General features: G+C 42.3%; 5 protein-coding genes across 13 annotated transcripts; 2 read left to right on the forward strand and 3 right to left on the reverse strand.

Annotated features, from left to right (window-relative positions):
• The first annotated feature begins 8,015 nt into the window (after positions 1 to 8,015).
• Positions 8,016 to 13,856, forward strand: rab9a (RAB9A, member RAS oncogene family). 2 transcript variants are annotated; one of them, XM_066705926.1, is made up of 3 exons: positions 8,016 to 8,164; positions 11,309 to 11,341; positions 12,269 to 13,856. In XM_066705926.1, exon 3 carries the CDS (start codon positions 12,306 to 12,308, stop codon positions 12,909 to 12,911), a length of 606 nt encoding a protein of 201 aa, XP_066562023.1. In that variant the 5' UTR covers positions 8,016 to 8,164; positions 11,309 to 11,341; positions 12,269 to 12,305; the 3' UTR covers positions 12,912 to 13,856. The 2 variants fall into 2 exon arrangements, with proteins under 2 accessions (XP_066562023.1, XP_066562024.1); XM_066705927.1 differs by lacking the exon at positions 11,309 to 11,341 and having other exon boundaries at positions 8,025 to 8,164.
• Positions 13,857 to 15,262: 1,406 nt separating this feature from the next.
• trappc2 (trafficking protein particle complex subunit 2) lies at positions 15,263 to 18,793 on the reverse strand. Of its 3 annotated transcripts, XM_066705929.1 has the most exons (6): positions 18,679 to 18,789; positions 18,487 to 18,566; positions 17,320 to 17,427; positions 17,031 to 17,179; positions 16,179 to 16,260; positions 15,263 to 15,784 (listed from the first exon to the last, which is right to left on the reverse strand). In XM_066705929.1, the coding sequence occupies exons 3-6, from the start codon at positions 17,410 to 17,412 to the stop codon at positions 15,686 to 15,688; spliced, it is 423 nt and encodes a 140-aa protein (XP_066562026.1). In that variant the 5' UTR covers positions 17,413 to 17,427; positions 18,487 to 18,566; positions 18,679 to 18,789; the 3' UTR covers positions 15,263 to 15,685. The 3 variants fall into 3 exon arrangements, with proteins under 3 accessions (XP_066562026.1, XP_066562027.1, XP_066562025.1); XM_066705930.1 differs by lacking the exon at positions 18,487 to 18,566 and having other exon boundaries at positions 18,679 to 18,793; XM_066705928.1 differs by lacking the exon at positions 18,679 to 18,789 and having other exon boundaries at positions 18,487 to 18,625.
• Positions 18,794 to 19,633: 840 nt separating this feature from the next.
• On the forward strand, positions 19,634 to 37,112 carry ofd1 (OFD1 centriole and centriolar satellite protein). 3 transcript variants are annotated; one of them, XM_066705933.1, is made up of 23 exons: positions 19,634 to 20,621; positions 21,437 to 21,539; positions 23,248 to 23,448; positions 23,754 to 23,822; positions 23,905 to 23,935; positions 24,448 to 24,555; positions 24,709 to 24,845; positions 25,226 to 25,399; positions 25,943 to 26,049; positions 26,770 to 26,889; positions 28,916 to 28,989; positions 29,171 to 29,262; positions 29,716 to 29,905; positions 31,725 to 31,855; positions 32,087 to 32,198; positions 32,505 to 33,068; positions 33,275 to 33,431; positions 33,530 to 33,621; positions 34,846 to 34,965; positions 35,405 to 35,568; positions 35,663 to 35,818; positions 36,331 to 36,401; positions 36,841 to 37,112. In XM_066705933.1, exons 2-23 carry the CDS (start codon positions 21,444 to 21,446, stop codon positions 36,884 to 36,886), a joined length of 3,012 nt encoding a protein of 1,003 aa, XP_066562030.1. In that variant the 5' UTR covers positions 19,634 to 20,621; positions 21,437 to 21,443; the 3' UTR covers positions 36,887 to 37,112. The 3 variants fall into 3 exon arrangements, with proteins under 3 accessions (XP_066562030.1, XP_066562029.1, XP_066562031.1); XM_066705932.1 differs by having other exon boundaries at positions 19,634 to 20,616; XM_066705934.1 differs by having other exon boundaries at positions 19,634 to 20,616; positions 32,607 to 33,068.
• Positions 37,113 to 40,422: 3,310 nt separating this feature from the next.
• Positions 40,423 to 92,900, reverse strand: gpm6bb (glycoprotein M6Bb). 3 transcript variants are annotated; one of them, XM_066705935.1, is made up of 7 exons: positions 58,523 to 59,023; positions 46,053 to 46,239; positions 45,197 to 45,353; positions 44,688 to 44,856; positions 43,990 to 44,063; positions 43,143 to 43,208; positions 40,423 to 40,761 (listed from the first exon to the last, which is right to left on the reverse strand). In XM_066705935.1, exons 1-7 carry the CDS (start codon positions 58,581 to 58,583, stop codon positions 40,612 to 40,614), a joined length of 864 nt encoding a protein of 287 aa, XP_066562032.1. In that variant the 5' UTR covers positions 58,584 to 59,023; the 3' UTR covers positions 40,423 to 40,611. The 3 variants fall into 3 exon arrangements, with proteins under 3 accessions (XP_066562032.1, XP_066562033.1, XP_066562034.1); XM_066705936.1 differs by lacking the exon at positions 58,523 to 59,023 and adding an exon at positions 92,797 to 92,900 and having other exon boundaries at positions 40,424 to 40,761; XM_066705937.1 differs by lacking the exon at positions 40,423 to 40,761 and adding an exon at positions 41,160 to 42,510 and having other exon boundaries at positions 58,523 to 59,022.
• Positions 92,901 to 100,876: 7,976 nt separating this feature from the next.
• On the reverse strand, positions 100,877 to 108,478 carry gemin8 (gem (nuclear organelle) associated protein 8). 2 transcript variants are annotated; one of them, XM_066705939.1, is made up of 4 exons: positions 108,396 to 108,478; positions 107,609 to 107,627; positions 106,816 to 107,236; positions 100,877 to 101,667 (listed from the first exon to the last, which is right to left on the reverse strand). In XM_066705939.1, exons 2-4 carry the CDS (start codon positions 107,609 to 107,611, stop codon positions 101,411 to 101,413), a joined length of 681 nt encoding a protein of 226 aa, XP_066562036.1. In that variant the 5' UTR covers positions 107,612 to 107,627; positions 108,396 to 108,478; the 3' UTR covers positions 100,877 to 101,410. The 2 variants fall into 2 exon arrangements, with proteins under 2 accessions (XP_066562036.1, XP_066562035.1); XM_066705938.1 differs by lacking the exon at positions 108,396 to 108,478 and adding an exon at positions 108,147 to 108,385.
• Between the last annotated feature and the right edge of the window lie 35,701 nt (positions 108,479 to 144,179).

Genomic DNA, 144,179 nt, shown 5'->3' on the forward strand with positions numbered 1-144,179 from the left:
GCTATATAAAATGTTTGTACAGCATCGTATTACTTTATATCTATATATATTAGTGAGTAACACACAAATAAAAATTTCAAAGCGACAAATGAAAATGAATGGTTAGAAAAGAAAAGACAGAAAGACAGGGCGCTGTTTTGTCAAGCAGAGAGCATTCTGGGAGAGTCCTGACCTAGGCATGAGAGAGACAGAATCATTCTCCAGTAGAAAAGGTACAGAGAGAGAGAGAGAGAGAGAGAGAGAGAGATCAAACATATCTGTAGTCCATACATAAAAGTGTCTAACATTAAAAATAAAAGGGAGTCTCAAGAAGTATAATTTTCCAGCTGTAAATTTCACAACAGAGGCAAGGAACTTCTTTTAGGATCTAAACACGTCGGACATCTCCTCCGATGACATTTCAGAGCCTCCTGAAAACTGGACCGGCCTAGGAAAGCCTGTCAATAATCCCGTGAATCAAAGGCAGTGAAGATGCCACATAAATCACCATCTTAATTCCGCTCAATTACCCAGAATACACATTGCTCACGGAGAAATTAGTAGATGAACAATGAACAATGAACAATTTATTCAACTACATTCTCATAAGAGAATCAATTGTTTCTAAAGAAGGTTGTCCATAATTATAAGTATACAGTATATACACTATTTAAAGAGGAACGGGGACAGATTAAATACATCAAGAGGCCTTGATTTGGCAGAGCTCTTAGGAACTGGAGATGCTCTGTATCAATCCTGCAAAAAGACTGTCTTCAGCCACTCTGCTTTCCTTTCTAGAAGGAAACACATGTACAGCGGTACCTGTCTGCAGCCCGAGTCCAGCTTTAGTGCAGATGTGACCAGCTGACCTTCCTGCAATCGCCATTCCTCACCGCTGTGGTGGAGGTGTTGCCTGCGTTCGAGGGGAGCAGCTGGCTGGGGTATGAACTGAAAATGAGCTGTTGAACAACTGCAGGGGCCCAAGCAATTCATTTTACATCACTGCAGCTTGCTGTTGTAACTAATCAAAAGCTGGATTTGCTTCTGAGGAAAGGGTCATTTTCCTGTATGTGTGTGTGTGTGTGTGTGTGTGTGTGTGTGTGTGTGTGGAGAGGGAGATAAAGAGGACACCAATGCTCTTGGACTTGGCATGGGTAAAGAGAACACATCCTGGAAGAATGGGGTGATGGAGAGGAGAAGTGACTGCCGGACGCAGGTTTACACATTTAACTTTGGTTTAAGTTTGTTCTCTCAGATTTGTGAGCGGGGTGGAGGGGAGGGAGTTTAGCTTTGCAAGATATCTGCTGTGCAAATAAATCACCTTTCTAATATATACTGCTGTGATTGACCTTGAAGGAACTCAAAAGTGATCTTCCAAGTGCAATTCTTCACTGAAATGAAATGATGAAAACCTGAAACGTTTCTATTTTCAATAGTCTGGCGAAAAAAGAATGCAAAGTAATACTGATACTATTGATTCTGATAAAGTTATTTTCTCTCATTGTACATGTTTGGCTTCAGATGGTTTCTTTTAAATGGACAGTGGAGAACAAAGTCTAGTACGAAATGAAGTTCAAAAACAACGTGTAATTATGCTTTATTAGGTACACACTCTTTCCTTTCCTAAACTCAAAAGTAAGGAGACAGGATATGAGTGATACAACCAAATAAAAAATCATCAGACCTGCAACAATCAACACAACGATTGTGATATTTTTGTATTTGTACTTTGTATTTGACAGAGATTTCATGAGGAGCAACAACACAATCAACGAGGAGATGAATATTAAACCTATGGGATGAATGTGGTCCTTCTAGTGCTATGATTTGTTGAGTGCTTGTAACAATTTAAGAATTGGAAATCATAGGGAAATCTCATCTCTTGTTTGGAGTTGTTGCTGCATGTTTTTTTGCTGTTCTTTTTACCCAGAAAGCATGTGTGTGTAAGTGTGTGTGACTGGCTTTCTCAGCGTGTCCGTCGCCATAATATACGTACGGGAAATGGTAATCTGCCATTATGTACTGGGAACTGAAAGCTTGACTCTGAAATAATGGGTAATCCTGTATTAACGAGGGGTGACTCTTACAAACAATGTGGGGAAGCAATAAAAAAGGCAAACAGAATGCTAGGGTATATTGTCAAAAGTGTAGAATTGAGAACAAGGGCAGTGATGTTCAGACTGTACAATGCGCTAGTTAGAGCTCATCTGGATACTGTGGACAGTTCTGGGCTCCACACTTCAAGAAAGATATCGCTGCTCTAGAGGCAGTTCAGAGGAGAGCAACCAGACTTATTCCAGGTCTGAAGGGAATGTCCTACTGAGAGACTGAGGAACTGAACCTTTTCACCCTGGAACAGAGGAGACTACGTGGGGACTTGATCCAAGTCTTCAAAATCATGAAGGGCATCGACCACATCAAACCAGAGGAGCTTTTCCAGATCAGCAGGGACACACGCACCCGGAGACACAAATGGAAATTGGGCTTCAAGGCATTCAAGACAGAAAACAGGAGACACTTCTTCACACAGAGAGGCGTCACAATCTGAACAAACTCCCCAGCGATGTGGCTGAAGAGACAATTTGGGAACATTCAAAACAGACTGGATAGGATCCTTGATCACTTAGTTATTAATGCACACCAAATGAGCACGATGGGGCGAATGGCCTCCTCTCGACTGGACACTTTCTTATGTTCTTATGTTCTTAAGGGTTCTGAAGCAAAAAGACAAGCAGAGAATGGTTCGTATTTTGTATTTCTGAATAATCCACCTCTGGACAAACAGAATCTGCATTATATACAAGATTCTTTATTTTCTGTCCTCTTAAAACGCATGAAAGAAAACCTGTTTTTCTCTTGCGCCTGTTAGGGCCTGGTAGAGTACTCTTAGTTAACAGTGTTGCTAAATGAAAAGTATGGAGAGGGACCAGGCGTCATCTGAGACTGAATAGCTACTGCCTCTGACAGACCCCAGGCCGCAAAGTGGTCTGGCTCAGGGCCCAGACCCCGAGCTGGAGCAGGCCAGACTTCGGGTGCCAGCGTGTGTCTGGAGCCTGAGACAGTCGATCTGCCCATAGGGGAAGCTGCCAGGGCTCTCCGGTCAGGAGGGAGATGAGATCCACAAACCAAAGTCTGCCACCTGGCGCCACCAGCAGGACTGTCACTCGTCCTCGCCTGCTCTTCTCCAGCACCATCAGGTCTAGTACAGTAATATTGATGGAATGAAAGGATTGGTTTTGTAGTGGTTTTAGGACATCCCAGGATACACAGATGAAGAAGTAACAAGTTTATTACAGAAAACATAAATACAGGTTAACCCGGAGCTCTCCTCTCACATGAAGTGAAGAAAAGAACTAGAGATGTGAGTTGGAGAAGCCTTTTTGTATCTTCAGATAGACAATGTGTTACAGTCTTCTCTGTCAGAAGTGATCTCATTAAAATCCAGTTGTACAGGTTTTCAGTTTGCCACATGCATAATAATTAACACAGACCTAAGTTTGTTACTGTTGAAGTGTTTGATGAGTTGATTGGTGCTGGTCAGCTTTCTTAGGCAGCAGATGTTTATCAAAGATATTGTTGTAAGTCCTTAACCAAATATCTGTGCCCCAAAACACACAACCTTTGTACTGTTTAACTGTTTCAGCTGATTGAATATCCTAGAAGACAGTGGCTAAATGAAATCATGAGAAGACAATGCTTGGTTGAAGTAACCCCTCAGACAGAAATGCATTAAGAACTAATAATTAAAGTAGCCCCCAGAGCAGAGTAAATACAAACTAGTGATTCCTTTATAGACCAGACTGAATTAGCAACATGAAACCATTAATAATATATAGAGAATATAAAGGAAATAATAAAAGTACATTTTCCCACTACAGTTTAACACTTACATTTCACTGCCTTCCTTTATTTAATTTGTAACTGATCATATATTGTTTTGTAGTGCTAAAACAATCTTCCATTATCTGTGTTGGCCTTTATTCTTTGTGTGTTTGTTTGTTTTATTAGCTTTCCTTTTAGTTACATGGGTTACGAAAAGCTTTAGGACTTATTTATAATAATACACCCCTCTACTGTTTTTTCTTTTTAATCTCGAGAACATTTCAGAACCAGATTCATTAGGCCATCGTCCTTTTGGTAAAAGCTCTGCTACATTAGTTCTGCAATGGTTTCAGTATTGTCTTTGTGTTTTGAACTGGAAGCGGTGATTCCTCAAACTGGGGCTGTACAGTCAGAAGATAATGAAGTGGTCTGACACAATTCAGCCAATATTGTAACCCTGAGTGAACACTAGAATACTGTCAGAGCTCACATGGGTGCTGCACATGCACACATATCACATACTTTTGTTTGTTGTTGGATCAATGTATTTGTTTTTCCTGCCTCCTCTTGTTATTACATGTCTTCTTCATGTTGTTTACAGTTTGTGTACCATTTTTGTGTGAAGTGTCCAGAATACTGAGCACTGGTAGTATGCATTGATCAAATACTTTTCTCTTCAAGCAAGCGGGCAGATTTCCTTTCAATCCTGTGCCTTTTCTTCTAAATGTACTTTTATGTACCATTTTAACTTTTAGACAGGTGTGAAAAAATGCTGTAAAGTAAGAATGCTTTCAAAAATAGACATGTTAGTAGATTATATTTATCAATTAACTAGAGTGAACAGAAGAAAAATCTACTTCAAATCCATATTTGGTGTGACCACCCTTTGCCTTCAAAACAGCATCAATTCTTCTAGGTTCACTTGCACAGTTTTTGAAGGAACTCGGCAGGTAGGTTGGTCCAAACATCTTGGAGAACTAACCACAGTTCTTCTGTGGATTTAGGCTGCCTCAGTTGCTTCTCTCTCTTCATAATCCCAGACAGACTCGATGATGTTGAGATCATGGCTCTGTGGGGGCCATACCATCACTTCCAGGACTCCTTGTTCTTCTTTAGGCTGAAGATCGTTCTTAATGACTGTCGCTGTATGATTGGGGTCGTTGTCATGCTGCAGAATAAATTTGGGGCCAATCAGATGCCTCCCTGATGGTATTGCTTGGTGGATAAGTATCCGCCTGTACTTGTCAGCATTGAGGAGACCATTCATTCTGACCAAATCCCCAAGTCCATTTCCAGAAATGCAGCCCCTAACTTGCAAGGAACCTCCACCATGCTTCACTGTTGCCTGCAGACACTCATCCGTGTACTGCTCTCCAGCCCTTAAGTGAACAAACTGCCTTCTGCTACAGCCAGATATTTCACATTTTGACTATCAGTCCAGAGCACCTGCTGCCATTTTTCTGTAGTCCAGTTCCTGTGTTTTCGTGCATAGTTGAGTCACTTGGCCTTGTTGCCACGTCGGAGGCATGGCTTTTTGGCCGCAAGTCTTCCATGAAGGCCACTTCTGACCAGACTTCTCGGGACAGTAGATGGGTGTACCAGGGTCCCACTGTTTTCTGACAGTTCTGAGCTGATGGCAGTGCTGGACATCTTCTGATTGCGAAGGGAAGTAAGCATGATGTGTCTTTCATCTGCTGCAGTAAGTTTCCTTGGACGACCACTGCGTCTACGGTCCTCAACGTTGCCCATTTCTTTCCCTGGATTATGGATTTGATGTAGATTTTTCTTCTGTTCACTTGCACTCTGTTCTTTGCACTTTGTTAATTGAAAAATATAATCTATTAACATGTCTATTTTTGAAATCATTCTTACTTCACAGCATTTTTTCACACCTATAACTTTTGCACAGTACTGTATATATATATATATATACACACACACAGACACACATACACACACAGTATGGTCTGCTTGCTTGTATTCAAATCAGCAAGCTCATATGGTAAATCAATCTTAAGTTGCTGGAATTTTGATCTAATTTTCTGTCTAATTTTGAGGTATTTTGTTTAAAATGTATCAGAATTCAATTCCAGATAAGAATGATTAAGGTGTCTTTTCTTATCCTCTCAGAGCAATGTTGTGAATGCCAGAGAGCTCCCCGTGACCAATCCTCCTGACATTGCACAGACGGTAAGGGGAATATGTGTCTGGTATAGTACTAAACAAAAATGCCAAACCTTTTCAGAATTTCAGTGTTTTCCTACAAGTTATAATAGATTAATCAAACATTGGAGGCCATGAAAAATTGGTGGAAATGATCTACACATCCCACAGCTACAGTTACAACCAGAGCAATAAAACGACAGTTGTGTCTTTTACCGCCCTCATATTTAAAATTAAGTTTTTTCTTTTTTTAACAATGCATTCTGTATAGTTGACCAATGGGGCAATTAAATAAACGAGAAGCCTGAGGGCCCACTTTACACTGTGATGGGATGTCAAATCCCCAGCGCACATCTCCCTGACAGTCTGTCCACACCACTGTGACAACCTTCTTGAAATCAATCTGCCCACTTCTGGGTCGCAAACGTTTAATTGTCCTTGATCTACCCCGATAGATGTATCAAAGGAGAAATTAAACATGACACGCAGGCCTGCACGACTGCCTGTATCATGTTGCAATTGTTGCGGCAATTGTTGCAGCAACTGCAATCTGTTGGTTTAAAGGATAATTGTTCACTGACGTGGAGTCACATAGGGGGATATCTGGACTGGAGTGAATAAGATCTTTAAAATTGTACTTCGTTGAAAGATTTCAGTGGGATTTACACATTTCGACCACCATCATATAGAAATACTGTTTTCATACAAACCAGTAGTTTGTTGTCATTGTTTTCCTTCATATTCAGTGTCCTAAAGGCCGACACATTTTGACTGCCACACTGAAACAGCAATGGTGGCGACCCCAGCTGGACATCTCTGTATTCCTACTCCACCCTGCCTCGTCATCAGACAGCTGGGTCCAGATATAAGGGGAACTGTACTAGAGTAATCTAACATCTGTCAGTTTGACACCCTGAAGCTGCAATGTATTTTAATTCATGTGACACTGTGTAAAACCTGAACTTGCTTTTACTCATTTCATACTCGGCTGACCTACGAGTGGTAAACAATTATCATTCCATAGCTGCTTATGCAACAAAAACTACAGTAATAATAATAAGAATCATAATAATAAGAATCATAATAATAATAATAATAATGCAACACTCTTGTTATTGGAAGTATTTGTGTGATTATTGATGAGTGTGTCTGTGTGTGTGTGTAGGTGTGTTGTGTGTGTGTGAGCATATGTCTGCGTGTGTGTTTGTGTGAGTGTGCATATCTGTCTGTATGTGTGTTTGTTGTGTGTGTGAGCGTGTGTCTGTATGTCTGTGTTGTGTGTGTGTCTCCCTCAGTGTGTCTCTGAGCGTATGTCTATGTATGTGTTTATGTGAGTGTGTGTATCTCTCTGTATGTATTTGTCTGTGTGTGTGTGTGAGAGAGAGTGTGTGTGTGTGAGAGAGAGAGAGAGTGTGAGAGTGTGTGTCTGTGTGTGTGTGAGAGTGTGAGTGTCTGTGTGTGTGTGAGAGTGTCTGTGTGTGTGTGTATGTGAGAGAGAGAGAGTGTGAGAGTGTGTGTCTGTGTGTGAGTGAGTGTCTGTGTGTGTGAGAGAGAGTGTGAGAGTGTGTGTGTGTGAGAGTGAGAGTGTGTGTGTGTGTGAGAGAATGTGTGTGTGTATGTGTGTGTGTGAGAGAGAGTGTGAGAGTGAGTGTCTGTGTGTATGTGTGTGTGTATGTATGTGTGTGTATGTGTGTGTGAGTGAGTGTGTATATGTGTGTGTGTGAGTGTGTGTGTGAGTGTGTGTGTGTATGTGAGTGTGTGTGAGTGTATGTGAGTGTGTGTGTGTATGTGAGTGTGTGTGAGTGTATGTGTGAGTGTATGTGAGTGTGTATGTGAGTGTGTGTGTATGTATGTGTGAGTGTATGTGAGTGTATGTGAGTGTATGTGTGTGTGTGTGTGTGTGTGTATGTGTGTGTGAGTGTGTATGTGTGAGTGTATGTGAGTGTATGTGAGTGTGTATGTGTGAGTGTGTGTGTGTGTGTGTGTGTGTGTATGTGTGTGTGAGTGTGTATGTGTGATATGTCATCGGCGGCGGTGCGCGGCAGGAGGTGTGACTTCAGCGGGTCACATGAGAGTCAGCAGCGCCATGTCAGGAAGGAGCCGCAGGAAGACGCTGTAGTTCAGCGGGGAAAAGCGCTCAATAACCCTCGATAAAGGAGGCGATCGCAGCGTTTAAAGAGCTCAGCAGCCGTCGGCCAAGGTAAGACAGCCCTGCCCGTGAAAACCCGTGTCGAGCCCGCGCCTGACAGCGCCTGGATCCGCCCTGTGTGCCGTTAATGTAGCTTTACACACGGCGGGGCCAGAGGCACACCGAGAGAGACGAGCAGGCCTGTGTGGGAAACTTCTCCCATCGCAGTTCTTGAGCATCGGCAGAGCCGGAGCCGGAGCCTGTCCCGGTCCCTGTCCCTGTCCCTGTCCCTGTCCCTGTCTCGGTCCCTGTCCCGCCGGGTCAGGGTGGCTGTGTGTGCCGACGCGCCTGAAACGCGTTACATTGTGGCAGTTTGTATTCACCGCTGCTGGGCACCGACACTGTGGCGATCTGGGCTGTTTGTAACTCATTTAGTCACGAATCGGTTTTACATCATTGGATCCGTGTGTTCGTGGGCCGACCTGTACTGGGATGCGTCCAGATTATAACAGCATGTTAAATGATTAGGCTCGTTGTAGTTTTCGTCACAATGTAGGTCAATTCAAAATACTAATAATGTAAGATTACCTTAAAAGCTAAATCTGCGGTGTCTTGATTGGCCACCATGCAACTACCTCCACCTGACTGTGCAGTGTTTAGAAATGCCAGTTTCTGTAGGTTCAAACTATGTGAAAACAGCCACCAAATCAATGCATCTTTGAAATGGCTTATCTGTGCAGCTATGTGGTGTGTGTTGACTTGTGCTGCTCGGAGACTAACGCAATATGCATTTAAAAAGTGGACTTGTGTTTCAGGAAGTGGTTTGCAAAGAAAAAAAAAGCCTTAAAGGGCAATTGCTCTTTTATTGCTAAGCATCACGAATGGGGAAAATGGGGGAAACACTGTGTTCCCCTCCTGGGAGACTTTTGAAAAAGGGATCTCAAAATAATAGTGTGACTAGGTCTGGTCACCCAGCACATGACCCTGGCCTCGGATATTCATTTACTCTAGGGTCGGCCTCTCCCAAAACATTGCATTTGACAAACTTTTATGTTGCCTTTAACAGTACATCTGCAAAACAAGCAACAATGGCATTGTTTAACAGGTTTATTTTTGTCTTAATTTCTAAGAATGAGAGAAACAACGCGCATGAAACTATTGACCACATATCTAAAAAGGAAACGGTCTGTTTTGTTCTTATAGTAGATACCAGTTTGTAAAAAAAATAAATAAATAACACCAAACAATTGTTTAATGAAGTCCAAAGGAAGTTACCAATATGGGATAATTTTGTCTACCATGAAAACTAAGGGAGCTGAATCACTACAAGGCAAAATCGTTACTGAATTGAATGTGCAATACTTTTACAATGTAGTAATTTCTTCTATTTGAATCATGTTTGCACACACGTTGAGTTCGTGGCCTGGATCTTGTTTCATAACATGTGCCACTATTCAGACCTGTTTTCTACACATGTGACCAAGGCATACACAAAATAGGTACATTTAAATGAAAATAAAGTTTCTGGTCATTTGCAAATATTTGCAACTTGTTTGCTGGAGCTACACTATATGGCTGGGATGTGCCAGATTATGTTTTGTTTTATAATTTCACATTATAATGCTCAGTTGTTTGTGATATCAATACACTTTGTTGGAATTGGATAAACAAACATACCTGCAATATGTTCAAAGGGCATAAGTTTAATCAGAGGTGGAAAAATAATGTATTTACTGATATAAATGAGATGGATATGTTGATCTGAACTATGTTGTTTGGTTTTACTTTGCTTTTTCAATCATTCTTTAATATATTAAGGTTAAAGCGCATGTTTTGTTTTATGAAGTTCTAAAATGCAGTATAACTTTTTTTTTTTTTAATGGGTAATGTTTTTTATTATGATTACAAATGACAACAAAAAATGAAATCTACAAAATGCCATGCTTTGGCTCCAGTCTCAGATCCTCTAGCATTCCTTGAATGTTTCTGAGCAAACTGCCAGTGCCCTGAGCAAGTGATTGTATACTGTGCAGTGCTGTGCCTTTGACAGTGATTCAGTACAAAAGGGCAGTGAATGTTTCCTTGTGAGACATACTACATACTGTAGTGTCAAGATGTGTGTGTGTTAGGCAGAGAATGGCACTGCATACATCTATGGGGTTGTTCTTTTGGGCAACCACAAAACAGAAATGAAATGTAACCAAGAGAGTTACTTGCTGCTAATGAAATTTATTCATGTGATAATCTAGCTCAAAGCCTCTCTTATTGATTTTGTTCAGTGTGACGGTTACATTTTCCCAGAATAAGCCCCCCATCCCCTATAAACTGTGAGGTAATTTGGTTTGTTTAAAATCAACTTTAGTATAGTTTAAACTTCATGTTCTCTGGTTAATGAGGGAAGCACACTTTGTTTGCTGATTAGAATCATATTGAGTTTGTAAAACTGTAGAAAGAACCCATTAACTCCACCAAAACAGGGCTTTCATACAAGGGAACGGCCATCGTCTATAAAATGATAAACGTTCAAGATCAGAAAATGGAGGTTTTGGATGAGAAGAAACCCTTCGCTTGTCAGCAGCCCCCAGAAATGCCCCCAGACCCCCAGGTTCTTTCAGAATTCCTCCAGTGACTTCACTGCCGTCGCGCAACGGGACACCCACAGTGCTTTGTGTGTCGATGTGTTCATGTTCTTAGTACTGAAATTAGTTGCACTTGATTTCCATTGATGCTCGTATTTCCTGGTTTGTGTACTGAATGTAAATTCATGTTCTGAGATTACTTTTGTCATTACCTCATTACACTCTTTCACACGTGGTACTGTTTGATTGTGTGGCCTGTTGAACACATTGTTCTGCCTGTTGCCTGCGGACTCATTATTTGCAAATACAGCCCCACCCCGGCCTTTGCCACGGCACCTGATTATTCTCAGAGCTGCGCACAGGCCACCTGTCGTTCTGTCTTCAGGTATAAAATACAAATTTAGTGAGTGAGAAAATACTGTCATAGTTGATGTATTTTGTGGTTTCCAATAATATACTTTTAATAAGCTTGAATGGAACACTGGATAGAAAGTCAACAATTTAATAGATTTTAATAGATAATCTCAATAATAGATAATTTCAGCAATAGTCATATCATCAATAGCTGTCAATGAAGCAGACTCATTTGTTAAAACATGAGATGTACATATGCTAAACTGTGAACTATTTTTTTTAGGTACTAAATGATGATTTATACTGAACAATAAAGGTAAGCAATGTCTTTTGTGTATATTAGTCATGGATCAGTTAATGGCAAAATAATACAAATTAGATATGTTTGATGAGCTGGAAGATCAAGCACTAACAAAGGGTTTTCCAGTGCTGTGGTCTGGGTCTGGTTGATCCTGATTTAATTTTGTAGAGAAGTCATTATTTTCTTTGTGTTAATGAAGGACAGTAAGCTTTAGTTTTTGGTGGCACTGATTCCCTGCATGGCAGCTACAGCAATACATGCCTCACAATACTCTGTAGGGTACTGCTCTTGTATAACATGGCGATAGGAGATCCTAATTATTATTTTACTATTTTATTTATTTACTTTTGTAATAACAGAGGTGGAGTTATTTACAAGTAGCCCCATGTCTGTATCCTGTGTCAGGCATTCCTTAACTTCAGAGTTACAGAGTTGTGTGTATTTCTGTGATAAAAGCTTTACACCAACTTCAGGAGATGTTTGATAAGACCCATATAGTCACATACAGAAAGTGCTTTCAGGATTCGAACTCTGGGGAAGAAATTAAAAGCCCACAATTGCCTTTAGTTGGTAAATCTGTTCAGGACACCCAGGGGAACTCAAATATGGGCTAAGGCTGTCTTTTGTGTGCAAAAGAAACATTGGAAATTACAGAGGCACATTTTCTTAAAGTACAGTCCTTTGTGCCTATCTTGTTTAACTTACATATTTTGCAAAATAGTGTCAATCTAATGGAAAGCTGTGTGTGTGCAAATCTTTAGTTTCTATCATGTTGTGGTCAGGCTCATATCTGGAACAATCTGAACAAACTCCCCAGCGAATCAGACTGGATAGGATCCTTGGATCACTTAGTTATTAATGGACACCAAGTGAGCACGATGGGGCGAATGGGCTCCTCTCGATTGGACACTGTCTTATGTTCTTATATGCTTTGTCTTGTAGGACAGCTTGTATTCTGAACGAGACCCTCTGAACAGCCATGGCAGCAAAATCATCCCTGCTCAAAGTCATCCTGCTGGGAGATGGTGGAGTCGGCAAGAGCTCCCTCATGAACCGCTACGTCACCAACAAGTTCGACACCCACCTCTTCCACACCATCGGCGTGGAGTTCCTGAACAAGGACCTGGAGGTGGACGGACACTTCGTCACTATGCAGATCTGGGACACGGCCGGCCAGGAGCGCTTCCGGAGCCTGAGGACTCCCTTTTACCGCGGCTCCGACTGCTGCCTCCTCACGTTCAGCGTGGACGACAGCCAGAGCTTCCAGAACCTCAGCAACTGGAAGAAGGAGTTCATCTACTACGCGGACGTCAAGGAGCCGGAGAGCTTCCCCTTCGTGGTCCTCGGGAATAAGATCGACGTCACGGAGCGGCAGGTCTCCACGGAGGAGGCGCAGCTGTGGTGCAGGGAGAACGGCAACCACCCGTATTTCGAAACCAGTGCCAAGGACTCCACCAACGTGGCCGTGGCGTTCGAAGAGGCGGTGCGCAGAGTCCTGGCCACGGAGGACCGGACGGAACATCTCATCCCCACGGACACTGTCAACCTCCATAGAAAGCCCAAGTCTAGCTCTTCCTGTTGTTGATCAGACGGACGTTCAGAGTTAAAGACTCATCCTGACAAGATGTGCTCCGGAAGTGCACCCCACATGTCATTAGATTTAATGCTCATGTACGTCTTTTAGTGGCATTCGAAGCTGCCGGGTGACATTCCACTGCGCTGATTATTGATAACCTCATTTATCAATCGACACATTGCATTAATGCGGGTGCTATGAAGGCGAAGCTTGGACTAAGACCAATATAAAACACTGTAGAGGACTTAATCTTCTTTAAAATGGGTATATAGAATAAAGTGCCAAACTTAAAATAAAGTGTAAGATTTACTTCTTAGAATAAGTTGTCAGTTACATTTGTTTTGACAAAGTAATTTATATTCTCTGACCACTCTTTAATTCCTAAAACATCAGACATGTACCAGTGTCAAAACCCTTCATACTAAAAGCACTACTACTACTACTACTACTACTACTACTATTACTACTTTAGGTTGATCAGAAAGGAAGAAAAAGCAAAATGACTGCTGTGACAGTAGAGTTTGCAAGAAACAGAAGAATGCAACAAATATTAACTTAATTCTTGACTTCCAGTATCTATCTGAGATAATAAATTACCAACTTTAATTGATTATGAAAGGAATCTTTAGTCTATATTAAAACCCAAATGACATTGTGGTGCCTGAATAGAATTGATTCGAGACGGGGGTTTCCAATGACGTTTGGACAGTTGTACAATGTGCTCTCCAGCCCTGGAAAATGGCAATACAGCCCCTCTTGAGATGGATTGTTGCATAGTAATGTAATCATCTATTTCATATGCAACCCGGGCTGGGCGTGTCCTTCCAGAGTGGCTCCAGAAGTGAAGATGAAGACTGTGAAGCTCAGTTTTTCTCATGCATGGCCAACTGTGCTGTTAAAATACCACTAATAAAACTATACATGGTTTAAAAATGTGTTTCCATTAAAGCAGAACATGGCGTACTCAACTTCTTCTTTGAGTAGGAAAATCTCAGTAAGGTGAAATAAACTACATATTATGCAGAGAATATAAAAAACAAACAGGACAACTGAACATGTTTTCTCCCTCTACTTGTAGATGCCAGATTTCACATTTGAGATTCCAAGCTTTAGTTTATATGCAGTCTTAAACTTAACCTCACACTTATTGTCCTGTGATGTTCTTTTTAATATACATAATACAAGTATAATAGCTGTATATTCTATTGTGCTGTATAAACCAAGCTACTAAATGCATATAATAAGTAGTCATGAAGAACACAAGATCTGGGAAATGTGCAGTGGCTAAAGTAAGCTATGTGTTACTGTATTTAAAGTAGACACAAAACTAGTGTATTGTCAATGTGTTCTAGCTCACAATGTGAGTATTATGAGATTAATTCAATGTTAATATAGTGGAGAAACTGCCTTCACACATACCAACCTGATGTGATCTGTAGGTTCTAGTAATAAAATAATATTAAGATAATAATGCACTGATCTGATTGAAACAATACTGATTTATACATCATTACCAGTTCTAGGAGATGGAAAAATATAATTTAGATATAACTGAGGATTAAGTTACAGAAGTATATAATATTATGTGTTATAAGTAGCATCTTCAGTATGTATTTTGCTAATATTGTGAAGACTCTATATAAATACAATCCAGTATTTGTTAACACATGGAATGGAATCTAGTGAGCATCCTTCAGACTGCGTGTGAACATGTTGAGCTGAACTCGACTGAACTGTGAAATAACCCAGACAGGAGAAACCCATTCAGCTGTTACTGGAGAAAATGATTGACTGTCCTTCAACCAAACTACCTCATGTGATTATTTAAATGGCTGCTTCGAGCAACTCTTATTGCCTTCTGATCAGTTTTCTGGTCTAATCTCGTGATTGGTTAATTCATTGTAACAAGCAAAGCTCAGTCCTGTGTGATAATATTGATAAGTGGCAAATATTGAGCCCATAGTTATCTTGTTGGGGGTGTTATCTATAGTCCCATTGCATCACATGTTGTCTCTTGTCACGTCTCTAGTATTTGGTCTATTGTTACGTTGCCGTCTCCGTGTAAGTCCCCCCGATCGTAGGCCCTGCTTTTGTGTATTTGAATTGTATTTCAAACGTGGTGGATTGTGGAAAAATAATAATGTTTTAGTGATATCAATGTTTAAAGTCAGTGATGGGTATTGTAAATCTCACCTATATGACAAGAACAACAATGCAGAGGCTTTTAGGGTGGCTGAGGTTTCCTTACAGATTTTCAAGCAGCTCAGTTGACCCAAGACTGACACACAGGAGGGAGCTGGGGCGGACCAGAGTGTGTGAACAAACGCCTGAAACAAAAAAGACACTGGGAGACTCAGCCATTGGTTTCTAATTGCACATTGTTAACTGGAATTTCTCATTTTTATTTAGGTTAGTTTAAAGCTACCACACTATTGCATGTACAGGCAGAGACATAATAAACACAGAAGCACATACACAGTTGTCCTTGCAGAATTATTAAATAAGACATAAGAGATTGTCAACTGGTCTTCTTGTGTTCATGAAGGAGAAACAAATACTGGGGATTTACTAAAGAGGACAACTGAAGTTATCAGGGAAAATCCTTTATATTTCTAATTAAATTTTCTGAGCAACACTTACACTGAAATACCGACTTGCAGGGAAAGCACAAGAGATTCTGGAGAGGTCTGAGCATTTCAGAGAAGTAAGGAAAAGTTCAACAAGGAACCGGACGTACAATCCTTTTGTGTATTCACAAGTTTACAGCTGAGCTGCTTCCTGGATTAACTCAAGAGGTGCTTCTTGCCAAGAAATTGGACTTTTCTGTCAAAGGCTGTTGATCGGATCTGTGCATTTGGCTCATAGAAGGGGTTCATTGCAAACTAGGAAACAAAACACAACATGCTGTGTTAACACATAAAGCAAGGAGCTCCTAAAGTCAGACTTTATATTGTACAATATACATTTCTGAGGTAGTATCCTGTATGCAAACACAGGAATTTTTTGTGTAGTTGAAGGGAGAATTAAAAACTGAGTCAGTCATAAGTTTAACAAAATTAAGAATATCTTTGTTACTCTCTATTTTCTATGCCTAGTTTGAACCAACAGATCAATACATTATCACAAATTGCACTTGTAATAATAATAATAAACTGAAAGCTATACATGGAATATATTCACTACTTTTATATCCAATATTACATCCTGCAAATGACTGCTTTAACACAATGCAGCTAATGCAGAAGACGAAGTAAATAAATGGGTAACAGTACTTACTTTAATGTACAAATCGTATACGTCGTTGAAAAAGTTTTTGATCCCATCTTCTTGTCTGACATCATGGAGCATAATAAACCTCATATGTGAACAGAATGCTAAGGAAATTAAGAACCCCTGACAACAGTAAGAACCATCTTCTGTCTCCTTCAACTGCATTTAGCATCATACTTTAAAAAATATATCAAAATGGTAACAACTGAATTTAATTGTTCTGACTTAATATAACTGTTACTGTATAACAGTTGACAAAGTGTTAGTACAGGGATTCCCAAACCAATCCTGGAGGACCCCTTGCCCTGCTGGTTCTTGTTCAAACCAAGCTCTTAAATACATAATTGAGTCTTATATTGGGCGTGGCATGGTGGTCAGTGCTGCTGCCTCACAGCTCCAGGGTCCCATATTCGAGTCCTGGCTTGGGGGGCCTGTCTGTGTGGAGTCTGCATGTTCTCCCTGTGTCTGCGTGGGTTTTCTCTGGGCACTCTGGTTTCCTCCCACCGTCCAAAGACATGCAGGTTAGGTTGATTGGTCACTTTAAACTGCCCTGTGTGTGTCTGTGTGTGTTGCCCAGTTATGGACTGGCATTTTGGAGAACCCAAACAAATGAAGCATATGAGTCTTTAAAGCAGGGATTCCCAAATAGGCTCTGAAGGACCCCCTGTCCTGCTGGTTTTTGTTCCAACTGAGATCTTAATTGTTTAATTGAATCCTTAATTGAACAATGCAATATAAGGCTCAATTATGTAATGAAGAGCTTGTTTGGAAGAAAAACTAGCAGGGCAAGGGGTCTTCCAAGATTGATTTGGGAATCCCTGCTTTAAAGTCTGTTTAGATCAGAGTTTTGGGGAAAGGATATGACCAGCTGTGACGAAGGCGGAGACAAACCACTCATTAAACTTGTCCACTGTCTTCAGGTACATGTTGTTGGACAGCCACATGTTCTCATCCACCAGATCAAGGGCAGCATGGGCGATAAACTGGTTGAGATGCCGATGGTCATCCTGTTTCAAAAATCAACCGTAAATTAAATCGGCAGATCACTTTAATGTGTAATAACATTATTATAAAGAAATATGTTAAAGCAACTACGAGAAACTGGATGATTTGTTTAAACCTATCAAAATGAAATTCCTATACACACCTTCGATTCCGTTTTTCCGGATGGAAGGAATTCCATCTCAAAGACCGGATTATCATGGTGGCCAACCATGACGAAGTAGAAGCTTCCAGACATTCTGACTTCTCAGTTCTGGAACAAAGGGTTAAGAATTTAGGATTTCAGAAGAACAGTGTTTTAGGGATAAATGAAGACAATGAAATGCCATAACTTATTTTTTTAATTATAGATATTCAATAGAAAATAGCTTAATACAATAATGCACACTTTTTTGTGTGTTTTTGTGTGTGTGTGTGTGTGTGTGTGTGGGGTGGGGGGGGGTTCTATAAACTTATATAAACCATAATATCTACAGTTTAATTCTACAGGGACCATGAGTGACTTGTCTTACTCTTGACTTGATATATATTTCACATTCATTTTCATTAAATGTGTAAGGTATGCAAACCTGGATTATATTTAAAGCCCCAGAACATGGCAGTCTTTTCACTCACATCTCATTATTGTCCTAACCAAATCTGCCCCTTTTATAATAAGACAGGCGTCCAAGCAAGGCAATATTGCATGAACAATCAACGGCAAAAGAGGCAAAACAAAAAGCCATTGCAAGAGCACAATGGCGATTTCATATTCACAACATGCAGTACATTACAGTGCAACATTTTAATTACAATATACACAGACACAATGATAAAACTTACACACTGGATGAAATATTTATATCACTGTTCTGCATACATATAGTGTATCAATCTAAACAACTAAGCTAACTTAAGCATTTAAAGACGGTTTCGATTAGTGTTAAAGTATTGTTCGCAGCTCTGTTTATGTACACATTGTTTCCAGTGCATTAGAAGCTAAATGTGATTGACATGTCGATGTGTCAGTTGAGCTGTAGAGGACTACTGTTATCGGCTAAAGGTATTTGATACAATATACAATACATCTGTGTCATGCCATACACTGTAGGTGAGTTTAAAAAGCTGTAATGTAATTTATTTAAAGCAATTTCACAAATTAATACGAGACGGCGAACGGTTGTCAGTGATTGAGTGTTGAAACGACCTGTTTATACCCGCTGATAACGGAGACAACAGGGCACACGACGCGGTTTATACGTGTATTCATATTCGTTTATTTAATTACACGGTGAAACAGACATATGTTGAGTGTTGTAAAGAAATAACTCACCGCTGACAGCATCAAACACCTATATTTATTTCCTCTTTCCACAAACACTGACGGCGCACGCTGATGTCGTCACCGCATGTCTTAAAGGAGCCAAGGCCAAATAAAATAAAAACACTTTTATAGTCACGTCGGCAGTTTATACATTCACATACATGTCTAGTGTATCTCCTGTGTTGCTACTGATTTATTCACCATGTCTAGTGTATCTCCTCTGTGGTCCTTGATGAATGAGTACTGTACGTGCAGAAGCAAATCGTGTATTTTTCAGCGCCTGACCCACCGCCGTAACTTTGGCTGCGTTCACGACACGCATACTTTGCCGAGTCTGCGCAGACAAACCTGTCTCAGTGCGCCGCCTGCGTGAACTCAGCCGGAGCAGACGTCAGCAGCTCCCGCATCCACGGGCTGCAAAGTATGCGCAGCCGCGCAGCTGCTCAAGAGGGACTGCGCAGGAGCAGCCGCGGCTGCACAACAACAGCCGAGCGCTGAGACAGACCTTGCAGGCGCAGCGCCACCGCAACCGCCCTGATGGCATGAGGGCCTTATGCATTTCATGCTAGATATGGCAAAGCACAACATAAATATAATATTTTAAAGCTTGTCAGTTTAACAATAAAATCATATGCATGTTTTAGTGGTGTACGTATACATCTTAACCTATCTGTATTGCACCTGGCAAGGAAATCCATAATAATACAAAATGTTTTGCATGTGTATTTCTTTCCAATCACACATTTAATGTAGATTCGAAACCAGTGTAAATATAATATTGTACAAAAAAGAAAAGTTGTAATTAATTTGATGAGTATGTTAGTATTTAACCCTTAAGTGTCCCAACACTGAGCAGGAATAACACATTCTACTAATGCAATATTATTAACGGGTCGTAAAGCTCCTCATTCTGATATGCTGCTGCAATGGCCTGATCGCACTGAACAGTGTGCAGCTGCTGCTCACGAAGGGAACTGGGATCGCATTAACTTCAGTGATCACGCCTGCGCCTCTGCGCGCTCTGCTCCAGTCGCTGCACTGCCAGAGCTGCCCACGCTGCGTTTGCGCATGCCGTGACGTCAATCTGCAACGTGCCGACAGCAAAGTGACGTGAACGCAGCGTTTAAAATCGCCAGTGACATGCGCAGTGCTGACCCCGGAAGTACAAAACCCGGAAGTGCCCAACAAGCGTCTGTTTGTTACCCGGAGACGGCAGTTTAACGCCATCGCTGTGCACAGCTGACTGATCCTGAACACAGCTCTACCATCCCGAATACATCCTGAACACAGCTCTACCATCCCGAATACATCCTGAACACAGCTCTACCATCCTGAACACAGCTCTACCATCCTGAACACAGCTCTACCATCCCGAATACATCCTGAACACATCTCTACCATCCTGAACACAGCTCTACCATCCTGAATACATCCTGAACACATCTCTACCATCCTGAACACAGCTCTACCATCCTGAACACAGCTCTACCATCCCGAATACATCCTGAACACATCTCTACCATCCTGAACACAGCTCTACCATCCTGAACACAGCTCTACCATCCCGAATACATCCTGAACACATCTCTACCATCCTGAACACAGCTCTACCATCCTGAATACATCCTGAACACATCTCTACCATCCTGAACACAGCTCTACCATCCTGAATACATCCTGAACACATCTCTACCATCCTGAACACAGCTCTACCATCCTGAATACATCCTGAACACATCTCTACCATCCTGAACACAGCTCTACCATCCTGAATACATCCTGAACACATCTCTACCATCCTGAACACAGCTCTACCATCCCGAATACATCCTGAACACATCTCTACCATCCTGAACACAGCTCTACCATCCCGAATACATCTCTACCATCCCGAACACAGCTCTACCATCCTGAACACAGCTGACTGATCCTGAACACATTTCTATCATCCTGAACACAGCTGACTGATCCTGAACACATTTCTATCATCCTGAACACTGCTCACTGATCCTGAACACATCTATATCATCCTGGACACATCTCTATCACCCTGAACACATCTCAGTCATCCTGGACACATCCTGAACACAGCTCTACCATCCTGGACAAGATCAATGCACAGACTGCGGAGCTGGACAGGTCAGGTTTGTGTCTGGTTTAAAGTCTCCATCGAAAGGCACTGTCCAGGTTGTCCCAGATACAATGCTTAGCTGAAGTTCCGTTATAATGCTTATTTGAAGACATTGCAACAATTAAAAAAGACCGATGAACTGTGATGTACGTTTAGTGTAATTGTAAAACGGTCAGATGCATCATTGAAATCTGCTCAAACATAAACGCGTAGAGACTTTGATAGTGTAAGTAAATGATCAGGACTGACCTAAGCATCGTTAATTAAAACGCATTGGCAAATTAATCCATGTCCTCGGGTCGTGATTGAGATGTGTGTGATTGCAGCTGAGTAAACCCGGCTCAGGCAGGGTTTTACACCAATCCAGCTTCAGGATGTGACATTGAACCCGAGCATTAATCATCTCTGTCCCTGGAGTCATAGTGTGTCACTAGAGATTAGATATGTCTGATCTCATGAATCTATGGCTACATTGTAACGTTACACACTAATACTACTATTATTAATCCTGCAATTGCCGTTTAAAACGAAGGGGAAATAGCACGCACATATTTCAAGAATGCCCCAGGAGAAGCAGACAATGGGAAATAACTGAATGCAGTTGAAATCTTGTTGAAAAGCATGCCTGTCAATTCTGCAGAACTTGTTATTTATATGTATTTTAAACTTCTTCCTCTAGGGGGAAGGCTCGAATAGCTTTCTTCCACTATAATCACGAATAAGGAAAATGTAATAAAATAAGCCTATGTACGAAGTATACTGTTGTGACATTGTTAGGAATTCTTCAATGTGTGTTGACAAATAAAAAGTGTGTTTTTCTACTTGCAGGTTGAACATGGCCGCTGCTAAAGAGGAGATGATTTCACCCGATGAAATGAGAAAAAGGCTTTACCAGACTTTTAAGACTCGTGGTGTTTTGGATACTCTGAAGGCACGTTGATTTTATTTTTTAAAATACTCCTTGAGTGCCTTGAAATTAGATGTGGGGGGTGGGGGACAGATAGTATAAGGGCTTTACAATATATCATTAGCAATATACAGTACTGTGCAAAACCTTTAGACAGGTGTGAAAAAATGCTGTAAAGTAAGAATGCTTTCAAAATTAGACATGTTAGTAGATTATATTTATCAATTAACTAAATGCAAAGTGAGTGAACAGAAGAAACATCTACATCAAATCAGTATTTGGTGTGACCACCCTTTGCCTTCAAAACAGCATCAATTCTTCTAGGTTCACTTGCACAAAGTCAGGCATATAGTCAGGTGTATGATTAAACAATTATACCAAACAGGTGCTAATGATCATCAATTCAATATGTAGGTTGAGACACAATCATTAACTGAAACAGAAACAGCTGTGTAGGAGGAATCAAACTGTGTGAGGAACAGCCAGACTCAGCTAACAAGGTGAGGTTGCGGAAGACAGTTTACTGTCAAAAGTCATACACCATGGCAAGACTGAGCACAGCAACAAGACACAAGGTAGTTCTACTGCATCAGCAAGGTCTCTCCCAGGCAGACATTTCAAGGCAGACAGGGGTTTCCAGATGTGCTCTCCAAGCTCTTTAGAAGAAGCACAAAGAAACGGGCAACGTTGAGGACCAAGTGGTCGGCCAAGGAAACTTACTGCAGCAGATGAAAGACACATCATGCTTACTTCCCTTCACAATCAGAAGATGTCCAGCACTGCCATCAGCTCAGAACTGTCAGAAAACAGTGGGACCCTGGTACACCCATCTACTGTCCCGAGAAGTCTGGTCAGAAGTGGCCTTCATGGAAGACTTGCGGCCAAAAAGCCATACCTCCGATGTGGCAACAAGGAAATATTTGGCTGTAGCAGAAGGCAGTTTGTTCACTTAAGGGCTGGAGAGCGGTACATGAATGAGTGTCTGCAGGCAACAGTGAAGCATGGTGGAGGTTCCTTGAAAGTTTGGGGCTGCATTTCTGCAAATGGAGTTGGGGATTTGGTCAGAATTAATGGTCTCCTCAGTTCTGAGAAGTACAGGCAGATACTTATCCATCATGCAGTACCATCAGGGAGGCATCTGATTGGCCCCAAATTTATTCTGCAGCATGACAACGACCCCAATCATACAGCGACAGTCATTAAGAATGATCTTCAGGGTAAAGAAGAACAAGGAGTCCTGGAAGTGATGGTGTGGCCCCCACAGAGCCCTGATCTCAACATCATCGAGTCTGTCTGGGATTATGAAGAGAGAGAAGCAACTGAGGCTGCCTAAATCCACAGAAGAACTGTGGTTAGTTCTCCAAGATGTTTGGACCAACCTACCTGCCGAGTTCCTTCAAAAACTGTGCAAGTGAACCTAGAAGAATTGATGCTGTTTTGAAGGCAAAGGGTGGTCACACCATATATTGATTTGAAGTAGATGTTTCTTCTGTTCACTCACTTTGCATTTAGTTAATTGATAAATATAATCTACTAACATGTCTATTTTTGAAAGCATTCTTACTTTACAGCACTTTTTCACACCTGCCTAAAACTTTTGCACAGTACTGTAACTCCAAGTTCTCAGATTCATTTCAGTTGCTCACTTTGAAAAGTGTATTTATTTACACAGTGGTCATTTTTTATAGTCAATCATACTGATTCTTATTTGGTTTCTGTTTATCTCTGTTAGACGCAGCTCCGTAACCAGCTCATCCATGAACTGAAGCACCCGGTGCTGAGCGCAGAGGTGGCCCCCAGGCTGGTCCAGGCGGAAGCAGATTCAGTCTTCGTTCGAGCCTCCAACAGTCTGGTAGCGGATCACCTGCGCAGAGCTGGCTATGAATACACCCTGTCCGTTTTCTACCCTGAATGTGGATTAGAAAAAGAAAAGGCATGGCTTGCTTTATTATTGATCTGCTAATTGATTTACCTGCTACATGTTTATGGAAAAGCATCTCATCACAGTTGTAAACCATTGGCATGTTACAGCACTCTCCCTGATTGTGGCTTTAAGATGCATTCAAAGTGTCCTTCCTATACTAAAGTAGAACCAGGCCCCATGGTGGATCCCAAGTAAATCAATACTTGAAATGTTGTGCTTTTCAAATGACTATTTAATTAATAAGTAAATCATGTTTTTAAAGCTGAAGCGTTAACCCCAGTCTTAACGGTAAATTGTTTCCTTTCATGGTTCAGTTTTTTTCTACAAGGGACCTTCTCCAGCTGATGAAGATCAGTCCTCGGTCAGCCCTCTACAAATCAATCGTATGTCACATTTGATTTTACATAAAAAGATGATTTTTGTTGTATTTCTTTAGTAGTGATCAATTTATTATTTTCTTTACAGACTTCAAGTATGCAGACAGAGCAGACAAAGGGTATGTTGCCATTATTATTAATATTCATCTGTAAGCAGATGCCCTTACCTGGGCAGTTTTCGAAAGAAACCCGATTATGTTGAGATCTTCCTTCCCCTCCACAGTGTTGTCATTGTACAGTAGTAACAAATCATAAATCTGCGCTTCATTCATTGTGTATCCCCTTGGCAAAATATACTAACGAACAGAAAAAATCAGGATGGCAGAAGATTGTTTATAGGTTCAAGTTAGTGTTTTATTTTAAAACACATTTCTCCTATCACATGGAATACCTTTGCTTCCATTGCACACCGGCCACAGGAGCGAAGTTATTCTCAGGTTCCCTGGCTGATCTCCGCTGCGTCTCTTACTGTCAGTGCTCAGCCAGCTGGGGCCCCATCGTCAGAGCTCAGATCCATTTACTTATTATTGAACCCTTCAACTTTGCAGGAAAAAAATCCTGGCACACAAAATATATTTATAAGTAAAGACGTATACTGGAATAACACCCTCTTCTTTCTTCTTTCTTTGAGGTTTTATGATGACTTTGCTCATCCAGCTGACGGACGATTACCTGAACAAGCAGAGCTGTGATGCAGAAACACAGACCGCCGCGACTCTGCAGTGCAGGGAATCGCTGGGTGAGACCTTCACTTCCTCGCTGCTGCAGACTCTCAGGACCGTAGTGCAGACACCAGTGTAATATATTGATCAAGGAACGCATTTTAATTGACTACACCACTATATTCAAGATCAATCACATTTTCTTTTATACTTTTTTCTCTCGTATTTAGCCGACAAAATGCAGATGATCGACGATCAGTTTGCAGCTCTTCATCAGCAAGGGAACAGGTTCGAGTCCTTAGAGGGGAAGTTCACGGAATACAGGAAGGAGATTGAAGCTCAAGTCCAAGCAGACATGGAGCAAAGGGTAATTAGTGAGTTTACATGTTAAGTGTTGGTGTAATAAAGTGTATTGGATGATGTGAGAGCAGTGGACTCTTAATTGGCTTTTCTTTACCCTTTCCTTAGTGTTCTGTGATCAATGACATGTATAGTCTTTTAATTAATTAATTAAGATCTGATCGTGTTGAATCTAACTGGATGTTTTGTTCTGTTCATTATATTATAAAATATGAATACCACTGAGAGAAATAAACTATTAAAATGATGATAAAACAATACAAGTACTGTTTAGCCATAAAAACCCAAACTAAACTTGTTCCGGGAGTTAAATAAAAAGTATGGGCTTTAAAATCCCTTGTAAGTTTTAACATTTTTAAGTATGAATTTAAAACATGTTGGGCACAGCTTCGGCATTTCAAAGATATTGAGGTGGCCAAGCTGAAAATGGAGGAGAGGGAGAAATCGGAGAGAGAAATATCGGCGCTGAGGCGGGAAATTGAGAGGACCTACCAGAGCAAATCCGAGGCGCTGATAAGCCGGGAGAAGAACGCAATTGAGCGGCTGCAGAGACAGCACGAGGTACTGCGCCCTCGAGATGAAGGTTACAGCCCCTGCTCTGAATGTGCCATCATTTCTGTCCGCACAATGACAGACACAGGCTTTACAGTCGTTTGCAGATTTGATCAAGTTTTAAATGATGAGCAAAATAGTTTAGAAATGAAGTGATATTTGAAATGCATATACAGGCTGATTTAATTAGTTACATCACATGCTTGTTGAGAAGAATGTTTTTGTTGTATTGTAAACACAATACACAGTATATTTTGGTCATCCCTGTTGCAGACGTGTTCATAAATGTAACAACCATCAAGAAATGGAAACTGAATTTAGTTTTTATATATGTAACTATAGATCTCATGTTTATGAGTTTATTTTTCTCATAAGGTTAATGGGTAGCTAACATGATAGGATATATTTATCCTTTTTGTGCTTTTCCTGTTGAAAATATAGCAGACAACACCCAGATTATAAATATCTACGTGATAAACTGTGTCGAAAGTAAATCGGTACATTTTGTTTTGGTGTAATTTGGAACTGTTATTTTTATTTCTTCCATGTTAGATCGAAGAAAAGGACAGCTACGCCCAGAGACAAGCGCTGCTGAAAGAGATTGAAATCGTGAGGAGCAGAGAGGCAGAACTGAACCAGAGAATAGAAGCGTTTGAGATGTGAGCTAATAAAGTCTAATTAAGTTCATTACTGACACAACAGGCTGTAATGATGCCCCTGTGGGTGCTTAATGAGTCGCCTGTTTGTGAGCTCGTTTGTGTAGTTTAAGGGCTGATGCTTAACCCCTGTACTATTATAAAATAGCATTACCTACCTATTGGGGTTCCTGGCAGTTTGAAAATGATATTATTTTTTAATGAGGAATAATTCTGAAAGAGTGGGCTCCTAAATTGTCCTGTTGAAGATGTCTGTCAGGATACCATGATGCATCACATCCATTAAACCAGAAACTCGTTTAGAAATGTCCTGGGGAAATCTCTTTATTGAAGATGAACTTATGAATTGCATGGTATTAACATTTAATACATTCACCTTAACTACTCTGATTGGGCACTCAATACATAAATTATACATTTGTGTTTCTACTGAATGCTCTTGAAGCCATTTTCATTGGCAATTGTAACCCTAATATTGTCTTGGCAATAACAGGCAGTTTTTACTTTTTTATTATAATGCAGATTAGAGATCCCACAAGGATCCCACTTTGCAAAATCAAAAATGTGGTTGGTCGATCTTTGACACCAATTTGACCAGAAGCTGCAACATTATTACTGCCAATGTATATATATGAACTGATGTTCTGTGTTTAACACAGTGAGGACTAATAGGCACACCTTTCCAGTGCTTTCATATCAGTGATGTGTGTCTTTGTGACTTAGGAATTGCAAATTGCATGGAGAGAAGAACAGGGTTTCGGAGGAGGCTCTGAGACGGCGTGAGCTCGCGGTGAAAACCATCGAAGACACCTATGAGCAGCGACTGAAGAACGAGCTGCTCAGGTCTGAGTTTCCTCCTGTGCATCTCGTTTCCACCTGCTGTGCTTTTAAAAATATAAATGAAGCGCTGTAGTTTGATCAAGTAAAGTTCTGGAAAACACAGATTTCTCAACAGACTTCCTGCAAACATGGTTTTATCTGCTATTATTATTATTAAGGAGATAAATCTGGGTGAATTAAGTCATTAATGTGCAAATTGAATGTTGATGTGTATACTTCTAGAATATAGAGTATCGGGACCGATGACAAAATACCGTCAGATTAATTACTCTAAGATTTCGTCGTCACATCCCAGTTACAATTGCAGACGCATGTCCCTCTCCTGCCAGCCCCAGCAGGTGTCACTGTCGGGCAGAGGTTGGCGATTAGGCTATCCCCCATCTCATTGTTTACCATCATATCGTGCTTATTAGTTCTATGATTTATTTATTTTAATGTAAAATGAGACCCGAGAGCAGTTGCCCAGATTGTGACAAGGACAGAGACCCTTTTGGGGAGTGTGTGGCAGAGAATTGAGAAGAGAAAACTCAATTTAGACCCGTCCATTAAGAGTGGAATTAATTTGGCATCTTCAAGATTGTGAAATAAGTTTGCTCAGTTTTCAGTATGTTGGTATCTGCCTAATCCATGGTATTGGGCAGTCAAAAGTCATCTGGTTAACTGCTGTTGTCAAATTCTGCTGTGTTTATAAGTTGTCTTAGCTCTGTCATTAACTGAGACAGGCTTATTGGTTATGTGAAAAAGCTAAATTAAAGAAAGGAAGTATCCATAAATATTTATTTATATGTGTACTTGATCAAAAAAAGCCTTCTTCACTCTAAACCACGCAGCAGCCATCAAGTATATTTAGGCAGTAAATCTGGAAAATATGAGTAGCTGTCATTGATTATTACAGCGACATGCTCGGGCAGACTGCAGTCACTGAACCCCACAAAGGCAAAGTGTCTGATGACACATGACATGAATCACAGCTCGGTTATGTAACATCCAAAGCAAGTTGTGCAAGAAATTTGCGTTTTGTACAAGCTGGCCATAAGCAAATAGTTAAAACATACAGACGGATGACAAATTTAAAGGAAAAACTCAGTGAGGTGTTGGGCACCACGAGCCCCAGAACAGCTTCAATGCTCTTGGCACAGATTCTAGAGTCTCTGGACTCTACTGGAGGGATGAACACCATTCTTCCAAAAGATATTCCCTCATTTGGGGTTTTGATGATGGTGGTGGAGAGCGCTGTCTAACAAGTCGATCCACAATCTCCCATAGGTGTTCAATTGGGTTGAGATCTGGTGACTGCGAAGGCCATAGCATATGATTCACATCATTTTCATACTCACCACACCATTCAGTGACCCTCGTGCCCTGTGGATGGGCATTGTCATCCTGGAAGAGACCACTCCCATCAGGATAGAAATGTCACCATAGGATAAAGGTGATCACTCAGAATAACTGTGTCATGATTTGCAGTGACCCTTCCCTCTAAGGGGACAATTGGACCCAAACCACGCCAGGAAAATGCCCCCCACAGCATAACAGAGCCTCCGGACCCCCTCACTGTAGGGGTCCAGCAGTCAGGCCTGTCCCGCTCTCTTGGTGTCCCACACATGCACTCGCCCACTTGTCCAGAACACGAGCCAGTTGAGCGTCTGTGTGACTGAAGCTCCTGCCATTCGTGCCACAATAATGACCCCTCTGTCAAAGACACTTAGATCCTTTCCTCTTGCCATCTTGATCCAAAATCGAGGTCAGCCGGGCTTGCTCAGCATTTGTATACATGCCACAGAGCATGAGAGGATGTTAATTGCTTAATTGTATCATGCAGTACACCTGATTGGAGACATCTGCATTCGTTATGTTCCTCCACTCATTTATTCAGGTTTTTCCTTTAATTTGTCACCCGTCTGTAACTTAAACATACACAGGAATAATACATCCAGAGTGTACAACTACACCTGAGGAATTTATGGTTACAAGTGGGCTGTTACAACGGGGAAAAAAATACAATGTGTGATGTGCTTTTTCTTCTTAGATACCAGCTGGAATTGAAAGAAGAATACCTTAAAAGAACAGAAAAAGTCACAGAAGATGAGAAAACGAATAAAGGTGTTTTGATTCATTTTTAAAATCTTCAGTGAGTGAAAATGCACAGCAATGTATGTCTAGGCGTTACTTTTGAAAGGATACAAATACACTGGTATTTTCCAGCCTAGATTTAAAAAATTTAAAATAAGTATATGTATGATTTTAAGCTAATTGTGGAAGTAACCTCTGTGTTGATTCTCAGCTGAAGGTATTCGATTGCGGAAGGAGCTGGCGGCGATCAATTCCATGACGGAGGAACACAGACGGGCCTCTGCTGAGATGAAGCGCCTGCAGGTATATTGTGTTCGTCTGCTTTGTATTCTAGACCGTATAGCGTGAATTTGTATGAACTGAATGGAGAACCTGCAGTGAATAAATCATTAGTGATAAAAAATCCTGGAGGGCAAGATGATCACATGATGGGTCTGACGTGATCACACTGTTTTGGTGCCAATTATATAGCGGCTGCTTTTAGTGAAGGAAATAAAATCGCTTTGCAATTCAAAATCAATAAAAACTAAGTGGTTTTGAAATGTAGGAAGCAGCCCTTTCACTCATGGCATAGAAAACAAAACATGGCGATGGCGCCCCATATTTCTAGTTTCTCTAACCCTTTTTGTCCGAGTACATGAGTATAACAGCCTCGATAATCTTTGAGAAAACTGTCAGATCGTTCAGATAAATTCACAGACATACACACACGTTCACAGATACACATTTATGCCTGTACGTGTTTGCTTTGTGTAGGTGGAACTGGACACGGCCCTGTCACAGATCTCTCTGCTGACGCAACAAAACAAGCTGCTCAGAGAGCGGCTGGAGGAGACGGCCGACTACCCGGCACTGAAGAGAGAGTGGCTGGAGCTCCAGGCCCAGCTCAGGCTGATGAAGAAAAACCTCGAAGAAGCTCAGGATGACAATCGTCATCTGAAAACAGGTGCCCGCCCTGCTTCTCAAACCCTTGTGGGTCACAGTGGACATCGGTAGAAACGCCCTCCGAAAAGCAGAGGAAAGACACCTCTGTCACACAAAATGAAAGCCTTTAGGACACTTGGGTTTTAAACGGCAGGGCTTCTTCGCCAGTGTTAGTTGCCAGTGTATTCGCAGTGTGACACATCCACGCTTGTCCCTCTCAGATGTGACTCCAGCATGGGCACGCTGGGACCAGTATTGTGCACCCCCCACCCCCCAAGCAGCCCCTGCTCTCCTTCCTATAGTGTATTATGTTGTCTATTGGAAGCGGTGTGACAGGTCAGAGCTATCCTCCCTGATGCACACTGATATAATGCCTGAGCTGTCGTGTTTAGTCACAAATTTGATACGAGTGTCTAACAGAAGGGTTGCCTGTGAGGGGTTTGAGGGATCGCAGCGTCTCTATATGGAACAGAGGCCAGCGACAAAGAGGAAAGATTCTGCTCTTGTTTGTTTCCAAGAAGGGGTATTTATTAAATTAGTTTGCCACAGCCAGACAGCTCGTGCCTGAGCAGCCCAATAATGAACTCGGAAGTCTGGTAGTCCCAGCCCACCCTCATATGGTTTACTTAGCTTTAAGTCTTACTCTCGGAGGCTTACCCCTCCACAGGAAGCGCGAGATTATTTTATTTAGCTGAAAAAACATTTGTTTTGCGGGACATGTATAGGTAGAATTTGAAACAGACACAGATGTGACCACTCCCCTGCAGATGTGTTAAGTGGCATAAGAACACTTTTTTAAATATTACTTTTGTAGCCAGAGAATATATTCCTTTAAGGTGTCTAGCAGTGCAGGTAGTGATTGGTCCGGTTCTGTCACACAATAACAAGATATCATCAGCATATAGGGAGACTTTATGACTCACCCATCTGGACACCAGAGATAGTGGAATTGGATCTGACTGCCACAGCTAGGGGCTTTATGGCAAGTGCAAAAAGAAGAGGTGACAAGGGGCAACCCTGCCTAGTTCCACGTGATAAGGGAAATGGGGGTGACATATTGGAATCCGTGAGTATTTGAGCCTTTGGTTGTGTATATGACATTTGAATCCATTGTATTAGTTTGATGGTCCTTAACTGTGTGTAATATTAAAAAATCTAACTATCAAAGGATGACCTGTTTTAAATAAACCCTGTATGATCTGTAGAAATCAAGCTGGGTAAGAATTTCTCAAGCCTAAGAGTGAGGAGTGTTGGCAGCAGTTTTACATCCGAATTTAAAAGGGAAATTGGTCTGTAGGAACCACACAATGTTGGACCTTTTCTTGGTTTTAACAGCAGAGTAATAACAGCGTGCTCTAAAGAGTCAGAGGCCATTGCATATTCATACATGTTCAGAAGAGGCTTAGCTAATTTAGGATAGAACGTTTTAAATGGGGAATCCATCTGGAACTGGTGATTTCCCACCTGGTAAAGCAGTCATGGCATTTTGAATCTCTACCTCTGTAATTTATTTTCCTAAAGAAGCGCTGTTTTCCTCTGACAAAGTTGGAATAGTTCGGAGATTCTCCCTGATTCTGGCCTGGTCCCCAGAAGGTGGTTTCTTGAAGTTGGTAGCCAGGAAACCGATACATGCTTTTGTACTTCATTTGTACTTCATTTGTACATAAAGACATGTATATCTGTGTGGTTTGTGTTGTATTGCACCTTGTGTCCGCTGGGTTGAGCTCCGGTTCACTGCAGACCTGTACTGGATGAAACGGTTATTGAAGATGGATGGATGGCATTAAAAATGACTTTTGCCTCCTGAATTGGTGATCATAAAGCATTGTTTGCCTCTACAGAACTGAGCCAGCCCTCCACAGAGTACCTGACTCTGCAGGCCGAGCTGAGGAGAGTGGAGAACTGCAGGAAGCTGGACGAGGAGGAGTTTGAAAGTCACAAACAGCTACTGGAGAGGCAGTTACAGAACGAGGTCAGAGATTTGAATTACTTCCTGCGCAAAGGCATAATAAACATTGTTCTATTCAGAAAAAGTGCAGTGAGAGGTAGGGCATCTGTTGGTAATACTGTAATTCAGCCTCCTGGGGCCTCTACCATTAAAAGTCTTGAAATGTGTGGCTTGGAGGGGTACAATTATACGACCTGACTCAAGTGTGAATGGATTCCGGGCCGCCCAGTGAAGGTGTGTTGTCTCTGTTGGCAGGTGGAGCGCTCGGCTCACCTGAAGACCCAGCTCCTGGAGTGCGAGGAGCGGACGCGGTGGCTCACCATCCACGCCGAGGACGTCAAAATGCAGCTGCGCCAGACACAGCTGGGTGGGTCTCTCTGTCCCTGTTCCCTCTGTGTCTCCTAATAAACCAGGAGGATGTTTGAGTCCCTTCGACATGCAAATGTGTGCTGGCTTTGGATCAAACTGTGTCCTTTTCAACAGATCGTTTGAGCTGCGCTTTTAGTGATTTCCATACATTTGCATGGGATTCTATATCGTCAAATGAAAGCTTCTCTTGTAAATTTTGCTCTCAGATCACTGCTGTTCTCTTTTAGAATTATTAGAATCGCCTTCTGATTTCCTTCACTCATTCCCTCCTTTCCATCCCTCTCGCTCGGTGTGATTACCGCAGCTCTGGAGAACGAGGTTTTCCGCAACCCCAAGCCCTCTCTGGTCGACCGCTCGGTGCTGGACCTCAGTACTGACAAGATCGTGCCCCCTGACATTTATGTAGACGGGCCTTTTCTCCGGTCGGCGCACAACGGCTTTCTCTTTGACCCCGAGGGCCCTCCGAGACGCGGCAGGGCCCGCAGCGGCTCCCCGGACTCCGACGCCGAGCTGGTTGCCGAGGCCAAGGCAGGGATCAGGGAGCTGGAGAAGGAGGCTGAACTTCTGGAAGAGGCCTACAGGAACTACCGGCACCGGGCTGCCCTGATGGGTAGCAAGCCAGCAAAACCGCAGTCGCCCCAACAGCAGCCTTTCGGTCTCTGCAACCGGATCCCCTCCATCTCTCACCACCGAGTGACCTTCGCGGAGGAGACACCTCCTCTCCAGGACCTGGACTCGTTCCCTCTCAACGGAGCCGCGCTGGCGGAGCTGCAGAACCCGTACGAGGAGAGCTCCCCACGACAGCGACGCCTCTCTTCAACGCCACTCTCGAAGTCCGAGCGGCGGATCATGAAGAGGTCCACTGAAGGTTATGTGTTTTATTGTATGCATGTTGAATCACAGGAGATGGTTATTGCCACACAGAACTTCATAATAAGCATCAGTGTTATTATTATTGTACTTGTATGGACAAAAGAAACCACAAAACTCTGCAAAAGTGGGAATAGTGTGTCAGGAATAGTTTTAAAGCAAACAAACTTGCTGAATTCGATGCAATGTGCGCTTTCCTTCCAGATGAACTCCATTCCCATGATGCATCGGACTACCACTTGTCCGAGCGGCAGCTGTCCCCCATCCCTCCCCGAGAGCTCCCGTCCTCCTTCGCCTTGGCGTCTGAGCTCAGTCCCCCCGGCAGCCCTCCTTTGAGAAGCACCGCTCGAGAGGGCAGCAGGTACAGAGGAGCCTCGGCTTCAACCAGTCCTGCACCTCGCCTCGTTGTAAGTAATAACTTGGTTAGGTGATTGATTCTCTTATCTTGTGTATTTGCAGTTCCCAAAAACAGCACAAAGATCTGTCCAGCTCAGGGTCTTCACCTCCTCCTGAAATCATATCCCTGCAGGACCTCACTGAACCATCAAGAGGTAATGTCTTAATAAGATGTCTTTATTAGCAGGAGGGCTTCAGTTATGCGCATCAGGTTCCTTTTAAATCGCTTGCGCCCCGTTTTCAGGCCTGATTAGAAATACTACAACTCCCTAAAGTTAGGGTTATGGTTTTAGGGTTAGGGCTACTTCACGTGTGTGTTTGTCCGGTGGCTATGAGAGTCACAATCTGTGTTATCCCTCGTTAGATGTGTTTCAGAAAGACTTTTGATCTTAAGCCTTGTACCATGTTATGACAATCTCCAGGATAGACATACTGGAGCTGGAATATATCCAGCGTATTCTGTGCCTGATTTGCTTCTCCACCGCCCACATTGGTGCCGCTGTACCTCCTGGTTAATGATGTGCGGCAGAGAAAGAGTACGTGCCGTTTCACCACAGAGCTGCATCTGCCTGGGATGTGTGGTTTATGCACTTATACTGTTAATGATGGAGAGTGAGAGAGGGTTGTCTGAGAGCATAAATAGTGTCAGACCTTCACCAGAAGATCTTTGTGAGTGATATACTCCCATCCCTCTGAGGCTCATCCTGCCGATGCTAGATTATTCACGGGACTGAAATCTCCCCGCTCACTATAAATACCTCCCTCCCTGCGGTTCTCTCTGCTTGGACCCCGTCGCTTCGCTTCCTTTCCCTCACGCGCTAAGACACGGTGGCTGTTTATGACAAGAGCGTTTCAAGCGTTTTGTCATTTACATTTCCTGCGTGTGATACCGAGCCACGCTTCGACAGGCAGATGTATGTCATACATTGTTTATTATCTGTATTTCACCCCCCATCGCCCTCACAAATGGGGAGAATTCCTACAGAGTAAATCGTCTCCTCTATGGGTGTGTCGCCGTATACTTCAAACAAGGCCTGTTAAAGTATATCAGATGATTCACTTTAGTCTGGTGATAAATCAGTGACAGCCTAGTGCTACGACTCCAGTCTAACCAGATTTCAGCCACGGCTTTACGTGGTTTGGATTTGACCCAAGATGATACCTAGCTGGGTTTTAATGGTGTCCCCCCCCCATAAATCAAAGCCTAACGAACGCCACCCCCTTCGCACGAGGGCCGCGAATCAAATGCATCGAATCCGGCTTCTCTCTCAAGTCTATAAGTTGGCAGAGAACGAGGACTGATGCCTCCTTAATAAAGTGCCGGCTGATTACAAGTTCCATGTCCGTTGAAGGGCCCTTTGTTGCCGCTTTCATCGCAGATCACAGCGACGTTGCCCAGCGGCTTGAGGGCCCCGCGCCCCATCCATCTGCCCGGGACGTGAATGGGCGCAGTGTGGCGGTGCCAGAGCCAGCGGATGGCACTTCGGAGCGAGGCCACGGTGAGCGCCTGGCTGATTCATCAGCAACATCGTGTACTGTATGTTTTCCCAGGACTACGATTAATTGGCCTTATCTCCGTTGAGCCGTGTGAATAAAGTCATGCTAGTTTTTTGTGTGGAATGACACTTGATTGGTTGATCAGCATATTTAAAACTCATATACATATTTTTTTTATGTTAAGTTCATTGATGTTTTTTCTAAAGATGGGCTTTTGTTTTTAGGATATTTTCTGAGATATTCAATGTGCAGTTTGTAAAAAGGGGAGATTCATGCAACCGCCACAAGGTGATGCTGCGACCCCCTGCAGATTGAACAACCACATGGAGAGGGAGTGAAGCGTGTGGTTTCTATACAGTGTTTTATTGTCTTTCTATATCTGTTAAATATCTGTGAAAACAAATTGAGTCTTTTGTAAGAGTTTGAACACAATCGTTTTAGGACACGACGACCCAACCACTCCAGAGGACGATGGGCCGAGAGATGAGGAGGAGGAGAGACGATGGCAGCTGGAGAGGAAGGGACGCACAGAGAGGCGACTGCAAGAGAGACGGGAGGCCATGGCAAGGGAGCAGAGCGAGTTGGAGAGACTGGAGCAGGAGAGGGTAGGGCCTGACGCGCCCGGTCACAGCTCCGGATGCCTTTCTCTCGACTAAGCGTTCAGCGAGGGTCTTTATTCCCTCGATTTCGTGTTCCCAGCTCTCGGACGAGGCGCAGCAGCAGCATGAGCGCGTGGAAGAGGAAGTGGACATGGAGCCCAAAACAGAAGCCGAAAAGTCTGCCTCGATTGCCGATCCTCTGGAGAAGTACATGAAGATCGTCTTGCAGAACCAAGGACAGAGTCAGCAAGGACAGGTAAAAAATAAAAAAACACGACAGACAAACATGTACAGATGTGTTTATGATTAGAGGCTCATCTGACCAAGGTCCTTTATTGGCCGAAGACGAGGCATTTTAAAATAGCGTAGCTGCTATGACGGCTGCATTATGAACCCATCAAAGGCTCTTCTGGGTTTTGCATTGCGAAAAGGACATCTTCTGTGTCATAAAGTGTCCAACATTGAGAACTGGGGCATTTAACACCACAGGGCAGATTTTATCGAGTGTTTAAAATCCTGAAAGGGGGAACCACTACTTCAAACAGGAGATCCGGAGCAGAGGGCGGGCCGGGGAGTTAAATAGGTACTGGACTCTCTCTCTCCCAGGGCGATCGGCGAGGCAGGATCGATTACAGCCGCTAATCTATGAGTGGAAGACGACAATCGTGTCGTTGGATGAGGGATCTGTACACAGAGGAGTCCATTGGACACTCCTCATGTTTGTTTTAGATTTCCGTGACTTTCCCCGTCTCTCTCCGTCTCTTCCAGAGTCCGGCAGAAGCAGCGCGAGAGCAGGAGAGCTCGGAGGCGGAAATACGGTCCGACGAGAGAGATGACAGGTAGTGTGCGCTGACCCCCTCTGATGGCGGCTGTCAGTGTTAATAGATGTTGTGTAACGGGGCCTTTTAAATAACACCGATCCCGGCGCTCAGTATTCAGTCGGCGTCCTTCTGAGCCGTAGAGAGTGCTTTAGAGTGGAGGCCGAGGGGAAAAGGGTCCAGAACATGTCTGGCGTTACGAAAAGACTGTGCCGATTTGGGGTTTGTCCTCTGAACGGCTGATAAGAAAGAGGGGAAGGGGGGATGAGCGGATGGAGAACTCCACCGGCAGATACTGCTCACGTTTCCTGGGTTGCTGTTGGTTTTATATTTGTCCTTCTTGATACAATTGTTACTTGTGTGATTAGGCCCCAAGCTAGACCCCGTGTGCAACAGATGCACTTCCCAGCACAAATGAACTCTTGTACTTATCGGTTGTCTGTGTTTGTTTGTGTTGAAGCATCGCCGCCTTCTCGCATGAAGACGCCGACGAAGACTTCTGGTGAATCGGGCGTCCCGGATGCCCATGGGTGAAAAATGTATGTACGTGTGTGTGTTGTACAATGTCTGTAACACTGTAATTGTCCCTCTTCAGTGCTGTGTTGGTTTGTATAAACTGATGTTTTTTTTAACCTGATCTTTGCGTTTAATCCACCCTGCAGTATTGTATCAATTGGAGTGTTTATTTTTATAACACCTCTGTGCTGTGGAAATAAAAGTCATGTCAGATCAGTGAGGCTGTCGTGTTTTTCTGCATCTGCGCTGCTCCAGAGCTGAAGCCACGACCGGCAGAGCGGTGGCTTTGGTTTATAAAAGCCGTGCGTAAAGGTCATGCCACGGCGGCTGTTGTGAACCTTGTGTTGTGAAACCACAAACGTGTTTTACGAGATTACAAATTAGCTTTAAGAAACGCCCCAGTGCGACGACAGTTTGCACGCTTGGGCACGGAACGCAGAATCGCTCGGCCTGCCCGAGAACCATCGACCCAGAGGATTGCTGCGGTGCTCTGTGGAAAGATGTTGCCATCTGCTTGGTACTTGATAAGTCTGGTTTTTATCCAGCGGCAGTGATGGGAAGCCAGGGAGAGAGAGAACTGTACCCACAGGAGAGAGAAATAATGACTTACCTGAGCCAGGGGAGAGCCAGTCCATATAAACGAGCCCTGGCAGTAGCAGACAACAGCCAGTCCGATCTTCCGGCTTCTCACACGTTATTAAATCTACACACGTCAACAGGTGTTCTATGATTTTGATTGAGATTGTCTCATTCTGGAAAGGACATTGTGATGTAACAGACAAACAATCTTATCTATGTATGTCTTTTATTTCCACATACATACATACATACAGTAATTTAACCTGTGCAGTACAAAACATACTTTATCCCCCCCCCCCCATTATACTGTTATATCATTTATTTTCTTTTGAAAGAGCACGATGTCTCGGCTGGTCGACGGCGGTGTCCAAGGGAAGCCTCACCCAGGAGTGGCTTGCAGTATTCGTTTTTTTATTTTATTTTGCATGTGGTGTCACGAGAGAAATGAAATGATTTCTAGTTAGCATCATCGTGGATTCTCCTCTCTTCAAACTCCTCATCCCAGTCGGAGAACCTCGGACGGCACCAGGCAGGACGGTTTTCCATGAATTGCAAATATAAAAACAACCATACTGATCCAAGAGTGTTTTATCTATAAATGTTTAATCTCTACTTGAATAAAACCACAAGGAAGCCCTTGGCACTCATAGAAAATATCGGTTTACTATCAGGTTACAAAATCGGTACTATACAGGATTTTTTTTTATAACTTTAGAAATAAAAATAAGGTCAATGAAACAAAACTGAGGACTGCTAGGCTATTGACATACAATGGAGGTTTTTTTCCCCCTCCTGTTAGAAAAAAGGAAATGCAAACACTGCCTACCAGTTTGTCAGTACAAATGACTCCACAACACCGGCGTTACCCCAGAAAGTTCTCTCTCATCCATGCAATGATGAATAAACACTAAGATATTCCAGTACGGCTCGTCTACCTAACATAACACAGATAGTACATCAGTAACTCTGGTCAGTATTTAAACCTTTGTACACCCGAACAATAATATATCGACATACATTTTCAGATTTAAAAAGAACTGATTACAATTGTCGTGTTTTTTTTTTTTTTTTTTTAATACCACTGTTTTCATACCAAAATATAGACGCAATAAAACCACATTTTTTTTAGTTTTCCTTTTTCAAAACCAAACATATTCCTGACTTAGAACAGCTTTATGACATCATACACATCCACACCACTTCTGTAAAGTATCTCTCCATAAAGGGCTGGGACTCATGCGATCTCTTGAGCAACTGAGAGGGAAATTAAACATTCGCGCCTCCAGCCTCCGCCTCTCGCAAGGTCAATGGGGTTAACGAAGCATGGAAGTCGAGAGGGTTCATCGTTATGCGGGAAAATCCATCTTCTGTCGGTGCGATCTGAACGGTACAGTCTTTCAGAGTATCGTTGCGGGACGGGACCAAAAAGAATCGAGGGGAAAAATCAAATGCTAGCAAGCGTTTTCATACCACAGCCATCTTAAAAGGCAACGTAATACCAGCCCTCAGTGAAGAGGGGATGCTCTCTCACCGTTTGGTCACATTATATTAAAAAAAGCACGGGTTGGTTTAATTAGATCGTGACTGAAACGTTTGTGTCAATATAAAAAATCTTTTCCCATTTCAAGATGTTTAATTGATAAGTGGTGGCAGTGGCAGGCGCTTGCAATCCAGGGAATCGACAACACCTAACCAATCAGGAACCACGAGGGTCTCTAACTGTGGTAAATTGGGGCACTAAGGCCATTAGGGTTATACGAGTCCAGTAGAGTCACTCGGGAGGATCTCGACGCTGAGGCGTTTATATTGCAGTGAAACACCTCTTGCAAACCACTTCAGATATTCAGATGAAAATGGATTTTAAACACTAAGGTTCTTTTAATATACAAAGCAATTAGGAATACCCTGCATTAAAGAAGAAAACTACACTTTCCTTATTTAGTATTAAAAAAAATTGGGTAAATTATCCTCTTGTTTTAAATCTCGTCTTATTGTCGTAATTCACAATTTTATACCTGAGGTAGATGTTCCTTTATCGGGCTTCCGTCACCATTTATTTTCCTTTTCTTTTGTCACAAAGTAACTAGTTTTTAATCTTTTTACAAGCCGAGTGGCGCAAGTGAATTAAAACAACAGATTCGATTCCAACCCAGGGAATGCCCTCAGCGGGGAAAATGACAAAAAGTGGAGCGTATCGAACAGAAATAAAGGAAGCCGCTAAATCATACCCTCGGCGGGGAACAAGCGGTTGGTAATCAGACTTTCTTGAAAAAGCAATGCATGCATGTTTGTTCTTCGCGTGGAATGTGGCACCATCGAGTTTCACCACTGCACTCTCATTCTGTCAGGTCAAGACGCAACACAAACACAATCGTGCATGTAGAAATAGCACATTGCACTAGATTTTTGTTTTACTTTGTTGGTTTTTCTCTCTCCTAAACTGTGGTTCTGTAAGGCGCATACGTTGTACTGTGAAGTGTCATCAAAATCACATCTTTAATGAAAGATGGAGTACCACTTAGCTTAAAAGAAGCTACACTGTTTTCCTTTTATTTAGAAGCGGTCAAACTTGCTAAATTAAGAACAAATTTACTCAAAAACAGGTGCATTCTTTTCCCGAATGTAAAAAATAGTGCAATGTTTCAAGCTTCACCAGCAAAAAAAAACTGGTTACGAAAGGAGTAAAGGGCATTCTACACAGAGGAGACAAAAGAAAAAGATTATATTCAAAATGGCAGATTTTGAATATTAAAATCAAGAGACAAATATATATATATATAGATATATATGTATATAGATATATATATATAGATATATATGTATATAGATATATATGTATATAGATATATGTATATAGATATATATATATATATGTATATATATATATATATATATATAGATATATAGATATATATATATATATATATATAGATATATATATATATATATTTATTTAACACAAAAAGAGGTTCCTACAAACTCTTCCGGGAGAGTTAGTGCAGAAAGCGACATTGACGCATTAGTTTGTTAGGAGGACCCAGGTTAGTACTGCACCGCACAGCACAGTCGGTCGGTGATCGAAGCTGCGTTATCTCGGTTCTCAAGACTAGTCGGTCAGTGGAGCTGCGTTCTATCCTTATGTGTAAGAATTGAGGCGTTCCTTTGAGCGGGACTGGATGTCTTGCAGTTCTTGCTCTTCCTTCATTTTGATGTCTTGGTACGCATGCATGTGACTTGCGTCCTTTAAGTAGGCCCAATTTGCTGACAGAATCATGAGGAAGTGGATCTGGAAGACAAGGGGTGAGGTTGATGGCTAGTAAGCATGTCAAGATGCAAAGCAAGCTACTTAAACACAAAGGTTATGTGTAAATAAGCACCCTATCATTATTGGGAGCTACAGACGTTAACTACGATTTGTGTAGTAGGGGGTGGGGAGGGAGTCACCTACTTCAAAACAGTCGCATGCGTTTCTGAGTTTAGTCGGCTATAGAACGATGACAGTTAGTGAATTCGAAATGAGAAGACAGGTCGCTGGACACAGAGGTAGGTCTTAGACTAAGTGGAGCGATTGGTTTGTAAAGCGGGGACACAATAGTGTTACACATTAAGAGATCTGGAAAAACATATTCCGTATATGCTTTAAATCTCTTCGCAAACATTTGGAATAAGGAAGACGACCATGAATGTTTTCTGTTTTTTTTGTTTTTTTTTTACACAAAGCATGTTTATTTTGTGTAGAAAGGGAAAAAAAAACTACAGTTTTCAAAAATTCTTAAGAAAAAAAACAAATTAAATACTTATGAAATATAAGTAGCCGTCAACACAGATTAAGGAAGTGAAAAACAAAAGCATGCAGGCTCAAGGTTAACAGAAAATCGTGGCACTTTTAAAACATTTAATGGCAGGTACTTGGATGAATAAAATAAAAAGAAATTAACAAAAACATGAACAATCCTATCAACAGTCGCCGCTACTAAGGCAGAAGCAAGTTTCAGTCATTTAAAAAAAGTATATTTCTTATCTAGATAAGAGAAAGTCTTTTAAAAGGGAGTCGTTTCTTGAAGCATCAGACATCAATCAAAAAAGATCTCCTACAATGGTCCAATCCTTCATCAATGCCTGTGGCAGCTTTTTGTGCAATGCATCTAGTGCTACAGTCTATCCCCTGCTATAGGTCATCTTAGCGACGACACTTTATGACGTACATTTTACGGTATGGAACCTGGCTTAAATTCTTAATTTTTGTTTTAATCAAACAAGTTTGTGGTCTTTGAGGAGACATCTTTTCCCACGAGCTCGTCAGACAGATCACTTTAAGATACGGTGTTTGTTTACATCGGCAAATCCGTACCGTGCAAAGCGCACTCATTAAACGGGACTGCAGACGTGTTCAGTGGAAGAGATCGGAGGGTTTCGCCAGTTCATCAAATACTTTAGCAACAGGAGAACAGCATCTGCATTCCGGAACCATAATCAGTGTAACAGGTTAATACTTAATTGAGAGAAAGGGCTACAAAAACTCCAATATGCGTCAGCACAGGTAGATACATCGACGTAGTAGGTTAAGCATACTCTCCAATAGCAATTTACTTCTTTGATTCAATTTTCATCAAGGAATTAATTTAATTATATTGAAATGAATTAAAAAGTCCACTCCCCTGCCCGAATAATAAGAAAACGAAGGGCATACATTACTGTACACAGCTTGTGGGGAAAAGAAGCCTATCCCTCAAAAAGAAATCCACCAGGTGCCATACCACCCTACTGATTATCTCAAACGTGCCCGTCCCTGTATATAAATGCTAAATGTTGCATACAAATGGCTATTTACACATTATGTAAAAGGAAATGAAAGTTTCTATTTTCTCTCTCTTTTTTTAGTCCATGTTGTCAGTGGTTTTCTCAAATCTACTTGTGGCAGCTCCATAACTCTGCACTGTGCTCTTAATACAACTTAAAATTTAGTGCAGCAGTCCTCTCGACTCTTAAACTTCAAAACAGCATAGTTATATGTGGTAGCCATCATGTAGATCAGCTGGTGGAAGAGAACAAAATACAGGGGTGTGAGACAATACTGAGGATGGGCAGGTGGGCCTGTCTGACCTGCGCTCCCTTCGTAATAAATATCTGCTTTATAGGCCGTTGTGTCTTCCAGCTAAATCATTTAACTGACTAAACTAAACCTCTCTCTGACTTTCAGATGTAGTGATATGACTGATGTCATTTCAGCCCATGTTTCAACCAAAACCATCATTGTCATCGTTATTTGCATCTTGAGAGACGGCAGATACACAACCTCACTCTCACAATGTCTGCTGCTGTATCAACGGCTACACACTGTCAAAGAAAACGAATGATGCATCGAGTGCCTGAATTGGATGATTTCTTAATTGTGAATCAAATTATCTCTGGATCATTTGAACAGAGATGTTATTGTTTTATTGTCATTAATGTATGCGCCCATGCAGGGAAATTAACGAGCAAGGACTGCACAGGAGAGGCACAGAGCCATTACCGGTCTAGTTATCCTTGCAGTGGCCAAACTGTGTGTGGATCAAGTGTACCTGGATCAAAAACACCGGGGCGTATAAACAAATCATAGCATAAACACCAACCCGAGAGAATGAGCTACCTATGAATAAGAGGAGATCATAAAACATGGCTCACCAGTGCAATGACGGTGGCTCCCGCCCCCGCGCAGGCCACGATGTAGAGGTGGTAGGAGAGATAGAACTGAAAAACAGAGGAGAGAGAGAGAGAGAGATGAGCTCGCCGAATTGGAAGGATATTTCAATTAACAATTCATGCTGATGGGGGTGCATGGGAAGCACCCTTTACATCGACAGCGGCCACCCGCGTGTGTCGTCAATGCCTTGTGGGGCATTGTGGGGGCTTTGTGTCGAGTACCTTCCTGAAATAAACCATTAATTCCCAGCAGACCCATCCATCACACTAACAACACATTCCTGCAGAGGTGATGCCACTTGATATATCCTGCGATGTGAAGCAAGGAAGGGGATTTGGTCTCCTTTACCACAATCCTAAAAGATCGTTAGGCTGTCAAAGTACTACACAGCATCATTCAGGAGCCCCCTACCTCCGAAAAAAACAAAACCGCTAATATTCCTATCCCGCGATGTAGCACAACTACCAATCCCTGTCATCGCTGGCTCCCGTCCCAGGCTTGTCGGTCAAACCCTCGTTTTCGGCGGTGGTTTGCCTCATCGCCTCGTGAACCTCAAAGAAAGAGCTGCTCGTTCAAACATCTCCAGAGTGCTGGGATTTCAATGACAGTGATCGGCCTTGTAGCCAGCTGACATTGTAGGAGAAAACGGCAAAAGTGACTCCTCTGAGAATGCCAAATGTATATAAATAAAAACACCATTAAAAGCACCAGAGGGGTTTTAAAAAGCCAGCGCTACAGGTTCATCTTTAACCGACACGTGTAGTCTGTTAAAGGAGCTCGAGTTCCTAAAACCGTGTCGCCACGTTGGGAAGGGCACCGTCGACTCACCTCGCTCGTGTTGCAGATGTCACCGAGTGTGGAGCCGCAAGCTTTGCCGGGAGTGGCGTTCCAGGGGATGATACCTGATACGGGACGAGAGAGAGAGAGAGAGAGAGAGAGAGAGATTAGGACTCTGACATTGGCATATTTCACTCCTGCAGACCTCCAAATGTCGAGTTCATTTCCAATTACCGTTCATCTGCTTGAAAGTGAGCCGGCAGCACACCGTGTGGAACAGGCTCGCCCCAGGACAGGTCGATTACGGTGATTTACAAAACAGGGATGGCCGTTAAAAAACCATAATCAGGAATTTTATAGTAGCTTTAATAATAATGAGCACTTCTCAAGCCATCATATCTGATTGCAATTATAAAACTCTACAAACGAGCTCTGAGGGAGAAGCGAGGAATGAGAAAAATCAGAGACTACGAGCTTCTCTCCCAACAGTGTTTCCACACATTAACACTGACATGAAGGGATTTGTCAGGACATCACAGAGGACTGTTTTGAAGAGATGTGGAAAAATACTGAAAAGGAGAAGTCGCTGCCGTATGCTGCTATTTTCTAAACCACTTTCACACCGTCCAGAAACTCCTTCATATGAAAATAATGACTTTTACCCAGGCTTACGTGGTTTTACGTGGCCAGGCCATCTGCATGTCATCCGTCCACACAACCAAAACCAAAGGGAGCTTTGTGGGTCTCACCGTACTGCCGGACGTCCACACAGATCGAGTCCACAGACGTCAAGTTTGACACCGGAGATCTCATGGCTTCGCAGGTTGTCCACATGTTGTAGAACAAGAAGACGGGCACGGCCGAGAAGCCGAACACTCCCAGCCAGGCCACTCCGAGGACGTAGGTCAGGAACACAAACTGCGAGAGGACAAACCGTCAATCAGCACCCAGACATGTTCTTCCAACACAGCTGTCAGTGAAAACACACAGGTCCTTTATAAAACAGGCTAAGATCAACTTTCTGCTCCTGACACCAATCTCCTGACCGTATTTCAAGATTCTTCCAGAGTAAAATGAATTTTTGAGCATCAGCGCTCCCCGTTAAGATGTTTGACACAAGAGATATAAACATGCTGGTCCCAAGGAGACCCATAAGGAGGAAAGCGACGCTGGACATTGTGTTTCAGCTTCTATATGGGCTGCACACATCTGTACGGTGGAAAAGCACGTCTGCACGGGATCAATGACATCTCTGTACCATCCCACTGATGCATCGGCCGCAGGCGGTGGTTTTGAACTCGCTGTGCAGCTCCTTCACCGCGCTGGTGGTGTAGAAACCCTCCGCCAGAAGGATGATGCCATACAGGAAGAAGAACGAGGCGATGCCATAAATGACGTACTGCATGAGCTGGACTCTGCAGGAACAGAAGGAGAACACATTTCAGAAAACGTTCACCTGCAATGCCATTGACCACATCAAACCAGAGGAGATCAGCAGAGACGCACGCACCCGGGGACACAAATGGAAATTGGGCTTCAAGGCATTCAAGACAGAAAACAGGAGACACTTCTTCACACAGAGAGGCGTCACAATCTGAACAAACTCCCCAGCGATGTGGCTGAAGAGACAATTTGGGAACATTCAAAAACAGACTCGATAGGATCCTTGATCACTTAGTTATTAATGGACACCAAACGAGCACGATGGGGCAAATGGCCTCCTCTCGTTTGTACACGTTCTTATGCTCTTATATACCTCCAATAATTTCTGGTCAAAGTAAAATACTAGAAGTATATCAAGCAAAAAGAGAAAAATAAGAGGATAATCTATCAATGTAGAACGAGAAGGGGGTGTTTCCTCCTAAAGTACTGGCATTAATCACCTTAAATAAAAAAACATAGCGCTTGACGGGATTGCAGGTGTTTAACATGGTGTTTAATGATCTGTGACACGAGGCATCATTGTGTTATGGTTCTCAGATGAAGCACTAAATTCCCGAAGGCTTCCCTCAGCAGAACACAAACATTCAGGCCTTGATGAACAAATTACAAAGGGTTACCCTTTGACAGAAAGAAGGAAAAAAGACTTAAGATCGAAGGGCAGGGATACTTACACATCAGTTAACAAAGCGTGGTCGCTGGTGACCTTTGAGAAGTGGTTTTCCAAGATGGTGACCGTCCCCGTCAGCGCCACGTGACCGCAACCGCAGAACAGCGCGACGCCGGAGAAGCAGAGGATGGTGGCGACCAGCGAGGCATAAGGAACTCCTCCCAGGCACTTAATGCAACACTCAAAACAACCTGTTGAGACGCAACGAGGCAGAGGAAGGGTTAGCTGGCGCCGCGGATGTCAACAAATCCGTGCGGCAGCATTCATGCGATGCTATTGGCTATAAAATGATATGTGAGCGAGTCACTGTTCTCTTCGTATCATCTATAAAAGTGGTGAGAGAACTTTAATGTTTGTGAGGCTTGTCAAAACCCCCGAAGTGAGTAACCAGTGAAATATGACGTAGCTCCATCTTATCCCCGTCTACTAGAGTTTTTAAAATGGAGCTAAACTAACCACAGCAGTTCAGATGAACGCTGAATGGCAGGAATCCCACGGGCCCTCGGAGGTTGAAAACGATTAGGAAGTAAAAGCTTCACTGTAAAACTTTAGGATCAGGTCTATCTGTATGTATTAAAGTAGCTTTGAAAAGACTAGGGAGCTGTTTTCGTAGATGCCTTTAAAAAAAACGCCCACAGTGGCATACATTAGTTCTGTCTCCATGGCAACCGCTTCAAGGACATTAATCGGGAGGGAAATTCAGAGGCTTCTATTAAAGCATCTAATCTATGCATATGTGCTGTTATGATTATTTAACTTGGGTTGATGCATTAGCTGAAGAGAAGTCACAATAACCAAAAAACATACCATCTATTATGTCCTTCAAAGGTGAAGTTAAGGTTTATAATAAAATACATAGAATATAATGGAGAGACAGTACATAGCAGGGACAGTTGCTCTGTTACACACATACACATTAATCAGAAGACGAACTCATAACTCGGCCTCTGGCTCATTCACTCGGTATGGCCCGCTTTTCCAAAGCACGACATTGATTTCAAATGCAGCGATGGTTCAGTGGATTACCAGGTCAGTTCATCGGATGCTTTCAACCCAGTGCCTTCAGAGAAAAAAAGGCACCGTGCCGCTCTGATCTACAAACAGTGATCGAGCGCTATTTAAAAAAAAAAAAATACTCTAAACCCCCAAACGCACAACTCCTCTACTCTTGCTCTACTCATTCTCCTGCACTGACTTCTGAGGTCACGCTGCGGAGCGGTTAGAGATATAGAGGAGATCCCATTTCTATTGTATGACATTATATATACAGACGGGTGACAAATTAAAGGAAAAACCTGAGTAAGTGAGTGGAGGAACATAACGAATGCAGATGCCTCCAAACAGGTGTACTGCATGATACAATTAACATCCTCTCATGCTCTGTGGCATGTATACAAATGCTGAGCAGGGCCAGTTGACCTCAATTGTGGATCAAGTTTACAAGAGGAGAGGATCTGAGTGACTTTGAAAGAGGGGTCATTATTGGGGCACGAATGGCAGGAGCTTCAGTCACACAGACGATCTACTTGCTCATGTTCTAGACAAGTGGGCGAGTGCATGTGTGGGACACCAAGAGAGCGGGACAGGCCTGACTGCTGGACCCCTACAGTGAGGGGGTCTGGAGGCTCTGTTATGCTGTGGGGGGCATTTTCCTGGCATGGTTTGGGTCCACTTGTCCCCTTAGAGGGAAGGGTCACTGCAAATCATGACACAGTTATTCTGAATGATCACCTTTATCCTATGGTGACACATTTCTATCCTGATGGGAGTGGTCTCTTCCAGGATGACAATGCCCCCATCCACAGGGCACGAGGGTGTGATGAGTATGACAATGATGTGAATCATATGCTATGGCCTTCACAGTCACCAGATCTCAACACAATTGAACACCTATGGGAGATCTTTTGGAAGAATGGTGTTCATCTCTCCAGTAGAGTCCAGAGACTCGTACAATCTGTGCCAAGAGCATTGAAGCTGTTCTGGGGCTCGTGGTGCCAACACCTTACTGACACACCTTATCTTGGTTTTTCCCTTAATTTGTCACCCGTCTGTATATATAGGAGATATGTAGGAGTCTCACCAAATATAACCTTGATATATTTCCCATCTCCATATGGACTGACTAAGTTGTTTTTCTTTTTAAAAAAGCTTTTTGTCTGCGCAGGCCTCTGCAACGGTGCTGGAGCACCTCCGTGCAAGAACTGGACATTCATCAACACCATTAAAGCACTTTAATGGGTAGCAGATGGGCAGGAGCTATGAGCGTGAGCGGCCTGAGAAAGGAAATCAATGGCAATTCATTACGACAGAATTATGTTATTAAAGTGACCTAGTATGTCCCAGCCTTCTCCATTACTATAAATCTGATATATAGGCCGGGGCTGTGAACGAGGAATACAAATCGGCTGTTGAGGAACGCGAGTGGAAATCTCTCCACCTATTTTACTCCGTTTCAAATTACTTTACTACTTTCTGTCTGGAGGCCACAATGTAAGTGCTGCTTCAGCACTTCCTAAAAAATAAACAAACATGAAAAAAATAGTTTCCACTAAACCTGAGGCACAGCGCTTAACTTATAATGTGCGTTTGGTTTTGGAAAACAAACTTTTTTTCTTCGCCCTCTGATGCTTTTGATAGTATTTTCCCCTCTCTTGTATAAACACACTTTAAAATAACTGTTGATTTATCTCCACACCAGCATGGAGTAGCCATTCCTCAAAGCCATCATCCCATTAAAGCAAACGCAGCCTGCCAGCTCCTCGCCACAACGCCGAGAGGAGAGACAGAGGATGGAAACCTGGCACCAGTCTGGCAGTTCACAGCTTTACAAGTCCTACAGCGAGGCCAGGCTGCGTTTGTCGATTGTCAGCACAACGCAGGGGCTTCCTGTAGTTTACATAGCAGCGCTAAAAAGGCAAATCATTTAAACTGTCTCCGGATTCTTCAGATCTGTTGTGATACCATTTCTACTATGCTCTCTCTCTCTATGGTTTATGGTTCAACTCATGCTACTTGAGCAGCATATTCTTAGGCTATGGAAGGTACTTTAAATGATGTCATACTATCTCACACTAATTTCATACTGTGCTTTTTGTGTGTTTTTTTCTGGCTGCACTGACCGAATATCTTTCTAAAGTGATGTCACCAACACCTCTGCATTGTTACATTTACCTCTAACGGTCTAGAACAGTACAATACAATTCTGCATCCCAGTCCTTCAACTCCAGTCCTCACAGAAAACGACTTCCCACGCAACAAAGTGCATCTTCTACGGCAGGCGTTTGATTAACATCACATGTATGAATCTTCAGCCAAAGGAAGACAACGCTCCCACAGAAAAACGAAACGCCGAGACGTGTACAGTAACGGCACCTACACAAGAACCATGAACTCCGGGGCTTCGCTCTGTGCCGAAACAAAAGGAAATTAAAAATAGATACAATAGCTCGAGCGCCAACCTTTCAATGCTCGTTTTGTCAGGAAGCTCACTGCGGCTCATTGTGAGGTGCAGTGGGATAAAAACATTTTTGTCCTCGGGCTTGTGAATAGCTGCGGTTGCCATGGCAGCGTGCTCCCAGCAGCCGGGCGGATTTGCCCAGAAGCCCCCGCGTCCCCAGCCCACAGTTTACACTCCCAGCCCAGGGAGGGCGGAGAGGGAGAGCGGTGGGTATGGAAACCTAAGAGGGGGGGAAATGCCGGGTGACGCCCCCCCCCCCTCCCACCCCTATAACCGTTTTCATCCCGGCCGAGAGTAACGCGCTCGGGGTCGCATCTTATTGGGAAATTCCAAACAAAGTAGATCCATCTGGTTTCCAAAGCAACGGCCATTATTCTTGAAACAAATCACGGCCGGAGCCGGAGCCTCGAGCGCTTTCCGTTTCTTTTCAACTCCAAGAGAAGTTACTCTTCCTTTTTTGCTGAAGGAACGAGTATACAGTTGACTATTATTGAAATAATTATGAAGTATCGCATTGTGTGACTGCCTTGGATAATATGCACTAAATACAGGAACACATGAAATTAATTTTAGTAAACTGTTCATTTTTCTTTAAATTTACAAGAGCTGATATTTCACAGCACTTGACTAGATTTACAGACATTGCCTTGATGCTCTTTCAGTACAATCTATTTCCACACAGGAATCTACCGATCGGAAGCGAGAGGAACAGGCCTGGTTGTCCTACTTCTCTCAGATGAAGGTCGGGGGACAATGTCATTGGCTGCCAGTGGTGTAACTGGGACCTCTTCGCAGGCCAGTAAACAATGCACTCAAAATGCTTTCTAAAGCTGCTTTTAAAAGGCAAGGTGAAATCAATGCCTCCCCCCTTGATTAGGTGTTTGAAGCAGTAATTGCTTAAGTAACGTACTTGTCTGTTTTAATCTGTCAGCGGCTGCTTGCAAGCTGGGTTTGAAACCACAGCTGTAAAAGCCTCGGCATCTTGAAACAAGCGGTCGCCACACCGAGCCCTTTCTGTCCTCTCGTGAGGCGAGCTATACAAATCTGCCGTATTGTGTGTGTGAAAAATGTTACACTTCTGTCCTGCGACCCCATTTCACATAAAAGCTCTTAAAACCTTTGCTGAAATAACTCAATAAATCTCACTTTCAAAGCATGTTTTCACAGCTGGCACAAACATGTTTAACCCAGAAGGTGAGGTGTATTTCTATAGAACAACAACAAGTGCTTGTTTGAACCACTAAGAACCCTCCCATCTGTAACAGATATGATCCCCTAAATAATAACCCGTCATTTGAAGTTTTTCTAAATGTAACACTTCAGCTGTTGCATCAACACAGATTGCACTGGGAATATCTCACGAACACACCGGAAACTTGCACTTCAATTAACGATCATTAAAGATGCACCATTTCGACGGTGCAGTTCTGTCTGCGTTGGATTGCATCTCTGTTTTATCTGTAAACTCCAGAGGTCCAGCAACCTATATTTCTAATCAGTCCCCTTTCATGTACAGGAGAGGCAAAACCCCTCTTCCACGGATATCAAGGCACTGGAGACGTCTCTAGGTGCGAGTTTGGGCGATATGAACCCAGCGCTCCCACTTCGCACAGACAATAATAATCCGCCGCGATGGCAATAGCTCTCAGCTCCATTATGGGGAACGAGAGTGAATTAAACTAAGTAATTGTCGCTGTCTCTTTATGTCAGCGTCAAGCCACGCCACTCTGGGGACGAGAAAAGACAGATGTAATATCGAATTCCTGCTTTTCATTTTAGTCTTATTAGCCAAAGTCAGCACCAGGGTTCCAGCAGGCTGTGAAAGTCATGTATGTTTTATTGTATACATGTATGTATGGGCTGTTAAAAAGTGACAGATTGCACTTATTTCATAGTGTAAAGGTCCCCATACTGAGTCTGTGTGTTTTGGCCACCTATGCCTTGCCAAACACCGTTATATTTACAAAAGGGATGGTGTAGGAGATAAAGGCATCTGAGGGCAAACTCTATAATTAGCGTGTGCAGTTAAACAATATTAAATAATATGCAACTAGCTAAACTGCCCACAGCACTGAAAACTTTCATTATTGACAATACGGGCTCCCACAGTGCAGCACCCCCAGAAAAAAGCATTTGGACTGAAACAGACCGTAGCTTCATCTAACCTTGAAGTTGTGCCCGTGAGATAAGTGGTAAAAGTGTAAACACTGTTGAAAGGTTGTGAACTCAAAGCTTAGAAGACACGGTTTGTTTTCTTTGCAGGAGGAAGTCATATAATTCTGGCAACTGTCAGCTTAAAATTACAAGTGAAGTCCTGTCAGAAAAAATACATAGGACAGTTACAAAACACAGCGCACAGAAGGTGGCAGTATTCATTGAACCCCACAGAGGCCGTGCTTTCGTTGGGCCTGCAGACCCTAGTGAGGTTTCCTGGGAATAACGTCAAGTGGCCCCCCATTGGGTCTAGTGAGCTACAGAAAGTGTTCTCACCGGCTTGCCGTAGTGAAAGTCTTAAGCTACGCTGTGGTGGTTTTCTGTGGGGCATTTGGGTGCGACTATCGGAAAAGATTCAGGTTCGCACAGAACCGCCAATACATTTCACCTCAAGATCCCATTTGACAGCCGAGGGCAACAATGCTCAAATTGATGGATCGAGGTCTCGGTCCGGTGCATGAAGTTGGATCGATACCTGTATGGCGAGAGGTTAATGTTGGGTAACCCTCACAATGCCATAGCAAAACGAAAAGATCAGAACAGGAAGATGACCATTTTCAATTATTATCCCAGTTAAAGGTTCGATAGATTTCTGGGAAAGGGACGAAGCAGAGTCTTTGAGAACAACAACATAAGAAGCGGCCATCTTGGATGTCAGTAGGAAGAGGCCCATTTTCACAATCACTGCTGAGTGGGCAGCATCACAAACAGCTTTGCCTATACAGGTTATTATAAAATCCCAGTCTTTTCTTTTTGACTCTTCTTTCTGTATTTCAGTAGATGTCCCTGTATTTATTGTCTCTAATTGTTAACGGTGTCAGATTATTTGAAAAAAAGTAGAGCTTTTGAAGGCTGCCCGCTCATGTCAGACAGAACAAGCTGTTTATACATCACAGGGCCCAGCACACTACACAGAAATTGCTCCAAAATGAAAATCCAATTTGCCTCTTCACATCTGATGACTTTCACATGCTTTCAAATCTTCGGGACTAGTTCCCAGCATTGTTTGACAAGTTTGGGACTCCGCAAGATACATTTCGCCTCCCTTCTCCAGTCAAAGAGAAAAGGAAAGAAAGAAAGAAAACAGGATAACTGTGGCCAGCTGCTGGAACACGATGCCAAGCCAAGACTCTCACAGTAATGAAAGACACGCTATAATAACTAAAAATACAGCCTGCAGAATCGCACAAATCAGAAAGGAAAGTATGGAGCGCAGTCAATAGGAGTATGACAAAGAGCTAGTGTACTGCTAGGGCCTATTCTTCAGGCCGGGGGTGGCGGCTGTGATGACTATTCAGCCTCCGCCTAGTGAAAGACAAGGCAAAAAGTTTCCGGCCTCTTGTCTAACGTTTTAACCAGGGCTGCCCAACCATAGTGTCCAATCGTGTCTTGTTGTGTGTAGCCTCCTTACAGCAGGAAAGGGGATAAATGGATGCTTCATGCATATATGCATGTATAGTAAACGTTTATCCTATTTATTTTTGTTACCTCCAAAGACACAACCATTAGATATATATAACATATAACATCAGACCACAACACAGGGAGATCAGGACCAATTGTATGGCAAACAGTCCCACAAAAACGCAAGTGAACACACATACGGCTACAATTAAGCTAATTAAAAACGTCCTTTCAAAAGCACTCATCACTCACGGTCATGAGAAAGTCTTCAGATTATGATTTTAATGAAGCTTAACTTCGATGTTCTTCGGCTCATTTTCCTCTGTCGCTAAAACCAAAACTCAAACCAATAACACATTTATACATCAAGACACAATAATCTGAAACGGAGATGCTATATTGCTACTTTTGAGAATCCTTTGAATTCAGAGGCTGTGTGTGTAGATCTATCCATCCATCTACAGATCAATGGACTGAACTGTAGGCGAAGATGGTGCTTCTGGAAACAGAGTTTACATCAAACCAGCACAGATCTCTGACAAACTCAACCTGTCAAATGTTAAATCATGTTAAATGCCCATCACCTGACCGGGATACCTGTGGAATCGGAGGCAGAAGACAGGACTACAGGAAGACAGTAGTGTCTTGGCTTTAAGAGCTAAAAGCCAGCAGATATCTGCATCCCACTTTCTTCAGATCACCCTTCGTCCTCGGTTACTTGTTGTGATTACTGATGCTCCATTTCAGAATTTGCCAAAGTGCAATCAACATACATTTGATCATTAAGCTGTCTGGCTGTCAGCAATCCCTGCCCTTTTTGTGTCATGTTAACAAGTATGATATAATTTCTGTGATTAAGGACTCCTCAACTGAGATTGAGAAGCAAGAACACGTTACATAAAAATGTTAGTTCCTTGTGAATAAGCCAAAGATGACATTTGAAACGAGATGTCGAGATGCTCGTGGATGGTCAGTGCTCACGATACTATTCGCACATTATTCCACTTGTTGACGGATGCTTTGTTTACAATCTGTGCAATTTGTCATTTAGTTACACATTCATGTTACTCAACGAAACTATTTGACATAATTATCACTTAATAAATAACGATACATGCCTTATAAATGACGTTTTTCTTTGGGTAAGTGTATGTTCAATGAAATAACATCTTTCCTGAGCAGCCAACATATTCAAGTTACCTTTCGGTTACCACTGACAGGACACTAATATGATGTAGAAGGAGTTAAAACTGAAATACCAAGATCCCGAGTTACATTAGCTGCTGTTTGCCTACAAATACAACTTACTAGTCTGTAACAGGTATTTAAACACACTGGGGGGGTGAGGTGAGCGTCCAAATGAGGTCAATAGTTCTGACAGCACAGACACACGGCCAGGAGACCCAGATACAGCCGGCTTTGTGCGACGGTTGGCAGAATTCAAATCACAGAAAAGCTCTAGCCATGTCGAGTGACTGAGATCTGCACAGATGGGGTCTGGGACGGTCTCCCAGGGCCCAGAACCTTTATCTGACAGGCTTGATACCGTTGAATTAAATGTCCGAGGGGAATTCAGCGAGGGTCGGCCTCAGTCCGTTACAATTACCTCTTCTGTGGACGTGTAATTATTAATTGTGTGCCTGACTAATGTCTCAGCTCGGATAATTCATTAGGTTTTGTATTGTTTTTTAGATGACAGGCTTGATTGTCTTCCATTAAACAGTTATGTAGCCCTAGGTGTCCAATTAACCTTTCACACAGAAAAGCACAGGGATGTAGGCAAGCTGCAGTAAAGACACCTTTACTGAACCAGGAAGTCTAGTAAAACACTGAACAGCACCACAGACTGTGGAAGATAACTTATGTAGTAGCTGTATTTAAAGTAAGATACACATCTTAATTATATAACATCACACCTTCGTTTGGATTGATTACTTTTACAGTGAGAAATATCTGCATAAAACGTTTTGCCGTGCAAGTTTTTTGCCATTCACACAATCGTTGTTGTGCAACTGTCTCTGAAGAATGTAGTTTTACTGACAAATAGGAAAATACAATTCATTTTGTCAGTCTGCGACCACGAAGCAGACCGCAAAGCTAATAAAGAAGTGCGCAGAATGTGCTGATCTTTACAAATGTCTGACGGACGACAGAACTTGACCACGGATACGGTCTACAGAGGCCCACACTATGTGATTTGAGGGACTGCCATTATATTATGGCATTCTTGGTTGAATAGTTATTTTAAATATTCGACTAACTCGCACCACAATTCTAGCCAATCCATATAATGGCTTCCATACTGTGCTGTAAAACCAAGCACCACAACACACCAATGGTGCTTCAATCAAACTATACAGATAGATCACCCAACTTCCTCATCTCATGATGTAAAAACTGAATATAAAACATGCTTTCCGGCTGAAATACAACATACAAAGGCATTTTAATGGTCCTTCGAAGCACGGCCTGTCCTGTATGGCAGTGTGATGATTTTCAGCTCAGAAAGGGTGTGGCGGACATCCTACACCTGTCACAGCTCTCAAACAGACACCTGTTCAGACGCTTCAACTGCTTTTTCACGGCCGGAGGGGGTTCCTGTTACCTTAAAAACCAGGCAAACCCACGGCACGTCACCGCCAGAGAGAGCACTCGTGCCCACCCCTGGACAGAAGTCACATCTGATATGATGCCTCTGAGCTTGGATTGTGTCAGTCCAGACAGACCGAAAGGGCGTCCAACCAGACGGGAAGTCGAGGGCAAACGAAAGGATCATTTCGGGGCTTTATAAAACCACGCAAAACAACAGAATGTTTTGTTTTGACACAGTTTCCGCCCACGACCTAGACCAACACGGTGTCCAAACTTGACGTCATGGGGGGCTTCCTGAGTGCTGCTGGGAAAGAGCAGCCCTCTGATTTCCAAGAAATGGGATTAATCACCAAAATAAATGGTAATTCATAACTTATTTGTTTAATATCTCCGATGCTCGGTAGCGACATCCTTTGTGATGTACAGTATTTTTTCCCCCCCCCTCTACAGTTCCTCAGGCGGGAACACATTACATTGTGCTCAATCTTTCCAGCTCGCTGCCTGTGCCTCCATGTTATGCGCGTTTAGCCCTAATTTAAAGCCTGTAGGTAAAAGCTGTCAGTTGTTGTACATCGAAAAAATAATCGCTACCGAGCATGTTTATCTCCTCCTCAAACCTCTGCAAAACCGTCCCACTATGAGTCTTACATAATCTGTGAACAGTAGCTGCACCCAAAACATTGTGTGGCTTCGTAACACACCGCGGTCCTCGAAAACCAGAACTGGCTGTTGTGTAGCATTTTATAAACGAGGGGACAGCCTGCCTCACCCAGGAGGCCCCACGCCCCTCTGAAACAAACCCCGTGACCCTGCCTACAGGCCTGCCCTGATCTTCAACGGCACTGGAGCGAGCAAGCTGACTCACCTCAAACACTCTACGGTGCAAACGCAAATTAACGTTCAGCTCGGCGTTGTCTTTATAAACAAAGAGCATTTGCAATTAATCTGTAAACCATACATGGTCAGAACCTCATTAACAGATGGGTCACATTTATCTTCAACTCAAGCTCTGTGTTTTTTCACATTCGGTCTTAATGCCCAGGCTTAACGCCAAGGCACAATTTATCAGGCTCCTGGATGGATTCTGCTTTATCTTCTATTAAGCCTCCAGCGGAACAAAAAGATTAATAATCAGGACGGACTGCAGAAGCTCGCCCACTCGGATACGAGATCTGTTCCTCCAATATGGCTTCACGGTCAAAGTGAAGTGGAGCAGTGCATGAGATCTTTCTCTCCCAAGATCAGCTAGATTACACCGTTTCCTAGAATATAATCCAATTAATTTGACTTGCGATCTGTGATATGTGCCAGTGTGAGTGTGTGTGTGTACGTGTGTGTGAGTATGTGAGTGTATGTGTGTGTGTGTGAGTGTGTGTGTGTATAGCAGTAACAGGCTGCAGGTGAATTATTTGTTGTCGAACGGTGATCTTGTGGCCACAGAAAGAGTAGCCATTTAAACACTGTTTCCTCATAGACTAACAATGTGTGTGTGGTGGTATTTATAACCCTTCCTTCCATTTTATCACATTAAAACATGAAGATGAAAATTAAATGAATGACTTGAGACAAAACGTACTCTGTGGCGATGGGATGCGCACACAGAGCTGGACAGCAGTTCCCAACATTGTGTGGTTGGGGTTTTACTTTACGTACACACAAAAATACACAATTGGAAAATACACAGAAGAAGAAGAGAAAAAGTTACACATTTCAGTGGAATGTATTTTTAATAAAGAACATTGTAAGCGCCTGTTAAAACCTTTACCATCCCCTACGCTAATTAAATTAAACCTCTTTAGACAATTCCAACACAATTAACTTACAAAACAAGCAGAAACGTCTGGCCAAATTAATTCCACTCCGTCTTTGTCATATTGCTTTTAAAATGTTTAAAATCACGTCACTGACAACCGAATTGTGTGGTCACCTTAGGTTACATAACTACTGTGCAAACTGTGTCATATTCAAAACGGCAACAAATATGCAATATAACTGTAGCTGCTGCAGCCTTCTCACAAAACTGCTTTAAATCTAACTGAAAGGCAAATAATCGTCTATTAATCACTGTCAAGAAACTTAATTCATGGAGTACAATTATCTCCTTATACAAATGTGTGTTGTGCTGCAATACACAGATAACCGGCTGTCAGAGAGAAAGATTGATCACCTCCATATATTATGAACTATTGTGTTGTACTCTTTGTGGAGATATTTCCTCAAAAAGCCTCTAACGAACATACCGATTAAAATCTACAAGCCTAACCTGTGTATCTTCATGCAAATAATAAAACAGCCTACATATCCTGTACAATAACCCCCCAATCAACCACAACTACACGCAATTAATCAGCTGGCACAGACAACGGTGCACAGTGAGCACAAAGCAAAACACAATAATCGAGCGATATACATGAATGCATCTCGTTTTTGTGATTATTATTTAGCGTAAGAAAGTGCTGCTATTAGTCATCCACACAAATGTCCTAAGAATCCCATTTATGTCATTAAATAGTGTAAAGCAAACAATCCTAGCAAGAATCCACAGTAAATGCACATGAATTCTGCCTAATAAAACCAAACATAAGTCATGTGTCTCCCCATCTTTAAATGAGAAAGTTATTATTTCTATACACAATCTTTTGCACACAGCTTAGACACATAAGAAAATAACTGCATTATATGAACGCAGAGAAAACTGGAGCGCTTGGTATTAGGTGAACCAAAATAGCTGCAAGTAGGTTAAACCCCTTTGTAAACAATCCCAGTGAAAAGCATTAATCTGTCCCTTTGTTGGGGCTCAGAGGTACCTTTTTTCTCTTGGCTTTGCTCAGGATTTTCTTCTGCTGCAGTTTCCATGGCTGGCTTCATCCCATCAACCAAAAATGCTTCTCCTTTACAAACACTTTTCTCTCTCTTCCCCCTCTCTCTCTCTCTCTCTCTCTCTCGCTCTCTCTCTCACCCTGTCTCTCTCTCGCTCTCGCTCTCTCTCTCTCCCACTCACTCGCTCGCTCTGTCACTCTCTCACCCTCTCTCTCTCTCTCTCCTGTTTTTTTTTTTTTTCCTCGGTTTTGTTTTTCACAGCCACACTGATTGAGTGGCTCGGCGCTTCTCCGTGGTGGATCGCAAATCCCTTTCCAGGATGCTATGGTCTTGTCAGATTAGATTCTGCTCAACTTAGTGGTCCATAAAACAGATCCTGCCAAGCCCAGCGTTCGGACTGTACGTCACGTTGAGTCCCCAGGTAAATAAAATGGCCCTTTTCTGTTTCGCACTTCTGTTTGGGATTCAGTCTGGTTACAGTGGGAAGAGAATTCACTTAACCCCCCTGCTCTTCTTCTCTGGCTAGGAGGCTCCCAATGAATGACAATCAAGGGGCGCTTCTGAAGAATAGAATCATTGCATCACAAGAGCGTGTGTGTATAGCAGTGAAAGGAACCCCCTCCTCTAGCTCGGCACAGGGCTGCTGAAAGCCCCACTATACCCCCGCGTCCCCGAAGAATGCATGTCATCACACAATCGCAAGCCTTTCTTTCCCATGGGACCCCATTTAGTGTGTGCCCTGCATTTTGATTTATACCATATGCCCTCTGCTCCCGTCGCATACATTAACAGTCTCTAACCACCGTCTCCGCTCCATCTGCTGACTTCTTGGAGAGAGAGAGAGAGAGAGGGAGAGACAAGAGGGAAGAAAATAAAAGACCCTGGCTTTCTCCACAGTCACAGAGACAGAGTGAGAGAGAGAAAGACGGAGGGAGGGACGGAGGGATGAAGTTGTGCCTGACCAGATCGGGATTAAGTACAACATGCTTAGCATTTTAATGACTTAGCCCAGGCCTCCTTGCCGTGGTATTTCGGTGAGAACTCCACGTTAAAACTATTAAAGAAAACAAACACACAGAACAACACGTCCTTAGCTTGCTAGGGACGTGCGAGGGTGAAAGTTATTTTAAAATCCATCACAGAATACGCTTTGAAATGTAAGTCAAGTCGCATTTAGTAACAAAATTCCATCCTGGATAAACATTGGGACAGGAAGTGTACAAAACTGTGCTTATCCAAACACAAAATTGTGTAACCTGATTGTTATTTAAACATAAAATAGTTTTAGTTTAAAAAAATACAAAATGGATTAGTGTTCGCAACAACAATAAGAAAAAATCCATCACATTTGCGTTGATACTGTATTTTTTCGAGGTATTATAAGATGTCTAGGGTTTGCTGTCGGCAGCAGGCCGTTGTGCAGGAATGTCATGCTGTTCGTGGCTCGTGAGATACGATCAGACGTTCCACGCGGCTGCAAAAAAATTACAGCACAAATATCTCCCTTTGCCATCTTCAATGTGTGAATTCCTTTGCATAGTCTACAGGCTATCCAACTAGAGATGTGGAGGGGATTTCTAAATCAACAAGCTGACATTACAAATGCAAATTACTACGTGTGTCATCATTCTTCCGGTTGTTGTGCCAGCATGACTAGGCCTATATACTACTACACCACTACTACTACTACTAATATTAATCATAATCATAACACACTATGCCACCCAATGGGAATGTTTTCTGCCCAACACTACTTCCCTACTACACAGCCACAGACTTTGGGGGATATATAAACGAATTGTTAGGTTTATAATACGGTTTGGTTCAATCCTCTACAAAATGGAAGAGTGTTTTATGGATGTGGCGTACATTCTTTCCGTTTCACAGCAAACCACGTTCAAGTCCAAGTTTATGGCTCACCATGAAGCGGACTTCAAATGGAGGCCTCGTCCTAATGATGATGACGAACTCACAGACCAGGAAACGCAGCACACCAATAAAGCCGGTTTACCAAAGTTAAAACAGATTGCAAACATGTGTCGCGGTCTGGGGCATCACAGCCATGGCTGCTGGCGTACAACATGCTATCGCCCCGGGCTACAGAAACATGGTCTAGACTTCTCCTGAGCACAAACAGACCGAAGGAAGCATGTGTTCGTGTTTCAAAAGTACATCGCTGCACGGTTCGACTGTCTCCCAGAGGTGACAAGCCTATCCGTCAGATATAATGAATCCTTGGTCTTAGACCTTTCCTTCGATTGTCTGCGCACACATTTCTTTTGCTTCTCATTACAAATAACAATGCCTGCCTTTAAGGGTGCATTACACACCTTGGCAGGAGTTTAAAATACAGCTCTGCCCTTGGAAAAACCCACTGAAGATCCATCTTATTCCTAAACTTATCTTCCATTGGAAATTTCCTAAACTTATCTTCCGACAAACACACACAAGCTGGTCTGTGTCGGCCAGGTAGGATCCAGCAGCCAAATTGCTGAATTATCATATAACAGATATTGCCAGGAACACATTTAATTTAAATACATGTATTTCAGTGTCACAGGAATAGATTCTGTTGGGATTTAAACAGTGGATGCTGACAGTATGTTTGTGATACTGGCCTTTTGCCCTACTTGGCTAATGGCACGAGCTTTGGACGGTATCTTGTTTTTAGGATATGACGTGCCTTAGGTCTGGGCCAATTTAATCAAACTACGCTTAAAAAGTGTGTTTGTTTTGGGTTCTACCTTTTCTGACCAACAGTGAGCATCTGTTGTGTGGTACTAAGTCTATCATTAGCTCATGATGACTACACCATCAAGTCTGAGATGAAGCACTCTTTGATCAAGGCCCAGTCTTTGTTCTTGTTTTGCCTGGCAAATTAAATACACAAAATTAGCCTTGCAAAGCACATTAATTAATGACTTGGATTCTCCATTAATGTTGCCTTAAGGGGGTTAGTCCAAGTCACAGCAAGAAATAATAAAAATACTACTCAACAGCCAAAGCACAATATAAACCCTGCAAATAAAAAAAAAAACAGCATGCTGAGAGTAATTATCTATTAAATCTAACATTTGTTACCATTTGCATCTTCTTATACTGTTCCTCACTCATCCTCATCCAAGTCCTGTTCTATTCAGGGAACGCCAAAAGTGCATCTTGAAAAACAGGAGCGCTCTATACAGTTACAGTATGGTGACGGGCTGGGGCAGTTTCGGAAAAAACAAAACCCCCAATGCAATTGCAGGAATGCCTTTCAAGATGCCCCGTCAATGTAAATACAATTGTTCAAATGCAAATGTCTGCATGGTTTATTGTGGGCGTTCACGTAGGTTTGCATATGTGCGTTTGCTTACATGGGTGTGGTAGGATGTAGAGATGACTGTTGTCTACAAATTAAAACACAAACGCATTTCCGTTTATGTACATCGAGCCAAAGGATGCTTTTAGACGTTCCCTTTCGGGGTCAATACAGCAGACTTTCATGTCCAGGAAGTTAGATGGTACAGAGGGTTTTGTGTATTAAATCTTCCCCACTCTGATCAGCTCCAACTTGTTCCTATATAGTCATATACAATCATTTTGAGTGTCTGTAGTAAATCTCCAAATCCAGGATCAAATCAAAGCTACAGCTGCAAGCAACATTTTGGTTTGTTTATTTCATTGTAGAGACTTAATCAATATGGGGGATCAATAGGGGTTGCAGTTGAAGGTTGTAATAAATATTCTGTTCACTCCTTTTTGCAGCTGATAACGCTTTTGGGAAACCTGCTGGTAAGACTTTAAAACTTGTTTTGCCTCCACAGCAGCAGCTTTTTGACCACACACTCGCATGAAAGACTTCTGCCCATTTGGCAACGATGTGCGACCTTTCAGTCACGTAAAAAAAACATCAACAAAAAACACAGTTGCCCCTGGTGAACGCCCTCTTCCCCAAACCTCTGGCCGATGTTTCCATCTGAGGGAAGGGAGACGCACGATCGCTCAGCTCGGTGTCCATTAGCCAGGTCGAAACGTGGGAATCCTAATTAATTTCCCTGTTATTGAAATCAATTGTGCTGTGATACCAGGCAGAGCCCATGAGAACCCAGTCCTCTCCCTGCAGGCCGCGGGACCCAGGTCTTCACGGGTGAGTACCTGCTTATCATCTATTCAGCTCGGCTCTCAATACGGCACTGCAAACAGCGCGGCTCCCACAATACAAGCCTCCGCCGCCGCGCCATCATTCATATCTGGGCGATGACATGGGGCCGAGAGGGGTCCTTATGGGAAACACGGGGGGAATAAACAGACACAAAGGGGCGGTTGGCTTCACAGGCTTTACTCTGCACATAATTTGAGCAGGAGTCCTGCGAGGTGAATCAGCGCAACTCTGAGGCCGAATCTGGAGGCACTTTGTCACGTTTTCAGAATCCCTCGTTTGCCCAGACGAAGTTAAAAACACAACTTGCATTATAGTGAACAAAACAATAAGGAGTGGGATACTATGAAATCTAATCTGTTTTATTACTTATTTATTTAGGGAAATATCTTTTGTTTCTCTGACTAAACTAGTCACCCAATTCTAATTTCACAACAAACACTCAAACAACATCCAAAAAGATCGACTATTATATATTTTGGGTTTTAAAATTGTTTTTTTCAATCTAATGACTTCTTTGTCCAGCAGGACTCTCTCTTTCACATTGACAGGCCATTAAGCTATGCAAAAAGATTAGAAAGATACATTCAGTTTTTAGGATTGATATGAATAAATAAATCAGACTTGGAATGGCCGTTTCATTTTACGGAATTCCACATTCTACAATTATAAAATGGAATATGCATCATTATGATCAGAAATAACTTTTGATGCTCTGAGGGCAGATCTTGAGAAGTCACTGGTACTTGTTTGTAGGAGGTTGAAAGGACACAATGATGAGCATTTAAAACAAGAAGAAGGAAAAACTTAACCAAAAACAAAACCTCACTAAGAGACACCCACTTGCAAAAGTGAAATTCGGAAAAATGTGAAATAACACTTTGCTGGCTGGAGTCCTTTAAGCCTCTGCCAATCCCATCCCCCCCCTCCCGCTGCGCACCCAACCCCCATTGCAGCCGCGGCCATCTGATGACTTGGCTACACGGACGATATTCTTTGTTGTAAAACCCAAGCGATTTGCTCAGCGCTTCAAACACATTTGTGCTCCGACACCCTGGCTGAACACAATCAGGGGGATGCGGAGGAATTGTGGAGAATATAGTACATCATTATTATTATTAATATTATTAATATTATTTCTTAGTAGATGCCCTTGTCCAGGGCGACTAACAAAATATCAGAGCAACACAAAGTGGGAGAGGATACCAGCCCTTTAAATAGGCTAATAGCTAAACTGATCTGTGTTCCACATGCAAGTGGATTTAAATATTCCAATTTCATGCGTTTTTCATAAAAAGTTAATCCACACTCGGATGTTGTGGCTTGTCCAATGATCTATCAATACAGTTAGAATAACAGATCCCAGGAATAGTTCTTTGCTTCCTGATCAAGGCAACTTCATCTGTCTCTGGCAATACAACCATATTAGCTCTCTGTCTCTCCCTCCCTCGCTCGCTTTCTCAGACAAATACACAAATACTGCTAAACCCCACAGCTTTCACGTTATCAGTATGAAGTGAGGGGAAAAGCTGGTTTAAGAAGCAACTGTTTCTGCTTTGCTCAAAATGGCCTCATCTACGTTCAGGCGTTCATGACTAGACCGATCGTGGCAATCCAGAGCAGCAAGAAGCAAGAAACTACACACCAGTCTTTCAAACTCAGCCCCAGCTGAAGTCTTTAATGCCGACATCTAAATAAACTTTTAAAATACGTATCTATACCACTCCAACGTTTCAACAGCTCTGGAAGAAACTATAGATGTCTCCTATTTTGCATGTATTCTTCAATCAGATTGTTTTACAATTGTGGTTTGTAAGTAAGACATGGGAAGAACATAAAGTGCACAATCGAGAGGAGGCCATTCGCCCCATCGTGCTTGTTTGGTGTCCATTAATAACTAAGTAATCCAAGGATCCTATCCAGTAGGGCTGTGTGATATGACGATATATATCGTATGGCGATAGAAAAACGTCTATCGTTTCATATTATGCTATATCGTTTATATCGTGGTGTCGCAAATTGCAATCTTTACGGCAGTATTTTACGTCATTAGGATGCTTTGCGTTCTTCCCGGTTCTTCCACACGTGCTGGATGCAGTAAGAAATGTGCATCAGAAACACAGACAGACATGGAGGAGAGTGAACTGACACACGTTGCGCCCCGCTCTTGTCGCCGGGCTAAACTCGATCTGTAAGCACCCCCACCCGCGCTAATTTAGATTGATATCATTTGTATAAAATTAATAATAACGTTTGTTTGCATTTTAATGAATTGGAAAGCTAAGCAAACACATGCAGAAAGTATCATTTTCTTTTTATTAAGATGGTGAAGTGGTCTAGCAGTCTAGCAGTTGTTAAATGCGCCACTATAAACCCGGCTGTGGTAAAGCTTCCTGAATCTATATAGGGCATGTGTTGCGTGATTACTATTACTTGTGTTATTGTTGTTATGTGACAGTAAATCATAATGTGTATATTTATATATGTGCTCTGAGGAAGATAAGTCGAAACGCGTAAGCAATATAATGTTCACTTTTTCTCTAATAAATAATTTTTGAGACATCGGTGAATATGGACCGTTTCTAGACGGGAGCTGCTATCCATCCTTCCTTGACCGGATAATTGTTCTATATAAAATCCCTTATGTGTGTGTGTGTGTGTGTGTGTGTGTGTGTGTGTGTGTGTGTGTGTGTGTGTGTATATATATATCCCATAACAACATAACACACGTAATAGTAATCACACTTGCCCTGTAATGTGTTGCATTCTGCATATATTTACCATGACAGCCTGCATGTAGTATTTGTTAGTTTTGCTTATTGAAGGATTAACGAAATACTTGTAGTTTGAATGTCTTTGGTCTTATTTTGTGGCTTGATTGGATAAAACCAAGAAATAGAGATATATATCGTATATCGCCCAAATTTCTAAAAATATCGAGATATTATTTTTAAATCATATCGCCCAGCCCTACTATCCAGTCTATTTTTGAATGTTCCCAAATTGTCTCTTCAGCCACATCGCTGGGGAGTTTGTTCAGATTGTGACGCCTCTCTGTGTGAAGAAGTGTCTTCTGTTTTCTGTCTTGAATGCCTTGAAGCCCAATTTCCATTTGTGTCCCCGGGTGCGTGTGTCCCTGCTGATCTGGAAAAGCTCCTCTGGTTTGATGTGGTTGATGCCTTTCATGATTTTGAAGACTTGAGCATGAATGAGCTTGAACCTGTCCATCTGGGTCGAGGAAAAAAAACCTGTGCCGACGCAGAATCTCTATTAGGGTTCAGTGAAGCTAAAACCAGGTGAAGAAAGCAAGGGACAGCAAGATAGCAGTCAAGTCCGAGCACAAGCCATTAGCATTACATCTACTTTCCTCAGCCTGTGGTCTAAATTTAGAACTTAACACCATAAGAAAGGTGAGCTCATCTGGACGCAAGCCAATAATTAATTGATCTGAGGCTTTTCGGAAGACAGCTGTGGATACGTAATACTTCACTGGAATTTAATCTTAGTCTTAGCAATGGTTGTAATTTGATTCATATGTTTTTTTGTTAACAAAATGAAGTACAAAAAATACATGGAAAAAACATTGTGTCAACGGCATCTGAAGGAGGCGTGGCACTGTGACCTTGATGTGGGGGCAACTGCGTCCGATGGGGTCTCCCTCCTGAGGGGTGCGAGTGTGTGACTCTGTTGGGAATGCTTTTGCCCGACGACAAACATTTTGTGTGACAATTGTTTCTTTGCTTAGGGGGATCAAAAAGAAGTGAATCATCGTGAAAGAGAATGCAAAACAAGAAGGGTCTGAATACGAGATTAAAATTAGTTACTCATGGTGATGTAATTGCACGAAGCAGAGAAAGAAAGCTTTGTCAAAGTCCAGCCACTTTGTCCTTATAAAAAATAAATAATAATATTAAAAAAACTGTTTAACAACTGCAAATTGCTCATTAAAATGTATATGACACAAAATCCACTCAGGAGCAGACTTGTATAGGAATGCACACATTATTTCATTACAATCTGAAAGTGACATCGATATTTTATTCTCTCAATGCAACACAGATGTGAACCGATGGAGATCATTCAACAGTTAATATGGAGTGCTAACATTATGTAAAGACATAATTTAATTAGATCCCACATGGTTTCCTACTAATGCCATGCATATCCCTCGCATTAAAACATCCGAGACGATTCCTCCATCTGGGCGTCTTTCAGCGACAACAACACAGAGATAATAATGAAAAGTTCTAAATATAGGAGATGATTGCCGTGTTCCTGCTGCGAATGTCATTTGTCGTCCGGCACTTACACTACAAATCGTTACGAATCCCTTTAATGTGGTAATGAGAGGGTTCAACCGAGAGGAGAATATTTTTGTTTAATTTAGGAAATTTCAAAGTAGAAGCTGGCATTGTAGGTGAATGTGAATTAGGAGACTCTTATCTCCTGCATGTTTTGGCACTCATGTTAGCCTACTTTCATGCTGCTGTTGTGTCAGCTCAACAGACCTCCCTAAAGCACTACTTTGTTCGGCAAATTAATAACTATAAGATCGTAAAAAACATGGAGAGTGCAGGAGGGACTGTTGCCTGAGTTTTAAAATGGGGTTTAAGCAAGCACACGGTGATGCCCCATCATTTTATCCGCCCGTCTCTCTCTCGCCAAGCCTGATAAGACCATTTATGAAGATCGTAAAACTACTCAATTATAAAACCTCCCGACAGGTGACACTTACAGTGCGGAACAAAAAACTCCCTCAATCTAAATCCCGAGAACCAATTAAATGCCGTGTATGTCGGTCTCACACAGAAATCGTCAAAGGAGAAATCCTCAAGGGCACCAGCATGGCAACCTACAAGGTATGGCTACACCCTCAGTCCAGCTCGGGTGAAATCAATTTATTTCACAAACACACAAAGAGGACACCGATACAGCAAGGAAACGGGACATTAAAAGAGCGGACCTGCTGTCGATGCATGATTTTGCCAGAAAGGCTTTATCTGCATATTGAATGTGATGTCATTTGGAGTTAAGCGAATACCGATCTGTTCAGCTGGGCCTCGCCGTTGGTGTTCGCTGCTTGAAAAATATGCAAACGGTACCCTGGAGTCACAAACTAATAGATGCATGATTACACGAGACACTCCCATTCAGTCACAAGGAATTATATGTAAAAGTACAGTCTGGATGTTTCTTCTCGTTTAAGGAATGGCACATTGTTGTAAATAATCTTCATCTGGTCATGTTTGTTTTGAGCAAATAAAGGATAGATACATTATATAACAACAAACTCAGATATCCATTAAGACAACAACCAAATAGTTACTCTCCTCCCTCATCATTTTGGAGGACGATGGGTGCGGTGACCATAATGAGGTTGTTAAGAAAGTTTACCGTCTCTTCAACGGAAAAAGCACTGCAAAAAAACAAACAAACCCCAAAATAAATATTTGCATTTTCACCGATTTGTCGTTTGTTGGGCAGCCTCCGTTGCAGAGACAGCCCGAGTGTAATGAAGCTTGTTGGAAGACTTGCAAACAAGAGAAAAACTATCGTGCATCAACTTTGGGAGCATAAACACACATCCATCAAGTGGATGAACAACAATGCACTCTTAAAAGGTGCATTTTATCAGTAACGACATTAAAGGCCCAGCTTAACCCATAGCCACAGATGGAAGTGCAGTCATCTCTGTCGTGGCTTAACAGTTGGACCCCAGGAGCAGCTCAGACAGGGCGAGGCGAGAAACACGGCTGAACTGTGGCTGAACTGAAGAACCACGACTGCCGCCGGTGAATATTCATGTGCTGAATTAATTCAAACTGTATTTCCCGCAGACTAGAGAGCCGCTAAACACAACTTTGACATTCACATGCTGGAGACCAAAGGCATCACCCAACGGCACTTTCACACCTAGTTCACCTAATTCGAATTGTGGCCCGCCTTTTACCATTCCTTGCATCTCAACCACAGCGTCAGGTGGGGATGAAAATCTTTACGTTTTGGTAGCAGTGTGTAGGGCTTCCATGTGGCGACAAGGCAGGGTAGTTTCTTGGCATTGGAATATGTCGCTTCCGCTGTTTGGAGAAGTCTGGTTCCAAGTGAACCAGAATGCATCCGCTTTCAAACGAACTGAGACCACCCTGTCCTAGTCCATTTGCTTTGATCCGCATCCTGGTGCAATTAGTCACCATCACAGGTTTCACGTACACCTCCAAACAAACTGAACCAAACTTCAATCTCCATCAGGCCACAGGTGTGAAAGAGCCCTAATGCACTAGATGCCTGTGCCACAATAAAAACAACACCTAATGGCCTTAAGCAAAACGTTCTATTCATCCCACGCCAAAGCAATCAAATGTACAGAGCTGACGAATTACAGATACAGGCTTGACCCCCACAAGACTTCTATAAATCTGTCACACTCAAACGCCCTGTTCCTCTCCTCAGTGGCCCCACTAGGATTAAGCAGCCTCATCCATCGGGTGTGGAGATAGCAGAGCAGGCCGGATTGAGTCATTCATTCTTATCAGCTCACAGTGAAAAAGATGGAGTGTTCCCTATAAGCAATGCGATCATTTATCACCACGTATTTTTAATATATCTCTGTGTTGGAAAAACTGTGTGCTTTCCTTGTTTTCTTTTCATTTCTGAAAGTAAATCCACTTGAGAAGCCAGAGGATTTACATATTCCCTTCTCCGAGAGATTCCAGCGCATTACTCACATTTTCCCATCTCTCGTCCAAAATGCTAATAGAGTGAAAGCGGATTATTTGTCATGCAGTTCCAAGTAGGAGTTCCTCTGGACCACCGAGCGGATGGGAGCCGAGTTCAAGACGACGGCGCGATACGATCAGCCCGAGAGAGAGATTCTCTTCTGAGATCTTATCAACTCCACATCCCTGCTCACCGAGTTATCATCACTCAGATTCACCAACGAAAAACAAAGCCTGTAATTAGAATTCCAAACAGGAATTAATTAACAGTCTGTAAACAACAATATTTGATGTCATTCTTTAATGAAGATTAACCGTGAAAAGTTTGGAATTTAAAACAGCTTTGGTGCTTCGAGAGGGTTCGGTCTTATCTCTTAAATTCACACTTCTTCCCCATCATTGCTCCAGTATGATGGTTCCCTTGAGTTTGTCTGAAATGCACGTGGCTTTTCAAAATGTCCACATATGCAAAGCGGTCCCTTTCACAGGTTTAATGGATTCAAATTCGAAGCGGCTTCAGAAGCGCACGTCGTTTAAGGCGACTGACTTTTAAATACATGTAAAGTGTGTGAATCATTTGAGTTCCAGGTGTTCCTGTTCAGGGAAATACTTTGTGTCTACATTACAATCAGTGGTGAGTAACTAACTGGTGTTAACCCTACACAAACCAGTCTTGCGTGATCCTAAACACACATTTTCTGTAGTCATGTATCCACCAAATATAAATGCTAGGATTTTCAGCATGATTTTAACTGTCTATATTCTTTTGCCTGGCAGACCCACATACTTGCACTTAACCAGTGATTTTGTGAAGCACGACATCCGATATATTTAATAGAGAAATACTCTGCTCCTTCCACCGGCCACTTCCTCTTCCACACATTTCATACGACCACTTTCCTGGTGACAGTGAAGAAAACCATGAGTCGTTGAATTTCCTGCCCCACCTTGTTCATTTTAATTAGCCCCTACTGGTAGCCACTGACCTCAAGATAATACCACAGCAAGTTAAGGAATCTTATCAGGTCTTTAATGCCAACACCGCAAGTCCGAAGCCAGTGGGAGGTCAGGCTGGGACACTGGGAGGCCATACACACGTCGCATGGGTCTGTTGTGCTTGAGAAACAGATGCCAATACTTTTTACATTTACTTTACTAAACCAGACTTAAGGCGATTCGCTGACGTTTATGACAGACATATGCAATGTACATGTCCCCCCTCATGCATCAGAAGAGCCCAAGTGAAACGGTGGAGAAATATTGATCCAATTAAACTCCGCTACCTCATTAATGTTAAATTATATCCCAGGTACAAATATTAATCTCAAACACTTTCACTTGGCCTGATATATTCCACACCGCTGTGCAAATGGCACTAAATTATTCACCAAACCTCACACACCCGCTGTTTAATTGCCACCGAACTCGGTTCTTTCCAGTGTCTAACAAGGGCTTTTTTATTTTGCCCATCGTATTGACACGAGAGCCCTGCCGATGTTGCAAGGTCTCGAGTCTACGTTCGGTGTCCGATGACCATGTCTTCGGTACCTCGAGATCAGATAAAGATCCGGATCTAAACAAGGTGTTGAAGATTTAGTCCTCGTTTCATCTTTGTTTCATTGCCAGGCTGAGAAACGCCAACAGATAATCAATAAGAGCTACTCTGAGAAAACCAGCCCGCCATATATCTGCCTCTTACTTTAATGAAATAAGCTGTGACTACAAGCAGCTTCTTTATCTCTAAAAAGAGCCCTTTAAGGCCCCCCAAGCAAAGCATTTTACACTTTCACAGGGAGACTTCACAAAGGAGGCCACGTCCATCTCTTTAAAGGAACAATATGTGTTTTGCAGGATGTCGTAGGACTCTAAGCCCTACTGTTCTGTAATATGAAGGCCTCATGGTCTCTCAGACGAACACACATCTTCTCATGTGACCGCAAGGAGGAATCGCAGAAGTCACAATGTTTATATCCACTTTTCTATGATTAAACTCAGCAGAAGAGCGCTCACACTTGCAGGCGAGAGCAATGGACTTCCTCGGCCGTGTGCGACAAATGCGAGAGGCATTAAAATGAATCGAGTCTAATGCTGAGCGTCTCACAGGGAAACACAGACCGCTTGCTATTTTCAAATGATCCAAACTGCTGCATAAGTAGCCAAAGTCTGGACTTACTTTTGTTATTCTGGGACGGACGGATGGAAGCAGCAGACCCCTGATATTTTAACCCGTCTTAATATCTCAATTTTTGAGGTTAACACAGTGGGCCTTTCTGGACGCATAAAGCAGTACTGTATTCTCAAGATGAACATAAAATACTTGCCAAACCCCAGATCGCCGAATTAGCATCCAGCTGCCAAAGCCGGGGTCACGGAACAATGCACGATTTTGTCCACTGTCGGCCGCACAATGCAGCTTTTGTCGAACCCCCCATTGGTCACTAATGATATGAGTGAGGATGCAAGCATTTTTATCACTGAATATGCGCTGTGTGGTTAATAACAGTGCCGGGGACAACTGTGGTGATGAAAGATCATTATTTTCCTTCTTTTATTTTAATTAAAAAAACGTCCTTCACACCATCCGCTTGATAAAAAGAAAAGGGCGAAGACCTGTCGCGTTTTAAACACTGCCGACTTGTGAAGAAATGCTTTATCACAAGAAACTGATGAATGGGTCGCATGTGACTGGGTTTCCCATGTCTGGGGAATGGGATTTTCCACCCTAAAGATTCATCCAACCACCCTCCATGACGCTAGGCCTGCATCCGCTCACACATACATGTTTGTTTCGGCATCCAAGGCCGTAATCGTAAGAAATAAAAACCCACCCAAAAAAAAGGGTCAGATAGATTATTTTCGATCCTCTAGGAATTAAATCAGCCGTTAAAACCCTTTAGACATTTAGCGCTGTAAATCTGCTTGATCGGACTTCAAATAATTATCAGTTAAAATAAGTCCAAGAACAAGAACAGGGGCCAAGGGAAAAATCACTTTTCTGCACCCACTACACCATTTTGATTAAAGTCATCATCTAACAACACATTAAAAAGCAAGCTTTATTTCCTGGAGACAAAATGACGCACTAGAAATGCCTTATAAACGTTTGCTTTGAGAAGAAACAAACAAACCAACAACAAACTGTCACCATTCACACAATTAAAGATATACATTTAGAAATAAATATCTAATCTGGTGTACAAGCAATACATTAATACAAGCCTGATGGTATAGCTTTAAAATGAGCTTAAAATAGCTATCATGACGCCAAGACAATGATATTAAAGTAACATCCTGTGATTTTATATTCTTATCTCTGTGTTTATCTCTACAGCATCCAGTAAAGCACATTTCAGTAGGTCTGAATGCTTAGATAGAGAAATGTGCTCTCATAGGTGGGTGGCTGGCACAAACAGAAGTGCAAAGCCTCTTGTTGACTTTATAATGCTCCGAGGGATTTCAGAATTAGGAGATTTGTGTTTGCCATCTGTATACAACACAGCGCCTCTCATATCACCATCTCTGAGCACTTAGTCGGGATTGAAGCGGCGCATTGTATAATCACGAACTTAGGGGAGAGGGACGCATCATCCAAACGGTACGGGGGGGAGGCCAACAAAGGGGTTTAAAACACAGGATTGTTCAACTCCAGACCGCGCCATTAACAAAACACAAACACACAAATACGTGTTGTTTTGGAGGCCATCAATGCCCCACAGAAGGTCGAGAGAAAGTGGAATTACACAATTTATTGCGCTTGGCAGTTTTTGTGGGAAGTGTCAAAATTAAGAGGACAGAAGTCATGGGTGATAATTAATCTTTGAGGAAGGAAATGTGAGAAGCCAGTGACTAATTTAATACTTTAATGTCGACTTGAAAGCTCACAGCTCAAACCCTGCATTTCTGCAATACTTATTGTTAACATTTTTACCCCGATTCTGATTTCAGGTCAGCCTGATTGTTTTTTTGTCTCTTCCTGTAACTGAGACAATTTCAGTTCAGGATTTTAAAGAAAGAAAGCCTCACAACCCTTGAAAATACAGCATACATAATATTTATTCATACTAAGCAGTAAGGAGAGGAGAGAAGAGGAGACTTCACATTAAAGAGGAGAGGAGAGAAGCACCCCCCACACCATCATGGTAATTGTCTGCCACAGTAATAAATTCCTCCAAAAGAATGTGATAGAAAAAAAGACTGCGCTTCAATTATGTACACTAAATACTTTTGCGTTTCGTTGTTCACCGTGCTCTACACAAACCATCACAGAGACGCAGCTGCCCTCGATTCCTGGCGGCGTGGAGAAAAAACAAACAAAACAAAAAAAGTCATTGTTTTGTTCTCTTCTGTTCAGTCATGCGAGTAACCCAGAACCTGAGAAAGGGACTGTGCCATCTCACATCAATCCATGAATATTCATGAGCAGAAACAGCTGCCTCTCTTTCTCCCACCTTAATGCAATGGAACGTAAATGTCACCCCTCCTCCTTATTCTCATAAGCATCGGTATTAGATCTATAGAGAGTCCGGCGTGCTGCTCATGCAAACACTACAGACACTTCAAAAAGGGGAACAGGGAGAGAGAGAGAGAGAGATTGGATTTGTGTAGTCCTGCATTAGAGGCTGTGCTGATGTAGGCCATCACATCTGTTGCGAGTCACAATAACACACACACACCTGCTGACCTGATCTGCCGTGTGACCCACTTGCGGTCGGGAGCTGCGATGCTGGCTTTCTGAGCACAATGCGGAACGGGTGACTATACAGAACGTCCCTGCGATCGTTTTGGTGTTCCTACATCATTAAAACGTCTGTCTCGAGTGTTGATAATTGTAATTAATGGCTATCCACTAATGGCTCTCACACTCACTATTGTTCTATATACAGGATAGAGCAGCGGTCATCAGATCCACAATCTTCTGCCTCCAGTAAACCAGTGACATATCTGACCTGCAAGTCCCTTTTTGTAGAAGAGCACAAAGTGTGTTACTGAGGTTCAGTGAACGCTGCAAAATATGACCAAAAACAAACGTCCCGTTCTCCAGAAGGATGAGATGTTCGGTGGGAAACGATGTCTATGAAGTCAGAATATCTGTAATCCCCTAAAGCGGTCGACATGCTTCTTTGTTCTCCACCCACTTTATTTCCTTTAGCAGCACACAACACACGCAAGCCCGAAATAAACATCACAATCTACAACACAGCTGGAGTCGAGACAAGAGTCATTCTGAAAGATCTGTGAACATCAAACCAGAGGAGCTTTTCCAGATCAGCAGGGACACACGGACCCGGGGACACTAATGGAAATTGGGCTTCAAGGCATTCAAGACAGAAAACAGGAGACACTTCTTCACACAGAGAGGCGTCACAATCTGAACAAACTCCCCAGCGATGTGGCTGAAGAGACAATTTGGGAACATTCAGAAACAGACTGGATAGGATCCTTGATCACTTAGTTATTAATGGACACCAAACGAGCACGATGGGGTGAATGGCCTCCTCTCGATTGGACACTGTCTTTTGTTCTTATGTTCAGTTAGATTTGATGTCCATGGCTGTCCTGTAATCGCTGTGCTAGTCTGTATAATCATACACTGGTCAGATTCATCCCAGCACACAAACACTTGGTTTAAATCTGTTATTTGACTTTTAAAATTTCATTTTTTAAATAAAAAGACCCACTCATTAAAATAATATTAAACGTTGAATAAGACTAATACATAATTAAACAGATGCATAAAACAGCAACAGGAGACATAAGGCCATTTTCCTATTGGGGTTGACTTGGTATTTCGTATTCATTTGTGGAAAATTGAAATAGGTCTTCGGCAACAATAGGAATATAATTGCCATAATTGAGAAAACGTCTTACCCTTTTGCATTTAAACACAGTTATTCTGTCAATAAAATGTTGCTGGGATATGGTTTCTCATCCATGAAAAAGAAATCCTTCTATGATTTTTTGAATCACAGAGTACTAAACGCATCAGACATAAGTGTTGTGCATGCAAATTGCATTTTAAATCCAAAAACACAACCAATTTGGGGGAAATCTAAATGACAATAACGATTAAAAAAAAGCAACAACACACTTTGTCTTGACAATAAGCGAATAAGTTTTGAGGGGAGAGGTTGTTCTGGAAGTCGGAACGAAACCCGTTCCCTGGGAATCGACTCACAGAAGTTCACAGGGAAAAGCATATCATGGTTTTGGGAGCCCGGGTTCAGGGACTCCCAGTTCACACACACACAATCAGGACCAGACTGCCTCTAATCCCTTCTCATGGCCGGCTCCGGGGAGAGCTCTCCTGCTATAGTTTCTTCTTTGTGTGGGCATGCATCTGCACCTCCTTTTGTCCCCGACCACATGCTGCCACGGGCTGAACTCCGACCCCAAACTGTACCCTGCTTTAATCCTATTGCCCTCCTCCAAATCCCAACCCAAATAATCGCAGGGCGCTTCAATGGCACGGTCCATATCCGCCTTGAACACAGCAGGGGTCCCACATATAGGTTATGTAGCTAAAAATCTGTAAATTGCTTTCTGTTGTGGCGTCTAACAAAACTTTAAATGTTATGAATACGGCAGACATGACAATTTATCAGCTTAAGCCGCTGTGTTCCGAGCCATTTCAATGCGTTGTATTCAAAATGGCCGGCTGCAGAAATGTAAATGTCCCGGCAGCCCGTCTGGGTCGCCGGATTGGTACGATCACAACGTGGTTGACTACGTCGGTTGTTTATAATGCATGACCAGCGGCGATGCAAGAGCGCTGCAACAGCGCTGCAACAAAGACGTGGAAAGAACATTTGTTTTGACAGTTTAAAACTACAAAAATTTTCCTTAAATTTTAAATTTTGTTGCTACAGATATAATATTTTGTAGTCCACTTAGCTGGTATTCTAGCATAGAATGGGATGTTCTTGCATTTTCATGTGTATCTCACTTTGTACAAATTGAGTTCAAAGTGTGGGGAAGCAATAAAAAAGGCAAACACAATGCTAGGGTATATTGTCAAAAGTATAGAATTGAGAACAAGGGCAGTGCTGTTCAGACTGTACAATGCACTAGTTAGAGCTCATCTGGATACTGTGGACAGTTCTGGGCTCCACACTCCACATATCGCTGCTCTAGAGGCAGTTCAGAGGAGCAACCAGACTTATTCCAGGTCTGAAGGGAATGTCCTACTGAGAGACTGAGGACCTGAACCTTTTCACCCTGGAACAGAGGAGACTACGTGGGGACTTGATCCAAGTCTTCAAAATCATGAAAGGCATGGACCACTTCAAACCAGAGGAGCTTTTCCAGATCAGCAGGGACACACGCACCCGGGGACACAAATGGAAATTGGGCTTCAAGGCATTCAAGACAGAAAACAGGAGACACTTCTTCACACAGAGAGGCGTCACAATCTGAACAAACTCCCCAGCGATGTGGCTGAAGAGACAATTTGTGAACATTCAAAAACAGACTGGATAGGATCCTTGATCACTCAGTTATTAATGGACACCAAACGAGCACGATGGGGTGAATGACCTCCTCTCGATTGGACACTTTCTTATGTTCTTATGAGAGATTCAAATCCGTCCACAGTTGTGGGATTTCACCATTCACAAACCCTCTCTACCATTATGGTTTACCTAAATGAACCATGTCAACCACATCCTCATTGGAGGCAAGACAACGTTTTTTAAATTGTTATTTTACACCAGTCAGATTTTGCAGTGCGGGGTCTTCAAAGGCCACTTGCATTAGCTTTCTTTTTATAACAAGATTTAATCCGATGCTTACAGCTGGGGGGCGAATGGGTTTTACTCTCCATGAGAGGAAATTGTATGAGAGACAGACTGTGGAAACTACAACCTAAGTGCTCTTTACGGCACACCTCTAGGTTGCTTTCAACAAAACTACAGTTTGTTTTTTTGGTTTCTGTTGTTTCTGTTAAAGGAATCTCTCGCCATTAATTATGAGATGGCCATTTAAGTTGGAATGAATGCACAGACTTCTCTGGGAGGATGGACAGGGGGAGGAAGTGCTCAGTAACCCGATGGGACATTAAACAATGAGTGTGGGGTAGGGCTGGGCGATATGACTTATCCAATCAAGCTACAAAATAAGACCAAACCATTCAAACTACAAGTATATTGTTAATTATTAAATATGCAAAACTAACAAATACCACATGCAGGCTGTCATGGTAAATATATGCAGAATGCAACACATTACACCGCTAGTGTTGTGTGATTACTATTACGTGTGTTATGCTGTTATGGGATATATATATATTATAGTAATCACGCAACATATGCACTGTAAAATGGTATAGATTCAGGCAGATTTACCACATTCGGGTTTATAGTGGCGCATTTATTCTCTGTCGCGTTTCGATTCTGCTTACCGGTACAGCACGATAATACAAGATAGTAATAACAATAAGTGTTCACCATCTTAATAAAATGAAGCTTTCTGCATGTGTTTGCATTGCTTTCCAATTTATTAAAATACAAACTCTATTATTCTTTAATTTTATACAAATTATATACATCTAAATTAGCGGCGGCTGGGGTGCTTGCAGATCGAGTTTAGCCCGGCGACGAGAGCAGGGCTGAACGTGTGCGCTTGTGCATTAAAGTATCTTTTGGTTATTGTGGTTATTCTGTGTCCAGTTCACTGTCCTCCATGTCTATCTGTGCTTCTGATGCACATTTCTTACTGCATCCGACACGTGTGGAAGAACCGGGAAGAACTCAAAGCATCGTCCAAAAGACGAAATTACTGCCGTAAAGAGTGGGATTTGCGACACAACAATATACACGATAGAGCATAACATGAAACGATAGACATTTTTCTATCTTCAGACGATATATATCGTCCTATCGCACAGCCCTACTCTGGGGTAATGGTGACGGAAACAATGCAGAAGAAATGGGAATACTCACTTGCAGCTTAATATACAACTGTGAAAATAGGGGAATTATCTGATGTGGAGGCTTCCCATCAGCTTAAACATCAGCTTCCAAATGTGTACGATAATTGGTCCCTAACTAGCAGGAGAAGCCGTCCAGATCACCTCCTGCCAACTACAGATGTTCACATGCAGTAAAGTTTCAGTCTCGCAGCCAGCTGTGAGCACTAGATCCTCATCTTAAAAGGGTTCGCACCGATCCGAAGGCCAACTGTTGCACAACGTCTCACACAGCGGCACAGCGATGGAGTGCAGAATGGCATGGATTACTGTGCTCTGTGCTCAAGACATGATATCTAGAGGTTATGTTTCCTAAAATGAACATCTGGATTATTCACACTCTTGGGACAGAATATTGAATTTCCCAGAAGACCCTGCTAGACTAAATCACTCCATCCCACAGATTGTGCTAAAAAAGTGTTACTTACTCACTCTGCCCTATCAATGCATATCAATAAACACTGACGACTTCAACCACTACTTCTCACTTAGGCGTCGCTCTTTAATCCCCCGATCATCAGTTTTAAACTTGTATTCTCTTTTGTATACGAGCTGACATGCCCAGCACACAACAGTCCCAAAGTAGTGGTAAAGACACACAAACTACAGCAGGCAATGTGACTGCACAACGTCTGTTTTTTTCCACACCGATCTGTCACGCCAACCACTGGCATCCATTTCCAATCTCATTACATTTGCAAATGCTCCCTTTCAAAGGTTTATTTCTCTGTAGCCGTTTAAAACTTCAATCCAGCCCCGCCGCTGTGAATTTGAGTGCGCTTTGCTTCTCGTCGATGTGGTGCATGGCCCCAGGGGGGGTATGTTCCTTTGCTGCGTTCATCGGAAACTCAAATCCCACTAAGGCTGGTTTCTCAGGAAGTGCTTAAAGAGCCCCAGACCCCTGTGGAGATGATGTCGGAGGTCAGAGCGAGCCGGCGAGCGGATGGAGAGTACCCTGCGGAGTTTCTCAGGGAGGATGTTTTTGCTGTTGTTGTTGTCGTTTGTTGGTTTTACTTTTGATCTCGGTTATTCGCACCAACCAACAGGGTCATCTAATAAAGTGTTATCATCCGTAAGTCATCTTATTAATATACAAAAGGCCAACGAAGGGAGGTTTTTCTTCTTCTTCTTCCTTGGGGTAACTCAGCCTTGTCGAAAACTATCAGGGGAGAGCAAGGAAAATGCCTCTGTATATTTCACGATGAAGAGTCACATGTATAACCTTTCCACGAACACGGAAAGAAACTACACAAAATATTGTTTCCCAGGCACACAACTTGGTCTCTTTACTAGAGTAAAGAACGTAGGTGAGGATATAACATGAGGAGCAATGAAAGGACCGGAAAGTGTAGTGAAGCTACGAGACAAAACCAGTGTAGCCAGTGAGAAATTGACAGCTGTTTCTTCTGGTGAGATGTTTTCCCTTAAAAATTTGATTTCTGAAATGTAACATAGCGGTTTTGTACCTGAACAATGAGATTTCACTGAAACCTGCCCCACAAGACACCCCAATCCATCTGTGCCTGACACGGTTCTTCTTTAACGGCGGTCTGTAAGGATGCAGAGTTGAGGATCGTTATTGGGCCGATTCCGACTTGACAGCTGCGTCGGTCTCAGCACGGACCCGACACAAGGAATGAGGCCGATTCACTCCCTTCTCCAACCTTTTCCTCAGCATCCGTCTACGAAACGAGTGTGTTTGGTCTTTAACTTTAAACCCCCAAACGCCCTCCTACGAAGACCAAACCAACACGCCGATTATGTTTCAAGCAGCTGTGTCACATTCTCAGGGAAAGAAGTGAAAATATCCCTGACATTTTCATACGCTCGGCATCTCTTCTGGTATGCCTTTATAGATATCCCATTTTCTGCCGCTTCCGAGCCAAAGGTCAGGACTCTAATTTTAAATAATGAGGCACGATCATTAAACTTTAGTGCAGGATTAAAATTCTCATCATCGACACAAAGCTCGACAGCGTGTTCTGCAGGGATAATGCCACGAGAAACCCTTTTTACACTGACTCGTAAGTGGAGGTGACAATTAATTGTCTACAGATGAATTATGATAGGATATAACATTATTTACCCTGATGTGCAAGGAAGGCTCACAATAAGATATAAATAGAAGCGCAAAGTAATTTGTTTGTATGGGTAATTGCTTCTGAGAAAGCCTCTCATTAGCATTTTACCTCTTGACATTTATAAAGCAGTTATTGTCTTTCATTTGACAATCTAGAGTAAAATTTGCCTGGAGACTGCAGACAAAGAGCAGGGAACAAATATTCGATTTCTGAACCAGGCAACCTCAAATTCCTAATTTAATTTGCCTACTTAAGCTTAAGCAGAACCCACGCAGCAAAACAGCGCTTTATTTCTGAGCATAATGCAAAGCCAGAGAAAGCCCGGCACAATTTATTGTAGTCTGTAGCAATTTGACTTCTGCTACAGTTAGTTTGACTGTCCAACATTTTATATTTGTTCACTCACAAAATAGGTATTTAACTTCACAAGTGTAACATATTTATCATTGTTCCAGTTGTTCCGTTTTAATGGGGCATGTAATTCGAGTTGCCCTAACAAAACTTTCCATGTGAAGAAAATAAGACTGCCTCAATGCATCACTGCGGTTTTCTGCTTTCAATTAGCCATGACAAGAATAACTTTTCACTTGATAAGATAATAAAGTTAAATGACAAGTATAAAAAACATACCAAGCATTATATACTCAGATTACCCTTGCATTATTCTCATCTACAAACAGAAGAACAAACCTGACCTGAAGAAAATAAACCGTGAATTAAGGGCAAACACCATCCAAGAACTCAAACCATGGACAGGAAACAGACATCTGTCCACCGCGCTCTGCCTTCCTCGGCACCAGAACCCTGTGCTGAAAACCCTGCAGAACCAAATACTCATTTTGGAGGCAAGCACACTCTTGTTTTACGAGAAAGAAATGCACATTTAAAAGATGGATGGACTTGACTGTGATATTGGCTACTAATAGAAAACTGCCATTGACGACGTAGATACTTGACACTAGACTCATAGCTGTGACATTATTTGGAGCTCTGAACGCAAATCGATACTTTTCTCATTCCGGAGATCTTTTCACGAATTGATTATCATGGCCTGAGCTACTGCTCTCACGACTCATAAATCACTCATTGAACCGTTCAGTTTGTGGCTTTTGAAGATGACCAGACCTCATCATACTGAGCTTTGGGTTTAGTTTCTCTTTATTGCTATTTGCTTTTCATTATAAGAACACTATTGTCCATATCCTATATACCTTGGATATCATTTTCAGCATTGGCGTCAGACTGTGTCATAATGGATCAACACAATCCTCCGAGCTGCAGGAATGAGAGAGCATAACGAGCGTCATAAATCATGTGTGCTTGTGTACCAGTAACTATGGGATTTATGGGTTTCATTCGCATTGTACCCTTAACATGTTACATAGTTTCTGTGGGGCAGTAAGGTTTAATTTCAGGTTGTACATTTATTTTGGTAAAATATTTGTCTTTGGATTTTATTGTATATGATTTGCACTCATCACAGAGTCCGGTTGCCTCTAATGCCCCCAAGTATTTCTGCTCCTACTCATACCCTGCAAAATTAATATTTGTAATAACCATACAAAAGTGTAGAATTGAGAACAAGGGCAGTGATGTTCAGACTGTACAATGCACTAGTTAGAGCTCATCTGGACACTGTGGACAGTTCTGGGCTCCACACTTCAAGAAAGATATCGCTGCTCTAGAGGCAGTTCAGAGGAGAGCAACCAGACTTATTCCAGGTCTGAAGGGAATGTCCTACTGAGAGACTGAGGAACTGAACCTTTTCACCCTGGAACAGAGGAGACTACGTGGGGACTTGATCCAAGTCTTCAAAATCATGAAAGGCATCGACCACATCAAACCAGAGGAGCTTTTCCAGATCAACAGGGACACACGCACCCGGGGACACAAATGGAAATTGGGCTTCAAGGCATTCAAGACAGAAAACAGGAGACACTTCCTCACACAGAGAGGCGTCACAATCTGAACAAACTCCCCAGCGATGTGGCTGAAGAGACAATTTGGGAACATTCAAAAACAGACTGGATAGGATCCTTGATCACTTAGTTATTAATGGACACCAAACGAGCACGATGGGGCGAATGGGCTCCTCTCGATTGGACACTTTCTTATGTTCTTAGCAACACATATCTCCATCCATAGGGACATCATAGCTTGAGGAACAGAGATTTTAATTATGTTTTCACCAAGACATCAACAAAATGCAGATTTGGACTTTAAAAGTTGATATCCTCTTTTTCGTTTTCCTTTAAGTTAAATGTGCAGATATTCTGTCCATCCTTCTAATTTATTACACATCTTAACCCCCCAGTTTCTTTAAGGCTATATAGACCACATACAATCTATTAGCTCATACTGTTGCGGTGAAATTTATGATGGGAAAAATAACAAATCAAGGAAACCATAACTGCATCACCATTTATACAACCAAGAGTGACTGAAGAGGCTGGAATCCCACAAGCAGTGGAAATCTGGTTTGCTTTTCCTTTAATTCCCCCCCACCAGCAGAAATAAGGTCTCTAAGTGTGCTGCACTGGTAAACATACTTAATACATTTTAAACATTCCATCCCGACGAGAAACAAAATGTCAGATATGATTCAAATCAACTGTAGATTGTTAATGATTTTAACAGCTGCTGTGCAGAAATTCAGAGGCTTTTGTTTTTTATTTTCATCTACCAGTTCAGCATTAAAGGGGTCGGCACAAAGCACTATCTGTTAAGAGCTGGATATCCACCTGGGCGAGCTGCCAAGAGACCAGTCTTACAACCGTCTTTCAAACATGCGTATGGATTCAACACTGGTCAAAACTTGCTGAACATAATTTTCTCGTCACATTTCTTACCAAAACATAAAAACCCCTTCCGTGAAGCAATTATTCTCCTCTCCCAGGTTCTGAACATTCCAGAGTTTATGGAAGGACTCTGTTCTTTAATGGGGAGAGATGTGTATAAGAATAACAGAATGCAAAATGAGTGCCGTCCAAGTGATTCTGGCCCATCTCTCCCAATTGTCATTCATCCACCGAGGGAACTCTTTTCAACGGAGATGGTGTCCCAGCAACACACACAAAGGGTTTGTGCATCACAGCTCTTAAACGGCCTGGCTTAGGCCCAGAAATGATGCCCACTGAGCATGTGTTGACTATCCTCAACCCATTCCTGCCAAAGTACCTCACCGAACACATTTCCCAGAATTCCTTAATACAGATTCTGTTCTCAGCAATGGGCGGCAATCCTGAATACACACACATCACAACTGCGGATCTAATCCACTGAATAATGATGCGTTTTATACAATGTCAGACTTTGGACATTATACACGGTTCTTCGTTGGAGGGGAACAACCCCCTTAGATTCAACGTATAACAGTTAAAACGGACAACGCTGCGTATTGTTTCAGTTTGCGAAGAAGAGTTAAAACTTTTCCACCTACTCATTTCATAATCTTCTTGGCTACAGCACAAATCTACTGTTAACATTTCCCTGGCCAAAATCAACTTTTAAAGTTTCTCTTCAAAATAAACAATCTTGGAGGGGTGCCAAGTATAACATTTGTAATACCAAAGGGGGAGGGGGACAGATTTTATGCGATTGCTTGCAACCCAGCTGGCCAGGACATATGACAGCCCTAAGTAACTTGTACTGTGACAAATAGAGAAGAACATGCTGTATAATATGATACAATTGTAGCTAAGGAACAAAGAGATCAATTTGGAAATTTGGTCATTGTGACACAATGGGGGTTTCAAGCACTACACTCTAGTTTCCATTTTGTTTTTCCAGAGGTCCCGACTGACCAAAACTGTACCGTAATAACCAGTACATATCCGTGAGCTTAACTCATTGCCACATTACCAAAAGACAAACAAAACAACTGCAAAATACTTTTCAGAGGAACCAGCAGCACGAAGGCTGTTTCCTGTCCCGATATTCTCACAGCCTGACTTCATTTCACCGAAGGGTAAAGAGCGTGAATGATCCCTAGCGCTTCGACCCAGCACCCCGGCCACAGTGTCAATGATTTATTGCCGCCCAGAGCATGGTATCCAAAGAACTCCGATCGCTGACACTACTCTACTACTCCCACATAAACCACTTGACACTTACTAATCAGTCTGGCCCGGGTCCCACTGGACAGAGCGCAGATGGCCTCTCCGAGTACGAGGTGTGACTATGACATCACTTCACTCTCAGCAGGAATTCGGCCGTTCGGTACCTGACCTCATAGTGTTAAACTGAAGCCAGAGTCGGGCAAAATGTGTGTAAATGACTGTATAATGAAATAGAAAGATATGTTTCTCAATGCAATGGAATGTAATGGAGCATAAACTACTTTCTCTACGCAGAGGTGTAATTCAAAGTCTACTAAAATACACCCACAGTGAGGCCAGAATAAATTCTCCTGCCCACACACAAAAGCAGGGGGAAATAAATAGTGTGCAACCTTTTATACAGAGTGTAGCAAGCAAACAAACAAAAAAGGGATGCAAATGTGTTTCAACTCAAAGCGTGTTCCCTGCTTCGTGTCGATAATGTGATCTGGTCTGAAACAGCATGTGGCGTCGGTAGCTGTCCGCTTCACACGTTTGTCGCTGTTTGTTTTCGACTCCGTGTGAACTTGGATCAGCAATCTGGACGCACATCTCTGCTCGTCTAATCCGCGATTTTCACACACAGCACATCAGCCTTCTGGAAACGCTGTAGAGGAATGCCTATTCTCTGTGGAGTACAAAAAGCATAATGCCGCCTGTTTGTCCGTCGCCAGTACCGGGAGTGTAACTTCAGTTCAACTCAGAGATGACAGATTCCCCACTTAAAAGTACTTCTGTGATATGATCAGGAGGGTTTGTGTTGAGCAAAATATTGGCTTGCTCTTATACAACTCTACAGGTTGCCATTTCTAGGTCTTGTGTAATTCACAGTCAATAAAACATTATTTGCTTTATATTTACTGTGATATAGGCCTACTACACACAAAAACACACACCTATCCGTGCTTTATAGAGTAATGCTTCATTGTAAATCAGAAAAGCGTGGTACTGCATATTTCATGTCTCTCTGAGCTGGTAAGCGTTTCTATTTTTTCTAAGCTACACTCTCAGAAGTCGCTGACTAATGCAACCAATCCTAGACTATTTTTCCAACCACAATCGATGTGAATAACAGAGGAAAGAGCGTCCCAAACAAACCCAAACATGTTTTTAAGATGGAAAACGTTTAAATCATTATATTCCTATAATAATTCTACATCGTAGGCATGGAGACCGCTTGTTTTAGCCTCAACAATATAAAGCAGCCAAACCAAGACGAGTTCGATACAGGCGCCCCAGTTCCTCTGCCAACGGATCTCGTGCTATTTCGTTCAGGCCGAACCAGTCTCTGCATGCGTTAACGAGTAGGGTGAAATACAAAGGGTTAAAGCCGGCCTGCTGTGTGGCTCTGAAAAGCCCCCTATTTAGACTGGGGAGCGGGCCATGGTTGAGCAAGCATTCCCACTCAGGAAGTACAGTCCCTATCATTTCATATCACAATAAACAATGTTCTCCTTTGTTTGCAGCAGCCTGATTAAACTCCAAAAATCAACACTACTGGTTGGGAAGCAAGCCCTTCAGTGTTGTCTACACACACACACACACACACACACACACACACACACACACACTCTAATTGAAGAATTGGAGGTTTACTTCTGGCCCACTTGAGCTCCCTCATGCAGTTTCTCACACTCCTCACATCTTTGGGGGGTGGGGGGGCATCATCTGCAGTCTAATTGTAGGGGTCATTTATTCACATCCCCCGCCAAACGGGCATCTGCCCAGAAAGCTGTCAATTATGCAGACAAGCGTCTCATAAAAACAACACGCTGTAGGTTTAATTGGGATAAACACGGGCAAACGTACATTTAACGCAATTAAAAGAAAAAAGTAAAAAAAACTCGCACATCAGTAATTGGTTCGGAGTGCAAACACAAACAACGTGACCCGCGAAGACTCGTCGGACTAGACTCTGGTGTTTGTCGACCTGTGGATCGCTTATCTGGGGAGACGTTTCCCAACCTGCTGTTGATAACGGTGGCTGAACGCACACAAACGTCTGACACAAACATCACCATCCGAAGGGCTTCTCTTAAACAATGAGGACTGATGACACTCAGAAATAAGACCAGAAACACGTCAAAGTCCTGCACCCTTCTCAGAATTTTCCATTTTTCTGAGCAAGCCCATTCTTCGATAACAACAAGGGCAGAAAACAATGAGCGAAAGCTTTTGTTTTCTGTATAATTACTCTCCCTGTTTCCGAATCTCCATAACAGCTGGAAAACTTCAGTGGGAAGGTTTTTTTTTTAAATGACCTTGGAAAAACAGAGCAGGGGTGAACATTACACCATTTCCCCTCATTGCTAAAACATCTGTTGTTACGCTCTTATAGTTCAAAACCCATGTAGGCATCCCTGTGAAAAACAATCATTTCAGCTGAACGGAAATAGCAGCAGCGTTTCTGCTTTACTGTAAGATCTTCTGGATGTTTTGATTTCACATTTCAATTTTAGTTTTTCGGTTTGTTTTGTTTGAGTGCGATCGCCCGGCTGCTTCCTGTTGTCCCGCTAGCACTTTGGCTTCAGTGACTGATGAGGAGAAACCGGGAGAGCATATTCAAACCTGACAAGAGTCTGTCACTGCAGCTCGCACCCCGGCTGTTTTGAAATTTAATTTTCAATACAGGATAGCTGAGCACAGGCAACTTTTCTCGGGCAGCTATGGTAACATCGACAGTTCCCGTGTCAAACGAAGACAAACTGTCACCACGGGAGTCCAGACGCGTCTGAGAGAACTGTGGCTGGGATACAACTCCAGTCTTGGGTCAGTAAGAAGGTTTCAGCTCGGTTTTTCACTTCCCTGAGAACGTGGTGCTTCTCCACCGCCTTCAAGTCTGACACAATCAATCTAACACTTAAAGCTGTCATCTGGTGTTGCCAGTGTTCCTGACAGAGTGTAGCGATTCCTTATTTCTAGGAAGACTAGGCTCTTATTTCGGAGATCTCTCACTTGCCCCTAAAGCTGCGTCTATTCAAAAGCTGGCAAATATACTTTTATGTCCTTGGAAGCTCTTGTTAAATGTCTTCCGCCGACGGGGAAAGGTTACATTTTATTATCGGCCTTAGAAGACAAACGAAGCGTACAACGGATGTTTTAACTTTATCGAAATGGAACGCTTCTCACATTTATAATAAAACAATATGGATTCAATCAGTTTCTCCCTTTTCAGAATGAACGCTCTTCTTTATGAACAGCAAATCCACTAATACTGCAAATTTTTACAGTTAGAAAACGTGACCCTGCTTTTCCATGATCTACATACTTGCAAGCATATGTAAGTAACTAAATCCTTTTACATGAGTCATCAAAATGACCAAAAATAAACAAAGCAGAAGATTAGTGCACACTCAAACTGTCCCAAATTATTTTGATTTCCATTTCAGCCAATATATAATCTCCCCACAGGGTCTATTTCAGATAACCATTTAACCATTACATTACTCATCAACAACTCGGGAGAAACAAATCAATCGTGAGGTTTCTACATCACTGTGATGAGTCACTTTGTGTACCCAAGACATTCAAGCTTTTTAAAGGGCGTGAGATAACGGAGAGCCTGAGACTAAATAAGTAGCAAGCGTCTTAAAACCTGCCTTTAAATCCCTTTATTGCAATTGCTTAAGAAAATAAACTGTCCAAGGAAAGAGCATTCAAAGGCAAGTGGCAATTCCCTGTGTTTGATTATACTAAACCCCCAATCACATTAACGACCTCAGTGCTTAATGGCATAAGACTAAGTTATATTACAACAACTCAAACTCAGGTAATTTGCTTAATTTTGCATGCAGTAAACATTCTTCTGTTGGCGACTTTTAATACAGTGGAAATAAACGGTTTGGAAACATTTTGAGAACCCATTAAATAACGTTTTACATTACACCAATACAGTTTGAACAGGCACAGTCCTAATAAAGCTGGTGGAAAACAGCTTTCAATAAGAGACAAGTCCAAAAACTCTTTCATCGTCACTGAAGATTGTATCAGTTGCCAACTTATACAACTATCAGCTAGTCACAAGAACAACAACAAAAATACAATTCGATCAGTTCTTTGCTCGGGATATTTTTCAGCGCCTTTTTCAACTCATTCGCACCAAGAACTGAAGTGAAGAGGTCTCTGTTCTTTTCATGTCCGAGGTCACGTTTAAAAACCCATTTTTTTCCTGGTGCACCCTACTGCACCCCCCTCGTGTGACGCACTGAGCTGGTCTGCCACAGCGTACCTGCGTTAGCCTGCTCTCAGCACACTATTTGAAAGACGCCCTCCAGTTCTCGTATTGCTGCACACTGCTAAGCAACACAAGTGCGGCGTGGGTAGGTGAGTGAAACCTCGTGTGACTAAGAGCCCGTCGCTGGCAGAACATCAGCTGATCACTTTACTTTCAACACCCAGAGCTCCTTGCTTGCTCTGTAATCCCACTTCGCCTCTGTCACATGGGCACACATTTGCACGGGACACTTCTCGCCCTCGGATGCTGGGTTTCGAGTCACATATGCTCCCCGTTTCTACGCCTGCCCGGTCGAGAGCCCGTACCCAACAAACGCACAAACACATTCCTGACTTAATTTAAAACAGAACTCTAATTTTCTCTTAAAAATGTTAAATAACACTGAGGCAACATAGTCTGAATAGGTTGTTTTTGCCCATTCTGCTGCACACGCCGCTAGAGAAAACAAATATTTTAACTCTTTAATGTATATATTGAATAAGGTACACCTGCAAATTTCTGGACAAACACCTGCAGTTTATGCACTTCGATTCTCAAACACGGGAGGCAGAATCGATTCGCTCTCAACATCAAGGTGTGTAATAAAATACAAACTGACTGACCGATTAGTTTAATGTCAGTCCATTTCAGACAACCACTTTGAGACAGAGAGTGGGGACATGGTTATTGACTCCAAGCCTCCAGCAGAGAAGCTATAGTCTTCACGTTCTTCATTTTCAGTCCCATAAATCTTTCAGTATTTCAGTTAGAGGGGAACAATGTTTGCAGTGTCCCAGACCCAATATTTAGACCCTCAGGAACCGATATGCATCATAAATATCATACCAGACGAAAGGAATACCCCCGTACACCTCACAGAGCACATAAAGCATTGCCTGTCAGGGCTTATTTCAGAAAAAATACACACAATGGAGTGGAGCTCCTTGGTTTTGTAAAAGACGTTCTTGGGAACAGGAACACAAAGCTCAGTCACACACATCACACTTTTCTAAGAGAGCTGCTACAATTCATCTGGGCATTTAAAGAAAGTGGATGTGAGGGAACTTGGCAAGTTATTACTCTTTCTTCTAAATTAACTGTAACAGAAATCAAACAAAAGAAGAGAGGACAATTTGCAGTCCTTAAGAGCACAAAGGCATTACTGTGAGGCTTTCACAAGTCTTCCACCGAGAATGAATGAACACTTGTATAAAAGACAGCAGTGTTCGTCTCCTGCTTCCACTGCCACCAGTAATTGCAACTGACTTTTTTTTTCCCTCTTCTTTTTTAAAGTAGTCACTTTCGCTAGGCAAACATGTCACAATGGTCCGGTTTTACTGCTGTTCCGCCACGTTTCAGGAAACATCTGAATTGTGTTCTTCAGCATCGGAGTTGAGTTGCTGTGCATTTGGTGTTTAATTGTGTAAACCGACACATATAGTTTGCAAACTGCTGGTCTTATATTTCCGGTATGTCTATTTTACGTTTCGATGGATAATATTTACCAAAGCCAGTTACATTTCTAATTCTGTGAACGAAGAAACAACCCCCTCCCAAATAAACAACAAAACTAATGTACACAAGAGCCTCTCTCCAAATTACCAATCTAGTCTCATCTGGACACCAGCTTCTTTATGCACTAAGACCGTACATCTGATGGGAGTCTTTAAGCCGTGATGGACGTCCCCAGTAATAGCATTGTATCCCTCCAAGGCATTCCTTCAGATTTTAAAAACAGATGTCGAACACTTGGAGACAGTTCTGGGCTGTGGGCAGGACGGAGAAATAATTTACACCTTAGGTCATAATTGTCCAAATGCCTCACTGTCGTCCCCCCACACACACACTTATGAATAAGGATACAAGCCTGCCTGGTTTCCCCAGAGTACAGGCACCCAGTGACGGAGAGATAATGGACAGAATACACAAATCTGATCCCAACTCCAGCAGTCCATTGTGAGGCAAGCAGATATATTTCTCTGCTTTCATTGCAGTTCATCTTTCGCTGATCCAGGCGAAGACACGCACATCACGAGAGGTCAGAGTCAGACCATCTGTTTCGGTTCTGTATTTCAATTCATTCACCGCTGGCACCAGGGTGTAGTTATTCTGTAGTTTGTAACCATGAGATTTGAATTTCTAAACCAGCTTGCAACAGTTATGAGCTAAAAAAACTGCATTTCTCAGTTATGGGGCATGTAAAACTATTGCATTTTAGCAAGTATTGATTACTTTTTCAGTAGTTTGAAAGCAATGTATTATTTCACATCACAAATGAAACATGTAGCACAGAAATTACTAAAACTTGTGGTGGAATCGGCTATAATCCCAAACTAGAGCATTATGTCTGTTTTTAAAAGCTTTTCAAAGTTATATTTAGCATTGCTTATGTTTTGCATGTTTTACATACATGCACTTCCACGAATCACACACTGAGGACAACACACTGCCCTCGCCTGACAACCAAAACAAATGTGTATTATGTAAAGTTTACAAATGGCTGTGAACTAATCTTCATCTTAGTGCTACAATCATCCATGTGAAAGAGGATTATGGCACAGAAGACACAATGCCTTCCCCCTATATCAAAGAGAGAGATGGAATCGCTTTTCTCTCTCTCTCTCTCTTGCCGTGCTGGTAAGAAAATAGCCCCTTGTTCTATTTGCAGTTTCTCCAATCATTGTGGTTCACAAGCCCATCCTGATAATCCAGCCAGCTAAAGCTGTCAGCTCACATGTAGTGGTGCGCAGGCGGAGGGGACAGGCATGCGAGGCTGGCACTTTTATTCATCAGGGCGATTATGTCTCCAGGAGAGACAGGATATGAGAATAAGATTGGTTATCTATAAGAAGAAAGCAGCCATGCATTGCTATTCAGATACATTCCCAAACCAATATAATAAGTGACTTTGATATAACTCTATATCCTGAACACAAATCCCAAATATCCCAAATGCACAAATACAATGTGCTTTTAAATTCAGGGCAGTTCAGATTAAAAAGGGCTTCCAGTGCATCCAACTATGGGACTGTTTGGTTGTTTACTGGACAATACAGAGAAAAAACAAACAAACAAACAAACAAACTTGTGGCTTCTAGGTGCAGAGACCCACATATGAAGTCCACAGCAACACTTGTGTGAGAGCAACGCCAAATGCAAAATATCCAATTTTACAGTGACAGCTGGGATAGATCAGTGCAGGAATTTTTCCTATATTAGCTCCAGTACTTATTATGGGATGGATACACACTGTTTTAATACCAAACTGCAGCAAAGTAGTCCCCAGTTGACGTTCAACACTGACATAATATAGTTTATACGTTTAAGACATCTGTATCATCACACTAGGAGATCGGACATTTGCAATATTTGACATGCAAACAAATAAACGGGTTGGAACTATTTAACCAGAGTATATGGTGTCTATTAATGGACACTCGTGTGTTTAACTTACACCAACTAAAACATCACCTACAATATTGCTGACTGCACTTTACAAAGGCCAAGTAACCAATCTGATATGAACATACTGAAAGTTAAAGCACTTTGACAGGATATCGTTTGGTGTGTTTGCATGACACACACACACACACACACACGCACATGCACACACATGCACACACACACACACACACACACACACACATGCACACACATACAGACACACACACACACACGCATGCACACACATGCACACACATGCACACACACACACACACACACACACGTCCTATAGTGCACAGTTGTCCACCGTGAGCAGAGAAATGTGCGGGACAGAGACGGGAGCATGCATTTCGCACAGGTCTCATCTCTAATCCCGGCCCGCGTTAATATTAGTGCCCTAATACCGACAGTGCGCAACAACGGGACACAAGTTGGGAAAAGTGGAGGGTGGGTTGCAAACAACACGCACAAACAATAGTTTAGCATTACAGGTTATCATCATCAAACAATACAATACAACCAAAAAATAGTTTTTACTCGTGTGCAACACTCGTGCATCCGCCAGATCAGCGCAATGGAGGAGACAGACAGAAAAAGCCGCACATACCCATTGTGTTCCCGGTAGGAGAGACGGCGGTGTGAGTGCTGGCCGGCTGCGCTGCTGCAGATGTAGCGGTTAGAGCCCGGTCTCTCTCTCTCTCTCTCTCTCTCTCTCTCTCTCTCCCGGAGACAGCAGGGCGTGACGTCACGGGCCGGGATCACCGCGCGCTCCGGGGCCCCTCAGCAGCAAAACTTCAGCTGCGGGTTAAAGAAGTTGCATGAAAGTCCTGCACAGAGACAAGGGCGAAATATGCCGTGGTTACCCTTATTGTCACTCTTTTCTAGTTCTTATTGTTATGCATCCTCCTTTATTGGGTGTGGGAGATTTTCCCCATGAGGATTTGTTTCCTACTTGGTACAGGGATACATATCACTTGGAAACCCCTGCTATTCTTTGGCCACTAAAAACTAAGCCTGCCCTCTCTGTTTATGCATGGAGATGTGTATACATATGTCCTGATGCAACAGGCAGGGCTTTAGTTAATACCATCTGTGCTTCACTGTCAAGACTCTTCTTAAACTCAGATTTGTTTTCTTGCAAGGGTTCTGAGCGATGAAATCCCAATTTACTCTCGGCTGGTTGTACAGACCTCAATTAGCGCTGGCCTAGGACCCCTCTACCTACAATAACATTGGACTAGTGCTAATTTGGATCTGTGAAACCAGCCTTCTGAGGCTGTTTACATTCAGACACCCCAGTGCTTTATCAGTAATCATTGTAGCTGTTTCTCATATCTAAATTGGATCTCAGAACAGACTGGATCACGCAACATATTGAAAGAAATAGATCTGATAAAAACACCAACTGAAGCGCAGTTTGGGATCAACGCTGTAATTGCATTTGAGCATTTAATGTTTTCTCACTCTCTCCTTTCTCCAGACCTGGCAGATGTGTGCCATTTTGTCTGTTGCGTTATGTTTTAATATGTCTAATGAAATGAAACAAAAACCTTTTCCGGTTTATGAAAGCAAACATCTCCATCATCAGAACATAGGAATAGGTTTTAGTTGAGTCAAATCCAGCCTCAGTCACCAATCTTGTCAAATAAGAGAGAAAATCCCATTTCGTCCCAGAAAATCACATATCTTTTGAGTTGTTCCTCACTCAGAAGGAAGGGGGTTATAATGCCATGGGAAGTATAAACAAAGTTGTATTTTTCACTCCCAGTTGGATCTCTTCGTGCCCTGCCCTCAGCAGAGCAATGTGATAGCTGGTAGTGTGACAGGCATTCCCAGCAGGAGTATCAGGAAGCTCCAGTGTAACATTCAGAGGACTGCCTTTCAACTGGAAAATATAAACATATAATCTGCAACTTTGTGTGTGTAGAATAAAACAAGTCAAATCATCTCAAACCAGTCTACGTCACTAATTGCTCCACTTGCTTAGGAGCAAACTGGCCCCTTAGTCTCCCCTGGCGTTGTGCTTTAATCTCAGATTACCTTGCCCAAGATAAGATACAAAGCAGTGGATTAAGGCTAATCACGTTCTGTGATACTGCTCCACAAGCTTTGTTCAGGTTCTGTAAATCAGGCTCTCAGAAACCACATACAGGCGGGAAAAATCATATCCCATATCCAACTACAGCCTTTCTGACAGTAGGTGACAATATTAGTCTGCGAAAATACCATTGTTACAGATTTTGAAAGCTATTACATAGTGATGTTCCTCGGCTTTACCTCGTGTGACCTGCCAAGGATTAAAGTCGCTCTTAATTGCAGGTTATAAGGGGATCCATTCCTGCTCAGTCACATTGACACAGTTCCAGAAATACTTTTTTGGGGAATGGTAAGGTGGCAAAGAACTGGAAAATTATCAAAATGAATGCCAGTAATGCCAGTATTTTGTAATAATCTGCCTGATCATATGTTTCTAGAATATATGAATCCTATATCCAGATGCTTCTGTGAGCAGGTATACAAATGTCATCTGTCCCCCCATTACTGTGTTTATACTATGATATACCAACTACACGTTACTGTGTTTCAACCACAACATATCCCATGTTACTGTTTTTACCACAGTACACCACCCTACACTTTACCATGTTTTACCACATTACTCCACACAGTTTTGTATGTCAATGATAGTATGTAAGTAGAAATGCATGCATTTCAGAAGCAGTGATAACACAGCAGTATGTACTCAGCCTAATAAGGAAACAGTGTGTTAGATGTTTTGGCCCATATAGTATATTCGCTTGTGTTATCTCTACAGCACTCGTCTGAGTGAACATGTTTGTCAGGATCTCTGTGTTTGTCAGTTGGTGTGTTTGTGTTTCTGTGTGTGTGTGTGTGTGTGTGTGTGTCGGCTCCAGCTATGCAAGTTAGACACTATCAGACCTTCACCTTGCAAGAATACACCCAGTGTACGTTACCAAGTTTTAAGCACAGTACACCACTCACTTTAGTGTTTACTACGTTACACCAAACTACACTTCACCATATTTGTACCACAGAACACTACACTTTACTGTAATTGTACACCACAATACTCTTTACTATCCGTGTATCTACCACAGAATGCCACACACTTCAGTGTTTATAGCATGGTGCTCCATGCTACACTTTACTGTGGTTACAGGCCAAAAAACTTGTACAGGAAAAACTGTGTTGTGGCTTCATCTTTGGCCATATATATTACACTTAGTATTTTACCACTGATCTGTGTTGGTTTCTGTCAATTGTAAACACTCTGTGATAAAATAAAGCACACCGGTTGTGTTTATGTCACTGACAATTAAAAAAAGATGCTTTTCTCAAGAGCACAAGCCCATCTCAAGAGGATCGCACCAGAATAAAACACATGCATGAGTCCGTCCCCTAGACTGCAGCACATCAAGGCAAATGAGGCTGATTTCCCTGAAGGGAGCCAGCCATTCTCTATTGATCCAGGCGGGAGCATTGGCAGGCTGTGGCTGGAGGGAGGCTAATGCCGTCTTCAGTCCAAGCCTTCCTTTCACACTGCAGCCGATTGTTGACGATGAATGGGCTGCTTCATGTGACGGTCAACCGGAATTTCCCCAGAGCCAAATCGTCCAAATGGGTACGGGAAAGGAAAAGGACTTTGGCCACAGTCAACAACGATGACAATGGAGGGGGTTCGGGGGGAGTTTAGTTTAACTGTGTTGGTAATCAGACATCGGCTCTTGGGAATTCAAAATCTCCATGGGATCGAAACGCTATGAAAACCATCGCAGGGAAATCACAAACCGCAACTGATCAAAGCACAGGCTTGGTGGGCAGAGAAAAAACAAACAGGAGATAAGAAATACAGCCATATTCACTCAAACTTTTACATGGGCCAGTCTGTGTGTGTGTGTGTGTGTGTGTGTTTGCTGAATTTGGCAGATATGAAAGTACACATTCCCTTGTGAAGCAGGCTTCATAACCAGCGTCCTGGATAATAAACATATCTACAATACATGTTTCCACTGTAAAGAGTTTCAGCCCCCGAATCACTGCCATGCAGAAGGCAGTGCTGATAATTTTGCCTGAGTTATAATAACATATCCTTAAATCCCTTATTCTTTGAAACCCATCTCTTTGTTTTTAACCTTGTATATTTACACAACCGGTCTTGGATTATTTAGCAAACCAGTGAAAGTGCACGGGAACCGATGCCAGCAGTACATATGACCACAACCCAACCCCTCTCTCCCGCTCATAAATACAGTTTTGTGATATCAAAAGGGAGATGTTAGAATAGCTCATCCATCATTAGAAAAACAGAAGAGATCCTTACTAATACAAACTCATTCTTCTAAAGCTGTATGAATTGGGAGATATGGGTCTTGGCATTTCTTTAATAATCTTTAGAGATAATGGAGACCACAGGGGAAGAGTGTACCTAGAGTTTATATGATAAACCTCTAAAAGTTTTAATCACCATCACAGTAATAAATATATAACACATAAGCTTTGGTGCTTACCTTTCAAAGTATGACTATATACGTCTTTTAAAAAAGCACTCATTCATTATATTCTGCTGGTGTTCCTTCCATGGGGTGGAATTATGTGTTACTTACGGCTATAAATTCCCTGAGGGATTGCAAATCCATTAATGCACATATTAATAATTAAGCACAGCTTCATCTTGAATAGCTCGTGAAATATGAATTCATTCATCTCTTTTTAAAGACATTTATTCATTTCATTTTCTATGGAACTTCAAGACCAGCTTGCCAAAAAGTGTTGTCTGTAGTCCACAATTTACATGACTGAAAATACCCCAATTTGGCTTTATTATAAGTGATTACACTGTCATGGATTATTATAGTATCAAACATGAACAGATGACACATTGTTCAAGCTTTGGCACAAACAGGCTGCAAAGTTCATGACTCTCAACAGCTTTCCATTCTGCAGAAGACCCATGGTAGTGACGGATGACAGACAGCGGTTTATAATCAATAAACTAACCTATCAGCCCTGTAAGAATGCAAGCTTTAGCCGGACGAGGCAAGAACAATCTCAAATTTGAGCACAACATGGGAACTGTCCAACGAAAGTCACAGAACAACCATCTCTCCATAGTCCCTTCAGAAGAGACATCAGAGAGCTTGTCTTCCAACTAATCAGAGCATCATGCTCTCAGTGACTTTGTGTCGAGGGATGATTTGAGATCAAGTCTGTTTGGGGAAGGGGAAAAAAAAGCTTGAGAAGAATCCGAACAATGTGGACGGAGCTCATTCTAACGGACCAGCTGTCTGTCGCGCTGGCACTTTCTCAGCTGCCGACAGCAGTGTTTCTGGAGCCGACTGTCCCCAGGCCGGGTGTGAGGGTGTGGGATTGTTTGTCCGTGGCCCCGTGTGGTATTTAGGGGTGTGAGAAGATCCCAAAATGAGTGTCGTGGATGGATATCCTTTAAAGAGCTGTAGTGGGATTCAAACTGATGTTAAAAATTCGCTTTACCAACTGAAGCGATGGAACCGGTGGGAGGCCGTGAATGGACAATGTTTTGTGGATAGAGTGTGTGTTCATAGACTAATTCAAGAGTCAGTAAAATGTCCCTGATAAAGTTAATTTCCCTCCCTTGCAAGGGTTCACATGGCTGCACTAAATATAGCTGCTCTCGGCCCCGTCCTGCACATCTTTATTTAGGACACACCGGATGCAATGTTGAAGTTCAAACCCCTCCCCCACGCTGTCTGTTTACGTTGAGCAGAGATGCGTGTTTGCGTTTCACTTTCCACAACCACAGCTAACTAACTTCTCACAACTCGCACTGCCATTGAAAAAGAAAAGCCGCAACTGAACTGGATATGAGAGCAACGCCAATTCTGTGTAAAATGTAACAGGTGTTGATGGATAAGCATTAAGCAATTGTGTTTCTTTGCAATATGCATTACTGCTGCTGCTTTCAGTGTAACTTCCTGCACAATGTTTTCCCATTCAAGTTCAATACAGCCTTTATGTTTAATTTTGTTTTTAATGTGTTTGCTGACGGAACATTTAACTCAAGCACATTATGACAGTGCAAATGCCAGATAAAAAAGCCAGATCATACATTACACGTATTTATTAGCAGTTAAAGTGTTTACTGCTGGAAAGGCTACATTATGCAAAAGGGAATCGCTGAACAGACGTCTGCTGTCTCCATGGAGACTCGAACACTCCAGCTTAATCCGTCTGAATGACACACCGACCGCGTCACGCGCTTCACGCCCGTCGAGGCATCACGTGGTGCCGCCATGTCGCACAACTGTTGTCATTTTAAACTGATTACAGCATTTTAAAGATCAAAGCTAATGCAACTGACCAGGTTAATCAAAGGCATCTACACACATACCACTTATTTGCAGGACGAATACAACCAGTTTAGTGTAACAAGAGTTAAAGGAAAAAGCTGAATGAATGAGTGGAGGAACATAACGAATGCAGATGCCTCCAAACAGGTGTACTGCATGATACAATTAAGCAATAACATCCTATCATGCTCTGTGGCATGTATGCAAATGCTGAGCAGGCCTCGTTGACCTTGATTTTGGATCAAGATGGCAAGAGGAAAGGATCTGAGTGACTGTGCAAGAGGGGTCATTATTGGGGCACGAATGGCAGGAGCTTCAGTCACACAGATGCCCAACTGGCTCGTGTTTCAATAGGAACAGTGACTAAAGTTACATCTGCATTTAGATCTATGGGAAAGACATCAGTCAATAGAGTTGGATATTGTGGTGGAAAGCACACATTTGATGACCGTGATGCTCGTGCATTACTGCGATATGTAAGGACAAACGGAAGTGCAACTCTTTCCCAGGTGACTGAGAATGTCAATGCAGGACGTGATCAGACTGTGTCAGCAAGAACAGTCAGTCGAGAACGACACAGAGAGAGGTATTATAGTAGAGCTGCAGTGCGGAAACGCCTCATTACAAAGACAAATGCACATCTGAGAGATCAGTGGGGCAAAAACCATAGGCACTGGTCTACAGAGATGAGGAAAAAAGTGATCTGGTCAGATGAGTCATCCTTCACCATGTTCTGGACAAGTGGGCGAGTGCATGTGTGGGACCTGTTATGCTGTGGGGGGCATTTTCCTGGCATGGTTTTGGCTCTATCCTATGGTGGAACATTTCTGTCCTGATGGGAGTGGTCTCTTCCAGGATGACAATGCCCCCATCCACAGGGCACGAGGGTCACTGAATGGTGTGATGAGTATGAAAATGATGTGAATCATATGCTATGGCCTTCGCAGTCACCAGATCTCAACCCAATTGAACACCTATGGGAGATTTTGGACCAACGTGTTAGACAGCGCTCTCCACCACCATCATCAAAACCCCAAATGAGGGAATATCTTTTGGAAGAATGGTGTTCATCCCTTCAGTAGAGTCCAGAGACTCTAGAATCTGTGCCAAGAGCATTGAAGCTGTTCTGGGGCTCGTGGTGGCCCAAACCTTACTGAGACCTTTGATTTGTCATCCATCTGTATATAGGTACATGGTTATAAGTTACTCTCACATATATCTGTCTTTTAGCAGTTAAACATCTGGGGCTTATTGCCAAGTCTTACTCAATGTTAACTACTATCGTCCGTTCATTTGAAACACAATTAATGCATCAAGGGAGAAAAAAAGGATGAGGTCATATAAATGTTTTAAATTGCAAATCAAAGCTCTCAGTGAAGGCCTGAATGCGGGGCATCGCTAACAACATGACTTCCATGGTTACAAGGCTTTAGAGAGGATGCCAGGGTCCGCTTAGTGGGATCAAATCCTACCTGGCATCATGAGACGGGCACGGCCTGGCAAACAGAAAGGGCCTAACGATCATTTATGTAACGTGAGACAAAGGATCTGGACGAGACGGGCATCGAGGCATGGGGCGCATCTCGCTCAGGAGGCATTTTCACAAGAAGGCTTTAAACACCGTCCTAAGAATCGGTCTCCACAGAGGCTCTAATTTGCGCCTAGAGACGAGACGGAAGAGTCGCCGTGCCATTACGAGACAACCGCCGTCCCAGAAAGCTCCGCAGTTAGGCAAAAACACACATCTAGGCTTCATATCTGTGCATCTACACGTATGAAGATATGTTGAGAAGATCAGTAAGTAAGCAAAATAATGTATACTGTCAGTATGCATGTCTGAGAAGTGCTGTAATCCCTGTGGCCTGGAATACTTTCCAAATCACGGAGAGAAGTATAAATGTCACAGATCTTCAAACCAAAATTACAAGAGGTCGTGCAACGTTTGGCCTACAATTTGATTAAGGGTTATTGATTATGGATGTGACTGGGGTTACATTAAATGAACCACACACACACACACACGTGTAATTTAAGCATCATATTTCTCGTCTCGGGGGAAGATGGCCCTACAGTCAAGTGTCCTCATGACGACATCCCATAAATCAGACCCGACAAGAGCAAACAACAGCGACAGCAAGGCCCTCTCAGTGTCTCGTTTAAATGAGAAGACGCCGCCATCGGAGAGGTCAGGACCCTGAACCTAACCCGGGGCGACAGACTGTGAGGAATCATCGGGGGCCCACGAAGCGGCCGCAGTGATTGTGCAAACCTGACTTTGAATGCGTTTCTTAACCTGAATAAACCACGGCATCCAGGAAGCTCAAATAACCACACGCTTCGTCAGGAGTAAGAAAGTCTTTATTTCCATACAAAATGTAAAAACACAGTGAAAGGGAAAAGCATAACGTCCGACTGAACACAAAGGCCTGTCTGTGTCTTTTTCCGATTCAACAGGGGATGAAGTAGGGCTTCACATTATATTAAACAGTCAATATTACCCCCTGTGTCAAATCAGACTAATTTAATCAATTGGGAACTCGTTTTCTTAAATCATACAAAACAAACACAAAACACAGGGAAGTAAAGTCTTCGTGGTCGACTTACACATCGAAGAATGAGGAATACAAAATACGAACGGCGAGAAACTTAAACCCATTGTGTGAAACTGAAAATATTCACCAAAAACTGGAAAAGATCGTTCTCCTCTTTGTGTGGAATAAATACGGTTAGACCTGAGGGACTTAAAACAAATGGCAAACCCCCGACAAGGGCACATCTGATGGATTAAGCGCTTCACCTGGAAAGCCCACCTCGGGCCGACCCACCCTGGTTTGTTTGGCTGCCGAGCAGACCACAGCCACCACAGCTGAACCCTCACAGTTTCAGAGCAATCACGGGCCAGTACTTCGGCTGCTTCTTATCGCAGTTCCGGTCGAAGGTCAGCTGCATGGCCGTCTCCATGCCCTGGATCTTGGCCGCGTCTTCCCCATACAGTTTCTTCATTTCGATCATCCTCCTCTCCCCTGGCCGCTCCACGGGGGGCTGCACGCTCCGGCCCCCCACTCTGTGCAGGTCGTGGTCGGCCAACACGTAGGCATCCTGCTGCTCCGCTTCCATCTGCTGCTGTTTCTCTGCGGAGGAGAGAGGGCGGTTAGATGGACAAGTCACCTGACCACTGGGCGTTAAGGACGGGGGATGACTTTCTAATCTTTTTATAGACAAGTTCAGCTTCACCACTTCATGCTTCACACAAGTGTTAACTTTTATACTCGTGCCTGCGTTGCGTTTGGAAACTCGAGGCTTTTTTCTTGCCCGGTTTGTTTGATTCATACACAACACAAAGAGTTAAGTGTGTCGCTCAGACCTCGTAAAGCTTAAAAAACCAGTGCTCAAGAATTTCGGTCACAGATTCCACACATTTCTGGACAAGCGCTCTAATGATTTCTGCAGGAGCAAGAGCCGTTGGCCTCAGAGAGCACGCAGCACATCCTGCTGAAGTGAGAGAAGGACTGGGGGAAAGACTGATCTCACAGGGACGTTACCTTCTCACGGAGGACAACAGGATGTGCGAGAGACCTGCACGGCCTGGAAAAGGGAGAACTCCGGTGGAGGGAAACAAATGCTTGGTTGTGGGAGGCTGGGAAGGAAACAATATATAGATCATCCTTGGAGGGGCCATCAGCTTGACATAAATATGGGATTGTTTACTTTTAAACTCATGGGAAGCACACAAGAAGCCCATAATAAAAAACAATATGAAGATGTGACATTAATGAGTTTGCCCAACGCACTTGGAATTCCCAGAGCATCGTGGGTAATCCTGTATTAACGAGGGGTGACTCCTACAAACAATGTGGGGAAGCAATAAAAAGGGAAACCGAATGTTAGCGTATATTGTCATAAGTGTAGAATTGAGAACAAGGGCAGTGATGTTCACACTGTACAATGCACTAGTTAGAGCTCATCTGGATACTGTGGACAGTTCTGGGCTCCACACTTCAAGAAAGATATCGCTGCTCTAGAGGCAGTTCAGAGGAGCAACCAGACTTAATCCAGGTCTGAAGGGAAAGTCCTACTGAGAGACTGAGGAACTGAACCTTTTCACCCTGGAACACAGGAGACTACGTGGGGACTTGATCCAAGTCTTCAAAATCACGAAAGGCATCGACCACATCAAACCAGAGGAGCTTTTCCAGATCAGCAGGGACACACGCACCCGGGGACACAAATGGAAATTGGGCTTCAAGGCATTCAAGACAGAAAACAGGAGACACTTCTTCACACAGAGAGGCGTCACAATCTGAACAAACTCCCCAGCGATGTGGCTGAAGAGACAATTTGTGAACATTCAAAAACAGACTGGATAGGATCCTTGATCACTTAGTTATTAATGGACACCAAACGAGCACGATGGGGCAAATGGCCTCCTCTCGATTGGACACTTTCTTTTGTTCTCATTTGAAAAACATAAGAAAAAATAATGGATAAGATAATTGAGTCAGTTTCATCGTCTTTATAGTTTATCTTTCAAATAATGCCGAATGTTCAAGTTACTCCTTTGATTAACTCGAAAGACCCAAACAAATGGAACTCCAACATCTTGAGAACAGAGAGCAGAATGCGGGGCGATTCTGGAATGCAAGAAGGACAGAGGACACGCTCTCTGCTCTGTGGAAGAGAGGAAATGTGGTCCAGCTGTAAGCAACGCGACTGCAAAATCACTCCGGTCACATCTGGGCCATTTTTTCATGAGTCCGAGGAAACCGCTCGGGGCGATCAGGGGAATTCAGACAGCCGCACTTTGTTCGCGCACAACCATTATAAAAGTGCCACTGCCCAGGCCTTGTGACCGAGGGCACGTTTACTGGACTTGTTAATTGGGTCGCTCTGGTCCTGTGGCTGACGTCAGCAGGAGCTTTGCATAAAGGAGCCATTTGTGTCATGTACGGCGCGGTGGGAAAGTAGTTTCCTTGTTTGTTTGGTTTCGCTCATCTTCGAAACATATTCAATTAAACATCAAACTGGTTGGGCCAGCGTGGGGGTGCAACAGTGACCTGAGGACTGAAGGGATTTCACAAGCGCATATAGAGAAACCACATTTTACCGAAAAGGCGAAAGAGAAATAGATTTTCTACTAGAAAATATCTAACTGTCACACAAATTAATTCTACTTTTAATACCCTCAATCTAATATTTAATACTCCTTTAAGAGACATGATTTATCAAAATTCTCTCTCTCTCTCTCTCTCTCTCTCTCTCCACGATTTAAACTGCTTCACAGGCACTGCCTCCATGCAGCCCACTCAGATGGAAACGTTGTGTCACATCCAGAGAAGAGAAAGTGGAAACATACAACGCCCCCCTTTCGTTCTCAGCAACAAATACAGAGGAAAGCAAGAACAGCGTTTGATTTGCCTCACAAGTTAATGTATGCATATTATTCCCCCCTGTGCAGATGTTCAGGAGAAACACTGGAATTTGAGCGAATATTTCCCTTTTAGTAGGTTCTACACAATCTCTCACCCAATCCAGACACCGGGTTCAGGTCTCTGTATTTTACGGATACACAACAAGCAGGCTGACAGATTTGAGAAATGTAAAGCCCTAGATTTATTGTCTATTGAACACAAGCCCCCATGTATAGAAGACACTCCACTTGATCGACATGTAGTTGCCTTTAAACGGCAAAAAACAATGCTGGCATCGGAGGAAAGTCATATTTACAGACTCCACTGGCCAGTGTCCCAGAATCAACCTGTGACAGACGTTCCAGGGATGCAAACTTTATAAGATGGTATTTTAAAATGAAAGTGGATGAAAGGAGGTCTGCGTGGGGGTTCGTTGAGGAGACGGTCATCCCTCCAAGCCCCCGGAGAGCCCCCTTCTCAAGAGACGAGAATTAACTGAGGACTAAGTGCAAGTCGTGACAAGACCTCTCCCAAACCCCCACACGGTGCCGGCAGACCCCAACCCACATCCCTGGCACCTCGTTAGGGGCGACTTCCTCTGCGAAAGCCCCAGTTTAATCCCGTACAGCGCGGTGCACAGAAGGCCCTGTGTCCATGGTCAGCTACTAGACGCAACCGCACAGTTGCGCAGGAGGCCTAGAAAACACCGTCAGACCCGTAATCCCGCGGCTGCAGACTTCAAAGCCACACGACAGGAAGACAAGGCTGCTGACCATCCCGTTCAAATTAGTGCAGGATCAGTCGGTGGCAGCTGTCTCTAGTGGGGATCAGGACTCGGGCAATGAGATTAAACACAGCCCAGCTGACTCTGCAGTACCATGCGAGACACCAGGGCCTGTATTAGACCAGCGCCGAGAGCTACAGGGCCGAGACAGTTACGATCTGCAGGCTCCAGCATCACATGGGGAGGATGTCTCCGTAAAGGAGGACCGTGCAGACTTGGTTTGCATTTTCCTGGCGTGGCAGGAAATTACACACTATCCAGTTTCACTGCAGCTACTTTACTGTGATTTATTTTATGGTACGACTGCTGTAAAGATGTTGCTTGTTTTGGGGAAGTTCTCATGACAAGCTTCAGTAAAATAAAGTGTACATTTAATTAAACTAATATATATTCTGTCTCACACGTTCATTCTCAAGCGATGTATCAGTTATATCTCAGTGTAAATGAATGAAATACACTTTTACTTTGCCCAGATGTACTGAGCTGCAGCTTCAATCTCCATGTGACCGTCCTAACCACCCCGGCGCTATCAGAGCAAACGAACGCATCATTATTTATTTTTCCATTTTGAATCCATTTCTGAGCGGCGAATGCACAGGAACTGGTCCGACAGCGGGACTCTGGACACGGCGGCACACAGGACACAATTGGAATAACTTATTTTTGCCTCTTGGCAGCTGTGCGCGGGGAACAATGGCAGCTCTGTTCACAGGAAGGAGGGACAATCTTGAAGTTGCGAGATCGCTCTGGAGGGGCTGAACCCCCCTAGAGAGCCGGGTAAGGACCGGAGTGCTCGCTGAATAAACTCCGTTCTGTGAAACCTCCCTGGGTGCGAAATCTATAGTTTGCAAGTCTATATCCCTAAAAAGGTATCAATAAAGATAGCAAAGCCAAGCCAATTTGTAGTGCAACACGAAATTGTGACATTGAATGATTTATCTTTAAAAAATGCTGCACTATAGCAGAATATATCCGTTTGTGTGCCTTCAAATGCTAATGAAATTGCCATCAAATTACCAGCTAATCTTCATTCTAGAACATTCAAATCTTGTAATTTGCATCAACTTTGTGGTAAATCAAATGCCTGCTCCATCCCGGCTCTCGTGCTTGCTCAGGCCACACAGATCACTAGTAAATAAACGGACATCCCTGCACTCAGATACATGCATCTGAGCTCTTCTAAACACATCTAAACGCTCACTTGGACAGAAGGCAAGTTAGTGAAGCACTTCTTCCCCTCTGCAAGGGTCACTACCGTCTCTTACGCACATTTTTAGCTCATCCCCCCGCCCCTTACTTCCATGGCTACTTATCCAAAAGACAACTCATCTCATCTCTGTAACAGCGCAGTACAAATGATCGTGTGCAGTATCGCCAGGCTCTGAGGGGCTGGAAACGTGTAAACGGTGCTCTGGGCAACTTCACAGCTATTTGTAGACGGTCTGCTCGACAACGAGAGCACCGCTGGTTGTGTGGGATTACACCACGTGCCCCACAGAGCGCTTGATTAATCCCTGCACACCGAGAGCAGGGCGACGAGACGACCACGTTTCATTTCATTATGGAGAAGAAAGTCGCTGCGGAAAGTACAAATATTCAGAGAGAGACGTTTCAAATGACACAAAGTCTCTCAAGGAACGACCAGATACAAAAGCTGCGCCGGTGGCTGATTCATCTCACGCATTGCTGGACGCAAAGGCCACACATTGAAGCCCAGCAGACAGCGGTGTAATCTTCAGTCAGCGATAGCGCGCCGAGCGACAGACACATAACCTTTCCCTTCCCGCTGCTCTACCCAGGGGTTTTATTTTTACAACAGATGGGCGTTTTCACACCAGAACATAAAGGTCAAATCAAGTCTTCGATGTTATTGCAGATCTCCAGCTTCTGTGCGAAACAAACACTATAAAAGACATTTTTCAGTTAATGAAACAAAAATAACAATCAGGATGAACACATCTGTGACTCGGCTTAGTATGAAACAAAACGAAAGCCTATTTCTCGTCCCACCATCCCTCTCTCCCCTCCTGCACGTGCCAACAGCTCCCTGCGGCCGACCGCTGCCCCGCCTCTCCACGATCACTCACTGAGCTCCTCCCGGTGCCTCTCGGTCTGCGCAAAGTACTGCCGCAGCTCCTCCGAGATCTCCATATCACTGACATCGCACTCGATCTCGCTGTCCGAGCTGCTGTCCTCCTCGCTGTCCGTCTCGCCCTTGCCCTCCATGGCCTGGCTCCGCCGTGTGTGCGCTGTGTGCTGTGGCCCCCGCCTTCCTGGCTCCCGGGCGGGGGGACGCTGGGGGGTGCTCTCGCCCTCGTTCCAGTCTGCGTAGCGCCGAGACATCCCCGGGTCCCAGGCGGGGAAGGGCGAACAGTAGACGGCCTCCAGCGCCTTCTTATAGGCCTGGTGGTGTCGGTGGTGCCAGTTCATAGCTTGCTGGTAATGGCGCCAATACCTAGAATAGGCTGGATTGCTGTACCAGGCGCTGCCATCTTTTTGGGGTTTATCCTGTTAACAACAACAGGAAGAGTCAAGTCTTTCCCCGCCACCCCGTGCCCACTTCCTCTGAGATAACTGTATCCCTAATAAAACTGTGAAAAAGAGCATAGAAATTAAACTGTTTGTCGCCAAACCTTTCTTCTACATCCAATGGTCTCTTACAGCACCTTGTGGTACCATGATGAACAACAACACAAAGCCTGGCTGAGAAATGTCACAGACACACAGTGCACTAGCGATGGTTTAACAGTCTTTCTATTCCACACAGCTCAAGACTGATGTGCCACAGCTCTGACATGCACTCCAGACATAAACATTATTAGTAACAAACATGCCAAGATTATAAAGCTAAATGAATGTGTCCATGCAGAACCAACTTACCATAATGCAATTGTTTCTCCTAGAGAGAGAGAGAGAGAGAGAGAGAGAGAGAGAGAGAGAGAGAGAGAGAGGACACGAGAGGTTAAAGAGGGTTTTTATGCATACAAAGAAAAATACAGCATAAAATGTGAACCAGGAACCAAATCATCTACATTTCAAAGGTGGAAACAGGGCAGTCAGAGCAGATAAGGAACTACATCACAATATGAGCGGTTTATTTCTTCATTTGCATACATGTTTTCCCAGTTTGTACTGCAACCGTATTTACAGAAACACATTCACTTGTGCACTAAAATGCAAGTCCCCATACAAGCCCATGCAAACAGAAAGACACTAACTGGTGTAGATGCGTTATAATTGCGATGGCGTTACTGGTGACTGCTGCACACATCGCTGAACACTGCCAGCCTCACACACTGAAGAGACGGGTTTCTCAACACTCGTCAAACGCAACAGCACATACATGCAGACACCCTTACATGCTAAATATTTATTTAATAAATACATTTAAAAAAGCAACAGCATTAGATTTCCTTACGTCTCCTACAGATGTGTAACACTACGACTTGACGTCATAAAATATGTTTCCAACTAGGTCACATCACATGGACAGCAATGTCTGCTCAGGCGACAGACACAGCGCAGCCGGCTCTGCGGTTATTCGTCTGGACTGCAGATATACGGCGTGTGTTTATAATGGCTAACAATCCTACATCGTGTGGCTGTTTTAAACCTAAACAGGCATGCTTCCCACATTTCATTAGACAACAACACAAACACAGCTTACCAATCAGGCCGCTACCCACAATTCCTGCACGGAAGTGGACCGAGCGGCTGCGCTTTCACTGGCGGAGTGATGCTGCCCTCTAGTGGATCCTCGGTGCCACTGCTTTCCTATTGATAGTTTATTAATGAACAGTCCCAGACAATCAATGGACCTTTAACTTGAATGTAAGTTGAATTACTGTGTATAACAAAAAACTATTTAATGCAGAACAGATTTACAAGATGCTAGATAAGGGCTGTATTCCTGCATTTCCAAAACTAAGAGTGAGAATGCTGGTTTGCCAAAATTAAATGTTTCATACTGTTCATGGGGGGCCATCAAGTTTAGTTTGAGAACTCCATGTATTCTTATATAACAGTTTGAACACTCCCGATATAAACACATGTAAACGCATTTGTATACAGATGTCTTTTGCTACTACAATGACAAAATACCAGGAATGGATTTTGCAATAGCTTTCCTTTCTTGCTACATCAATGGGTTACTATAGATAGGTGAAGTGTAGCTGCAGATCTGCCCTTTTCTTTTCTTCACTGTTTTGGGCGCTCACCTCACATGAATGCATTTCTATTCCAGTTAAACATTTCCGATCATTGCTCCATCAGGATATTGTGCTCAAATAGTGTGCAGCCTTCCATGGCTTCAGTTCTTTGGGCGGGATTTTTTTTATGTACTTTTAATTAGTTAATTGTACCAGCTCCTTTTAAAATACAAATATTAGGTTTGTGAGTTAATGCTATTGTTATAAACTAGTTACCTACAGAGTCTGACTTGGTTTGCATAGTTATCTTCTATACATGCATTAATTTCAATCCACTTAGAAAACATTTCAATTAAATAAAATATGAGCAACGTACCAATCTTGTGGTGTTGCATAGCAGTCCGATATTTTACACATTTAAACAACAGCGGTCTATAAAGGCAAATTCATAAATAAGGGCAAAGCCTTAAAAAAAAAAAGTTGGAGACAGTCCACACCTTAGTTCAACTTCCCCTTATCGCCATACGGTGGCACTGGTAGATTTATCTGGCGTGGAAACCATTTCCCTGGGAAATATCTGAGACTGACAGAACTGTAAAATCAAACCCCACAAGAGGGCAACATGTACACATTATAGACGCACAACATCGGGTTGTCGATGGGATTGCGTGTTGAGGAGCAACAGAGAATCAGACCATTCTTTAAGGATATGGAGATTCGGGGACTTACAGTATTCAGTTTGCAGTGTGCATTGGCTCTGATTTCAAACCAGCTTTAACACACATTTGAAGACTATGTGTGTGTTTGTGTGTCATGCAACCTCTTGATCACAGGCCGAGGATGCAGTAAGGCAGCCGATGACAGAACACAATCTGACACCTTCTACACTGGGGATGCGTTGGATCCCTGTAAGGAGTTGGCTTACAGTAAGCTTTTGTGTTGCGCCTCTTCACCATGAAAGTAAGCCTCGGGAATCCATTTTCATAGCACTTTACTTTCATCCCCTCGCCTGCTGCATTGCCAAGTGAAGGCGAGGGGATGTTTCGCTGGGATTTACAGCCGCAGGAGGAGAACTGGGTAATGCATGCCCATATCAACGTTACTCCATTCCACACAGAAATAGCAATCCCTCCATCATAGGGAGGAAAGTAAAAGTGTGTTATATCAGACATGCCCAGGGTGCACTCCTTTGCAACGGTAAATATTACCCAAACAAAAGACTCACTACTGTCTGTGTATTTTAATCATTTGAATCAATAGCAATGTCAAATAGCTGTAGTGCTCTGGCACCATTATGTAAAGATACTGTATATGTGTGTGTTTCAATCCTCTGTATTAAACTTGTATGTAGTGTTGGGTGTCTTTATAAGACGGGTTACTTTGACTAATGTTTGTCACCCAAACAAAACAGGGCTGTAATTTGATGTAAATTCATTATCTGTTAAATATAGTGACAGAATTTGTGTTTCCTTACACATCCATTTCAGACATAATGCAATTAATACGTTTCTTATGTTTAAAGTGCTGCATCGAGGACAATTGTAACAGACAGACACTTGTGAGAGATGGGTGTGCGATGCAGCCAGAACACGTCTATCTTCTCAAGATCAAAGTGCTACTGGGACAGAATACATCAATGTCTTGGGAATTGTGTAACATGTTCATACTGTCTGATTGACCTTTGGAAAGTGCAAGTGGGTCACATGAAGAACGTATCGATCCGTTCTCTTTCTGTGCATCAGTGTGCAATGCGTGTCTCCTGGAAGCTAATATCTACATATAAAATATTTAGAGAGAAAATCTGTTTGGGATTTTCTGTGGGACCTGAAACGTTAACAGCCTCCTAGGATGAGTGAGGTGTTGCATTACTTGATATTGGTTCACAGCTGTGTGCGGAAGTTAAACAGTTCATTACATTTTTCAGTAGGGTAGTAAAAAACCTGTCTTTCAGTCAAGTGAATGTGACAATGTATTCCTGCCTTGACACCTGTTGAGGAAGAAAATTGTAATTCCATGCAAAACAACGGTTTTGAAAGATACAATAACAGAAGACGACACGTCGTGGTTTGTAACATTATAATGTGTTACTTCATCATTGTTTCAAAAAGCAGCATTTCATCTCTAATGTTGTGTGACTGTTGAACATACATGAAATGCACAATTCAAACAAACAAAAGCAAAATCTGTAAAAAAAGTAAATTAAAAGGTTTTGACCTTGGCCTTGTTCAGTTCTCAGTGACCGTGTAGGAAAGACTACAATCACAATTCACTGGAAATTTCAGTCTTTACAATGTTTTTAATGTGATCTCTTTTGTCATACTTATGAATAAAAACATGTAGGTTGAATTCAGAATCACAAATGCTCTGCAGACATGACAGCGCACACTGTTTAACGTCAACACATATTTATTCACGGACTCATATTTTCATTGTGGTGTGTTCACAATGAACCAGTGTTTGTCAGGAGCTATCCATGTTGACAAATGGTGCCTCTGTTATACTTGAATGCCTGTAACACCATAGCTGAAAGAATTTACAAAATGTAGTGGGAAAATAATTATCACTTACCTTGAAGAATCTATCTATCATCTATATACACTCACCTAAAGGATTATTAGGAACACCATACTAATACTGTGTTTGACCCCCTTTCGCCTTCAGAACTGCCTTAATTCTACATGGCATTGATTCAACAAGGTGCTGAAAGCATTCTTTAGAAATGTTGGCCCATATTGATAGGATAGCATCTTGCAGTTGATGGAGATTTGTGGGATGCACATCCAGGGCACGAAGCTCCCGTTCCACCACATCCCAAAGATGCTCTATTGGGTTGAGATCTGGTGACTGTGGGGGCCAGTTTAGTACAGTGAACTCATTGTCATGTTCAAGAAACCAATTTGAAATGATTCGACCTTTGTGACATGGTGCATTATCCTGCTGGAAGTAGCCATCAGAGGATGGGTACATGGTGGTCATAAAGGGATGGACATGGTCAGAAACAATGCTCAGGTAGGCCGTGGCATTTAAACGATGCACAATTGGCACTAAGGGGCCTAAAGTGTGCCAAGAAAACATCCCCCACACCATTACACCACCACCAGCAGCCTGCACAGTGGTAACAAGGCATGATGGATCCATGTTCTCATTCTGTTTACGCCAAATTCTGACTCTACCATCTGAATGTCTCAACAGAAATCGAGACTCATCAGACCAGGCAACATTTTTCCAGTCTTCAACTGTCCAATTTTGGTGAGCTTGTGCAAATTGTAGCCTCTTTTTCCTATTTGTAGTGGAGATGAGTGGTACCTGGTGGGGTCTTCTGCTGTTGTAGCCCATCCGCCTCAAGGTTGTACGTGTTGTGGCTTCACAAATGCTTTGCTGCATACCTCGGTTGTAACGAGTGGTTATTTCAGTCAAAGTTGCTCTTCTATCAGCTTGAATCAGTCGGCCCATTCTCCTCTGAACTCTAGCATCAACAAGGCATTTTCGCCCACAGGACTGCCGCATACTGGATGTTTTTCCCTTTTCACACCATTCTTTGTAAACCCTAGAAATGGTTGTGCGTGAAAATCCCAGTAACTGAGCAGATCGTGAAATACTCAGACCGGCCCGTCTGGCACCAACAACCATGCCACGCTCAAAATTGCTTAAATCACCTTTCTTTCCCATTCAGACATTCAGTTTGGAGTTCAGGAGATTGTCTTGACCAGGACCACACCCCTAAATGCATTGAAGCAACTGCCATGTGATTGGTTGGTTAGATAATTGCATTAATGAGAAATTGAACAGGTGTTCCTAATAATCCTTTAGGTGAGTGTATATACATATACAGACGGATGACAAATTAAAGGAAAAAACAACATAAAGTGCGTCAGTAAGGTGTTGGGCACCATGAGCCCCAGAACAGCTTCAATGCTCTTGGCACAGATTCTAGAGTCTCTGGACTCTACTGGAGGGATGGACACCATTCTTCCAAAAGATATTCCCTCATTTGGGGTTTTGATGATGGTGGTGGAGAGCGCTGTCTAACACGTCGGTCCACAATCTCCCATAGGTGTTCAATTGTGTTGAGATCTGGTGACTGCGAAGGCCATAGCATATGAGTCACATCATTTTCATACTCATCACACCATGTGGATGGGGGCATTGTCATCCTGGAGGAGACCACTCCCATCAGGATAGAAATGTGTCACCATAGGATAAAGGTGATCATTCAGAATAACTGTGTCATGATTTGCAGGGACCCTTCCCTCTAAGGGGACAAGTGGACCCAAACCATGCCAGGAAAATGCCCCCCACAGCATAACAGAGCCTCCGGACCCCCTCACTGTAGGGGTCCAGCAGTCAGGCCTGTCCCGCTCTCTTGGTGTCCCACACATGCACTCGCCCACTTGTCCAGAACACGAGCCAGTTGAGCGTCTGTGTGACTGAAGCTCCTGCCAATCGTGCCACAATAATGACCCCTCTTTCACAGTCACTTAGATCCTTTCCTCTTGCCATCTTGATCCAAAATCGAGGTCAACTGGACTGCTCAGCATTTGTATACATGCCATAGAGCATGATAGGATGTTAATTGTGTCATGCAGTACACCTGTTTGGAGAAATCTGCATTTGTTATGTTCCTCCACTCATTTATTCAGGTTTTTCCTTTAATTTGTCACCCTTCTGTGTATTAACAAAAGCAGGTGGTGAAGTATTGTAAACTAATTAAATATGTATTGTCTCAGATCTTTTATGAAAAAGTTTAACAAGCCATACGATGTAAATCCGCTTATCAAGACACTTATTAATTCACTCTACTGTAAAGATACGCCACATTTAAATAAATAAAAACAAATATTAGAATTGTCAATATGCTCTCAAATGAAAATCATGCTTCGTAAGAAGAGAAATACAAAAACGTCTGTAGCTTCAGCAGGGTATAACATAATACAAATATATCCACTCCACATTTTTAATCTCTTTCTTCATTATAATGCATTCTCTGAGATTCAATCTGAGGTGCGCTCTGAGAAGCCGCACAGCGGGGGCCCTGTTTCTGAAGAACAGCGCGGATCTCATTGCTTTTTACACAAGTATTTCAACGTGTCATTAATTTCCTCCGGGCGATACTTCCATCACAGGCCTTGCAATAAAAGCCAGGCATCTCCTGGGGTCTACACATTAAAAAAGCAACCACATGAGTCACAAAAAATATTTAATTCAGCAGTTTTTCTTCGGTGTGCCAGACCATTGAAGTTTAACCCCCCACCTCCACGACTCATCCCATTCTGAGAGTCTTTTATTCTCCATCATGTGTTGTCCTGTTACAGTTGCTCTGAACATAAAGTACCTCATACATTCAGAATATACTCCTCAAGCGAAGCACTGCACTTCTGAGGAGTCTCTGCAAACAGTAGGAATTTAAGTACCATCTGATTTAAAGGCACAGAAGTGAATATTTGTTCTTTCTTCATATTTTAATTATCTATTTGTTTTTATGCTTCATCGGCCACAGGGTTATTCGTCCTTCTGAACTGTGAAATGTCACTATAACCAACTCTATCCTTTATGGCAGTCTTGTACACTTGATTTATGTATTTGCGTCTCTGTCGTAAACTTGAACATCCTCCTCTGTGTTCTAAAAGCCTAGATGTAAAAGCTATAATTAATTAATTGACGAGGGGCTGCTTGGTAGTCTGATGGATGGCGATCACTCATCGTGCCCTATGTATGTGCGTCTTAACATCCAGGCTCATGTGTCATAGGTTCATAATAACCGCAGGCAATTAAAGACGAGCCATAACTCCCTCATTATAGGGGCATCGCCATAAGTCTGTTCGCAAATCCATTCATTTTTAATGTTCCAATAAGTCAATCCCAAATACCAATTAGGTTTTAATGTGCTATGTATGACTGCTTCCTTCCTGTTATAAGATTGTTAAATCTCTTTCCCAAGAATTCTATTACCTTCTCCGCCTACTTTTACCCAACAAGACATCAACACATCTTTGCTAATTGGTTCCGTTGAGTGATTTGAGTTTTTTAAAGAGACATTTTAGGGAAGAAAACGTGTAGAACACAGTTGGGGAGAATGGAGGGAGATTTCTTACCATCGAGAGCCTTGATTTTGGTCACAGAAATGTTGGGTCATTACAGACTAGTTTTGTTTTAAGGGGAAGGGTATGTTAAATCTTAAATGCATGTCCATGTTGTTTACAGGTATTGCACCCCTCCATTGTTTAGTTTAATTTGCACCGCAGCACACGGACGGATTCAAAGACCAGAAGGCCAGCTGTGAGGGGGGAATAAGTTTGTAATCTTGCCTCGCTTTGCATTCTGTACAAAAACAGAAAAGTTGGAAAACAACAAAGAGCCGAGATCTTCCTCAGGAAATGAGCAACAGGAAGCGGCTCCAATTAACCAGTCCACTGCTGAGATGGAGGGTAGCTATGGGACCCTAAACATCCAACTGCAGTTTTATTGACTGGTATCATCATTATTTTAAAAATGCAGCCAAGTGGAAAGAAAGAGCTCGAGGTCTGTTGGATGGTTTGGATGGAAGACTTGAATATATTTGTGGGTTGCAGGTGATTTCTGGAAGAAGAAACATTATATTTGTTAATCACCTACTTGTAAGGCATGAATAGAGATTAATCCCAGACTGAGCCAAACCCCCTGTTCCCCCGCATTATTGAGGATGTCTTGAGTAAGGCCAGCTTGAGTCCACAAAACTGCCAATATAGATGACAAAGGAAGAATGACACTGAAAACAATGTAAACTGCATCACAAACAAGAGTTCAAATATTTACGCTTTCGAATTGAATCCATTCCAGTTTGGGCTCAGGTTATGATTTTTGCAGCTCAGAGTCTTTACTCTTTATAGACACTAGAGCGAATAGCGGATGCATGAAAATCCCAAACTGTGTGTCATCTCAAGAACCGAAGCTGAGAGATCCCTTCCGGCTAGCACTCTCTCCCCTGGCTTCGCTCCTCTCCACCGAACACAGCTTTCCTCTGGATAGCCTTCCATGAACCATGCTATATGTAATTATTCTTTGTTTGTTATTCATCATTTATCAGCATTTCATACATAGTTTATGGAAGCTGTTTTAAAGTGTCATGAAGAAATGTAGTGTACACCACAAGATGCAGGCTAGTCACAAGTAAATACCTAGAATATGCAGAAGTGCCTGTTATATGAAATAAACACATGCTTGACACACAGCTAAGACAGACACTTAAAATCAAGCGATGGAAATGTATTGTTATAATGCTGTCTATAAATCGAACACAATACAATTACACATATCCTTACTCTACATATATGTATAAACAAGTACTATTGATTTCCAATTACAAAAGACTCTCCTTAATTGGGTCTTAATTGAACTTATATGGACCGTCCAAAGGAACAAGCAATGCTTCATGCACTACAGGTTACTAATACACAATCTATTGCCCTACACTTTATTACACTGCAACTGCAGATCCGTCAGTTATTTGTCTTGATCTGATCTGGGCTATATTTAGGCTCTTTGAAAGCTGTATTTCCTCATTGAAAAAACTCTCTCCTGAAGCCTGAGTCTTTCTTGACAAGGCTAATTCACTCGAACGTTTACAGTAAGGAATGAACAGGAGGTTGTTTATCCTCGCGGATGTGGAGGTTTATTGCTAAAAATGAACGAAAGAAATAAACGATAACCTCGTGCTCAGATTGCCTTTTAGTTTCAAATCCACAGCAGAATTCAAACCACTAATGCCTGGCTTGTCTGCCCTCTTGCTTTCAGGAAGCAATCGCAAAGTTTGGGAATATAACAAAAGTCACAAAGGACATAAACATTTTAATACAAATAACGTTTTTTTCTCTTTATTTGTACTCAACAAAGGTTGATATTTGTAGGGATTCCTGCAATGCAAACTGGCAAGACTCGAGACATCAACATGGATGCTAATTGGTTCCTTTTCTGGAAAACATCACCGTGTTGCTTTGTCAGATAACTTGCGTGGCGCGGCGAGATGGCGTGTGGATGGTGTCGCCTCCCTGCAGGGCCTCTACTGTTCTGTCAGTGAACTTTCCCTCGCGAACATTTCAATTTCAAAGCAGGGAAATGGAAACCAGGAAAGGTCGTGTTTTATTGTAATTGCTATGAAAGCGCCTCTCGCCCAGTGTCCCGTTTGTCAGGTTCAAAATTGTGTTTGAAATGTCAGCGTGTGATTAATGGCCGGAGACTGACACTCAGAATTATGAGTAAGATTTCATATCATTAGAAATAATCAACCCAAAACTCTGCCATGTTCTGCCAAATTAAACATGTCAAAAACTAATTAGTGCTGTGGTTTCACTATATAGCACTTCCGTTACGGGACACTTTTCACGCAATATATTATTATATTGCCCAGTGTGTTGTAGGAACAGGTTGGTGTAGCTGAGGTTGGGCAGGGAAGACGACCTCTAGTTTGTTATAGCAGAAGGACCAATCCTAGCGGCTGAAGAGGAAGGAAAGGATAATCAGTCTCATGAGAGGGGAATATGTGTTGTAACAACAAAGCTGACTCTTAAAAGTGTTTTACTCTGTAGTTTATTGTTTATTATTTATTATTATTTATACATCCAGGGCACCTCAAAGGTTACATGAGTGACTTTGATCTGTATCTCCCAGAATGACAGAGGTCAGTGTGTTTCTTGACCGATATGTTGCCAGTTGTCAGAGTTTCAATATAAAGGCACATTAGAACTGTTACCGAGAGGAAGCCAATCTCGCTCGTTTTTAATCTGTCCCAGACTGCCCTGCTGTTTTTCAGTGCCTTTTTCATTACTGTGCTTGAGGTAAACTTTTTCAATATATCACCTAAATATGTGATCATTGAATTTAGCAATATCTGTTTTGGATGTGGTTACAAAATGGAACATGATATTGTCCATGTGGTCTTACCGGTACATTCATTAGAAACAATAGAACATAAGACAGTGTCCAATCGAGAGGAGCCCATTCGCCCCATTGTGCTCGTTTGGTGTCCATTAATAACTAAGTGATCAAGTATCCTATCCAGTCTGTTTTGAATGTTCCCAAATTGTCTCTTCAGCCACATCGCTGGGGAGTTTGTTCAGATTGTGACGCCTCTCTGTGTGAAGAAGTGTCTCCTGTTTTCTGTCTTGAATGCCTTGAAGCCCAATTTCCATTTGTGTCCCCGGGTGTGTGTGTCCCTGCTGATCTGGAAAAGCTCCTCTGGTTTGATGTGGTCGATGCCTTTCATGATGTTGAAGACTTGGATCAAGTCCCCATGTAGTCCGACCTGTTCAGGGTGAAAAGGTTCAGTTCCTCAGTCTCTCAGTAGGACATTCCCTTCAGACCTGGAATAAGTCTGGTTGCTCTCCTCTGAACTGCCTCTAGAGCAGCGATATCTTTCTTGAAGTGTGGAGCCCAGAACTGTCCACAGTATCCAGATGAGCTCTAACTAGTGCATTGTACAGTCTGAACATCACTGCCCTTGTTCTCTATTCTACACTTTTGACAATATACCCTAGCATTGTGTTTGCCTTTTTTATTGCTTCCCCACACTGTTTGAATGGGAGAGTGAGGAGTCCATGTAGATCATTTCAGTTCTACTCTCACATGATATAGCATTCTGTTCACATTTATTACCCCAACCTCATGTCACCGACAGGAAGACGATGCATGTTTTCATAGGTTGCTTCTGCAAATGTATCGCCACTCTTTGGATATTTATAATGTGTGCTCCTGCTCTCTGAAGCTGACACTTTGTCATCATTCTGTGTCTGGTGCCCAGCACTGAATCAATTCAACAATTAAGTAATTTAATGTTTTCAGCAGCTCATTCCTCGGTTTTTGCCTCACCTGTAAATGTAACAAGTTTCCTAACTACCCAAATACTGGAGTAAAATAACTCCACGCCAGATCCCCATGGCCCTCCACCGATTACCTCTCCTCAGATTGGTGTTTCTTCCATTATCAGAACTCTTTGTTTTCTGCACATTTACCAGATGTCCATTCATGTGCCTGCATCTGAAGGCTATTCATTTGAGAGCTATTTGAAACTATTTGAAAAGCCTTCTGGAAATGGAGATATAGCATATCATAAGTTTGTTTCAGTTTCACAGAACAGACTGGACTTATACAAGTATTTTTAAAAGCAACATAATGTGCATGTTATACAAGATTGTACATTATGCCATAATACTGCCCTTTTCCATAGCTTTTGCAATACGTTGGTTTTTTCAGTTGTGTGTGTGGCAATGGTATTGGTCATCTTTTAGTCAAGGCAGGTTAACTAAGAAGGTAGTAGAGATAGTGGGGTCTCGGTATTAGAACAAGGAGTTTCCCTGTAGCATGAGGAGCTGAGTAAATACTGTACTGTAGAGGGGCTAGTACAAGCCTGAATGGACATCAGGATAAAGCTGCTTCCTGTCAGTAGCCTCCAGACCCTCTGCCTGACTGTGTGAGTATCATGCAGTATTTAACTAGGATGGTTCGTTTTCAGCTAACAGAAAGTCTCAGCAGTGACAGAACATAATGAAAAAAATTATTCAAAGTTAGAAAATATTACAAAACCAAGAATATTGGGTTTGAAGAGGAGGACTGATTAGTTTTACCTGACTGAGTAAAGTCAATTTCTGTGTTCATTGAGTCTCATCGACTGCTCTGTTAAGTATGGATCCATATCGTTGCCCAATGCACACAATCAGTTCTGCTTTTACATCAGATTGATAATAATATCGATGCTGAAAGCCCAATGGAGTCCATTGCAGCATGTTTTTGGATGCTTTTTTAAATGTTTGGTTTGTATAAATGTCTCTGTTTCCAGATGGTCGTGTAGATTTCTCATACAGATGGAGATATTTTCAATATTGGAGGGGGGTGTTGCTAGTTTAGAGTCACTAAATATGTGCATTGCGTTGGCTTGGCAATGTATTACTGTCATTTTAGTAATTGGGTCCTTTATCTTCCCAATGGTCCAGTTATGAAACAATGTGAAAAAGAGCTCTGAAGGAACAAGGGCTCTAATGTCAGAAATATAGACTATAGATTTAGGGCACAAAGTGAAAAAAGATACACTTTTATTGTTGTTATTTGATCATTGTAAGTTAATTTGATCATTTGATCACACCTTGCATTTTATGTTTAATCATTTCCTCAATAAGTACTGCTCATAGTATAAAAGGGTTCTGTGAAACATGCCTTACACTTCTTCTGATTTCTAAAGTGTATTGTCTTTACTTATGTGTTTTATTTAAATGAGAATGCTTTCAACATTAGTATACTTTACATTTCAGGAAATATTAGCATTACATGTAAGAATGTATGGAATTTACTGTCAATGCTACACATTGTAATCCATTATTAAACTCCTCATAGGAAAGGGCTTATGAAAAATGAGTCATGATTAGCTTTTTAAAATGACCTTGTGCATTACACTGTACTATATTATTTATATAAACACAATATTCAGTAGGTAGAAAGCCTGAAAACCTCAGACAAGCGATTAGACATGCTAATACAGGGCCTCAGCTGCAGATCAAAATTAACAATATATTGAACTTACTTAAAGTGTCCCAACGTTACCAAGGCAATAAGAACATGTGTTGACCCTCCTCTGTACTTTTCTTTTCTGTTGAGAAAATAATTAAAATGCAGCATCATTGAGGAATAAGCTTTTTGTACAGATAGAAACTTTCTGGCATCTTTAATTTCAGCTCATGAAACAAGGGACCACCACTTTACAAGTTGCGTCTGTATTTATGTTCAGTATATTAACGAAAAATGTTTTGCCTTTTAATATAGCGCAAGATTTAGTGTTACCATAGATGAGCATTTTATTACTTTGAATAAATCTCAATATTGAACTTTTTGCCAGTTGTATCATTAGGCTGTAAAAGATGGACCTCTTTATAGCATCATATTGGCTGTGAAATATCAATTTTAAAAAATGTTTTAAAGTTCTGGCATCTCAGAGAATCTCATAAGCATTTCATTCCCATTATGAATACAGCTTCATTAGCCTGAGGAGAGCAACTTTTATTTGAGGTAGTAAAAATAGTACTTCTCTGATCAGCAATTTGAAAAACGTTTTCAGGCTAAATTGGCTACTAAATGTAAGTGATGTAGGACCAGTTAGAGGTACCTGTATAACCCACCTACAGCAATGCAATCTTTGTTTAACATAGTTTACACACAAAATGAAAGCACAGACCACATGAGGTACAACTGTGCAGTACATCAGGAAGGAGGCTTTATAGAGTTTCAGCTTCTGCACTGTCAATAGACAGTACAGAGAAAGACACTTTAAAGACACCTGATGCAGTTCAAATGTCCGAGGGGAATAGATCGATCGACAGAAGCACACGCTGCTCTCAGGTGGGAACACACAGCAGCTGACAGATGCATACATAATTCAAAATCCATATATATTGTGCCATTGGGGTTCTCTTGGTATGGATGAGTTTGTTCTCGGAGGCCCAGTTTATTGAGACTCACACAGCCAGCACATGCGCTTAATAATGTATTTCAAGAGCTCTGCGCCCCTCTCCACAGGCTGGGCCCCCATTTCAACCCTCAGCTTGACCACCCCACCCCAGCGCCTCCCCGACCAATCATACACAGGCATCGTTCACACTCAATCCTTCACTCTTTTAATGCATTCAAACAGATTCACCTTTTTCTTCTTTGATAAACTGAAACTTCCATTGATATACAGATGCATAATTATTTGTCTGTAATGTAACACGGCTGGGGGGTTGGGGCGTGTTGACACGGGGGCACGGTTAGTGTACAGGGAGTCAGACAAACCAGGAAGCCACAGATGGGTTGAAAACAGAGTGTTCCGTTGTTTTATTAATGGCAATTGGCTTACGAGACGGGGTCTTGTAAAGTATAAAAAGAAAAAAAAACATTAACAAAAGAAACCTATACTCCGTGCTCGGGTCTAGCTAACCTCTTGCTGGGCGTCCGCCTTAACTAGCTCTGGACCTCTGAGAGGGTTACCGGTTTGGGAAAACAAAACAAACAAAGCAAATCAAATAGGAAGTAGGAAGGCTCTTGGTCTTAAAGTGTCTTAAAGTGTTACAACCTAAAACTAAACAGTAGTGATGCAAAGAAACACATGTGAAGAATGCTGTCACAGGCGACTTTTCAGCTATTGTGGATTGTACTATTTCACATGCTACTGGGACAGGCTTTGAAGCTGGCAATTGACAGGACAGTGAAGATATAGAGTCGGGTACAGAGACGGACCACTTTAAACCAATCCTGGACAATTGACAATATGAGAAGAAGGCAGAAAAAGGACAGCTTTGTCTCTTTCCTGTAAGACACACCAACTCCAGTCATCAACAGGCAGGGACACAATGGCACTGATCGTGTTAACAGTCTGGAGCTGTTTTGGCAGTATATCAGCGAGATATCATTACATTATTCAGCCATAAACATTGATTAGGTAGAGCGAGAAACACAGTTTGTTATATACCTTGGCTTTTAAGCAACACAGTACATTATACATTCGCATTAGCATTATCTGTCTGTTGTGCTAATATGCTTATGGATGAAACATGGAGCCGTATAACTTGAGTGTGCCGAGGCTCGACGCTGTATCATTATGCGAGGAATTAAGGGTCAAGTACCTACATAAACAGGCGGCTTTTCTTTCGGCATTTCTTCATTACCAAGAATGAGAAGAACGTTTTCCAGGCTTTAAATAATTCATGAATGCCGTAAGAAAGGCTGCTAATGCATTCTGTTTGTTCTATAATGAGAAGTTTGCAGCGCTGCGTACGAGCACATATTGCTCTGACAGCTTGAAGTATTTCACCTCTCCAAGAACATGTTCTTGGGTTTCTTCATTCAAGGATGAACAATGAATACGTACCGACAGGATGTGGCTGAAAGCTAAACACTCTTTAAAATAACATTTTTTTCTAGGATACTTTGGTAAATGTGGTTAACCATTGGTGGTTACCCAATAAGATGAGGCATTGGTACACTTCTGAGATCTTGAGTGAGTGATGTCACCCTAACAGGCTCCTATACACACTGAGCACTGTTAAACTCTCCCACACAAACTGCACAATGATATCAGCGACCCACCGGCATCAATCTACATGATCTGTATCCGACTGTGACGCACTGAAAGTGATCATTTTGATTAAGTGACTATCAAATGATCATTAACAATAATCTATTTCCCACACAAGATGATTTTGATGTACAAGTTAGATTGACAACACATTATCCTCATTCCACTGAAACTATTTCAATACTAGTGTCCACATTAGATACAAAAGTGCCCCCCAAAAAAAGAAATCACTTCAAAATCATGCAGCCAGGCATCACTAGATGGCTTAATTCTGATTGCCAGGAGCATCTTTTGTCTTCCGAATAGAAAAACTGCCCTGAAATATTTGTGTTGGATTGTGATGTGGAATGTTTATTTTGAAAACTTAACAGTTATCTTTCAGTGACCAAACAGACTACCAGAGACATGCAGCATCGTAGCCAGCTACTCTTACTTTAACTCTGCTCTGGTCTTTCCTCCGCTGTGTAAATAAAACAAGCTCCACAGAGCTCCTGACCCTGCAGGAACACAACAATGAATCATTTCTGTTTTGCCAGCATCACTCTCAGGGTCAATTCAGTGACATTGCCAGAGGGGTTTTACTTCTCTACCCATAGAAAAGGCATAAACTGAAACCTTATGAATAGAAAGTAACCTGATGCTATAAATAGGAAGAGTTAGGTCTCGAGCACTGTGAAAATATTGATATTATTATGTTGACACAAATCCAGCCAGACAAGGGTGTTTATTTACTGTTGTATCCTAACAATCGCAGTGTGAGGGTTTTCCTGAGATGATTAGGCATGTGTGGACCCGTGATATAGTGATAATCACTGACACTTCTTTTCAGTTCTCACGGGGTCAGGGATGTGGACTGATTTCCTTCATTTCTCGAGGTGAAACAGTGGTTTCAATGAATTGCTATCGCCAATTACACTTTAGTCTCGGGGCTGAAAATGTCACTTTATGTATAAAGTATTTTTAGACAAATCCATGAGAACAGATTTGTTCTGCTACGAAGTGTGAACATCATGTCTAATTTGTGGATGTGAGATGGTACCTGGTTAATATCACATGACCACTTTGGTAATCATTTCCAAATTATAAAGCAGTCGTACATGTAAGGTGTGGATGAAAAGGACGACACTTTCTCCTCAAGTTTCAGGAAATAATTAAACGGTGTCTCAGCATCTCTGTCAGGAAGAAACACCTTTAGAAACATGTCATCTTAAAGTCTTAAATTGGAACCCTTACAGCCATACAGTTTTGTGGTGTGATGGTGTGAAAAATATTTTGTTTTATGATTTCCAACTGTTTTCATTGAAATCATTGGATTGGATTTGGAATTGGAAATTGGAAATCATAAAATTACAGTTTTCTCTACTTTTAACTTTTAAACCATTTCAAATGACCTACATTTCATTTTTAATATGGGGATATTTCTGGGATTAAAACTTCACCAGGGTGTGTAGTTTGGCACAAAAATAAAGTTACAATATCATCACATGTGCCATACTTGCATGGTCTTCTTTCATGAAACGTTTTTAAGATTAATCACTTGCTGCCGTCAACTAAATACGAGACAATTTACTTTTGCTTGCAAAGAAACCTGTGGAAAGTGACATTTTATTTAGCAGAGCAGCTGTTTCCACTTATCAAATTTATTTAATCTACCATCAGCAACATGAGCCTAATCTTTATCATCCACTGTAGCAGACTTTCTTAGTCAAAATAACAGTATTCAGTACAAACACTGTTATTCTCAATCATTACACTCACCAAACTTTATTTTATTTTATGTTGTTAGCACTGTTTTTGTTTTATATCCCACCAAGAGTGCAGGCTGAGTTTGTGTCTGCAATCACAGACATATAAGGTATTTTAAATACACCATCTGCTTCAAGCACAATCAACATGACTACGGATTATTGTTTGCATCTGGCTGGACTTTATAATTAGACTGTGCTTTTCAAAAAGTCTACCATTTGTTCAGCTTTCATCCAAATTGACTTGATATTTGTTTTCATATTCATGGAAGAACAAAGAGTTCTGGTAGGATTTCATAGATGTTTGCTCTATTCTGTATTTATTGTATTTATTGTGGCAAGCAGTCATTGCTATGTTTGGTATTCTTTCAGTGGGGTGCTATGAATGGTGCGATTTATACAATAATTTATTAAATATATATGTGTAACAGTGCATTAGACATTATAATGTATCTAATGGTTTATAGGCCTATCTTTTGCTTTAATGATGACTATAATCCTTTGGATGGCTGGCCAAAACAGTGCTCTGTCTGTGGTTATCTTTCAAGTCGGAAGCACTGCCCAAGGGGGAGGGGTTTCTGTGCACTCCCATAGGAACCCGATTGCAAACGTCACTCTATCAAAGCTGCCATTGGCCCCTGCACTCGTCACTCAGAACAAGTCCCTTCACTTCCTGTTCTATAAAACATGACGTCAGCCCAGGTTCATCCTCTTTTGCCATTTTGCCTAGACCTGAGAACATGAGATCTCTGTGTCTTGTCTGTGCACTAGACCCTTTGTTATTATTAACAATTATTAATAGGTTGGTTGGCTTCACGGCTGTGCTCGGGACCGGAAGTTTTGGGCAGTGATCCAAAGGGCTGTGGACTGCTTGCAGATCCCCTGGCCCTCAGACCCCACCTCCCCACGTGACGGAGACCCTTCTCCAGAGGGCCTACGAGGCTGGAGCCCAAGCGGATTGCCTGTGTAACACCGAAAGCCTTCTGGCCTTCTGGCCTTAACTGGCCCAGTTACCTGAGGCCCCGGACCCAGCCACTGCATCACAGGCCCCGCCCCTATCAGAGAGATAGCGGTGGCAGCCGACCTACTGATCAATGTGATGCCTCACAGGCACAAGGGCAACTGAATGCTCCTTGGCAGCCATTGTGGTGGCACGCTACCAGCTCTGGCTGAACAGGACAGGACAGGACCCGCCTCTTGGATGTGCTCGTATCTCCGAGCTTTACTTTCGGCCCCTCCATGGAGGAGATGCTGATGCGCACTCCCCAGGAGAGGGAACAGTCCCTGCAGCTAGCCAGGGTCTACCCTGTTACATCCTCGGCCCAGCCTCGCAGGCAGCCTTCAGGAGCTTGACATCTTCCGACCTCGGCTCCCAGGCAGCAGCCCAGGCAGCAGTCCCGCCCCCCTGTCAATCTTCAAGCCTTACGTCCTGGCCTCCGGCGGTCCGGCGTGGCATGCGTCAGGAGGATGGCTGGCGGACCTCCGCCCCCTTCCCTTCCTGCACTTCAGTCCTGTGACATTCCAACAGTCTCTAGCCCACCCATACACCTCCCAGCAACTATAACAGTTGGCTTCTCCCTGTAATTTCAGGCCCGTCCACCCACCTTCTGAGGCCTGGTGTGGACGTGAGTGAGGGACCCGTTGCAGTGTGTGGCACTTCGGAACAAAATCGCTGCTCTCCTGGAGAAGCGCCCCCACTGGGGCAGCACGAGGGATTCTAATCCCCACACTTCCTAGTACCCAAGGAAAATGGCGGTTTCCGCCCCATCTTGAATTGAAGATGCTTGAACTGCCACCTCAGGGTGTTGCGCTTCAGCACGCTCAACCTGTGCAACATGTCCCAGGCCATCAGGCCCGGCGACTGGTTCATTACGGTGGATCTGAAAGTCGCTTACTTTCACATCCCTATTGCGCAGGTACACAGGAAGTTCCTCCACTTTGCCTTCGAGGGCCGAGCGTTTGAATTTGCTGTTCTCCCCTTCGGCCTGTCGCTAACCCCACGCATGGATGTCATGTTTGCCCCCTTGCGTTGCCAGGGCGTCCACATCTTGAATTAGGTGCTGGTGCCAGAGAGAGTTGCCTCCATACACACGTGTCTCTCCCTCTTCTGACTGAGAGCTCGTGTCAGGGTGTCCCCTTGCCAGAGGCTGCTGGGATGCTGAGCAGCATCACAGACCCTCCCCCTCGGCCTCCTCCGATTGAGGACGCTACAGTGGTGGTTCAGGTCTTTACAGATGCACCCTTGCCACAATCGAGCACACTGAGTCACAGTCACTCCGGCATGCTGGTAGGTGCTCCTTTGAGTCCTTACAATTTGACACTCGGTGTGTCACCGGGACCAGTCTGCCACCGAGTGGTGATGATGACAGACACCTCCAAACAAGGTTGGGGAGCGGTGACGGGTGTGGTATCTGAGGCCGGTGGACGGAGCCCGCACAGGCCCTCCATATCAACGTCCTGGAGTTACAATTGGTGCTCCTCGGACTATGTCATTTCCTACGGGACAGATATGTGCGGTGGTCGACTATATCAACAGGCAAGGAGGTTTCCGGTCGCGCAGACTGTACTGTCTAGCACGCTGTCTGCTTCTATGGGCGCAGCTACAGCCCTGCTCCATCAGAGCAGTTCACCTCCCTGGCCTATCCAACACGGCGGCGGACCTCCTCTCTCAAGGAGGCCCCCTGGTTTTGGAATGGGGCCTCCTCCCGCTTGTGATACAGCAACTGTGGAGCTGGCTCGGCAGAGTGGAAGTGAATCTCTTTGCCTTGGCAGAGTCCACCCACTGCCCGCTATGGTTCTCCATCTGAGACCGCTCAGGAACCCTAGGGATCGACGCACTAGCCCATGCGTGGCCGCGCTGTCTCCTTTACGCGTCCCAACTGTTCCCCCTTCTCCCAGTGGTCTTGGAGAAGGTCAGGAGAGAACGAGTGACAGTTCTGTTGATAGCCCCACGGTGGCCTCGCAGATTCTGGTTTGCAGACCTGATCCAGGTGTTCCGCGGATGGCGCATGAGTTGGTTCCTGCACCCCGTGGTGTATATAATTCGTTTGTATGACATTGTAGAGCTGGTGTGGCTTCGCTCCTAGCTGGGCTAGTGGAGCAAGTGGCCAATGCTCCCATGTTATGCGGAGAGTGCATAAACGGTTTTCCTGCACATAGTAGAGCCTGCTGTTGTCCTGCATTAGCTGCGCTAATAGGTGACAACTGCTCCTGTGTCACGTGGTGATGATCTGCTTCCTGCACCCCGCGATGTGTATAGTTGTTATGACAGCACAGTGGAGCTGGCGCTCTGTACTGTTCAGTGAACGTGATTTTCCTGTGCTGTGCGGAGGCAGCCTGAATGTTCCTGCTGCCACGCTGTGTATACTGTTATGTCCAGCTGTGGCTACTCAGTTGACTAGTCAGCTGTGTGTTATTCAGTGTGTCTGTGGCCCCGCTCCTGCAGGATCAGGGGTCCACTGCCATGATAATGCGTGGAGGCCGCACAAGTTGCTTGATTGCCTGCGCCAGATATTGTGCAAGTAGATTAGGGCCTCGCTCCTAAATGCACTAGTAGAGCAGCCGGCCTTGCTATTGTAAACAGAGAGTTTACCTCTGTAGCCCCGCTTTGTATATGCTGATTGCAGACAGTTCCCAGTAGAACGTGACTACGGTCCTTGCTCCTGGGCAGCTCAGGTGCGGCCCTACGGGGCCCCAGAGGTTACTGTCTGGAGTTGTGTTGCCCCTAGCAGTGCACCTTGGGACAGGCTCCCTTATCAGCTCGCTGACTCCTCCCTTGCGACAGTTTTGTTATACAGTAACCCCTCCCCTTTGGGCAGTGCTTCCGACTTGAAAGATAACGGTAGGTTGTGAATGCAACCCCAGTTATCTAAAAAAGAAAGCACTGCCCAAGGGTTGCAAGGTTGTGTGGGAGTCCTAGCTCCTGGCAAAAGAGGATGAACCTGTGCTGACGTCACGCTTTATAGAACAGGAAGTGGGAAGGGACCTGTTCTGAGTGATGCGCGCAGGGGCCAATGGCAGCTTTGGTAGTGTGACGTTTCGATCAGGTTCCTACGGGAGTGCACAGATACCCCTCCCCCTTGGGCAGGACTTCCTTTTTCAGATAACCAATGTTGCAATCGCAACCTATCATTTGTGTTGTTTCACCAACTCTCTTCATCCCAAAACAGTTACGTGGAATTCATTGCTATTTGCTTTGTAAGAGTCCAATGTTTCCAAGACAAGTATCACGTGTCATGTACCTGTCCTTAAAAAGCATACAAACAAATACAATCGAACAAAATCCATTCCTGAGGTAGTCAAACATTTGCAGTTACTGCTGTCAATATAGTATATATTGGTCTTAAGTAAGTTTGATTAATTTTCATATTTTTGGCTGTTGTGTAGGATTTTCCATCCCACCTGGATGCCCAGATTTACTTTCTCTTCACATCCAGCACCATAAATCAATTCTAATGTTAAAAAAATATATTTTTGTCTGTTTTTACATGAACAGCTCTGGATGCGTTATTATTAAACATAAATCAATACCAGACACATATTTTTCTTTCATTTTGATAGCAGATGGTTTGATACCTAAAAACTTTAAATTTGCTGCTAAACATACAGCTGTTAGGGAAATATAATGTATGGCAGTTGTTGAAATGAAAAACAAAACACTAAACTAAAATGCCTTAACTAGTGCTCGAGAGTCTGGCTAGCTGCCAATAGCCTGGTCTCATCTGTTACTGTGCACGATGGATGAGCAACAATGTAACTACATTTATAGAACAAATCCCTTTAAACGTTTTGTTTGCTTTTCAGATGGATAAACAGGAATCTAAATATCCAGATTAGATGCTTTATTTCCACACACCTCAGACCTGAGATGATTTCCAAAACATCTTTATTCGAAGGCAACTCAAAGTTTTCAAAACAACATACAAACTACAACATACAGTATATGCAACTTTACGAGGGGTTACAAAATCACTACAGATACACACACACACAAAGATATATATACGTGCCTTACAAAACTATTAAGATACTTATTATAGTGTCTTATATTTTGTGAAATTACAAAATGATGCATACACATCTTTTTCCAAAGCTTGAATGCTCAAACTGAAGATGTCTATAGGTAAGATACAGTACAGTAAACTTAAAGAGAGAGAACTGAAATATGTTCAACTAATTCAACTAATTGTGTGGCTCATTATGATCTAAAACACCTGCATAACCTCCTAGTGCCAATGTCCTGAATCCACCTTCTCATTGTCCTCTCCGTGGCCAGGAAGTGGACTTCTGTATGTCCCAACTGTTTGCCAATTATTACAGACTTTTTCAATGAAACACATTTACATTTAAGAAAATCAAAACAAACAAATAAAACAACAACAAACGAATAAATGAAAAGCCAAACATCTTGGTAATGCAGTCTTGAAACTGTAACGCCGGGAGTCTATTATATACTTTGTAAAGTTAACCATAATGGATGTTGCTCCTCTCCAACCCTAATCAATTTATCTTAATAAGCCGTTACACAAAAACTGCGAGCTCTCCTCTTCTCAAACGCTTCATCAATTAGATCTCATTCAGACTGCCGAAACGAGCGCATACAGTGCGCTCACTGACAGGACGGTGTGTGGGTAAGAAGAAAGGCTGGGATTTTCTACTAAAATATGAGGTAACAACCTAAATATAGATTTCCATCTGACAGACACAGACATGTCCACACTGTGCCCTGCAAAAGATAGCAGTGTGTCAGAAGCACAGCTCTTGAGAAAGGGCAACACTGAAATGTCACTTTTGCAGAGGCTGCCAGTGTATTCCTGCGCTGCCTGTTTTCCTTGGATGTAAGCACTGAACATCTGACCGCTGACAAACACCACCTGCTCCATCATTACAGCAGGTTTGTATTTTGGGAGAGTATTTTTATAGTCACCAGTGCGTCATGGTTTATGTCACACCCGGCAAACCTGTGTCCTTGACCCTACTCTGATCCCAGGACCTGCTCATACACAGATGTGTTCAAACTCTTTAGTAAACTCTCCTTTACTAATGTAATGGGTTGTCCAGGCTTGCTATGAAAGGGTTTTAATAGTTCTAAACATGTTCAAAATATTACAATACTCATAAAGAGAATGTGGTTGGCTTCTGAGTATATCTGTGAGCACAGTTACAGCCAACACGTGATGCAGACCCATCAGACCCCAAACATACTCATCATGCAAGGTTTTGCTGTCTCTGGTGTTCACTGCTGCCCTGACTCACGAACGCCCAAACCAGCTCCGGATTCTTGGAGCAGAATAATGATGTCAGAAGACGTCACACATTTAAATTCATATTTAAAAGAGATCATACAGCAGTAATAGCAAAAATACAACAATGTAGTCCAAACCATAGACAATGAGACCTGAAGTGAGAACAGGGGAGAAATAAAACCTTTGTTAGAGCAAATGAAAAACCTTATATCTGTCAGATTAGTCACTTGCCATTCTCATTGGTTGTTGTTGTTTAAAGACAATCTAAAAATCCTCATGGTTATATACTTCATGCTTTCTTTTACCCGTTCAGGAATAGACCCCAGACCCTTTTCCAACAACAAAATGTTAGCATTTGTACTGATATATATGAAGCAGAATGATGCATTCGAAAAGCTGTGTAGACCTCTCTTTCTCTCTCTCTCTCTCTCTCTCTCTCTCTCTCTCTGTCTGTCTGTCTCTCTACTTGAGGGGTGCTAGGCTAGGATGAACTTTGAGAAAGCTTGAGGGGTTCACTGTTGATAAATGAGGCTGTTGCTTAAGGTGGTCGTAATCGGCTCCTGCAGTTTCGAACACACCATACCTGATCAAAACTAGCTGCTGTCCCTGTCCGTCTGTGTACGTAGGTGGTCTCTGCAGCACAGAATCCCCCCGAGGAAGAGGTGACCACTTTATTTCTTACTGTGGGAGGGCAAATCTGTCATCTTCCTGTAGCCAACAATGAAGAGGATGAAAAGTCCCACGAGAGATAAACAATGAGAAGTTGAGCGAGATATCAGAAAGCTCATCTCAGCGCGGCTGAAGAATATGACAGTAACAAACCGTCAGCTGCTTTTGCTCACAAGCCATCATCGCCACGATGACACACATGTTTTGAAGATCCAGGTGACTCATTTGAAAGGAGCACAGATTACGTGTCAGAGGACATTGTCCTGAGGTTGACGGACACCGAAGACTTCCTGTTGCTGAAGCGCCAGATTCCTCAAACACGAATGTCCCCCCACCACGTCTACTCAGCTGCCTCTCCTCCGGCCCCTAGTCACTGGGGATGACTTGGTCTCCTTACACAGCAATCTTTCACAGGAAATCAGTTGCTCCGAGGAAGATGTACAGTATGAGATGAAATAGCCATAACACTGTGTTTGTTTCTTTACTAACCATGCACACCTAAAGGCCAATTACCTTAAACACAGTGTTGTAGGTTTGTAATGATTATATGTATGTATGTTATAAGTATGTAATGACAACATATTGCTCTTGATATCAACAGAATCTATGAGCAACATCCCGTTATGAGGTTTTGATCGAAGTTTATGTCACAAAACTGAGGGATAAACTGGTCGGGTCTGGATTTCAGTTCCCTGTGGTTCTGCAGCCGCTATCAATGCCAAGGTTTCCATTTAAAGCATACATTACTGAATTCTACATATCATAGAGATACCCAATCACTGCCAGTGCTCTGGTATCGGTTTATTTTTCAGACCCTACCGTAAAATGGAATGAATTTTAAAAGTAAATACGAATCAAGAAATGAGAAACAGACCATTTCCCTGGCTGGGAGTAAATTGATAGTTTTCAGTGCAGAAACTGTGGCTTCCATTTATTATCCTCTGTAGAAACTTTGATACAGTGGAGATTGTAGGTGGGGGTTTCTTTCTTTATTTTTGTTGGTTGTATCCATGTACAGTTTGAATGTTTAATCCAGTTGGTATTCTGTCAGTTTTCCCCAGACTCACGTGGAACAGTTATGTGTTGATTTCAAAATAAATAAATACAAAAAGTCATGCTAAATCACTACTACCAACCGTTGTTGGTGTTTTAATGAGCTTGACTGATTGTCAGCCAGAGTGATATATAACTACTCAAAGGCATGTGCAGATTAAATTTATAATGAAAGTAAGTTGATGTTATATTCTATATACTTTAATTTAGACGTAGCTTCCGTTTATCCTATTATATTCCTCGGCAAAGAGAGCAAATATGTTTTTACCTTGTCTTTTTTTCGGCACTGCCAGTTTAATAATGTATTAGGAATAATCAAGCTGCCCCACTCAACACCAGCACTGTATCATTACTGATGACAAGATATAGGTCTTATTAAAAAAGATTATGTTTCAGAATGTGTTCCCCTCCTGAAATGTTACAGCCTAATTTTACTTTCTTATTGTTTATGTGCAAAATTAGTTATTGACAGCGTATTCGGCATTATGATAATTTTTAACAAAGGTTATAACACACGTAAAATATATACTTAAAAGCTAACAGAGAATATACACACATGCAACAAAGAAGCATAAACGACATGACAAATATTGTAACATTTTAATTTAGTTTCAGCCTTACTCCTCAGGCAGTGGTCTACCTTCATGAACAAAGAGGAAAACAAAAAGATATAATTCATTATCTGCAAAAAGTTGAAAGTTTAATGCTAAATCCCTCTCAGTTGGCCCTTCAGTTACAGGGCAGCACTGTCAAATGCAATTATTTCACAAATATGGCAAACCGGAGCTTTCAGATCCAACTGGGATTTGAACTAGTGAACTTCAAAATGAAGTAGGAGAGCCAAAATGTATAAATTTAAATAACAAAATGTCACGGACTAATTAACTTTTCTCATTTGGAACCTCATACACATTTGAACTTTATTTTATTTTTTTCATGAATCAGCACCGAGTAATTATGTTCCTCTAAACAGCCTACCATTGTTGTGTTTTTGACTGAAGCTCATTAGCATTTTGAGAATTGGCAAAGGAATTATAGAATCAGATATCAATTGCATGCATTTATTGAAATATCTCTAGATTTACCAGTGCCGTAGCAAAGAAAAATTGATACAATTTATTTACTGTGGTTTAAATGCTACCTACGCCAATCAAAAACAACAACAACAACAAGAAATAAAACCCTAGGTGTCCCATTAGGATTAAGAAGTTTAAAATAAGCATTCTGCTTCCAATTATAAAGCAAATTGTTGGGGGAAAACAAAACAATAAGGAACTGATACTAATGTGCCAGAACTCAATTATACACGTACTCTATGCCTTTTCTCTCTCTAGATAAACTAATTAAAAATGAACTGAATGTTATATAGTTACATTTTTTTAACAACAACCACTTTTAATGAAAATAATAATAATAAATAATAATAATTGGTCTTATCATTTTTATGCACAGAAATAAACTTTGACAATAAATTTAACAGCTGCTGTCTGCCAACACTCCTAGGCTCTGGGAAAGGTCAGACAGCAGGCGTTTCAGCCCTAGGGTTTATTTATTTTAATCTGTAATGTCTGGTCTTCGAGTCAGTCCTAGTGGCAAGAGTGTCAACTATCAAGTCCTCGATAAAACAAATCGAGAGGAGAAAAAACTATTAATCTAGATGTATGATTGCTATGATTGATCAAAAAGGAATTCACTCATATTTGAGCTCTTTATAGTTTATATTTAAATATTTGTGTGGATTTGCTTTGGTCTATCATTTTATTTATCCTTCTTTCAGTCATTGTGATGGTTATCGATTAGGTTTGGGGCTCTTCATTGGTTAAAACTATGCCATTACTGGCACAAGTCTGTTAATTACCGATTCCAATTTGGGTTGAAAAAGTAGTCACGTATCTACAAAAAAACAGATTTTTATTTTATATTTCAAGTTTACCGTGATTTTTTCTGATGATTATCAAAATCACTCCTGTGATATCTGCCACATAGACATAATTTCCCATTTTCCTTGCCCAGATATTGATTTAAATACGGTAAAATCTCTTTGTGATGTGAGATTTGTGCTCACCATATCTGGGCCATCCAGGCAACGACTGCATAGTAGTGTTTCAACATTAGCACCGCCATAAATAGAAAGAATGTGAACATAAAATAGAAAAGGACAACAAAGCCTTGACCTTCCAAACTAAATTATGGTTTCCTTTATGGTAGGAGGGGATCCCTGTGAGTCTTGAATTATACGTTGGCTGGGAAACATTCCATGATTCGAATCTGTTAACCATCGGGGGTACTGCTTACATCCTCGCAAAGAGAATAAAGACTGCATTAATCACGGCTAGGATTTAGGCGTCCGAGAGGAAAATATATCTGTAATCATAATAACAAAACAATAGGAGTCAATGGAAAGGATGAGAAAGCTGTCCAACATAGAGACAAGACTGATCCTACAGCCAGTGTTGGACCAAGGGTGATCTGCGCCATGTGCAAAGACCTTTCTTTCCTGAACAAAACCAGCAGCTCCTCCTGTTCCACTCTTTTTTGCTTGGGGACGCCTTCCCCCTTCCAAGATATTCCTGCCTGTAGCTAATAACAGTTCATCTGTTTTCACAAGCAACTCTTTCTTGGGGGAGTTAAACACAACCTTTTGCCTGAATAACCCTTTGCAACAAATGTATCTTTGGGGTCAATGACTGGGGTTGGATACTATTTATACATATAAACAAACTTGAAAGGAAGATCATCCTCCTCCTTTCGTTTTCTGCATCAATCAAACTCTCCCTGCGCTTCCTTTGCTCCTCCTTTTCTCCTGTGTTGCCAGGTGATATTAAGTCATCATTTTCCTTCAGGGCTGCATTTAATTGCAAAAGGGAAATAAAGGGTTTCATAAAGCTGCCAGTAGAGTATGATGTATGAGTTAATCACACGGCCCATTCTGCCCTGCTGACGCTGTTTGTGAGCAGAATTTGCTACAGCATCCACTGGAGGCCCATCAGGCGAAGGAAGGAGTGGGACAACCCACTGCCTTGTGTGTGGGTCTAATACCTATTATTTTAGATTAATGACAGCAATTATGAGCAGCTTGGAGTTGAAGCTTAAGGCTCGATACTGAACAAAACTCTCGGTCTTCCTGTTGATCTGAATAGATACCCCAGAACTGCACTGGCTCATTTAGCGCAACATGAGACCTTCAGACACATCTGATTCATTCTTAAGCCTGTATAATTACTGAATGCTATCCTCCCCCCCATGAGCTTCACACACGCATCCTCTGTCTACTGGGTTGATGTGTTTGAGGAATGTTATATCGGGATACTTTTAGAAAGGACAGCCTGCCAGGTGCACCGAAATACCCTTCGTTCTTGGGAGCTTTTTTCCATCACTGTGCCATAAGTGTAAATGTGACATGCCAAGGCACACAACAAAGTATCATGTCACTTAATGTAGGTTAGCATGCCAAGTGGAGTTGTAGTCTATTTCATGTTGTACCTTGGCTTGGTTTTAAAAATGAATTTATAATGGGAGGGAGGACCCAGGAATCGGTCCACAATGAGGGAACTGAACCTTTTCACCTTGGAACAGAGGAGACTACGTGGGGACTTGATTCAAGTCTTCAAAATCATGAAAGGCATCGACCACATCAAACCAGAGGAGCTTTTCCAGATCAGCAGGGACACACGCACCCGGGACACAAATGGAAATTGGGCTTCAAGGCATTCAAGACAGAAAACAGGAGACACTTCTTCACACAGAGAGGCGTCACAATCTGAACAAACTCCCCAGCGATGTGGCTGAAGAGACAATTTGTGAACATTCAAAAACAGACTGGATAGGATCCTTGGATCACTTAGTTATTAATGGACACCAAACGAGCACGATGGGGCGAATGGCCTCCTCTCGATTGGACACAATCTTATGTTCTTATGTTCTTAATTCACAGCGTCACCAGGGTGCGGGTGGGTAACTGGGAAAACTTTGTTCTCTTTCAAGTCGAGAATACTACCCAAAGGGGGAGGAGATTATGTCATTACCATGGGACCCTGGTGAATGTACTCAAGCAGCCCTCTTTCGCTTGTATAAAAACCGAGTGGAAACTCTTTGCCGTTCAACCCTGGGGATCCTTTTCACACTCGGGAGCCCAAAGAACATTTCTCTGTCTTCATATTTTATATGAATTCTAGCATTCCAGCCTTAACATAATATCATCTAATTTGATATTTAAATAATTTAAATCGCTAGGAAAGTATTTAAGCTAATAATCAAACAATTAAAAAAACTAACTGACATACCTTCCCTCACATATACGTAGATAAAACCTGGTGAACAAACACAGCTGTGAAAGTTGCCCTACTTCTGTACAACGAGGCAGTAAATAACTGGACACTCATGGATTCCCTTTAATGGTAATCCAGATGATTTCAAAGCTCTTTTTAAGAAGGAGAGTTGTTATTATGCATGGGTTCTGCTGCACTGGGAACAGAAAGGATTTTTCACCGCTACTTGGGAGATGAGAAAGTGGGAGAGTTGCCACAAATATCTGGATCTGGAGTTATCCGGGAAGACCTTAATTTGAACAGATTAAGTGGTGATAACTACCCTGAAACATGCAGTTTATTACAGTTTTGAATAGTGTATAGTTATACAAAAAGTAATTATACTTATTTAATAATTTCATGGTGCAATAACTCTGTTCCATAAATATGTGGGTCTATTGCAGGACTGGTAGCTGTCAGAGGTATATGATTAAATTCTGTGCTATGACCTGTTAAAGTTATTATTATTTTTAAATTACTTTATGTGAAGGCTTTTTTGTGACTCAATTTGATGGCTGTTTATGAGATTCTAAATGCACAGCTCGTGGATTGAAATACATCCGCAATTTTGATTGATTTTCAGGGTTTCCCCATTTGAAACAAACACACACATTTTCAGTTTTTAATGACATTTAAAATAACAGAGACAACAAGCTAACCTGCAAATTGCGAAGTACAAATCTGTACCCTATTGCAGTTTAATTTATTGTTAGAAGCCACTTTCTTCTATTTATGATTCAAAACACGACCTTCGTAATTTGTGATTCACGACTGGGTCAAAGTTTTGATTTGGTCTAGCTCTTAATTGACATCTTGATTGAACTAGAAATGTCAGCAGGAAACATTATTGTAATACAGATTCTGTTTTATGTTCAAAGCTTTCCAGCACAATTGGTATACTAGAGATTACCAGCGATCATATATACAGTGTATGTAAAGCAAATGTGATGCAATTTAGTTTTTCTTCATGGAAAAATCCAACACCATGTGTATTAGGAACATAAATATATACTGGTAAATGAATTAAATACTCCTGTGGTTTCTTACATCTCTTATCTTCATTAAGGGTGGGCTGTGAATACACCTTCACCTTCTGTGTTTTTGCTCTCCATGTCAAATGTTTTCACTTTGCTCTTTCCCAATGGGTCAACTAATGTCTCAGTGATTTCCCTGGTTCCAACAGGCAGAAAAGCTTCATTAATATGTATCCAAGGCAGAGGCTTTTCAATATATTCCTACTCCATCAAGCCAGATTCTTACAAAGCTACGTGGGTTGCAAGCAATCAATCAATTATATCTTCTGGTGGTTTCCATTTCTCAATTAATAATCAGAAAATTCATAAGAACATAAGACAGTGTCCAATCTAGAGGAAGCCATTCGCCCCATCATGCTCGTTTGGTGTCCATTAATAACTAAGTGATCCAAGGATCCTATCCAGTCTGTTTCTGAATGTTCCCAAATTGTCTCTTCAGCCACATCGCTGGGGAGTTTGTTCAGATTGTGACGCCTCTCTGTGTGAAGAAGTGTCTCCTGTTTTCTGTCTTGAATGCCTTGAAGCCCAATTTCCATTTGTGTCCCCGGGTGCGTGTGTCCCTGCTGATCTGGAAAAGCTCCTCTGGTTTGATGTGGTCGATGCCTTTCATGATTTTGAAGACTTGAATCAAGTGTAGCAGCTTTTTTTTTTGTTTGAATGCTTTTTCACTTTCTCTATAATTCTCTCATGGGAAATGCAACAGTCACAGGAGGGATAAGATTGCTGTCAAGTGTAACCTCCTGCATTTTATTACATGCTTCAAATGGAGCTGAGAAATTGGCTTTTCCGAAATTCTAAGCTTAAGTTATTTCTGCTGCACTTTCCTTCTAGTGATACAGCTGGAAAAAATGCAAATAAAATGAAGCCACGTTTAAAAAAATATCTGAAATATACAGACTAGGTAGTTTTTATTGACGAAAGGTTACAAAAGAATCTCCATTAATTAATAACTTGCGAAGGCTCACATGATACAATAGATCATATAAGTATGATTTCCAACTAGAATCAGTTAGAACATAAGAACATAAGAAAGTGTCCAATCCAGAGGAGGCCATTCGCCCCATCGTGCTCGTTTGGTGTCCATTAATAACTAAGTGATCAAGGATCCTATCCAGTCTGTTTTTGAATGTTCCCAAATTGGGAGTGTCAGAAGTGTCTCCTGTTTTCTGTCTTGAATGCCTTGAAGCCCAATTTCCATTTGTATCCCCGGGTGCGTGTGTCCCTGCTGATCTGGAAAAGCTCCTCTGGTTTGATGCGGTCGATGCCTTTCATGATTTTGAAGACTTGACTCAAATCTCCACATAGTCTTCTCATTCTTCTTCTTCTTAGGTCTTCATGTTTACTAATGCTCTGTCATAATCCAGAAAGAAAGGGTTTCTGACCTTGAGGACATTCCCAGGTGCTATAACTGATAGCTGAACAGACAGGAAGTGGAGGAGAAATGCGATGCTTGGAGCACAACGATGGGAAATGTTTACTTCAGGATCAAACCTGATGACAGATTGCATTGACAACTTCTGTAGGTGTCAAGCCAACCCCAGACTTGATGTGCGATGATTGAAAGCTGCTCAGTGTTTGTACACTCTGTCCATTGCAACAATAGGACAGTTTAGTCAGTAGTGTCATATACCAGTGTGAGTCACAGTGCAGTGTGTCTATGGACTGAACTTACACCTGCATTTTCTTAACCACGCCTTCTTGAAAAGTATGACTTTTCATTCTGAGGAGGTCTAAACTATCTGTCGATCTATTAGTGTTATAAATACATGGCACGAACTATCACACCCCGTTCACTTAAATCTTTTGTTTTGCCCAATTCCCTTTGAATGGCACACATACACAATCCATGTCTCCATTGTGTGAAGGCGTAAAAATCCCCCTCTAACCTGTCTCTCCCCCTTCATCTGCACTGATTGAGGTGGATTGAACATGTTACATCAATAAGGGATCACAGCTTTCACCTGGATTCACCTCGTCACTCGATTTCACTGAAAGAGTCGTTCCTAATGTTTGGCACACTCAGTGTAGAAACCAGAGATACACGAGGGAGATATGGACCTTTTCAGAAGCTAATTTTGTGCAAAGCCTGCTCTTGGTCGATTGGTTCCAGTATCTCACCCTTCCTAACCCTCTTAGAAAGGAGGAAAAGTAAACCCTCTGTAATGTCATGCGTACCAAATCTCAGCAGCTAATTGCATTTCATTCAGGGTTTAGAAAGCAATATATCATGACTGATGCAAGGGAATATAAAATCTTCCCTTTGCTACCTTCCCTATTTAAACTTTGATTCCTACAGCAACCCTCCTACATACCCAGCTACCTCAAGGTTTTTATTTCTTTCACCATCATAGACTTAATTAAGCCTTCAATGCATTTCAGCTGGAAGCGGTGCCCCAGGATATTGCTAATTAAAGAAAAAAAATCTCAAACCTTTTTTCCTCTTGTATTTTAGCAACACAAAGTTTAATTACGCAAACAGCACTCTGAAGCAAACATGTAAAAGTTAAAAGTTGCATTAAAAGAAACCTGGTGCTTATATGGGACTGGCAATGTTCATGTATGGAATATAGGTCTCAATAAAATAAAGTAAAAAGTGAGAGCTAGATTGTGAAACTATAAAATGATACATCGCATTATCAAATGCCTTAATATGTATGTTACGCAATTCAGTTTACTGCGGTGAAGTCATCACATGGACATTTCTTGAGAGACTTCCTGATATCAACATCTCTGCTCTTTGTTTGGCAGAGTGTCCTTGATTTTCCTCAGTGGAAACCTGGAGCCTAATACCTCTGTAGTAACCGTTCTCTCATCTCAGCCCTTGAACTCTGTAGCTCTCTCACAGTTGTCATTTGCCTCACAGTCCAGTTCTGAAATCGTGAGAAGCACTATTACTGCACACAGACAGAGGCCATTGAATGTGTGATTATGAATTCCTACTCCAGTGTCATGACTGCAAGCTTTTAAATACACTTTTACACATTATTATCTGTGAACCTGGGATAATTAAAGAACTTAAACACCTAAAACAAATTAATCTGATTGATTATAATAGTGGAAAACTAAAATCTTACATATCATGGGTTCCAGATAATCCTTAGGAAGGAAACACAAAGCTGCTCACCTCAAAAGTCCTTAAAGTCCAAGGTTAAATTATTATTTTGCTCAATGTTCATTTAGTTTAACACAAATTAGAATGAACATGATCGATCGTCTCTGTTGACCCTGAGGAACAGAAGTTCAGTTAATGTTCCTCATCCTAAATAAATCACTGAAAACTAATTGTGTGGCAGGTTTCTTAATGTGTCAATATGCTACTTCCTGTCAGCTAATTAAAAGAAAATCCCCAGAACAACCATTTGTAGCTTTTTTGTGTGTGTAGCTTTTAAATAGACATAGTTTACAGATTGTTTTATAATATAATTCAAAATTAAGACATTTCAATTTTTTTAGACATTACAACAAAGGTGAGAATTCGTTAAGACAATTATATATATATTCACTGTATATATTGAAATTGTACATGGAATATGTGTTGTTAATATTGTAACTATGTTGTAAATATATATTTGTATATATTATGTACAAAATAAAACACGTCTGTTTAAGATACTGCGACTCTCCTCAATATCCAAACAGTTCTTGTATTTCCATGAAGTGTGATTAAGGAAACAAACCTGTGGTTTCCAATCATACCCATCAATGTGTGAAATGATAACACATTATGAGTTTTTGACACATTTCTTCTAACAGTAGAGCTGTGGCACACAAACGGCATGGTGAGGTTTAATCAGAAGTCACAAATGCACAGTGTACTAATCCTCTTATTAATGTGAGACTCACTAATAATTCCATGCACAGTGTTTATGGCCCGGCCATGTTATCTTAAAAAGGTTTATAAATAATAAAGACAGCGATGTCATTTCCCTGGTCTTGCAGAATGCTGTAATATATATTTTACATGAAGCCACAAACGTCCTGGCACATTTGTACACAAGGCATCATCAAAAACAAGAAATACATCGGTTGACTGTGAATAATTAACTGTTTAACAGAATTGCATTGTTCAGATTGAATGTTAAGCTTTTATTTGTGTGTGAAGTGCCAGGTGTATCCAGAACAGAGCAGCCCTGTTAATTACTGCTCCCAACAGGATTCACAAGACGTGTAATTCCCACACAAACTCCCTGTGCACATGAAAGCAGCAAGTTGGCAGTATTTTGGTAAAAGGTGCAAACAGTAAATTGTCTCCTGAATCTTAATAAGCTCCCTGGCAGTGCAGATCACATAAGCCTGGAGGCAGAACCAATGTGTGAGTTTTGCCTAATTGCCTTATACGATAGGATTCAAAGCTGTTAAAATTTGATTATATGCCTTCTTCTGTTTTTGTATATGATACAGTATTTGAAAAACAAACATTTGATGTCAGGAATAGAAATGTGACTTGCTATTAAGCGCCATTTGCATTCTGTTGTCTGTCGTTTTTCACAGTGCTGAATATGACTACAATAACAGACCTACACTATAAACGCTTCACAGTCTGCTCCCAGGGGAAGGGTGTGTGGCACAAGATATATTGGACAAAATGCTAAATTGCAGCATTAAATTAGCTAACATAAACATGTGGTTTAACTCTCGTTTGCCCCGCAGAAAATCATAGTTGTCTGAAAACAGGATAATGCATTTTCATTATCTCTGGGGGCTTCTTGTTAGGTTCTCTGAATATCTGTCACTTTTAATGAAATTTCACACCCCTCTTGCAAACCTGCTGGCATCTTCTGCTCTCCAGCGGATACATACAGCTGACTGTAGAGCAGCAAAAAGCTTTAAAGGTATTACAGTGAAAGCATTTGGTAAGGCGTTACATTTATTTTAATTTGCACCTATGTAGCTCACACTAGAAGGCTAAGTGAATCTCACACAGAATGAAATGTGAATTCACAATTAACGCCTGCGACTTCCCAGTGAGCACAATGCTCTGCCAGGAAAATGTGGTGTGCCTGGATACAGGTCTCTGAGCCCCATGATGTATTCAAAGGGAAAATGATTTAGCAAGTTAGTAATGAGTGAGAAAAACTAAAAAGTAGAGCAAGAAATACATAAAAAATACTTCAAAATCCAAATGAAAAGTATAACAAGTCACTACAGATGGCATAGCTGACATCTACCTGATATTTAAGTGCCTCTCGGACTGGCAGCTGAACCCAGGGCCACTGGAACTAAAGACGAGCAACCTCAGGGAGCAGACCGAGATTCATTTACTCTTTCTTCAGTTGTTAAATAATGTATTATATTCTATATATACATATGTAGATCGAATTAGAAAAAGGAGTAAAACGGTAGCTGTTTTGTGAGTGTTTTCGAATAGGATATTTGTTTTTAATAGTTTATCTACTATTTGAAAGACAGCTCTTATCAGAAAACACAGAGGGATACAGTCATTCTCATAATATATATATATATATATATATATATATTATCTCATGGTTACTCAAATTCACAGCTCTGCTAATAATGCCTTGCTGGTTATGTAAGTTATGACTGTGCTTAAATCCCTATTTGAAGTTATTCCAGAGAGTCCTGATTGCTAAGAATCTCACACAGAATTCATCATTCATATTTCTCTGTTTTCAAATCTACTATCCTCACTCAAAACGTGTACTAAATATTCTAAAAATAAAAAGAACTATCCATTAATAATTTGCCTATTCATACATGTGTCTATTTAGAAAACGCAATAATGTTTCACAGTTTTTTACCTCAGTTACTCAACTGAAAAGTCTGTCACTCACAGGATTTCACGGTGAGTTTGCAGCAGCTCCAAGGAAGGAGATCAAATCTGATTCATGCCTATCGTTACACCTTTGGTGTGAAATAATCGGTTTCAATGGCACGTGTAAGCTGGCATTCACCCCCAAAGCACTCTTGGTTTTAAGGCACACAATCCTTTCTTTGGCACATGTTTGTATCGGCACACTGAGAGAGGGAAAACAGTCACCTTGTTTCTCAATCCTGCCTTGTTGGGTTATTTCTGCACCAACACTTCTTGTCCCGTGGTACACTATTAATATTCATAAGCCTAATGAAGCCATGTCTGCCTCACACGGTCGCTCAATCAGTTGTTAAACAGATATCGTAAATGTTAATTGCTTTCACGCATTAAGGACATTTTCAGTGGC

Source organism: Amia ocellicauda, chromosome 6 (genome assembly GCF_036373705.1).
Source record: "Amia ocellicauda isolate fAmiCal2 chromosome 6, fAmiCal2.hap1, whole genome shotgun sequence".
In the NCBI taxonomy this organism is placed as follows: domain Eukaryota; kingdom Metazoa; phylum Chordata; class Actinopteri; order Amiiformes; family Amiidae; genus Amia; species Amia ocellicauda.

Bases quoted from the DNA above. Each gene is read 5' to 3' on its own strand.
- gpm6bb (XM_066705935.1), bottom strand. From the start codon at position 58,583: ATGAAGCCAGCCATGGAAACTGCAGCAGAAGAAAATCCTGAGCAAAGC. The intron at 45,354-46,052 runs GTAAGTATCCCT...CTGTTCCTGCAG, and splicing joins CACGCTTTGTTAACTGATGT to AGTCCAGCTCATGCAGTACG. The intron at 43,209-43,989 runs GTGAGTCGACGG...TCTGTTTTTCAG, and splicing joins ACATCTGCAACACGAGCGAG to TTCTATCTCTCCTACCACCT.
- trappc2 (XM_066705930.1), bottom strand. From the start codon at position 17,412: ATGTCTGGAAGCTTCTACTTCGTCATGGTTGGCCACCATGATAATCCG. The intron at 17,180-17,319 runs GTGTGTATAGGA...TTTTTGAAACAG, and splicing joins CCGGAAAAACGGAATCGAAG to GATGACCATCGGCATCTCAA. The intron at 16,261-17,030 runs CCTTTCCCCAAA...CTGTTCACATAT, and splicing joins TTCGTCACAGCTGGTCATAT to GAGGTTTATTATGCTCCATG.
- ofd1 (XM_066705933.1), top strand. From the start codon at position 21,444: ATGGCCGCTGCTAAAGAGGAGATGATTTCACCCGATGAAATGAGAAAA. The intron at 23,823-23,904 runs GTATGTCACATT...TTTTCTTTACAG, and splicing joins CAGCCCTCTACAAATCAATC to ACTTCAAGTATGCAGACAGA. The intron at 33,069-33,274 runs GTTATGTGTTTT...CTTTCCTTCCAG, and splicing joins CATGAAGAGGTCCACTGAAG to ATGAACTCCATTCCCATGAT.
- rab9a (XM_066705926.1), top strand. From the start codon at position 12,306: ATGGCAGCAAAATCATCCCTGCTCAAAGTCATCCTGCTGGGAGATGGT.
- gemin8 (XM_066705939.1), bottom strand. The intron at 101,668-106,815 runs GTGAGTGATCGT...TCTCCTCCGCAG, and splicing joins GAGGCACCGGGAGGAGCTCA to AGAAACAGCAGCAGATGGAA.